Below are 121,896 nucleotides of genomic sequence, written 5' to 3'. Positions count from 1 at the left end.
CCCGTGCGCTACACACGCGGCCACATTTCCTCCCCAGCGCAGCCCGGTCTCTCTGTTCAGCTGTGTCATTATCCGATCAATGTCTGTCCCCCCTTTGGAAAGTAAGCGGCCAGAGGGCCGGACCGGTCTCTGCGCCCGCTGCGCGCCGGGCACGCGGCCGGGCTCGGAGGAGGGAATGAGCGAGCGTCCGCCCGGTGCCCGGGCCGGCGGGAGGGAGGGCCGGGGCCCCACGGCCGCCCGGGGACCCCGCGGCGCCCTCCGCTCCCCGCGCGGCGCCGGAAGCAGCCGGGCCGGTCCCCTCCCCGCGGCACCCGGCGCCTTATCTCGGCGCCTCGAGGGCCGCAGGAGGAGTCGCGGGCGCGCCGGGAGGGACGCGGCGGCGGCATGGGCCGGGGGCCCTGGGGCGCTGGCCGCCCGCCTCGCCGCCTGCTGCCGCTCCTGCTGCTGCTCGACCTGGCCCGCGGCGCGATCGGAGCTCCGCGCACCGACGGTGAGTGCGGGCAGGGACCGGCGGGGACATGCGGGGTCGGGCGCGGCGCGGGTGCCCTGCGGGGTCCCCGCCTGGATCCCCAGGCTGGGCCCTCGAAGACGCGGGGCGCACCCGGACGCTTCCCCGCCCCTGGGCAGGGCCGGCGGGGAGCCCGGGCGTGGAGCGCAGGTGCGGCCTGCTCCAGCCGTTTGGGATCAGGAAGGCGGAGCTCATGGGAGCGGGCGGTTCCCCGCCCCGGCCCGGCCCCGGGATCGCGGGGGAGGCCCGTTCCAAGGCGGCTTTGCCCGCTTCCCTGGGACCGGCCGCTGCCCGGGAGACGCGTGGCGAGGTGGGGGCTGGGCGCCGGCGCGGGCCTGGGGGAGAAGCGCCGGGCGGGCAAGGGCGGGGAGGGGCGTTCCGCGGCACTGTCACGCTTCCGGCTCTGCGGTTGGTTTTGCCACGACAAATTCTTAACCCGAAGCAATTTTCTTTCTACTTTTAATTTTTTCACCGTGATGAAGAACTGGTTGCTAAATATGGTGAGAAAGAAGTGTAAGGAAGTTTACAGGAGTAAAGAGTTCATTCATTCACTCATTGATTCAACAGATGGCTCTTCCCTGTGCAGGATGAGAGCAGGCAGTGCTGGCTCTGCTGGGCTTAGTACGCAGGAGACGGACAAGCCAATGACCCGTCTGCAGGCAATTGAGGTAGTTGCTGACTTCTTTCTCCTCTGCAAAACAGTGTTGAGCGTGGTAGGAGTTACACGGAGGATTCCCACACGTGCGGGAAGCGACATTCACCCAAATAATTGTAATAAAGGGCTGAATGCCATAAGTGCTCTGAGAAGGTGTGGGGAGATTATTTCCAGCTGGGGGAGTCAGGTGGTGTAAATGGATAAGGTGACCCTTGAGCTGGGCCATCAAGGACTGGTTATAATTGGATGTGGGAAGATGTGGAAAAGGCATCCCAGCTCATAGCAGAAGGCACAGTCAGCTTTCCCCAAATGTGTGTAGAATGAATGAATTCCAGACAGAGGGGGCAACATGAGGAAGCACATGGAGGCACCAAAGGCAGAGGTCAGAGTGCCTTGGTTGGCAGCCCAGGGAGTTTGCACGTAGCTGTTCCTGGGTAGTGGGAAGCCACTGGAAGTCATTGCAGGTTTTTGTACAGGCGGTGATATGAAAAGTGGGTCTAAGGAACTCCCTCGCTTCCTTAATAAAGCCAAACCCTGATCCTGAAGTGAAAGGGAATTTCCACATGAGGACATATGGGGAGACTTTGCTGTTCACATTCCTGCCCCCTGTAAATTCTCTTTGGGGCTTTTACCATCTCTTGATGGCTCAACCTTCTGGAGGGGCCATTTTTGTAACATCAGATGTTCTGGTTGGGCTTCCTTCCTTGACTCGGTCTCCCCCGGCAGGGTGCATAAAAGCTTGCAGCAGCTTGGAGCCTATTTCAGGATCTTTGCTGTCGACTCTGTAGCCTAGGAAACTGTCCATTGTGGTCCCATTGAATCGCTAGGCTAAGATGGCTGAACACAGCTGTTAGCTGTCTGAGGTTATCTGCAACTACTGAAAGGCTGTGGGGTGAATTTTGGAAACTAGCAGTCAGGGCTGCCTGGTTGAACCTCTTCTCCTTATGTAGACATTCTCCCTTCATTTTCAACCTTGGAAAATCTAGTTTTATGAAGGGCAGGTTCCCTGACGGTGGGGAATGTAGGGAAAGACAGGAGGCTTTGAGCCCACTGAAAAAGCTGTTGCAATAGCTGGCCTAGAAGTTCTGAGGCCTGGGCCCACAGTCATGATGGCAGAGGAGGACTGAATGTAGATGATAAGGTGGAAGTGAACTGGAGGAGGGACTTAATAACAGACGTGAAGGTGCAAGGGAATAGAAGAGGAAAGATGATACTAAGCTATGGGGACTGGGTGGCTTAGATATATGATTCCACAGGAGGCGAAAAAAAATTGGAGAAGAAAGGTGAGTAATTGTTTTGGACATCCTGAATTTGAGGTACTGTTATGGCTTTTGGAGAGATGAAATCAATAGGGAGTTGGGGCTGTGAACAAGAGGCAACGTAGACTTCATGGTTGTTGGAAACTTTGAGGTTGACAAGAAAAAGGGGGTAGGTGTGCCCAGCCTGGGGAAGTTGGGGGTGGGGCCCGGGCTTACTAGCAGCAGGAGTCCTATGTGATTGGTTGTGGGGGCATACTTGGCTTTTTCTCCTTGGTCCTAAGTTGGAAGTGGGGGCAAAAATTAGGGAAGCTGGTCGTTATTGACTGAGTCCTGACCATTTGGTGCTGATTGCTACAGAGTTCCTGAACTGGTTGCTGCAGGTTGTGGTTGGGAGTTCTGTTTTCATGTGTGCTCTGGCCATTGTCCGTTTGTATATTCAGTCTCTTTCCTGGCAACGTGGGCAGAGTTACATTAATTGGTGTTGAAGGTGTTTGGGGGAGGAGAGCCAAGTCAGATGGCCAGAGTCTGAGGAAAGTGCGAGGTGTGTAATTGGTAGAGCAGGAGGGTGTTGGGGCTGGGTGGGGTGCTGGGCTGGGGGAATGGAGAAGTAGGAAAGGGCAGGAGGGTGGAACCAGTCGGTCTTGTTTCTTAACCTTTCTCTGGCATTGCTTGAGTCTGGGAGTGGCTGTGGGACTTGTTGGCTCAGGCCTGGCTGGGGTTGGGGAAGGTCAGAGGGAGGATGAGCAGAGGCCTTGAAAACTATGTGGCCAGTGGTGGAGAGAGCTGGGAAAGTTGTTCTCACTGTATAAAGTGCACCTGGCTTCACTCATCGATCATTTCCTAGGCTTGGTCTTCACTGTCTTCATGAATCATAGTAGCATATTCACCATTCAGAGTGGGGAAGAGGATGAAAGAGGAGAAACGGAGAGAATTAATTAAATTTTTTTTTTTTTTTTTTTTGGAGATAGGGTCTCACTTTGTTGCCCAGGCTGGAGTACAGTGGTGTGATCATAGCTCACTGCAACCTCAAACTTCAAGCTCCTGGGCACAAAGAATCCTCTCACTTCAGCCTCTGAGTAGTTGGGACTACAGGTGTGAGCCACCACATCCAGCTATTTTGTTTTAATTTTTTGTAAAGATGGGGTCTTGCTATGTTGCCCAGGCTATTCTCAAACCCCTGGCCTCAAGCCATCTTCCCACATCAGCCTCCCAAAAGTGCTGGGATCACGGGCAGGAGCCACTATGCCCTGCTGAAAGTGGATTGTTTTGGAGTGATTTAAAGTTATGTAGAATAAGGGAGCAGGATTAGAGTTGAAGATTCCCCACTGTGGCCTGTCTTCCATCTCCAGGGACTCGGCCCTGGGATACCTTTAGTTTTCTGGTCAAATCCTAAAATGGGATCCTGGCAGCTCAAAGCAGCAAATGGTCTGTTGGCCTCAGCTCTGTGGAGGAGAGAGGGGAAATGAATTGCATGGATTGAAAAGAAAGTATACTGCTTGGGAATGAGTCAGGTGTGAGACAGCGTGTGAAAGGAATGGGTGGGGGTTCAGTGGGTGACCGCTGAACAGGAACCCTAGGGTGTGGCCTAAATTAATGGCTGCTTAATTCAAGACTCAGCACTGAGACTGGGGCACTCAGGGGCACTCAGCGTGGGTTGGTTTCTAGTCTGGAGGCCAGGCGTGGGGGCTCCACTGCCTGTTGATCCTGCTCACACAAGAAAGTGAACAGAAGAACCTATGAAGCATTTAATACAAGGAAAGCTTAAGCCTTCTTGATGTGCAATGTCAGTCCTGGGTCTGGGTGGAGGTGGGAAATAGATAATGGTTCCAGTTGCCCTATAAGGGATTACATTGCTGGAGAGAGTAGAGTGCTCTCTTGTTTTGGAGGATTTTAAAGCAGAAGCTAAGCTTTTGTTTGTGGGTTTGTTTTTTTTTTCTTTCAGGACCATTGGAGAAAAGAGACTATGAGGTTTCTCGGGGTCCTTCCATCTCTGGAAGTTGAGGCAGTCTCTTAAGAGCAGTGCGATTTTACGTAGTGTTAGAGACGACTTAGGAATGAATGCTTTTTCTTCCTGAGTTTTGGGCCCCCTTGGCTCGTTTCCTCAGGTCATTTAAGCTGTCTGCACAAGTTTGAGAGCCAAAATCTCATGAAGGTTATGTAGTGATTTGTTTGGTCTGTGAATAGGTGGGGATTAGGTGGAAACAGATTTAAATTCAGGCACTGCCTTCTTCGCTTGACTGTTAAAGTCCATCAGCTGTTGTCTCAGAAGTGCCTTTAAGTTTTTGTTCAGCTGTAGATGTAAAGAGTGAGCCCAGCTTGTGGGGCTGGCGGCCTTCAGCGCCTCCTGAGTTCCAGCTTTCCCTGGTTGCTGTAGAGACGAGGGGCAAGGTGAGCAGGGCTGAAAAGGTGAGGAAGTGAACTTTCCACTTCTGAGTCAGGTGTTACCCAGAAGGCTGGGAGGGTGTGGGGAAGGCAGGGAGTGATTATGTAAATTTGGATTTTATGGTTTCTAGGCCATCAGCCCCACGAATAGGTAGGCATCTGTCCACACAGAGATACAGCTTTGACTTTTCATATCAATGCATTTCTCCATCACTCTTCCCGATAGCGTATCTTGGGAGTTGGCCAGCTAACTGTCCGTGGGAGTGTTCTTGTTTGTTCACTAACAAAGAGTTGTTATTATAACAAACATCTAACATATTCTAATTGCTTTATGTGTATTAACTCATTTACTCTTTACTCCTCACAACCACCATATGAAGATTTGCTATTATCCTCATTTTACAGATTTACGGGAAACTGAGGCACAGAGATTATCAAAGATTACACAGCTAATAAGTGGCAGAGCTAGGATTATAACCCAAGCACTCTTAACCACCATGCCAAATACCAGGCATTGCTTCTTGCAGACTGTTTCTAACAAAAATAACAAGATCTATGGAAATAGACATAAATATTCATGTAAATTATCTCTCACATTTGCATAGAACTTTAGCGTTCATGCAGCATTTATATTTCTCATTTAATCTGGACCACATGATCTCCATCTCATGGATTAAAACTGAAGAACTGACAGTTTAACTTGCGTAAAATCACAAAACCAGGGAGCAAGAGAGAGAAGACTCTGACCCTGGTTGAGACACCAAAACCTGTCTCATCCTCTCTGGTTTTTGCTGGCTTAGTCACTGCAGAGCTGTGAAGGGACATGAACCCAAGTTAGCAGCCTTAGCTGGAGGATACAATGAGAGTAACAAAGGATACTTGTTAGGCTTTTCCTCCTTCTAGATTTTGGACTCTCCAATTCTCCTGTTTCTCTGCCAGTAATTCTAGGTGTCCCTGGGGTCCCTCGCCTCGGCAGTAGTCCCTCAGTTACTACCTTCTCTCTGCTTTCAGGTACCGAGTTTGCTGGTGACAGAGCTAAAGCCATCCTTGATGCAGATGCCAAGCTCCCCTGACACAGCTCTCCCAGGGGTCATGGCAAAGTCGTAGCGATCTTTCTATTGGCCTGGAGAATTCCTCTCCTTTGGGTTACTCTGTCACGTTGGTCCAATGCTGTGCTAGACTTAGTGGAAGATTTCTTTCAGTTATTGCCTTTTCTCCCTAGGATTCTGACCCAAGTCCTTGAGATTGAACTAGACTTGCTACTTATGGTGAGATCCACCTGGGAGCAGCTTAGAAATGCACATTCTCAGGCTCCACCCCCTCACCTACTGAATCAGAATCTCTGGGGATTCTGCATTTTAACGGGCTCTCTGGGAAGGGTAACCGACTGTCTTGGTTTGCACTGAGTTGAGGGATTTCCCAGAATATGGAACTTTTTGTAACAAAACCAGGACAAGTTGGTCACTCTATCTCCAGGTGATTCTTAACTGAGCTACAGGCTATTGGACAATGGACTCTGTTGTGTGGCCAGAAGCAGTCCCCGGGCTGGGGTTATGCTCCCTGCCTCTTTCTTTAGGATAAGTTTTTTCCCCTCCAGGAGGCTACTTGGTCTCTCAAGCTGTTAGAATTCAGAAGGCTGTCCTTCAAAGCCTGCAGAATAGGCTAATCATGGCTGAATAATGAGCTTCAAATGAGGTACCTCTCTCCCCTACTCCCTGCCTTTCTATGGAAACCACTTCCTCCTCTGCAGGTAGTCTAGCCTTTGGTAGCCTGGAACCCATCTTGTCTTTTTTTTTCCAGTACGGGGAACAAAGATTTATTGAGCCAAATTCTACTGCATGCCAGATACTGTCCTTGGAGTTATACTTATGCTAAATTATTCTTAATGGATCATTAAAGCAAGTACCTTGGCCGGGCGCGGTGGCTCACGCCTGTAATCCTAGCACTCTGGGAGGCCGAGGTGGGCGGATCGTTTGAGCTCAGGAGTTCGAGACCAGCCTGAGCAAGAGCGAGACCCCACCTCTACTAAAAATAGAAAGAAATTATATGGACAGCTAAAAATATATATAGAAAAAAAATTAGCCGGGCATGGTGGCGCATGCCTGTAGTCCCAGCTACTCGGGAGGCTGAGACAGGAGGATTGCTTGAGCTCAGGAGTTTGAGGTTGCTGTGAGCTAGGCGGACGCCACGGCACTCACTCTAGCCTGGGCAACAGAGTGAGACTCTGTCTCAAAAAAAAAAAAAAATAAAAAAATAAAAAATAAAGCAAGTACCTTAAGGATGAAGTGTCAGAACTTTAGGGAGAAAGTACTTTAAGGGGCCATGTAACCCCTGCTACTCAAAATGTCCACCTCAGAGCTTGTTAGAAATGCAAAATATAGGGCCCCACTCCAGACCAACTGAACCAGAGCCTACAGTTTAACAAAATTAAGATCCCTAGGTAGTTTGAATACATCTTAAAAGTTGAGAAGCCCAGGCTGGGCAGCCAGGTGGCTCATGCCTGTAATTCTAGCACTCTGGGAGGCCAAGGTGGGAGAATCGCTTGAACCCAGGAGTTTGAGGTTGCAGTGAGCCAAGATGATGCCACTGCACTCTAACTGGGGTGACAGAGCAAGACTGTCTCCACAAAAACAACAACAACAACAACAAAACACACACACACACACACACACACACACAAAACAAACAAACAAACAAAAACCAAAAAATAACTGAGACCCAGAAAGGTTAAGTGATTTGTTCAAGGTCACACATGAATTAGACTCAGCTAGATTTAGGATCCAGTTTTGACCAGCTTTCAAGTCCAATGCTTTCCCCCTATATCTGGCTGCCTTCCTACAAGGCCATATTTGGAATAGTTTATATTCTGTCACTAATTTGGATTGGACTTCCTTTACCTGATCGAGTGGCACCTCTTTGCTTCTTAATTTTTTTTTGTATGTTTATTATTAATAGATTTACTCAAAAATTACATGAAGTAGTCATTTTCCAGCTGATATAAGTTTCTGCAGATGGATCTATATAACTGCTGCATCTTTATAAAGACAAGTATTTCATATAAGAAAAAAGTAACCATTTTCCCATTTGTCAACCTATAATAATGAGATTCGGAAAATATGATTCAGTATAGAGTTTATTTGAGTGCAAAGCTTTGAGGATGGCACTTGGAAACACCAACTCCAGACTAATGGGGTCAGCATTTCAAAGAGCAGAAGTTAAGGTTTCACTTATATAGAAGTTTTAACAGGATTACATTTTCCATACAGGACCAGTATATATGCCACAGTGATTACAGATTGCTACATTCCAAGCAAGTTTACCTTGTTATTCTAGGAGGAAGGGTGGTGATCTGAGGGGGGTCTTATCTCTGGTGAGATTTGGTCTTAATTATATACAGGAGGAAAAAGGCGAAAGTTGCAGCTGCGTGCAGCATGACTCAGGCTGCATAGCCACATTCCCTTCAAGGCTCAGAATAGTGCTCACTTCGGCAGCACATATACTAAAATTGGAATGATACAGAGAAGATTAGCATGGCCTCTGCACAAGGATGACATGCAAATTCGTGGAGCATTCCATATTTAAAAAAAAAATTAAAAAAATTAAAAAAAAAGGCTCACAATAATTTCAAATTCCAACAGCTTTTAAGTTTGCATTATTTTAAGTTTGAATTATTTAATTTAACACATTTCATTGTTTTTCAATAGTATAGTGTTAATATCTGTTGTTTTACTACACACATATTTGTGTGTGATTTCAGTGCCCACTTATGTTTTTTAGCTTTTGGACAGTGTGTCTATGTTGTCTGTTCGTTGGCGAAGTATCTTATAACAGGACTATTTGGTTTTTAATGAAAGATTCTTGTAGGCTTGGGTTACTTTAGTTACTTGTTCTCTGAAGCTGTTATCTACCGTCTCTCAGTGGCATCGTGAGAAATTTGGGATCCAGAACAAAATGATTCCCCTATAAAGATTTGGGTTTCCCTCCAATTTCCCTTTTTTTCAATTATAGATTTAACTACATGAGTCCACAAATGAAAACAACCCAAATGTTTATCAACAGATGAATGGATAAACAAATCGTGTATTCACGTATTCTGTATCTTGATTGAGGCAGTTATTTCATGATTATATGCATTTGTTAAAACCCACTGAATTGTATACTTAAACATGGGGGCATTTTATTGTTTGCATATTATTAATATGTCTCAATAAAGTTGATTTTAAAAGCAAAAACATAATTTGTTTATCTTATTATTGTGATAAAACATAAAATTTTACCATTTTAGCTATTTTGAAGTGTCCAGTTGAGAGGCATCACGTACATTCACAATGTTGTGCAATCATTGCCGCCATCCATCTGCAGAACTTTTCATCATCCCAAACCGAAACTCTGCACCCAAGATGTGGGACTTTTAGTAGGATTGCGTTCATTTGCCAAATTAAATTGGGGAGAATGTTTGTCATTGTATGGGTTGATCACAACCCGGCTTTTGGACTTGACCCAGGAGCCATTCTTTAAGTAATAGTTCTAAGATTTTGGATGCATATCATTATGAATTTACCATATCTTTATGGTACTGTTTTAAAATGTTGTGTGTTAAAACGGTTAAATATATTTGGCACATATTGATGGAAATTTAGGTGTGGGGACTCATCCTCAATTCTGCTTGGCCTGCTGTCCTTCTAATCTGGAGCCTTTCTGGTTCATTTTCCCCAGGTTGTACAACTCTATCTTGTGCCAGCATCAGTGAGGGAATCTGGGCATTGAACTACTCCTTGTAGATATTTTCAACCTGTTCCTTGAACTTTCATTCCTCTCTCTTATGCCTGTCTTCCAAGGTACTCAGGGACTCTGATTCCTTGGCCTTTCTGGGCTTGGGTCTTAGTTCTTCCTCTCTGCTAAGGCAATTACCATGTGTCCATCTCTTTCCCATCTTCTGAAATATTCTTAGCATCTTTCATCAGCTATCATCTTCTCTCCCAGGTTCTATCCTTTTGTAGTCCTTTATGTATTTTGGGGGGTGTGCTGTAGTTTGGGAGGATATTAACTCTGCAGTGTTTAACTGGAAGTCTTTGTAATTAAAAACAATCTTTTGTATATTTTTTGTTATAAGCCCTTTCTTCTTCCTAACATTGTATGTTTGTGCAGGCTTTTACTTTTTTAAAAAATTTCTTATTTATTTATTTTTTTCAAACAGTTTTAGGAATTTCTTTAACTTTTTTCTTCACTTAACTTGAGTTTTGGCTACTTTACTAGGTGTTTACAATGCACTGACTTCGGAGAAATTTTTTTTTAATGGATTTGACTATATTTTCTAATTGTTTAACATCTTTTTTTTTTTTTTTTTTTTTAAATCTCTACTATGTCCTAAATCCCCATTTTCTCTTTTCCTTTTCAAGCTTCGAGCATTAAAGTTCTATGTTATTTTTCCTGGCTGCCTGGTTTCTCTCTCTCTCTTTCTTTTAAAGTATAAAAACACATAAAACTCAAATTTCCTGGAGTATATAAGTTTTCATACCTAGTGTTAAAACATTTCAATTTTGATATCCTCTTTATCTCGATAATTATTTAGAAGAATGTTCTGTGGTTTACAAGCAGGTTTTTTTCTTTTTTTAAAAAAAACCCATCTTGCTGCACGCTGAGCATGTAGGTTTCTTTTGGGGATGCTAGTCTTATGGGGTTTTTCTGTTTTGTTTTGTTTTTGAGACAGAGTCTCGCTTTGTTGCCCAGGCTAGAGTGAGTGCCATGGCGTTAGCCTAGCTCACAGCAACTTCAAACTCCTGGACTCAAGTGATCCTCCTGCCTCAGCCTCCCTAGTAGCTGGGACTACAGACATGCACCACCATGCCTGGCTAATATTTTCTATATATTTTTAGTTGTCCAGCTAATTTCTTTCTATTTTTAGTAGAGACAGGGGTCTCACTCTTGCTGAGGCTGGTCTTGAACTCCTGACCTCGAACGATCCTCCTGCCTCGGCCTCCCAGAATGCTAGGATTACAGGCGTGAGCCACCACGCTCAGCCTTAGTCTTATGTTTTGTTTTGTAGTTTTAGCACATCATTTCATGGTGGTCAGATAATGCATCCTAAAAAAAAAAAGATGATAGTGAGTCCTATAAAATTTTTACTTTTTTGAAATTTGTTGCATTTTTCTTTATGGGCTGAGATATAATAAATTTTATAAATATTCCATGTAGTGATGATTAGTGGTTTGTCTCATTTTTGTGTTATCTTTTATTTAAAATGACAACAACAACAAAACAACAAGCATGGTTAACAGTATTTAGAAATCTCCCAGTCTCAGTTGGTTTTGTGCCTGGAGCAGGCCTGAGGGCTCGGCTGTATTACCTAGGTAATAATGGGGCCAAGGCTGAATTGAAATTCAATGCTGGGAAGGTTCTCTTTACTAGGCCACTCCTGAAATTACAAAGACACTGAGAGTGAAACACAATATACCACATTGCCTTGGGTAGGAATTCTTGTTTGATCTTGAGCCATATACCACCATCTGGTACATTTGGATGTTTTAGGAGTTTTAGCCTCAAACACTTTTGCTGTTTATCTAAATAATTGGGATGTGGTCATCCTGCTGGGACTTGGCTGTTATCTTACTGTTATCTTAAACACATTCACTTTTTCCCTAAAGGAAAAATGGATAGGGCAATAGGCAGATGTGTTCCTCTCCCCTCCATTTGCTTTTTGAGATGTAGTAAGTAGGATTTCAGATTTCTCTATCTAGGCAGTCAATAAAAATATATTGAGTGTCTTGTACTGAGCCAGAATAATTTATGGGCAAATGACGTCATCTCTGTTCTTGTGTGGCTCATTCATAATACCAAGCTGGGAAGACAGAGCTGCAATCAAATATAATGACAAGTTGTCATGATTTATATGGGAATGTGCAAGTGTTAGGGGAACACAGAGGAAGATGCATTTACTTTTCCTTAAGAATGGAGGAATGGGAGGCCGGGTGCGGTGGCTCACGCCTGTAATCCTAGCACTCTGGGAGGCCGAGGTGGGTGGATCGCTCGAGGTCAGGAGTTCGAGACCGGCCTGAGCAAGAGTGAGACCCCGTCTCTACTAAAAATAGAAAGAAATTATATGGACAACTAAAATATATATATACAAAAAAATTAGCCGGGCATGGTGGCTCATGCCTGTAGTCCCAGCTACTCAGGAGGCTGAGGCAGTAGGATCGCTTAAGCCCAGGAGTTTGAGGTTGCTGTGAGCTAGGCTGATGCCACGGCACTCACTCTAGCCCGGGCAACAGAGTGAGACTCTGTCTCAAAAAAAAAAAAAAAAAAAAAAGAATGGAGGAATGGGGAAGAAGCCTGGGAGAATGTGACGTTTAAGCTGGGTCTTGAAATGTGAACGGGTGCTAGCTGGGTAGAGAAGGAGGCAAAGGCATATTAGGTAAAAGGGCATCAGGACTGTGGCGTGCATGTATGACAATGGATAGTCTATTAGGGAAAGATTAGTTGGCCTCTTTTGCCTAGAGGGTACTGTGTGTGGTTGGGGTAGACTGTTAAGAGAATTGATTGTCACACAGAGGAATTTGCACTTTATTCTGTGGGCAAAAAATTGCTATTGAAGGTTTTTAAGGATGAGATTGGATATGTCCTGTTTTATTTTGGTAATCAAATTTTGGTTCTCCTTCGTAAATGTCTACTAACTAAATGTATCTCGTGTTTCATTTTTCTTTTTCTGAAATACACGCCTTATGATTCAGGTTTAGATGTCTGTGCCACTTGCCACGAACGTGCTACATGCCAGCAAAGAGACGGCAAGAAGATCTGTATTTGCAACTATGGATTTGTGGGCAATGGGAGGACGCAGTGTGTTGGTAAGTTCTGAATCCTAAATTGAGAAGTTGAATCAAGAAACAAGATTATCTAATGTTAAAGAGTTGTCCTTGGGGGTGAAACATTGTTATTTTGTTCACATGTTTTTATTACGAGAAGTTTTGTCAATGATAAGTCTTCTAGTGTTTGGATATGTCCTTCCTCTAGTGTTTCCAAGGAAGTACCGTCGAGTTAGAGGTCATTGAACTTGAATCTCTGAAGACTCTGACATAACACAAATTTGAAATCTGTTTTAAGTCTTGGGTTTAACTTAACAACTTGAGTGAATATTGCGTTTCTTAATTTCTCTGGTTATGTTGTTATAAAACTATATTACTACCATGAGGAAAAACAAAACATGATTTCCTATTGGATTTTTTTGTTAATTGATGAAATATTGTTACTTTGGGTCTCATGTCTATCAGAATCCATTCTCCAAATCTCTTGTAGTTGTAATCCTTTGAGGACTTCGATGACTTAAAGGAATACAAAATGCTTTAGGCTAGCAGCATCTGAGATTGTTTTTTACTTCCTGGTGTCCACCATACCATGGCAGTCAGACAACATCCAGGTTCCAGCCCACTTCAGGGAGAGGGAGAGAGTAAATTCTAAATGTACAACAAATTTAGAATAGTAGATGTTACAATAATCTCCCAGTTTCCTCCCAGCAACCTTGTTGCATGCAGTAAAAATATTGATAGTTTTGCCTTGTTGTGGCAAAACAGTGCATACAAGACAGTGCATACAGCCTTGTTGTGATATCTTTGTGTGCTTTTTATTCCTCCCTAAAGAAAAATAACAATTCAGTCTTATGTTCAAAAAGTCATATTCCACTTCACAGATACAAGCTTTTACAGTCACATGCTATTCTGCAGGCTTGAATTGGGCCTTCTTTGACCTTTACTTTTTTAGGATTCTACCCATGAGAAGCGTAGCTGCTCTGAAGTCTGAGGTTCCTGATGGAGTTTGTCCCCCCGCCCCCCATTCCTTATACCCACTTGTGAGCAGTGGCATGGAAATGAAATTGGAGTTGAGGGGACAGACAAGCTTTTCTGCCCCCTCCCCAAATGAATCCTTCCTCCCATGGATGCTAGCTGCATTCTTTTTTTTTTTTTGAGACAGAGTCTCACTCTGTTGCCCAGGCTAGAGTGAGTGCCGTGGCGTTAGCCCCTAGCTCACAGCAACCTCAAACTCCTGGGCTCAAGCGATCCTCCTGTCTCAGCCTCCCGAGTAGCTGGGACTACAGGCATGCACCACCATGCCCAGCTAATTTTTTCTATATATATTTTTAGCTGTCCATATAATTTCTTTCTATTTTTAGTAGAGATGGGGTCTCGCTCTTGCTCAGGCTGATCTCGAACTCCTGAGCTCAAACGATCCGCCCACCTCGGCCTCCCAGAGTGCTAGGATTACAGGCATGAGCCATCGCGCCCGGCCTTGCCCTTTGACTTTTAAACAATAGAAACTTCTCTTAATTCGAGGAGGAGGCTTTCTTAATTTATACAGTGCTGCTCTCAAACACTAGACACTGCATATCCTGGTACTTGGCCGCCCGAGACTGTGCCACAGGTCGTACATGAGGTTGTATGTGTCAGAGATGTTGTAACATGGTATTAAGCCAAGGGACCTAAGAATTCTAGAATCCTCTGCAAACCCAAATGTCCTTTCCAGTGATGTCCACAGGGGAGGCATGTCTCAGAAACAATGGCAAAGTTCAGGAATATCCCATTTTATGGACAGCTGGACTTGTGTCTGAAACCACTGTGTTCTGTAACCTGGGCTGGACTCTTGGGCTAGCTATGGCCTGAGGGCCTGTTCTGTCTCTCTAAGCTCTCATTGCAGATCTTACCACAGATAAGTTTTAATATGAATTGTGTTCCAGGATCAATTCAATTTTAAAAAGGTAATACAGTCATGGGCCACATAGTGACATTTTCGTCAATGATGGACCACATATGTTTCCATGATCCCATGGAGCTGAAAAATTTCTATCACCTAGTGATGTCATAGCTGTCATAATGTCGTAGTGCAAAACATTAATCACATGTTTGTGGTGATGCTGGTGTAAACAAACTTACTGTGCTACCAGTTGTATAAAAGTGTAGCACATACAATTCTGTACAGTACAAATACTTGATAATGGTTTATGTATTTACTCTACTATACTTTTTATCATTATTTTAGAGTGTATTCCTTCTGCTTATAAAAGAAAGTCAACTGTAAAACAGCCTCAGGCAGGTCCTTCAGGAGTTATTCTGGAAGAAGGCATTGTTACTGTAGGAGACGACAGCTCCATGTGTGTTACTGCCCCTGAAGACCCTCTAGTGGGACAAGATGTGGAGGTGGAAGACAGTGATAGTGATGATCCTGACCCTGTGTAGGTCTAGGCTAATGGGTGTGTTTGTATCTTAGTTTTTAATAAAGAAAGTCTAAAAAGTGAAAATTAAAGAAAATTTAAAATAGAAAATAGCTTATAGAATAAGGATAGAAAGAAAGAAAATATTTTTGTACAGCTGTACAGCATGTACAGAAGCTAATATGTTTCAACCTAAGTGTTATTGTAAAAGAGTCAAAAGTTAAAACAAATTAAAAGTTTATAAAGTAAAAAAGTTATGGTAAGCTGATTTTTTTTTTTTGAGACAGAATCTGGCTCTGTTGCTTGGGCTAGAGTGCAGTGGTGCAATGTGGTGGGAGACATGTCTCAGAAACAATCACTGCAGCCTCAAACTCCTGGGCTCAAGTGATCCTTCTGCCTCAGCCACCCAAGTAGCTGGGACTATAGGCGTGAGCCACCACGCCCAGCTAATTTTTTCTATTTTTTGGTAGAGATGGGGTCTCGCTCTTGCTCAGGCTGGTCTTGAACTCCTGAGCTCAAGCAATCCTCCTGCCTCAGCCTCCCAGAGTGCTAGGATTTACAGGTATGAGCCACCTCACCTGGACTATTTTTTAAATAAATTTAGTGTAGCCTAAGAGTATAGTGTTTATAAAGTCTACGGTAATGTACAGGAATGTCCTAGGCCTTCACATTCACTCACCATTCACTTGCTGACTCCCCCAGAGCAACTTCTAGTCCTGTAAGCGCCATTCGTGGTAAGTGCCCTATACAGGTTATAAGTCTACCTTTTTAAAATCTTTTATACTTTATCTTTCCTATACCTTGTCTATGTTTAGATACACAAATACTTCCCATTGTGTTACAGTTGCCTACAGTATTCCGCACAGTGACATGCTGTACAGGTTTGTAGCCCAGGAGCAGGCTATGCCGTATAGACTAGGCTTGTAGCAGGCTGTACCATGTGGGTTTACGTGGGTACACTCTGTGATGTTTGCACAATGATGAAATTGCCTAATGACAGCTTTCCCAGTAAGTATCTCTGCTAAGTGACACATGACTGTATGAGAAAAATGAAAAAACAAAACCAGGATTTTTTTGAGGGGTACTTTTGGGTTAGTAGGAATTGAGTACAATTGTGAGAGTCTATTAAATTGATTTGAGAAACCAGTGGTGAAATAAAACACTAAAATAACAAGCTACCAGTTTATAAGTTGATAATTTTCTTCCCTCAAAAAATTAGCTGCGTAGATCAACTCTAAAAGGATGTGTAAGCAATTGGTCATAGGAGTTTCCTCTGAAGTTAGAGGCTTGGGCAGAGTCAGCAAACCATGGCCTGTGGGCCAAATTCAACCCACTGCCTGTTTTTGTACGTGGGTTTTGTTGGAATGTAGCATTGATCATTAGTTTACCTGTTATCTGTGGCTGCTCTCGTGGCTCCAAAAGGACAGGTGAGTACTTGCACCAGAGACTGTGAGAAAAAGTTTGCTGACCCCTGAGCCAGAGGACAGAGATGAGACGGAGATTTCCTTTTATTTTACATCTTTCAATTTCAAATTATTTAATTAAAAAAGTTCAGGGCCGGCTTCTGTGGACTCACCAAGCATCCAGGTTCCAGCCTCTCCTCCCTGGGTGACTAACATCATTCACACGGGTCACTGACGATTAGCATGAGCTGTTCCTGCCGCAGTATTAGCCCTGCTCCCGGATGGGGCTTCGGCACTAATTCCATTGTGTTTCCTGGTAGCTCAGAAGGAACAAATTTTCCAGTTAATCATTGGATGTAAAATTGTCCTGCTCTGGCTTTCATGAAAACCATAGGATTCTGCTGAGTTTATTTCCCCCAGGCCTCTGACAAGATCTCTTTAAGTGTGGAAATGTTCAAAAAGAATCCCCTCTCCCAATCTTTGAACCAGACTGAGATGTTATGTTGCCCTTGTGGTTTCGTAGACCCCGACACGCAACTCCAAGGGCCAGCGTCCGCCAGTATGGGAGGCGTAGTGAAGGGGAAAGAGGCCAGGGAAATAGGTCATTAAGCTGTTCCCGCAGAACATGGTTTTCCCGAGTCCACGGCAGGGGACGACAGTCTGGTTGTTGAACATGGTGTGGACTGAGAGCCTTTCAATGCCTTGTCTCAATGTATCAACAGATAAAAACGAGTGCCAGTTTGGAGCCACTGTGGTCTGTGGGAACCACACATCTTGCCATAACACACTTGGAGGCTTCTATTGCATTTGCCTAGAAGGATATCGAGCCACAAACAACAACAAGACGTTCATTCCCAATGACGGCACCTTCTGTACAGGTACTCGAGAAGGGGGCTGCGACATTGGCACTTTGGTAATGGAGCCAGGAGAGGGTAGGGCCGGGACAGGTGTGATTTAAGGGAGGGACTCTCCTTTAAGAACAAATGTGAGGGAAATACGGACATGGACTGTGTACGTGTTAATATTAGGGAGTGAATGTTAATTTTGTTAACATGGGATAATGGCACTGTCATATATAGGGTAATATTCCTATTTTGGGAGGTGCATGCTGAAGTACCTAGGGATGTTATTATGAAGTATCTAGTATTATGTTAGTCTGTAAGCGACTTAAAATGACAAAATGTGAACAATTATCGAATCTTGAGGGAGTGTGGGTCCATGAGAGTGCATTGTACTAATCTTTTTCTGGTTCTGTGTGATTGAACTTTTTTTTTTTTTTTTTTTGGAGACAGAGTCTTGCTCTTTTGCCCCGACTAGAGTGCAGTGGTGACATCATAGCTCACTGCAACCTCAAACTCCTGGGCTTGAGCAATCCTCCTGCCTCAGCCTCCCAAGTAGCTGGGACTACAGGCGCATGATCGAACATGTTATAATGAACAACGAGAAGGGACTCTCTGCAGATGCTGTGCCGCCTGCAGGTTTCTGTAACTGCAGGTGGGGTGTCCTTGGAGTGAATGGCACTCGCCAGCTCTGAGCACACCACCCCCTATAGGCCTGGGCATTTGATGGTTGAATACAAGGGGTGGACAAGACCCTCCTAATTTTCAGTGGCCCCTCTATCATCTGAACTCTTTTTACAGCAAGTCATAATCAAATAGCTTTGTGGCTTTCTAGGAAAATCTTTGAACAGTAATGAAGGGGAAAGGCAGGAAAAGACTCCTGGTTCTGAAATGGTTTTGCCTAGGCTTAATGACTCTGCTTAAAAGCTTTGTGATATTTAAAGGTTTTCAGGGAAAAGAACAGGAGACAAGAACATATTTTATCTTCTCACCTACCAGGAACCACAGGTTCTGATGCTCTGATTCATCCTCCCTCTTGCCTTGTGCTCAGGTAGAATCTCTCAAAGGGTGTATTTGGATTATTCTTGGCTTGAATGAACACATTCTCTCAAAATCCTGTTGTTTTAAGTAGCAAATTACTGGCTGCATGGTTGCAGAAGTGCCTTGTTGTGGTATTAAATTAGGCACACTGAAAAGATACTGATTTTATTTTTATTTATTTACTTATTTTAGAGACTGGGTCTTGCTCTGTCCCCCAGGCTGGAGTGCAGTGGTGTGATCATAGGTCACTGCAACCTTCAACTCCTGGATTCAAGCAAGCCTCCTGCCTCAGCCTCCCAAGGAGCTAGGATTGCAGTCAGACGCCACCATGCCCAGCTAATTTTTTTATTTTTATAGAAATGGGGTCTTGCTATGTTGCCCAGGCTGGTCTCCAACTCCCAGGTACAAGCAATCCTCCTACATCAGCCTCCCAAAGTGCTGGGATTACATGTGTGAACCTTCGTGCCCGGCCTAAGAGATAATAATTAAAAACAAAAAAAAACCTTATAAGATACTGACCTAGTGTTCAGCTTGTTCAATACATATTCTTAAGCACTTCTTACATGCCAAGGCTGTGCTAGTGGGAGGTGACAGGCAGACAGGTAATTTCAGTATGAAGTGTTAGTCATAGATAAGCAAAGGCATTTATTAGAATCCAGGGGGTCACTTTTCTTGGCAGTGAGGAAGGGATCAGGGGAACATTCTGGAGGATGTGATATCTGAAATTGTGCTTGCAAGGCTGTGGGAGTTTGCCAGGAAAACTTATGACTATACATTTATCAGCATATTTTTCAGTACAGTTCCGAGGAATGCATTCAACTTTTAAAAGTTAGGAAAAAGTAGGAGGAGGAGGGGGGAGGAGAAGTGGCAAAGGTGGAGGGAGGAAGGAGGAGGGCAGAGAAGATGAAATTTTATGCCAGGCCCAAATAGGTGTCAGCCACACAAGAACCAATCTGCCTGGAACAAAATCTTGATCTAGGCTCTGCTTCTATGTATTCTACTTCTCGCAATTATTTTAGTGACCTTCCTTTTTAAAAAAAAAAAAAAAAAAAGATTGAAGTGTAATTTACATATTACAAAATTCATCCTTTGAAGGATGCAAAGTTGTGCCACCATCACTACGATTTCATTTTGGAACATTTCCATCACCCCAAAGTAAAGGCTCTTATCCACTGGCAGTCATTCATGTGACTTTTCCTTTTTTTTTTTGAGACAGGGTCTTACTTTGTTATTCAGGCTAGAGTGTCATGGCACGATCATAGCTCACTGCAGCCTTCAACTCCTGGCTTAAGTGATCCTCCTGCCTCAGCCTTCTGAGCAGCTGGGACTACAAGGACATACCACCATGCTTTGCTAATTTTTAAAATTTTTATTTTTTGTAGAGAAAGGGTCTTACAATGTTGCCCAGGCTGGTCTTGAACTCCTGGCCTCAAGATATCCTCCACTTTGGCCTCTCAAAGTTCTGGGATTATAGGCATGAGCCACTGCACCCTTTTCACAAAAGGAAATCGACTTTTCCTTTTGAGGTCTCCAGTTTCACTTTGTAAAAGCTGATGGACCACTTTTCTTGATGATATTGTTTATTTCTGAATCACAGTTGCCAGAGAAACATCACTGGACTTTAGCTGGGGCAGAGCTTAGCAAATTTTGGATATCAGCATTTAGTGAGGGTTTGCCTGAAACCACAGGATGCAGTACGCAGGTGTTTTTTGTCCTTTGCAGAGTTGAGGACAGGTAGGCCTCTCTGGATGGCACCAACGATAGAGGAGGAATGAGTTGCAAGGGTTCCAGCGTGGGACGACACCAGCCAGTCCTGGAGAACCAGCCGATGTTCTGGCCTCCAGAGCTGCCCCTGAATGACTCCTGGGAATCATGGAAACTTTGCCATGAGTCACAGCCCAGGGGAAGAAGCTCTGTGACACTTCCCATGTGAGGGTGGTTTGACTTGGGTGGGCCGAGAGTGAGTGGAGAGAAATGAGACTGACGTGGGCATGAGGCGGGGGCTGTCATCTCCCCACCAACGTGGCTCCAGATGGGGTCCTCCAAAAAATGCGAAATGACTTTTCTGTGGCTTTGATTCTCCAAGTCTTGGGAACCCATCCCGACTCTGATGGCAGTGGCAACCTTCTTCTTTGTAAGTTCATTTCCTGCAGTCTCAGGGCCTGATGCCATTTCTTCTGGAGAAATGCAACAGTATCTCATCCTTGGCTGAGAAGTAAGATAAAGGCAAAACAAACACAAACACAAACACAAACACAAAAAACAACCATCACCAACAAAAAACCCCAAACAAACCTTGAAGAAGTGCATGCTTTTTGCCATTCATCAATTCCTGGAACTTCCTGTCCAAAGTTTGTCTCTTCTAGGTCTGCCTGTGGTCAGGTAAACACCTTCATTCCTGGATGTACATCCTTACTCCTACCAAGGCTAGCTTTAGTCTGTTGGTTTCTCTCCCAGGTCAGGAGCCTCATTCCCCGTGTGAGACATTGCCCACAAGCTTCTCAGCTGCCCTGCTGTCTTGGGCCCTGAAGCAGCCTGCCGTGGCCTCAGACACAAATGTCTAATCCCACCACGATTCTGCCTGCTCCCCGTGGGGCGTTGGTGCCACAGCCTGTGGCTGTCCTGAGGTTTCTCCCAGTACTTTCTCCACATGGAGCTGTGCTCACCAATTCCCAGTCCTTTGTTTTAACTGGATTTTATTCTTACAGAGTCATGTTTTGTGGCTCTGAAAGAAAGAACCAAAGAAAGACAAATCCAAGGAAAACACACCGGGAGGGGTTGCTCCCTACTGCCCAGAGCAGTGCTCAACGCCAGTTAGGAGCTCCTTGCCCACCTCCCTGTGGAGTCCCCTGACTCCTGCTTAGGTCCCCAACTGTGCTCGGTGAAGGTGTCGGGTCCCTGCACTGCCCCAGCTCTTGGGAAGGAGAGAGGGGCCAAAGATTCTCAAGCAAAGGATGGTTAAACCAGAGCTCCATCCCCCCAGATGCCAGAGACCTTGATCAAGGTGCTGCTGCTCCTCTCTGGGAGTGAGGGGGAGGTGCCTGAGCTCCCCCTGCAGGTTGACATCTCCCACACATTACTCTTGCCTGTGTTACTCAAGCCCCAGAATGTGGGGCTCCTTCAGAAATTGAATACAATTACTGTTTCCCCAATAATAATCAGTGTGAGTGATGTTCATTTGTCCAAGAACAACAAAAAAAAAGGTAGTGAATTTTTATAAAATCACATTAAACAAAATCAGAAGAAATTTGAGATTATTTTCTTTTTTCATTTGGGGGCTAACTTGTCCTTTCTTTTAAGAAATTATGGTGTTAGTAGTTTTTCAGTTTTTTGGAGGGTTTTTTGTTTGTTTGTTTAGAGATGGGGTCTTGCCATGTTGTCCAGGTTGGCCTTGAAATCCTGGGCTCAAGTGATCCTCCCACCTTAGCCTCCTGAGTAGCTGAGACTCTAGGCGTGTACCACTGCGCCCAGCTGATGGAATTGTTAAAGTTTTAAAGTCAGTTATGGGGGAAGAAAACTGCTGTTAGAGAGGTTTCTTCTCCAGCCTCTGAATTATTTTGCAGTTTTTACCTCATACCTGCTATCTCTGGCAATCTCCAGTCGAGTGGAGAAGTCTGCAAAGGGGCATGTCTTGTCCTTGAAACTGTTTTGAGCCCTTCTAATCTTGATAAATTTACCAAGACCCTTCTTAATTGAATTACCCACTTACTACCCGACTCACCATCCTGTGCTCATGAGCTGGAAAGCTGTCAGTTCCCAGCATTTTCAGTCTTATGTAAACTGTTTTGTATCTGGAGCTCTACTTTAGATATTTTAGTATGAGGTTGGGATCATTCTTATTTTATAGTAATTATATATTTTTTAAGGTACTTTTTCGAGTTCATTTTGCTGGGAGTCAGGGAGCTGGGAATGGTTACTGGTTTTTGTAAATTTCCAGAACACATTGACAAGTATTTATTGAGCACTTCCTATGTTTTCAGTGCCTATAAGGTGAGGCGGGATATAGGAGAATAATTCGTAAGGCATAAAATGAAATTCATGATAGATTGCAAACAAGTGTAACCATTTATAAGGATAGATTGGGAATGTGAAAAAATGGCTGTTATAATGTCCCACTCTTTTTTCTTTTTCTGTTTTTCTCTCCTTTTCTTGTATTTGGGATGGGTCTCAAGACATAGACGAGTGTGAGGTTTCTGACCTGTGCGGGCATGGAGGGCGGTGTGTGAACACTCATGGGAGCTTTGAATGTTACTGTCTGGATGGATTCTTGCCAAGGAATGGGCCTGAACCCTTCCACCCGACCAGAGATGCCACATTGTGCACAGGTGGGTTTCTGCCAAAGAACGCAGCATCTCAAGGTGAGATTCTGTTGATGGTGACTTTCTTCCACTCTGAGCCTGTGTTTATAGGTCTGTGTTGGGGACGTGGGTAGAGACGATCTGATCCTTTGCACGTTTGTAGAGCCGTGCAAATAAAGCAAATAACGTAATCAGGATGGAAGGGGCCATGTTAAAAAAAAAAAAGCTAAAATTGTTAAACTTTAAGGATTTTTAGCAGTTAATAAATATTCTGATATTAACTACTGTGTTAGATAGTAAACACTGCTGATCTGGTCAGGATTCAGGATCTCAAAAGTGACCCTGAGAATTATAAAGGTACATATATCTTAAGGTATTCAATTTTTTTTACTTCATTTGACTAGGCTTCTTTTTAGTTAGTAGGAATTAGTGAGGGTTGCTTGCTACATTCAATCAGCTTTGTGCATAGATAGCTGCTACTGCCCATGGAAGGCCAGAAGACTGAATAAGGACAATCATTGGAAAAGTGCCCACAAGTCATGTGGAAATGAACCAGTGTACTTAAAATATGGCTTGGGGGTGTGTGTGAGAAATGGGGAAGAGGTGGAGAGAGTTTATGAATTTTGAAAATTTGTATTCACATAGTAATGAATTTGACATTAATTTATTTTCAGAAATAGACTGTGGCAACCCTCCTGAGGTTCCAGATGGCTACATTGTAGGAAATTATACCTCTAGGCTGGGCAGCCAGGTTCGTTATGCTTGCAAAGAAGGATTTTTCAGTGTCCCAGAAGATACAGTGTCAAGCTGCACAGTCCTGGGCACATGGGAGTCCCCAAAATTATATTGCCGAGGTGAGTTTTCAAAAGGTTCAGGTTCCCAGCTTATACCATCTTGAGATTGTTTTCATATTTCTCTCTAAATATCACTTTGGGATAGTGAATGAGTTAAATCTAATAAATTCCTATTTGTTTCTAATGGGTTTTCAGTTGATTCTCTTGGTATTTTCAGTATCTTATCTGCAAATAATGATAATTCCATGTTTTATTTTTCTATATTTTCTAAAAATTATATTTTTCTCTTGGCTGGTATTTTCAGAACAACAATTTAAATAGTAGCATTAACTTTGAATATTATTTTTTTATTCCTAACTTTCATGGAAATGATTTTGGTGTTTCATCATTCATGATCTTGGCTTTTTGATGTTATGTATATCTAATTAAGTACACGAAATGTAGCACTATGTGCCAAGTACTGTTCTAAGCACTTTACACACAAAGACAGACCATATGTACAATGGTGGTACCATAAGATTATAATGGAGCTGAAAAATTCCTATTGCCTAGTGAAGTTGTAGCTGTCGTAACACTGTAGTGCAACCCATCACTCGCATGTTTGTGGCAATGCTGGTGTAAACAAACCTTTTCCACTGCTGGCCATATAAAAGTGTACAGGAATTTCCTAGGCCTTCACATTCACTCACCACTCTCTCACTGACTCACCCAGAGCAACTGCTAGTCCTGCAAGCTCCACTCATGGTAAGACCCCTAAACAGGCATACCATTTTTTATTTTATATTGTATTTTTACTGCACTATTTATTTATTTTTTTATTTGAGATAGAGTCTTGCTCTGTTGCCTGGGCTAGAGTGCAGTGGCATCAGCCTAGCTCACAGAAACCTCAAACTCCTGGGCTCAAGAGATCCTCCTGCCTCAGCCTCCCAAGTAGCTGGGACTACAGGTGTGCACCACCACGCCCAGCTATTTTTTTCTATTTTTAGTAGAGATGGGGTCTCACTCTTGCTCAGGCTGGTCTCAAACTCCTGAGCTCACCATCTTCCTGCCTCGGCTTCTCAGAGTGCTAGGATTACAGGTGTGAGCCACAGTGCCCAGCCCTTTTTCTATGTTTAGATACACAAATACTTACCATTGTGTTAAGTTGCCTACAGTATTCAGTACAGTAACATGCTGTAGAGGTTTGCAACCCAGGAGTAATAGGCTAAACTGTATAGCCTAGGTGTGCAGTAGGCTGTAGCATTTATATCTGTGTGAGTAGGATGTTCAGACAACAAAGAAATCACCTAATGACGAATTTCTCAGTACATGTTAAGTGACACTTGACTGTAATTTGTTTAAGGTCATACAACTAGTGGTAGAGCTGAAACTGGAACCCAGGAATTCTAATTTTAGAAGTTGCATTTTCAATCACTGTATTATACTGCTTCTGTTTTTATGATGATGTTGGCTTTTGGTTTGTTTTTCACTTTGGGCTTTATCTCCAAATATTACCCTTTTACTAGTTTTTGGAGATACATATGTAATCTTAAGGAAACAACCATCTAGTCCCATTTTACTAGTTTTTTAAAATTAGAAATGAATTATTTTTATGTCCTTTAGGCAATTATGAAGTGATTATATATTTTTTCTTCTTTGAAAGAGAAACGTGTGGATTATATTATTAGATTTCCTGATGATGATCAATACAATTACTGGAATGAATTACTCTGGGTCTTTGGTGTTTTATTATTTTAATCTGGATTATATTTGTTAAATTTTACTTAGAATTCTTACACTGATGTTCATGGGTGAGATTGGTCTGTTTTCTTTTCCGGGGCTGTCTTTGTTGGGTTTGTATCAACATTATTCTGAATTTTAAAAAAAGAATGTGCAAACATTTCCTTCTTTATTCTCTGGAATACTATAAATAGAACTTTTAAAGATTTGGGAGATTTCATCTGAAAAATCATCTGGATGTGGCACTATTGGAGAGGTAGCCCTTGGACTAGTTTCAAAAATTCTTCTTATACTTACCGGTATGCTTAAGTTTTCTTTCCCTTTTAGAATCAATTTTGGTACTTTGTGTATTCCTAGAAAATCATCTATTTCATCCAGATTTTTAAATATATTTGCAGAGAGAAGTGTCAAGGATTTATACTTCTAATTTTCTGTAGATATATTAAATTTTTGTTTGTAACTTTATAATAGTGAAATACTGGAAACAATCCCAAATGTCTATCAACTGGAGATTGTTTAAATAAATCATGGCACACCCATAAAATGAAATACTATGTAGCCAATAAAAATTATGTTAGAAAAGAATATTTACCAACATAGGTATATATTAACAGTATATTTCTGAATTACAAACTCTATGAATGACACAATCTCAAATTGAAAGTTCCTATGTACAGATGAGCTTGGCAGAAAGTTTAGAAGGCTGTACATCAAAATGTTTTTTTTTTTTTTTTTTTTTTGAGACAGAGTCTCACTCTGTTGCCCGGGCTAGAGTGAGTGCCATGGCTTCAGCCTAGCTCACAGCAACCTCAAACTCCTGGGCTCAAGCGATCCTCCTGCCTCAGCCTCCCGAGTAGCTGGGACTACAGGCATGCGCCACCATGCCCGGCTAATTTTTTGTATATATATATTTTAGTTGTCCATATAATTTCTTTCTATTTTTAGTAGAGACGGGATCTCACTCTTGCTCAGGCTGGTCTCAAACTCCTGACCTCGAGCGATCCACCCGCCTCGGCCTCCCAGAGTGCTAGGATTACAGGCGTGAGCCACCGCGCCCGGCCCATCAAAATGTTAATGATGAAAATTTCCACTGGGGGACATCCTGGATGATTTTTGTATGTTATATACTTTCTGTAGTGAAGGAACTTTTTTTTTTTTAATGGAATGCTTCATGAATTTGCATGTCATCCTTGCTTATCTCTGTATCATTCCAATTTTAGTACAGGTGCTGCCAAAGCAAGCATGAAGGAATTTTTTTTTACATATTAGACAAAGTAACAAGCTGTTTTCATTTTGGAAAAAAGGAAAAAACCAATTTTCATTGAATTTATTGCATAGCTAAGAAACCCCAGTGATGTGCTTAGCTAAATAAATCCTCTTGATGTTCTGATTTGCTGTTCAGGCTCTAAACACATTTTGATAGTTGATTATCATCTTTGGAGGGGTTAAGAAATTCTAAAGGTACATTTTAGTTCTAATATTGTCTTTCAATGGATCAATTAAAATGCAGAACTTGGATTAAAATATGCCATAATAGGCTGGGCACAGTGGCTCCCTCCTGAAATCCCAGCATTTTGGGAGGCCAGGATGGGAGGATCACTTGAGCCTAGGAGTTCAAGACTAGCCTGGGCAACATAGTGACACGCCGTCTCTACAAAAAATAAAAAAAGTTAGCTGGGCATGCTGGTGCACCTGTAGTCCCAGCTACAAGGGAAGCTGAGGCAGGAGGATTGCTTAAGCCCAGAAGTTTGAGGCTCTAGTGAGCTATGATTGCACCACTGCACTCTAACCTGGGCGACAGTATAAGACATTGTCTCCAAAAAAAAAAAAAAAAAAAAGTGTCATAATGCCTATCAAAGAACCCTGTAAGGATTTATATAGGAAACTCCATGTAAAACAATTTATATTACTTTGAAAATTAGCAGCCATCTGCATTATTGGACTGAGAATGTAGGAAATTAATTTAGGGGATAGTGCTTGCTACATTCTCCCGAAGAACTGTTATTTAAAAGATCTTCGCCTCGGTTTTCCTCCTCTAATAACTGCTCCCTCTGCCTGCTGACACCTTCCTCCTCCTCCTCCCCCTTGTCACCACATGGCTGCGGTTGGTTTCTCACTGCTGTGCCCGCTCCTCTCTGAGCACACACACCCCTTCCTATTTACCCTTCAGCCTTCTCTGGGACTCCAGAAGCTGGGCCACGTGCCAGCTGACATTGTATTTTTAGCTCAGAGTTATAAAGCCACAGGAATTGGGAATTCCACTGAAAACACCAGCAAACTGTGAACTCGGGTGCCGCTGACGAGCAGGGTGTTTGAGAAGGGGGCAGCTTTTGCCACCGATGATGGGCTTCCCCCGTCAGAGGAGGTCCAGTTGGGGGATCCTGTTGTCTGCCTTCTCCCAGGCGCTGTGTCCCTGCAGGCTCTGCTGCCCTGGCCGAGGTGCCTGTGCCCCAGCTCCCCAGTCAGAGTGGGCCTCAGAGGTGGGGGCTGGAGGTGAGGCCTGAAAGCTGCCAGTGACAGGGTCCCCCGTGACCCCTCTTCCTGTTTACGTTGGAGTGTATTGAAATGTCAATCATACCTCTCCATCAACTCTCTGGAAAAGATAGAATCTCTAGGTTGCATTTCCAATAAATTTGTTGTTATTAGATTTTTAATTTTCAGAGAAGGTGCAAGCTGACAGTGGCAGCTTGAAGAACTTAAAGTTTTGAATTACATTCAAGCCAGGAGCAAGGTGAGGGAAGCACTTTAACTGTGCTATCATTAACAACAAATCCAGAGTCCAGGCCTGACGCTTTCTATGGTAGAACCATGACCGAGGAAGTCTGGGGTCTGGGAGGAGAGAAGAGCTGGGTGAGAGCCCAAGTGTTATGTGAGAAGAATGGGTAAAAGACTAAGAGAGTTCCCGTGGGGAAATGGGCTGGTCACATGCAAGAGGTGGCTCTTGAGCTCTGTCCTTTGAGCACAAAGGCATTTGCCTCCCTGCATAGGAGTCCAGTGAGGAGTGGTTTCCAGTGCTGGCAGCCCAGTTGGATGGTTCTGGGAGCATCCATCTTCCAGACATGTTCCCCTACTTTATGGGGCCTTATTGTCTTTTCAGGCTGGGAATTCTCACCATCCATGTGTCTGGCTGGCACTGAACAATCCCTTTAAGATTCTGCTTTAATGCTCACCTCCGCCAGCCCATCCCCACATAGCAGCAAGAGTAAACCTCTTGAAGTGTAAATTAGATTATCCTCTTTCCTTTCTTAGAACTTTGCCAAAAACATTGCCCCTGCATGTGGACTAGGATCCCGTGCTTGGCCTCTGACGCCAACAGGGCTTTGGACCTTTCGGCTTCTCTGCAGGTGACATCTCTCATCGCTCTCCCCCAACCAGCACATCAAGCTCTTACCAACTGCAGGGCCTTTGTCCTTGCTTTTGCCTCTACTTGAAATACTTGTCTCCCTGCTTTAAAATTTTTTTTTTTGTATTGTGGTAAAATATACATAATATAACGTTTACCATTTAACCACATATAAGTGGACAGTATCGTGGCATTAAGTATTAATACATTCACGGTGTTGTGCAACCATCACCCCTACCCATTTCTAGAACTTTTTTATCATCCCAAATGGAAACTCTACCTAGTAATTAATTAAACATTAATACCTTGTACCCCCTTCCCCGCAGCCCCTGGTGGTCTTTATTCTACTTTCTATCCCTATGAATTTGCCTACTCTAGGCACCTCATATATATGGAATCATATAATATATATATATTTTTTTTTTTTTTTACTTTTTTTGAAACAGGGGCTCACTCTATTGCCTGGGCTAGAGTGCAGTGGCATCATCATAGCTCACAGCAACCTCAAACCCTGGGGCTCATGCGATCCTCCTGCCTCAGCCTTCCCAGTAGCTGGGCCTATAGGTGTGTGCCACCACCTCCTGCTAATTTTTAAAATTTTTTGTAGAGTTGGGGTCTTGATACGTTGCCCAGGCTGTTCTGGAACTCCTGGCCTCAAGCAATCCTCTTGCCTCCGCCTCCCAAAGTGCTAGGATTACAGGCGTGAGCTACTGCGCCCAGCCAGTATTTGTCTTTTTACATCTGGCTTCTTTCACTTAGCATAATGTTTTCAAGGTTTGCTCGTGTTGTAGCATGTATCAGAACTTGATTCCATTGTTTGGGTAATGAATGATATGAATAATATTCCGTTGTATAGATAGATCACATTTTGTTTATCCGTTCTTCTATTGTTGGAGTCTCTCTGCTTTTTGCACAGTGAGCTCCTTTTCATCTTTCAAGTTTCAGCTTAAATATCACCTCGGACGTTCTCTTTCTTAGTACCCAATATGGAAGTACATTATTTCTGATTATTTTTATGGTTTTTGTTAGTGTCCTCTACCGGACTATAAATCTGAGAGCTCAGTGTCCGTATAGCCTTCTTCAGCACGATCCCTCCAGCACCTGACACAGTGCCGGGCATACCTAAGGCCTGTGGAAGTGCCTAGAAGCCCCTTCAAAAGGTGCTGCAGACAATGGCAGGCAATGGAATTGGCTCCTGAACTGCTGTCCCGGGCTCGTCCTGTGGCTGAGCCTTGTTGAAACCTTGGCCTCCTCTTTTGTTTCATCCCTCAAGCTTCATGTCCCTTCCCGATTGTGTTCCTTCTTGCTTTGTCTTCTGGACCTTGAGCTTGTTTAACACTTGGCGTGACGTCTCCATGCTTTGATAAATAGGAGCCTTGAGACAGAGTCCTGTTGCTCCCGTATCTGTGCAGATGCCCTTGCCCCACGGACGGCCTGGCTCCGTGGGCTGACTGCACAGGCAGAGTTTCTCCTGTGAGTTGGTCAAGAAGGGTGGGACATGGTTTCTAAAGTCCATTCATAAGGAGCTGACCACCCCTGGAGAATCAGGCTCTGCTAAGGTGTAATAGGTCCATGTTATTTCCCATTTCACAGAGGAGTTTGACAACCAGGGTGAGGAAGTGCCTTACCTTATGTCACTAGCTTATGCACCAAGATGAAAACCTGAAGTGCTTTTCTAGAAGGCAGATTCCATGTAAAAGCAGCCCTAGTGCGCCCTGGAGTTGGGAGGCAAGGGTGAAAAAGCTGGAGGGAGAGGGACGCTGGGGCAAACATACCTTCATGCACGCTGTGGACCCAGCCAGAAGGGTATTGCTGCCAAGTCAACTCTTCATCTTTTGAGATTTTCTTAGTGGAGCCCAATCTATCTCTACAAAGATGGAAAAGGTTTGAAAAAACTCTCACATAAATCAGAGCACAAATTAATGCATTCAGGTGAGGGGCAACAGATAAGTATTTATTGCCTGACTGCCTTGATTTTTAGTACTGGTGTGGAAAGGATTCTGAGGGTGCTGTGATTGACTAATGATGCCACCATGGATGAGGGAGGATGGAGCAGGGGCATATTTACCTTGTGTCATCTGTGTTCCAGGTGATGGGACATTTGCTTATTTGAAATACATTTTCTGGCACCTCACTAAATACCGATCTTTTAACACATTTTAAAAAAAACCTGTATTTGCTACATGCAGCAAATCTCTCGGGTTACCCTTTTGCCAATTAATGCCATTAATATACGTCTCGATGGTCGAAGTCATTTTAGTGTGCAGAATGAGTGATGATGTCGGTTATGAGACGGCCACAGAGTGGGGAAGCAGAAACTTTAGAATCAAAAGACCTGTGTGAGTTTTGGCTGGGCCACTTACTAGTTGTATAACCACTTCTAAACCTCTCTGAACACCGGTTTCCTTCTGGAGAAGGAAATAAAATGGTGTTCATCCCTGAGAGTTACTGTGAAGATTTAATGAGATAATGAATGAAGGACTTGGCACTGTGCCTGGTGCAGAGGAGCGCTGGGATCAATGCTACTATCATAAACTACAGGGTCATTCTCTAGCGGGGAGTGGCAAATAGACCTTTAACAAAAATTCAAGACCTTTCTAAAACTTCCTACCATAAAATAGGAAAATCTAAAATTCTTCAGTTTTCACTTTACCTTGTTTATTTGTTTTTGATTCAAATATTCTAAGTAGAACATTAAAATGAAGTTTTAATATCTTTTGAAATAAGAAATATTCATATGCAGCTCAAAACATCAAAAACCATTATCACCTCTACAAATAGAAAGATCCTCATAAGAGATATGCTGATGAACCCTTTTTTTCTCCTAACACTCAGGCTTTTACCCACCCTATCACCTCCTCTGCAGTTTGTGAAGTGTTCAGATTCTAGCTGTTTCCATACCAGGCACTATTTATTGACAATAAGTGTTGTTATGTGAAATGGAAAATTCTTTTGCTTCCAAATGAGCTTTCTCTATGAATACAATCTGAAAAAACTATATTGTTAATCAAGTCTAAAGTTCATGGAAGACATTAGAATACAAAATACATCAAAAAATAATTTTTAAAATTTCTACTGCCTTAAGGGCAAGTAGACTTTTGGGTACTAATGAGCTCATTAGTTAGAGAGCAGTTAATAAGCCACTCTTGAGAATGTGCTTCATGGCATTCTATAACCCTCCCATTTTCCTTTGATGGTTATAATACCATTTTCGAAGTTTACCTTGCCACATACTGAGACATTAGATTCTAACCCCCAGCATCAATGATACATATAATTTAGAGCCCAAATGATCCTGGAATGAGGGCCTAACTATATATGTAGTCAAATTCAGAACATGCTGCAAAATGCATGGACCTTTGTCATAGGTTATACTTTTCAGCCCAATTTTTTAGGCCATATGACTTATATGTGACTATCACAAAGATCAATATTCATAATAATGTTTATCATTCACATGATTGTAGGGGATATTTTAAAAATATAGGTTATAGGCACAGCCCACAAAGAGCTTATTATTTAGCAGTGCAGAGAACACTTTCACAAATGAAACAAATGAAGAAAGTGTAAGTATTGTCTATTTCAGAACACGAGTATAGTGTAGACCCTGGTGTTAATCTGCCTAGGCCATTTGGGCTCTCAGCAACCCACCACATTTCACAAATGGCCAGGTGACTTCTTCACCACCTGATTTGATTCTACAGCACGACAGAGACTTATTTCTCTTACTGTTGGGTAACAATGAAAACTGACTTGAATGTGATTTTCTTCAGCTTTCACACTTGTTTCTGCTCTTTTGCAGAGATTTACATCTAGTGCTTGTTTATTTTTCTGGGAAGATTTTAGTTTAGGGTCAATATCAATAAGTGGAATAGCTCTATCATTCATTTCCCCGGCAGGTGGTAAAATGTCAGCTGCAATTTATAGGTATTGTTTGTTGGTCATTGTTTTTTTTTTTTCTTTTTCAGCTTGTTATTTATTGATCTCTATAACAGTCTTAGATGAAGGCTTATATTACTAAGTTATTTCTGTCACCACGCTGTGTTATTGTGCTGATGTTTATGATAAACAGCAGCCAATGTGTGTGACATTTGTGATACAGTCAGTTGTTGATGAGATGCCATAAATTGTCTATACCTTTCATCAAACAAATTTCCTTTTGGAATATTTTCTTGGGCAGCATATTAAAGCTAGCAGTGCGGAGAAACATTTTTATCTTTGAGATATGAGATAAAGTTACATTATAAACTTGGCCCTTGAAACCAGCACAACACATTTTCTCCCCAGGGAGGCCTATTTTGAAGTTGATTATTTGAATAAAATCACAGACAATGGGAGAGTAAGGAAAAATTCCCAGCCATGCTCATAATTAGTTGACTGTATTTCTGATGCGTCGTTACTTAATAATGTAATTAGCCAGGAAAACATGTGCTTTAACGAGCACCCCTATGCATACGCAACGCAAATTTGTGCTGCTTATTTTTTCCTTTCCTTTGGGTATAAACTGTTTTTAAAGTTTATTTCCTTGCGATAGTAAGAGTTCTGGGGGGTTTTCACATAAAATTATATTCTTATTAACCACTGTGGCCTCTGTTGGCTTGATTTTTTTAGTCTTTCTTAGTAGGAACTACCTATTTGCTCGGCTGCCATTTGATCTGAGTAGAAGTGGTGGCGGCTGGGAATATCTGTGACAGGGTCATGTTCCAGGCAAGTCCCAGGCCGGACCTTCATATCATGCAAAGGGTTAAACATTAGTTCTAGGAAGGTTTCATGGGGTCACACAGCTAGAGAGAGGACTCTGTTTCCAGCAGCTCCCTTGCTCTGGGAAAGTTCTTGGGAACAAGATTGGGCAAGAACCAAGATTGTCATAGAACCTTCCAGACTGATTTGAATCCTCCATCATGCAACCTTTTCCTCTCAGATTTTAGCTAACCTATAAAGTTATATGACCTAGTCAGGATCTAGATGGACCCTTCAGTGTGAGACTGCCCAAATTTAACAGACCCGGATTTTGGGGTCACACAAACCACAGTGTGAATACTGGCTCAATCTTTTATTAGTGGTGTGACTTTTGAGTGTGACTTAAGCTCTTCCTATCTGTAAACTACACAAGAAAAACCCATCTACCTTGCAGGGTTTTCTGTGAGGAATAAATAAGGTTGTGTATATCTAGTAGACTTCTTTGTGTTTAGTAGGATTTCAATGAAGGCTATTATTATTAAAATTACCGAGGCCTGAACAAGTTTCTTAGCATTCCCTGGTATAAGATTGATACTAGTTTTTTGTGGGATTTTTCTCAGTTCTCGTCTATTTGAAGTTTGGTAGGTATGAGTTACCTGTGTCGGATAACAAATATAGAAGTAATGAGTGTCTTGTTATTTGGACTTGACTTTACTGATGTCTGTTTCCTTCCTCAGGGGCTACTATCATACCATAGTAGTATTTATTGCATCTCAAACAATAATAAAGTAGTAGGAAGCTATCAATTAACAACTATGTAAAACATGCAATTTTAAGTGGGCATTGTAGGGGCACAAGAATTATAAGATAAATATTTTGTCCTTTAGGAACTGTCAATATATTTAGGAAGACGTACTATATTTACAAAAAGACACTAAATTCTCAAGACAGGAAATAAGGGTGAAGTAAATAATATAGATGATACTTGCATAGGTATAGATAATACTATATACTTATTATATTATATCTCTAAGTACAGGTAGTTCTTATTCTTTTTTTTTTTTTTTTGAGACAGAGTCTCACTCTGTTGCCTGGGCTAGAGTGCCATGGCGTCAGCCTAGCTCACAGCAACCTCAAACTCCTGGGCTCAAGCAATCCGCCTGCCTCATCCTCCCGAGTAGCTGGGACTACAGGCATGTGTCACCATGCCCCGCTAATTTTTTCTATATATATTTTTAGCTGTCCATATAATTTCTTTCTATTTTTAGTACAGACAGGGTCTCGCTCTTGCTCAGACTGGTCTCGAACTCCTCAGCTCAAACTATCCTCCCGCCTCAGCCTCCCAGAGTGCTAGTATTATAGGTGTGAGCCACTGTGCCCGGCGGTAGTTCTTGTTCTTAATTATACCCCCTTTCTCACTCACCCTCATATCCAATCCATCACCAAGAACATTCAATTCTACTTCCAGAATACATCTCAAATCCATCCTCTTCCCATCTCCACCATCACCTCCATCCACGTCCATCCAAGACCTTGTCACCTGTTGGACTGCTGCTGTGGACCTGGACTGATCTCTCTCCTTTTGTTCTTCTTATTCTCTCCTCCTGTTCTTCTTCCGTCCATTCTCCACCCAACAGTGAAAGTGGGTTTAGTCTTAAAAACCTAAATCAGATTATTTTGTTCCCTTACTTAAAACATACCAGGAGCCTTCAGTTGCTTTAAAAATAAAATCCAAGATTTACAAGGCCCTGAGTGATTCAGCTCTGCTTTTTTCTCCACCTTCATCGCATGCAAATCTCCCTCCCACTCACTGTGCTCCAGCCACACAGGTCACTTTCCCTTTCTGGAACACACCAAGAGCTTCCTCACCTCAAGGTCTTTGCACTGGCTATCGAAATGTTCTTCCTCTGGTCCTAAGCATGGCTGGCTCAGTATCATGCTTCAGGTCCTAACTCAGATGTTACCTCTCTGCAGAGGGATCAAACCATTCTGACCAGTCTCTTTAACAGAACTCCTGCCTCAGTCTCCTGGGTAACTGGGACTACGGGCACGCATCATCATGCCCAGCTGGTGTTAATTTAAATAAATCTTGTGGAGCCAACTAAAGTCCTCATGCATTCTATTATTCTTGGTCATGCCCAAGATGGAAGCCAATCTAGTTATCTTCCATACTCTGACCCTTTCGAACCTGTGCTGCTCTCCTAGTCTAACTACCTGTTGCTGGGTTCCCTCCCAAACCTGTCCACCGAGCTTTTTAGAATTCCAGCTCCAAGGTACACAAACCTACATAATAAATGTACACCTTTGACCTCTTTACTGATGTTCCGTCTACTTCCTGCTGTAACTGAACCCTGGCTTAAGCTAAATGTTTTAGATGTCAACAATGACCAGGCAGTCTTATGAAACATTAACCATCTGTTTGGTTGGTTGCTCATGTACACACAAATGTATTCATGTCTTGGGATGCCTTGGGCCATTAAATATGTCTAAAGGTTTGATGTTGGCAAAACATGACGGCCAAGGGGTCTTGTGTCTTGTAAACATGTATGGAAAGGGAATGAAGCCTGTGAGCAAACATGGGACATGAGAGGTAGGTAGGGTTGGAAATTTATGAAATGATCACCTTGTTCTGGTCTCTGCTCTTGACTTGAGTTGTATTGACCAGAAGATTTTTTTTTTTAAAGATCTCAGAGCCAAATGACTGGCCAGGTGGGTTGGGTGGTTGTATTAAGGGCCTTATAATAACTCCAGTGACAACAGATGAGAGCCCACTCTAGGAAGCCTCCCTTAGGGAAATAACTCTGTGGTCCTGCAATAGACCAAGCATTCATAATGGGATGGAGAAGAGTGCACGCCCATTAAATCCGCTATTCTGTATCAGAGGCTCATTTAAGAGAAGCCACCTATTCCTAGAGTCAAGAATGGTTGATGGGGAGATGGAAACAGATTATACCATTTTCTGTATTTTGAATGCTATATCTCAATAAATGGACTTCTGTTTTAAAAGCCAGGATGTCAGGAGTGCTTAATTTTCTTGGCTATCTACATATTGGGGAGAAAAATAAAAATCAGAATGAATGCCAAAAATTGTTTTTTTCTTTCTGTTTTTAGGTATAACTGAAACAATTGGATACATTTAGGATTATTAATATTATAGCTATTCTTTCTATTATACTTTTCTAATCTATTACACTTTCGTAAGTAACGTTGTATCTATGAGCTTCCCACAATTGTATAATATCAAAAATTTAGCCTGTTTTACTTCTTCCCCTCACCTCACTGCTCTGGTTTTATTGAAATAATTTGGAATTTTATTTTTAGGTTTTTAAAAAAAATGCTGTTCAGCTTTTGGTTCTAGAATTCTATACTAGTAGTTACATCAAGCCCTACCACATTTAAATGATTATGGAGACTTAGCCATACATCTTGCCAAGTTCACTGTTCATTAGTGTTTCTTCTAAAACCTGTCTTCCCTCCACTCCTTTTCTGATTCATTTTTTTGTTGTTGTTGGACTGGAGTTATTTTTGAATTTTTTTTTCAGAAAAGATATACATATGGATTTTTAAAAATTCTAAAGTATCTGAAAATGACTTATTTGGGCTCTTAAGTGAACTATAGTTTAGCTGGATCTAGAATGGTAAAGTTGTAATCTTTTCCCTTCATATAGTTCTCTATAAACTTTCCTTTGTCTTTTAGTTGTCAGAATTATGGAGAAGAAATTTTATGTCAATTTTGTAATTGCAGGTTTGTCTCCCTCTATGCAAATTTTCTTTGAAAGGTACATATAGATTGAGTGTTTAGAAGATAAATACTTTATCTGTTAATTTGTTTTAAAAAGTTCAGGGATTTTATATATATTTCATTTAATATTCAGTTGGTAATAATCGCTACAATTGCATTATCATCTACTCAGGAGTTAGAGATCTGAAGATACATACTAAAAGGTACCAGAAAATTTTAATATTTAAAAGAACCCTAAGAAATATTATTTCATAGACCAAGGAATTTTTTATATAATCTCATAATTTGGCTATTCTCTATGTGTGCACATTTGGAAATTTCATTAATTCAGATATGCCTATTTTCTGTACTTCTGAACAACCTTATTTTAGATGCCTACATTTGGATTAGTCGATGGGGTTAGTGTTTTTTTTCTTTTTTCCACATGAGTGGTCTCTATCCTTATTACATGTTTATTTTTAAAATACTAACTGTGGGGTTTGAAGCTGGAGCTCATACCTAGTGACATGTTGCTTCCCATTGCAGAGATCAACTGCGGCAGCCCTCCAGAAGTGCAACACGCCACCTTGGTGGGAAGTCACAGCTCCAGGCTGGGCAGTGTGGCTCACTATGCCTGTCAAGAGGGCTTTGAGAGCCCTGGAGGAAAGATCACTTCCGTTTGCACAGAGAAAGGCACCTGGAGAGAAAGCACTTTGACATGCACAGGTACGGATTCTGTTCTGCTGGGCTCCTGTTACCTGGAAACAAAACAGCCTGCAGGAGCCTGCGGCATAAAACCGTTTAATTGCTGCCTTACTCAGTGGACTGCGCCTGGCTCTGTCATTTACCTGAGTGGGCACCTGGCTTTATACTTGTCAGCTAAATCCTGAAGATTTAGAGGGTGGATTGGGAAAATAAGCTGGATAGAAATTTTTTGCATCCATCTTTTGAAATTCACCTTAAAATCACAGTGATTCCTATCTCCTCTGCTTGGCTGGCTGAGATATTTTTCTTCATGAACCATGTTCTCAGAGGAGCATACTCCTAACTTAACATGTTGACAGCTTTTCAGAGAAAATGCAGTGCAATGAAAAATAGTTTTTCAATATTTATGTCTATTAATTGTGGTTAAACACACAAAACAGAAAATCTACTATCTTAACTATTTTTAGGTTATACAATTCAATAGTATTATATATATTCATATTGTTGTACAACCAATCTCTAGAACTTTTTCATCTTGCAAAACTGAAACTTTATAGCCATTGAAGAACAACTCCCCTCCTCCCTCTCTCCACAGCCTTGGGAACCCCAGCATTCTACTTTCTGTCTCTTATGAATTTGACATAAGCACATAGAAGTACAATCATATGGTATTTGTCTTTTGAGACTGACTGATTTCTCTAAGCATAATATCTTCAAGGTACAGCCATGTTGTAGCATGTGTCAGAATTTCTTTCCTTTTTAAAGCTGAATTACATTTCATTGTATGGATATACCACATTTTGTTTAGCTATTCGTCTGTCAATGGACACTTGGGTTGCTTCTACCTTTTGGCTATTGTGAATAATGCTGCTATGAACATGGGTGTACAAATATCTCTTTGAGACCCTGTTTTCAATTCTTCTTTTAATTCTTTTTTTTAAATTAAAACAAATTTCATTTTTTATTTTTTTTATTTTAGAGACAGGCTCTCGCTCTGTTGCCCAGGCTGGAGTGCAGTGGCGTCATCATAGCTCACTGTAACCTCAAGCTCCTGGCTTCAAGCAATCCTCCTGCCTCAGCCTCCTGAGTAGCTGGGACTACAGGCCATGCCTTCACACCTGGCTCATTTTTTATTTTTTCTAGAGACAGGGTCTCACTATTGCCCAGGCTGGTCTGGAACTCCTGGCCTCGAGCGATCCTCCTGCCTTGGCCTCCCAAAGCACTGGGATTACAGGTGTGAGTCACCACACCTGGCCCTCTATTCTTTCATATATTTTTCCAGAAGTGGAATTGTTGGTGAAAAGGAGTTTTGAGACTTCACATTCTGGCGGTGCCATCGGGCAAGGCATCACGAACCTCAGTTTCCTCATCTGGACAAGCGGGAAAGTAAAGTCTGCCTTTCCTACTTCCAAGAGTGTTGAGAGGGAGTGAAATGGGATAACCTATGGGGAGGATTTTGAAAAGTTTAAAGCACCATGCACATGTTAGTCTTTTTCCTGAAATTGTTAGCCTCACGTGAAGAGCTTCTCATGAATCAGAAGGGTACCCATGCTTCACTTCACACCTCTGCCTCCAAGAGACAAGGTGGGAAAACGCAATGATTCTTCCCATTTGTGATGGTTGATCAGGGGTGTGTGACAAATGGTTGTCACGTGGTCTCTGGGAATATATTTCTGAATATTGACGTGCTTGACTCTGAAGACAGATCTCTGAAGAGTGAAATCTCCAGGTAGCTTTGGTCCGGGTCTCTAGATTGACCGGCAGCAGAATTGTGGTAGAATGTCTTGAATCGTGCCCATCAGCATTTTCCATAGGGAAGTGTAGCCAGAGCAGGCAAAACCTGTGGACCTCTGGTGATTATTTGTCTACAGGGCAATGGCTCATAACTATCCTGGGGACAGGCATTTGATGAGATCTATCCATTCATTCAATAGGTATCTATTAGGTGTGCGCTATGTGTGAGGTACTCTGTTGGCACTACCCTCTTGGAAGTTACAGAAACTTGGAAGTTACAATAGGGGAAACAGACCTTTTCCTCAAAGACATGCACATACATGTATACATATGTTTTACAAATAAATTCAAGGCATTCATGGACCTCTGAAGTCCTTGGGTAAAGCATCTTTGGAGTAGGTAGAAAACTCAGCCCTGCTGCTGAGGCCCTGTCTGTGCCATGCACTTCTTACATTCAGTTATCTCCACTACAAACTCAAGGGGATGTAGGCAAGAGACTGCAATGGAAAAACAAAGATGGGTAGACCTGGTGAGAACCTAATTCAACCTTCTCTTAGAGAGATCGCATTGATTTGCTCAGCTTGCACAGAGAAGCAAGAGCAAGCTATAACTACACCACAGACTCCAGGGTCACAATCTTAGTAATCAGGGAAATTGAGAAGAGCTAATGCCATACTGAAGTAGACTGATGGCCACTCCAACCTATCATTGCGTCCCTAATAGCACCTCCGAGAGTTATTTGGAGGAGGTGAGGCAGCTGCTTCCTGGAATGCTGAATTCAACATTTGGGGAAGTGTCCCCAGCACAGAGCTACTGATGGAGTCACTTGGTAAGAAGGCTGGGCATAGCTTCTGGACCCTCTGCCTTTTGCTTCATTGCTCAAACTACTCTGCCGCCACCATTCAGATTTCAATGGGGGTACAAGGATTAGTCACTGCAGGAAAAACCAGTAGCTCTGCATGGGGCATAGTAAGCTATTAATTAGCTGATGCTTGTAGAGCACTTTGAAGAACAAACATGTTATGTAACTGCTAATTATAATTACTGTCCTCAGCCTGCTACCTTTCACAAAGTCTGTGGCTCCAGCTGCAGCTGTTTCCATGGGTTTATGCAAGCTTTGATTTAAGGAAAGAAAAGGCATTCTCCCCGAGAGCTGTGATCTTTCTGTGAGGAGGCCTCTCTGCCCTCAATCAGGATTGGCAGCTAAATTCAATTTCCGCAGATAAAGGGGGTGATTTACATGCTGATTAATTCATAGCGCAGTGCAGATGATCTCTGGGTAGGTAGGTAGGAGAGGCTTCTGGAAATGGTGTGAGAGCTGCTCATTACCATGGCTCTTGCTCAGCTGCCCCCTTCTTTCCTCTTTTTCCTGTTTTTCACCCATTTCTTTAGGCCCCCTCATCCCAGCTCCCTCGGTGTACTTTGTATTTATTTTCCTCCATGTTCACTTTTGGCTTCCCCCCCCCCCATTGTTTTCTACTTCTTTGCTACTCCCTGAATGCTTTTACCTCTGTTCTCTGTTTTAACTCCATCCATTTACCCCTCTTTCTCTACTTGGATGTTTAGTTCCAAACTGGGTGGAATAATTTATCTTTATTTTACCTGGATTGTTTTTAATTACCTTAAGAATATTTTTGGAGCCTCTAATCCTTTGGATTAGTAGCAGAGATCTATGTATGTTTTTAATGGAGTGAACCCTACTGAGGTGGTGGGACTTTTTTTTTTTTGGTAAGGCCAGTTTGAACTGGAAACTCCAGACAGCTGGGGATTAGGCAACCACTTCAGCGTCTGGAAAAACCCCAGGTGGAAGCTTGATGTTAATGAGTCAGTTTACCTCCAGATCAAAGAGGCTGATTCATTCTTGATAAGACTTTCCCTGGCTTCCACTCTGCACAGGTCATTTGGCTTTTTATGTTTAGAATCTGAGTTAATAATTATAAGGTTAACGCCCGCTCACTCAGTGCTCTCAGAAGGGCAACATCTCTGTTGGAACACAGGCGGTTTATCTGCCAGGATCCTTTCTGGGCCCCTAACCCGCCCCAGGCACTGCCCAGATGCCTCCAGGACTCCCGTCAGCCTCTGTCCTTCTGTTTGGTTGTGGACCCTCCTGTCCAGCTCAGCGAGTGCTCACTTGCAGCTACACACATTTCAGAGGGAACAGAAAGGTCAGCTGCAATAAATGGCCACGTTTGTATGAATAGCCACATGGCTGGGATGTATCTGGATATGTGTATGATGTTCGGACCATAAAGCACTACAGCTACCGCTGACCGACCACCAACACACACGCCCAGGGCTCTGCTAGGGCCTTAATGCTTGCTTGTGTTTCATCCTCCGTAAAACCCTGTGTAGTCAGTATTATTTTCATTTCATAGATGAGTAATCTAAGACTCATAAAGGTTAAGCAACTTCCACAGGGTCATTCAGTAACCAGCAAACGGCAGGGTCAGGATTTGAACTCAGTTCTGTAAGCCTGGAAAGCCCACATTCTCTCTCGTATGCCAGTGTCTCCCAAGCTTGAGTTATTAATATTTGTACCCCACCCTGACAATGTTTGCTATAATAAAAGTATTATTTATTTAGTATATTTCTTAAAACAATTTATATTTTAAACTTAAATTTATAATTTAAATTTATTGATTAGGGACACTTTGTCATATATGTGATATTATGAGTTTGATGAACTAGGTGTGTTTTTTCTAATAGACACAATAGTGAACATATAAAAATTTATTCATGTGCCACCAAATATCATCCTAAAGGGTGTAATACATTTTAGGAAAGCACTACTCTAAGCCATGTTCTATCTATGTATTTTATGTGACTCTAAATTAGTCTTAAAGAAAGGAAATATATTAGAACCTTTACAGCCAAACATGCATTTATTCAGAACAGTCACCTTTAGAAGCCATGACTTGATTTCAGTATTGCTGCCATTATCAAAATGTGTTTGCTTTGGAAGCCCTGTTTGGGAATGGCCTTTGGAGGTAGTTTGTGAATTGTATTGGAAGATCAGTCATGTTACTTTTGAAGTCAGATGCTGTTTGACTAGAAGTGACACTGAGTGTGACCATCTGTTTGGATCACCTGGATTTATTCTCTATGACCTTTTACTGTTTCCAAAAATAAAGAAAATGGATATAAAATTGGAAATGAAGGGAGTACACTAGACCAGCCCCTGTCCTTGCACGGTGGGACTTCTGAGAGAGTAATCTGTCTAGGTTCCCTCCCTCCTTCCTCTTCTCAGCCTCCTGAAGGGAGATCAGGCATCCAACACCCCCATTTCACTGGAGCTCTCTCGGCAAGGTCACGATGACCACCTAACTGCCAACTTCATGTTCTAGTTTCAGTTCTCATTCCTCTTACCCTGTCCACAGCAGTTAGCATTGTTGATCACTTACCTCTCCATTCACCCATCCATTCAAACAAGCACCCAAATAATGAATGTTTTTTGAGCATCTATGTCTCAAGCACTGTACCAGGGCCTGGGAATAGAGAGATAAACATGGTCTTTGCCACCATAAAGTTACATTCAGGAGAAGTAGTTATTAAATAACTAATTATATCATTATTTAATCACAAACATGATAAGTACCACACACAGAGTGATACTAGATGCTAACAGAATACCAAAATATATAACATTATATATGTACACGTACATTTGTGCATGTGTACACACACACACACACACACACACACACGCACAGACAGAGTAAAGCAAAACAAAGGTACTTGCTTTATCACCCATTGAAGCTTTGTTGCCCCCAATCCAGTGAGAGTTCAACTGGGTGCTGTGGGAACTCCTTTTTTTAAGCCAGAGGCCCAAGTGTTCTACAGTGGGACAGGCCAAAGACCTGCTCTACCTACCTCTACCCAAAGCCAAGCCTCAGATCTGATCGGACTCTGCTGGTGCTCCATCAGGAGGGCAGAGCCATCTGAGAGGAGAGAGGGATGGAGTTGCCCCAATGTCTGGGTGACCTGCTCCAGGCCCTTCTTGGGTCAGGAGTGAGGAGGTCGTGGGGGATTGGTGGGAAAGAAGGGAGATAACTTTCAAGGAAGAGACACTCTTCAAATCCTTTCTTTCCTTCATTCCTGGACATCACTCTCTCTGCCAGCCTCCTACCTCTCTTCTGTGTTTCCCAGTGTTCTGCCCTTGGGCTACTCACCCCCTATGTCCCACTTGGATGTCTCACCTGCACCCACGGCTTCAACTTCCATTCCTATATCCATGGCTTCCAAGACTATTTTTTCCTGAATAGTCAGCAGGTAACTCAGATTTAGCATACGGTCAACACAGTTGGGCAGTCTCTTTCTCGCCACCCTGTTCTGCCTCCACCTGTGTTTCTTAGCAGAGCAGTGGAGACTCTCAGGCTCAAGGGCTGCCACTCAGTCTGGACTCCTCGCCGTTCCTTCTCCCTCACCTCCCATTGTTTCTCCTTCAGAATTGTCTCTCGTTTTGTTACACAGGAATCTGATTTCATGTCTTAGCCTCTTCAGTGCAAAGGTGCTTAGCTGTGGAGTCTGACACAACTAGTTCTGAATCCTGACTTGACTGCTTAAGGTTACTTAACATCTCTAAGCTCAGGTCTATAACACGGACCTATTGAATCTATTAAGTATCTAGCTCATGGGGTTATTTTGAAGATTAAATGAAATGATACATTTAAAGTACTGCACACGCTATCTGGTCCATAGTAATAACTTAATGAATGTTCGCTCTTCTTACTGTGTCCGTCATTATTGCTTACGACTGCTGGGGAGATGAGCTTGAGTCTAGAAAGAGCGATCCCTGTCTGACATACAGTAATCGCAGAGTAAATGGTGCTGTATTCTTTCCTCGTGACCTCTGATTCTTCAAAATACACCCAAACTGTTCCTGTCATTTTCGTGCGTTCAGCTCTCTGTGCTTGTAGGAGTCAGTCTGCACCTACTCTGGCCAGCAAGGCCTTTCCCAGTCTGACCCTGTCCTCCCTCCCTGTGCGGGCTCAGTTCCCATCTTTCCTCCTCCTTGGTCACGTGACCCCCCCCACCACTCTGGGCCACACCCTCTTACTGTCCCAGGCATTGAACCTGCTGTCCTGTCTGCTTACGTGTCTTCCCTGATCTCCAACCATTTATCCATTAAGGTCATGCCCTCCATGAAGCTGGCCTTCCGGGGCCCTCCAGTGAGAGTTGATGTTTTCTTTCTCTATGCCCTGTGATGTGTGGGTGTAGCTGTGTAATAATTTGTAACTTATTGAGTTGTAATTTTCCCACTTGCCTGTTTGCTCCCTCCATGAGACAACGTGCTCCTTGAGGGAAGGACCGATGTTCTGAACATGCTCACAGCCCAGTGCCTGGCATGGTAGGAGGTGTGGCATTTGATAGCCACACCAGCCGATCAGTTAGTGATGCAGAGTGAATGGAAGAGCCCTGGAGACAGTTCCAAAGAAGACTTTCAGAAATGTTTTCAGTTATTATCAGTACTATTGGAATTGGGGTGTACCACCCCAAGTCATCTCTTTTAAAAGGGCAGCATTAATGTAGATGTTCAATATCTGATATGTTTGTAAAGAAGTTTCTCCAGCTGATTTGTTGACACCTAGAGGGAAATGCAACCAAACTTTGTTAAATTTCTTCCTGGGATGAAATATCTGACATCTTTATAATTGGATCTGAATCCCATCTGTGTAGAGAGCATGGCACAGGCTGGAGGCAGATGGCATCTCCGAGATGCCATTTACAGTTGTCATAGTGAATGAACAAAAAGGAAGGACAAGAAAGAAAACTCCTTTCTAATCTCTGCTTGGGTGACAGAGGGGCACAGAGTAAGAAGAAAATTTGCTTTACTGGCAACTCAGAGAGAAGGTGAGGGGTGGGACGTTTCCTTTTCCTTTTGGACTAGGTGCTGGGTCAGCAGCAGAGGGATGTGTGCGTGAGCAGAGGTGTCGAGAGCTTTGGGGCTTTGAAGGGCAGTGCACAGGGAAGGGGCCAGGAATATTTGGGGCTTGTTCGGGCTGATAAAAGACCAGGGCCAGCATCATCTTTGTGCTATCCAAGAGGGTGAACTGATAAGGCCATGGCATCTCCTAGGTTACCCATGCCCACGACTGGAATTACCTGTGTTCTGGGGAGAAATATTGATATAGAGATCCTGAAATGCTTTAGACAGCCATAGGTGACCTGCTATCCTTGCAGGAGTTTGCCTATTTTCCTCTCTCTGCCTCCATTGGTCTTCCCAGGTCATGTGGGGTGTAGAATCTAGGTAGTGGTGCTGATGGGATGATTTAGTGAAGATGTGAAATCTTCTATGGGCAGAGAGACCAGTAGGCCAGGGTTAATTCAAAGCTGGTGTTGGTTCCGAGTACGGGAGAAATGAGTTGACCCCAACAGGTGCCTACGGTTCAGGCTTCCTTTCCCACTTGGAGGCTGAGAAGAGATTTACTAGAAGGGAGGGACAGGAGCTGAGTTGAGGACAGTCATTTTCTGAGAGGGAGAATTATCTTTGTCACTCTTCTGGATGGGAATCTTGCCTTGGGTTTCCCAGAAAACAGAGCCTGGGGCAGGGGGCTTATATTTATTATGCAACAGGGAATAAAACCCCAGGAAGCAGGAGCAGTGGGGGCCAAGGGCAGTAAAGCAGGGAAGGAAGGAGAACCAATATAAGGATGCCTTGTTGTACTGGTCTCCACTGAGGACAAGGACTGCTCCCTCTGTGCCACAGCGTCCTGAGAGGCTGCAGAAACAAAGTCTTCGTAGGACTGCCCTTCAGGGGAAAGAAGGGGGAAGGACTTATCCACTAGATCTTCTCCCCATGGGGCTCTAACTCCCCTGCACTTCCAGGTTGCATGTGCACGAGTGTGGGTGCTGCAGCAGGGAAGCCCCAGAGTGGGAGGCAAGACGTGGGCATGTTGTCAAAGCCCATAAGGGATTGGAACAGTGAGCAGATGAGCCGGAGAGAGTTCAAAGAATTCATAAGAGGTGTCTGCTTCAGTAGGGATGCTTGGAATATCCATGTTCGGTGACGTGGAGATTCCCTTCTCCAGGGATGACGGTATGGTGGCTTCCGTCTGCAGGGAGGTTTTTTCTTTTTGACGCCATTGGAAATGAAATTGTTTTCTTAATTTCATTTTTGGAGTGTTCATTGCTAGTGTGTAGAAATGCAATAGATTTTTGTACATTTACCTTATTTCCTGCAACTTGGCTACACTCCTTTCTTAGCTTTAATAGGTGTGTGTGTGTGTGTGTGTGTATTCCTTACGGTTTTCTGTATACAAGATAGTAGCGTTTGAAAATAGAGAGTCTTATTTTTCTGTAGGGAATATAATTTTAAAGAAATACAAAGCTAGATCCCCCACCCCTTCCTGTCTGAACAGCCACCTAGGTGGTTGACTGGGTCCACTGGAAGCTTGTTACCTCAGGGAACCAAGACCCTAGTATGGTAGCCCACATTGCTAAATTCATTACATGGAATTTAGGCAGAATATTTAAAAGAAGCAAAGCAACCCAGAGAAGTCAGTGGCTTCCTGATAGACCAGGATTCAATGGCTTCAGTTAAAGGAGTCCCGCAAGTACCTAGGGACCTTGTGGAGAATGTATTTAGCTTACCCCGAGCTGCTCCTGGGGAGTGGTCCTGTGTGGTGATACATGTCATCTTCCTCCTTGGGAATAAGAGCGCCCCACCACCTGGATGGGATGGGAAAGGTAGAAGCAGGTCTTACCTGTGCTTTGTAGGGAAGATTCAACTCAGGACTCCTGGGCCTTGTTCCAGATGCCAGTGACATCCATGGCCTGTGAGGCTAATTGCAGGTTGGCATTCTTACCTATACTCGAGCAGGAATCTTTCCTTTTCTTCCAAGTCAGGTAATGTGCCAGGCTCATTCCTGACGAAGGGAAGTTGGGTGAGTGGCCTGGGACAGCTTGAGCTGCCTGACTCGGTATCCAAATGGCGGTATGAATGGTGAGCAGCAGAGACGCCAGCTGTGCAGACAAACTAATCTCCATTAGGATTTTTCCAAAGCCCATTGATACATTCCGTGAGTCAATCCTCTTCTTCTATTTTAGAAATCATGACAGAAATTCACGATGTCTCAGTGTTTAATAACACCTGTGTGAGATGGCAAATAAACGCAGGAGGAATAAACTCCAAGATCACGTATGTGGTAAGTAAAGTGGTCTACTTGTCCCTGCTAGGGCGGCGGTGGTAACTCATGGGGATCTGAGCCAGAGGGACTTGTTTCCATGCAAGCGTCTCAATCTACTTGCTTTCTAATCCCACTGGCATTTAAAAAGAGTGGGTAGGATTTTTAAGATATCTGGATTATTTGGTTATTTTACACTTTGTGTTTAACATAGTTGTCACTTGACAGGGTGTGTATGTGGGGGATGCATTTATATTTGGCATCATCATTATTGCTTGTTTCCAAGCACTTGCGTTCACTCCCCCAGAGCAAGCCTGGACGCACCTGCTGACATAGTGACAGATGCAGCGGGCGGTCCTCACGTGGTGACTGCCTGCTTTTGTGTGCGGGACAGCACTTCCTAGAGGGATGCCTCATTTATGTCACTTCTTAAAGGGTTTATTGATCACTGGGATGATCAGACTTGATCACCAGATACCAGATAGCAGAGGTTGACCTTATTTATCCTCCCCGGTTGAGCAGTGCAGTGTGAAATAGAAGAATAGGATCCGGTACCACAAAGTCTCGGTTGTATTGACGAGAGTCATGGTGGGCTGTCTTGTCTTTTCCTCTCACAAAGGTATACATTAAAGGACAACAGTTGGACCTGATGGAATCAGTTCACGAGGAGACGGTCAACCTGACCACAGAGAGCAGGACCCCAGAAGTGTGCCTAGACCTGTACCCAGGCGCCAACTACACCGTGAGCATATCCACAGCCCCTCCCGGGCGCTCTGTGCCAGCCGTCATTGCTTTCCAGACAGCTGGTAGGTGGAAGTGAAGTCTCATTTCCTCCTGGAAAATGCTAAGCACAGGCTGTGGCGAAACATTTTTCAGAATCAATCATCTGGGCAGGAGAGTTCACACTTGCTTTCTGAGCTTTATACTCAGCGGGAATGTAGTTGCTCTGAGGTCAGAATCACAGCGGGTCTAGTAGGAGAGATTCCTGTCCTAGTGGCACCAGTTTGAATGGACTCTGATGTGCTGTTTCCCAGCTGAGTCCTCTGGTAGAGATAGAAGGTAATAAAAAGACATTTAAAAGAGGAAAATGGGCCAGGTATGGTGGCTCACGCCTGTAATCCTAACACTCTGGGAGACCAAGGCAGGAGGATCACTTGAGGCCAGGAGTTCGAGACCAGCCTGAGCAAGAGCGAGACCCCATCTCTACCAAAAATAGAAAAGTTAGCCAGGCATGGTGGTGTGAGCCTGTAATCCCAGCTACTCAGGAGGCTGAGGCAGGAGGATCATTTGAGCCCAGGAGTTGGAGGTTGCAATGATCACATATGATTAATATGGTGACCAATTAGAGAAACTTTACAAAATTAATGATAAACCACTATGGGCTTAGAGAGATATGTCTTCTTTAAAAGATCATCCCAGGACTTGAAACTCATCTGTCACTGTTCAGTGAGGATGACAGGTTGCTGCTCAGTGTCAGCTGTTTCTACTGATATCTGATTACCTCTTCCAGTTACTTTCCACTGGGAAAATCGTGGTCTTTGGAGGCAGGCAGGTCTGGTTTTGCATTTTAACTTTGTGTTGAAGAGTTGGGTAATGAGTTATTTAATGTCTCTGGACTGCTTTCCTCTGTCTGAAATTTTAAATGGAATTGGATTAAATTTGCAAGTTAATCTAGTGAGAATTAGGATTTATATTGAGTCATCCCAACTGGAAGTGAGGTATGTTTCTACATTTACTCAGTATCTACTCGTCTTTCTCTATTTAGCACTGTGGTACAGATTTGTCATTCTCTTCCTCTAGATCCTGCACATTCCATTGTCTGATTTCATTATCGGGGTTATGCTGGTTCCCTTAAAATGACTTGGGAAGGTTTCCATATTTTTTTTTTTTTTTTTTTTTTTGCTCTGGAACAGTTTATACCCTTTGGAATTATTCCCTTCCTTTAAAGTTTTCTCATAAGATCATTTAAGTTTCACTCCTTTAGGGAGATGATTCTTTAACAACTTTGTCAATTTCTTCCTTGACTTGGGGTCTAAATTTCTTACATTTACTTGAGTCAATTTTTATAATTTATATTTTTCTCAAATATGTCCATTTGTTTGAGATTTTAAATATGTCGGCAGAAGTGTCGCATGGTATATTTGCTTACAATTCCTCTGGGGCTATAGGCTATATAATCCCAGCTTATTCTGACTTCTAATTTTGGTTTTCTCTCTCTTTTCAAAAGTTGATTAGCATGTCTGTTTTATTACTGTTTCCTTTTCCCAAAGAATGAACTCTTGGGTTTTTAAATTTTCTTCTTTCTAACTCATTAATTTCTCCTCATATTTTTATTATGTATCTCTTAAATTGGTTATATTGTTCTGTTTCTAAATTCTTGAGTTGAATGCATTAAAAAGTCAACTTATTTCCATTCTTTCCTGTTTGATAATAAAAGTTTTTAATGCTTCTCTTTCCCTTTCATATTTGAGCTTTGGCAGAATTCCTTAGGCATTGATGTGCATTTTCTTTACTTTCAAGTCATGATATAATTACTGTTCTGATTTTTTTCTTTGATTACAAAATTATTTATGATATTTTAATGTATGTTCTCTTTACCCTTACTTTCAAAGCCTTATATAATTGCTATTTGGATTTCCCCTTTGATTGAAGAATTAATTATAAGTGTTTTATACAAGTAGTTTTTTTCCTTTGTAACATTTAGAACAATTATACTTCCTTGTTCATTTCCAGTTTTATTATATTTTGTTATGCTTGGGGGGATTTGTTGACATTTTCTTGGGCCTTACTACTTGGCCAAGTTTGGTAATTTCAATAGATGCTGGATAATAAGGTAGAGTGTTTGCTAGTAGGTGATGTAAGATCTAGTCTTAAATCAACTTTATTAATGAGGCTATTCAGGATTCCTTGTTTGGGTTTTTTTTTTCTTCCTTACTTGGATTGCCATTTTTCTCAATTTCTCTTAGGGATTCTAATTGGTTTGTTTTACATGTTTTGATGTTGTGATATTAATGTTCATGACTGCTATCTTCATTATAGATTCTTTCACTAGTACCAAATGGCTCACCTTAGCCTGTTTAATTTTTTTTTTTTTTGCCTTGAACTATACTTTGCTAATAATATTGGTTTTCTTGATTTCTTTATGTTTGCATTTGCATGATATGCCTTTGCCTACTTTTTTTCTTCTTAAAAGCTTTCTCGATAACATTGCTATAGGTGTACTCTAGGAGACAGGAGACAGCTATGTTGAGAACCTTTCTGGGACAAGTTTTATTTTTGAATAGATAGATTTTCCAGCTTACATTATTTTTTTGTGATATGATTTTCCTTTCTTCTGTCATCTTAGTGTTTCTCTTTTTTTATGCTACTTTGCTATATCTTTTGTTTTCTATCTTTTTGCTATACAGATTCTCTTTTTTAGTGAGTCAGACAGTATAGATTTTGTTTTTATTCTATAATATAAGTGATCACATTAAAAAACAAACTATTTGGGTGTATATTTCTTTTATTTCCAGTGTTAAGAATGAAATGTTAACTTCTCCCCGAATAAGATAAGGAAGTTAGCATTCTTTGCTTCCTTTTATTCCTTCCCCTCTCTCTTCCCTTATATTATTGTTCTAATATGGCATTTCATTGTCAGCTTCTCATTTTTTTTTAAGTTTTTTTTTTTTGAGAGAAGATCTCACTCTGTTACCCTGGCTGGAGTGCAGTGGTGTGATCATAGCTCACTGCAGAACTCCTGGTCTCAAGTGATCCTCTTGCCTTACCCTCCTGAGTAGCTGAGACTATAGGCATGTGCTATCACACCTGGGTAATTTTTCTTATTTTTTTGTAGAGATGGGGTCTCACTGTGTTACTCAGACTGATCTCGAACTCCTGGCCTCCCAAAGCGCTGGGATGTTAGGCATGAGCCACTGCACCTGGCCTATTGCTTTTTTTAAAGTTTGTTTTTGGCTCTTCAAATACCTGTATTCCACATTGTTTTCCATTTTTCCCTTTTTATGTCCACGTCTTTTTCCTCTGCCTTCTGTATGTAACAAGTTTGTTATCTATATGCATTTTACACATATAGGCATTTATGCATTTACATGTCCAGTTTTTACCATTTCTGATGCACTTTAAATTCCGTTGTTGCACTTTCATTTCCTTTTCTTTGGGTCTCATCTAGTTCCCTTTTTATTTCTGCCTCTCTCAACCAGTTTCCTCTCTGCTGTTACATTCTCTTGTTATCTCTTGTTTGAATCCATTTTTTAAAGTTTTTATTGAAAATACAAAACAGATGCTGCCTAATTTTACGAATACTTTGCTCAAGATTTTGTTTTTCAAAATATGCTCATTCTTTGCATTTTAAGCACAATTTCCCTTTCTACCCCTCTCCTTTACAAAATCATTTTATAGGCCTTTTTTTTTTTTTTTTTTTTTTTTTTTTGCTTCCAGATAGATAAAGTTCTGTCTAGGTCTGATATTTCCCTCATAATAAAATTGGATGATATTCCCTTTGATCTTACTTTTGGTTGGATAATGTTAGGATGCTTATCTCGGATCTCATCGTGAAGGCTTTGCTGCGGGTTGGGTGATCCAGTGTCCTTCGGGCAGCAGCTGGGAGAAAGCCCCCACCCTGAGCTGTATTTCTGATCACTGTGCTATCTTGATTGGTGAAGCTGTTGGCCTTGGACCTGGCTTCTTTGTGGTGCTACATCCTACTGAGGCAGGAAAGAGGCAGGTCCCTTCCTCTGTTAAACCAGGGTCTCTGTCAGGTGGGACCTGCAAGTCCCTAGGCCTCTACTTTCATGTCCTCCCTTGTTACTGATGCATGCTGGGGAAGGACTATTATTATTATTATTATCAGCAGCAGTAGCAGCAATAGTATTATTAGTATACATACTTTTTACTCTGGTTGCCTATCAGAATTGCCTGTTGAACTTTTTAAAAAAATACAGATGTCCAACCATGACTTCCAATCTGCTGTGTGCAGGTGATTCTGATATGCAACTGGATTTGAGACCCACTGGGTTAAATGGCCCTGGATGGGAGCGTTCATCACTGACCTGTCCCGTGGCCTGTCTTTCTTCTTCCAAGGGCACCAGTTCTCTTCTGGTTCCTTCCTTTGAAACTTGGAGACCATGGTCCTTCCCTTGGAAGGCGGGTTGCTCAGTAGCTCTCAGTGTCTTTCTTTCTCCTGGTCCCTTCCACACTGTGCTGAGCAGAAATGTCTTTATGTTTCTGCCTCGCATATAGCAACCGACCCTTCTTTCCAACCCAGATGCAAATTTTGACCCATTTTCACTTATTCTCAGTCACTCTGTCAGGACTGGGTGTGGGAAGTGGGAGCCAGATGCCTGTGAGCACATTGCCATCTTCCCCTGAATTCAGACTGTAACGGCTACCTTATGTGACAACAATGAGATGGAAACAACGCAGACTGCACGCTGCCTATGTTCTGTGAGCGAACAGACATGTGCTTTATGGGATATTTCTTAATATATTCATTTGGTGTTCCTGAAAATCATATGCATACACGTGGCAATTTTCATTTCTCATGTCCTTATGAAATCGTTAAAATTTGTGAAGATAAAGGAGAGCACATATGATAGGTCTCCAAATCCTCTCTCATAACCATATTTCTACATTTTCCAATTATAGCCAGAAATATTTGATTCTCCCAGCTAATTGCCTTGCGCTGCAAATGTCAGTGATAGTGAAAATGCTGGGGACAGTTCTGATTTTGACTGGAATAATTTATTGTGATCATTATTACTTCTTAGGTAGCAGAGACTCCCATGGGAGAAATACACATTAAAGATAGTTATAAAATAGCTTCTTTCTGGTAGACATTTAACTTTTTCTCATTGGTAGAGAACATGCAGGCCTGTTTGTTAGGAAATTTGCTTTTCCTTGAAAATTACCTGTATTACTCCTGGACTCTTTGTGATTTCTTTGATTCATTAGTAACCAAACTCTCCTTTATAACTACATGAAGAAAATAGAATATTGTAGGACTGAATTAGACTGCAGGAGGTGTGAAATGAATTTTTCTATACAATGGTTGAAACAAGTCTGCTTTCTGATTATTATTATTTTTTTTTTTTGCTCTTGAAATACTGTCTGCTGTGAAAACAAATTTCTGTTTGCCTGGTCATGTACTTTCTGGTCATTTTTTAGGTTGGAAAGCATTCGCCCTAAGAGTTTTAACTCATAGCCTTTGATTTTTATTCACCTTTTTCCTTATTCTCAGACTCTCTGGCTACTGGTACACTTACCTTCATGACATTTTGTTATGGACTATGCAGGTGATAGGATTAACTTTCTAAAAATATCACAGCTTTATTCATTTACAGTCATTTAAACGTATTTCCTTTGATGCTCTCAACGACAGCCTGTGACATAAGAAAAGCAAGCTGGATTCCTTGATTCCACAAATAAGGAAACTGAGGTTTAGGGGGTTCAGTGACTGAGCTGATGTCATTACAAGTAAGAAGCTGCAGAACCAGGACTTGAAGCTAAGTCTGCGGTTGCCAGATTTAATGCTCTTCCTGTTAAATACCCAATTGACTCTCTTAAGGAGTCAGAATTTTACTTGTATTTAGCCATGATGTGTTTTGCTAAGATGATGCAACCTATCTATATGTTCTCTCTTTTCTTTTAGAAGACGATCTCTTAGAAGATGATGGAATTTTCAACATTTCAATATTTAATGAAACTTGTTTGAAATTGAACAGGCATTCTAGGAAAGTTGGATCAGAACGAATATATCAAGTAAGAAGATCTCGTCTTCTATCTGTCAAAGATTGTGTCACTTAAAAATCTGGGTGATCTCCAAGTGAGGATCCAAAGTATTTAAAAATGAATGAACTCTAGACAGTTTGTGATTGTTCTTTCTAGAGCAGATGTGAGATGTGAGATGGATATGAGGGAACTAAATTGAAGAAAGACACTATATTTGGTGACGTGCTATCATTTTCCCTGCCTGGTATTTCACACTTATATTTTATTTTAGTGCATTTAAATAATTGCAGTTTATTTTGCCACGAAATTCACATTTGAGCACGGATTTTTAAGAAATTCATTGCATGGCTGTTGGCCCTCATTTACTTTAAATTTTTTTTAAACATCACAAGTAAAATTATAAGTAAATTCAGGCAGGAACTAAGATTTATTTTCATGTCATTTTTAGTGCCTAGCAAATCATCTGGCAGAGAGTAAACTCAGTAAGTACTAAATTAAAATTAATTAATGTATTCAATAACCATTTAACTGAAAGAGTATTATGGATTGGGACCCAGAAATTCTAATTCAAACTTATAGAAATACATTAATACAAGTAAATGAGCAACTACAATGTGGTGTAATGAGTGCTTTGATAAAAAGTAAATAAATAATAAAATAGAAGATTGTGTGTGTGTGTCCAGGTATAATTTTTTTACAAGAAGCAAAGACTATGCTGAGTCATAGAAAAGAAGCAGGAATTAGCCAGATGAAAGAACTGGGGAGAGGTTGAAGACGGGCATTGCGAGCAAGTAGAGTAGCAAGAAGAGTAGGAAAAGATGAGGCAACGATCTAAGCAGCGGCCAGGTCGTGGGGCCCCCTATGCCATGCTTTTGAATTTAGATTTTATTTTGATGTCTATGTGGAGCCACTAAAGGATTTTAAGTGGGCAAGTGAAATTTCCATATTAGAAAGAACACTAAAGCTAGAAACATATTCAAGTACTCAGATAATTTTAATATATAATAAAGATGATTTTTCAAATCAGTAGAGAAAGGAAGGTTTTATTCAATAGATGGTTCTAGGACCACTAGTTGACAACTTGGTTAAGAAAACAAATAATTCTTACTTCATACCCTATACAGAAATAATTAAAGAGTAAAATTGAAAAATATTGCTTTTTAAAATATGTTAGACAAAGATTAATTTATGTAACATGTGAAGCACTCTTAAATCCACTGGGAAAAAAGTGAACATTCAAAAGCAGTTTACAAAAGAGGTAAATACATATTTCCCAAACACGTGGGAACGCATGTTTTGCCTCACTTGTAAGCGGTTCAGAGAAATAGGGACTGCTGCAAGATCCTGGGGGAGCAACTCTGATGATGACACAGTCTAGAATGTGGCCATAGATATGGGTGGCTGGAGTGGACTGGAGGAAGTTCACAGCATTGACCTCAAGGAACTCTGAGACTGAGTTTCGATGGCTTATCTATAAGGATCTTTAAGTTATCCAAGGGAATTTGAAGAGTCTGGGAGAGAGGAATCCCTGTGAACTAGGTGTCACGGTCTTGGACAGCTGAGGAAACTAATGGGGAAGAATGAGTGATTGACAGTGATGAGGAGGGAGAGATGGTGGGATAGCCAATGACACCAGCGTCAGTGGAGACACTAAACGCATGGGCATCTCCACCAGCTAAAGCACACTGGCTGATCAAGGGCTGATTGTATTACTTACGGGACCTTCACGAGAGTTTTTCCCCTATAACTTCCTATAGCTGCTGCTTGAGTTGGCAATGGGTAGAGTATGACTGGGTGATAGGTTTGATGACTCTGTGGATCAGAAGCTCTGTTTTCCAGAGCTCTAATAGGAAGGATCCAGTGAAGTACCATTGCATAGTTGTTTCAAATGCATCGTCTGGGGGAGTCCTCATAAAGTTTAAGTACTCTGTTCTAGGAGGCTTGTCCATAGATTCTACAATGAAAAGAATTTTGCCCAATAGCCCCAGTTCAATTTCTACTTGGGTGGGCACTGGGGATTACTTTAGAATAGCCTAACATTTTATTCAACTGAGATATAGTTACACATTTTAAACTTAGTCCTATATATGGTTATCAGGGAAGTCAAATGGGATAGGTAAGGTAGCTTTGTAGTCTTTCCTCAGTTTAGCTTGCTAGTGTATTAAAAATAACTCTGAGTGGGTAGGGATAAATAGAAGGAACTTTCTTGCTTCGACTCCGTTTTGCTTACAATCTAGACGTCTGCAAGCCGACAGAAAATTTAACGCAATGCTTTCTTTTAATCTCATGACAGTTTAAAGTTCTGGGTCAAAGGTGGTATCTGGATAACTTTTATCATGCAACATCATTTAACCTCACAACGAGGGAGCGAGCTCCAGTGGTGTGTCTGGTTCTGTACCCGACGACTGATTATACAGTGACTATCACCCTGCTGGGATCTGCTGAGGAACACACAGCACAAGTAGCGATAACAACTGCACCAGCAGGTGGGTGTAGACGCCTTTCTGTTTTGTGCCTCAGCACAACAAGTTAAATATGTGCACTGAACTGTACAAGGTTGGGGAGCATAAATAATGCTAGTTTGGGCGTCAGGAGACTCAGGCTGTCGTTCTAATCTAACAAACTGTGTTAGATTTGTCTGAGGTTCAAGATTCCTGAATCTTCTCACTTACCCCTTCCCCACAGGGTTCTGGCCCACAGAGGATATAGACCAAGCGTGGACGGCTTTATTCAGAGCTCTCTGGTAATCCTAGATTGAGAATTCAGTGTTTTATTTCTCACCCCAAATTTAAGACAACAGGCTAGAACCAACTTCCAGGAAACCAGAAGTGTGAGCCACAGTGTGTTGGGCACCGGCAGGGCAAAGAGGCCTCGTGACTGGGCAGTGTATAAGCGCATTAACTTGACATATAGAAGGGCAGTCTAATTAAGGTTGGGCTCCTTGGAAACTCTTCTCTTGTGGCCCTTGGAGGAAGCATATATTGTAGAAGCCAGCTGTATTAACTCCACAGCGCCCCCTAGTGGGAAGGGACACAGACGTCACTGTAGTTTCTTTTGTTCTTTAATCCTTTGGGTTTAAAAGACAAATTTATGGGCAGCCAGAAGAGGCTGCCCCTTTGAAGGAAAACAGCAGAATAGGGTAGGTCCTACTCCTACCTCCCTGAGGCCTCTCTCTCATCTTCACTGCTGCTCTTTTTGGGTCCACTTCTGGGTGGACATTTTAGAAGATTCTGAAATGCATTGGGCGCTAATGAGGACCTTGCAGCCCTTAAGGCTGAAAATTTACTTTTTATTCTGTTTTTCATCTCAAATTGTGCCTGGCTGTCTTGTCCTATCTGTATGAGCAGAGGTTGTACAATGAGCACCTCATGACATCGTAAACCTAACCCCCAAATACATTTCTAGCTGCATAATAATGCTTACAATTTGAAAATGAATTCCCTCAAATTATTAAATTCTTGGAAAATTAAAGTGTAGAAATAAAATCTACCTCGTTTTGCAAACTAAACTGTAAATGCATTGGCGTTCCAAATTATTTCCTCCCCAATGTGTTCTCTACTGAGTCTCAGCCAGAGTGGTCCTACTGGAATGGAGAGTGTGTTTATCTGTTGCATCCTAGAAATCCTGTTTGTAATAGATGTTACTCCTTCGGTGTACAGGGGGAATGGCAAGTGCCAAGGTCCTGAGGCAGGTATGTCCTTGGTATGTTCTAGGAATGTGAAGGAAGTTAGTATGGCTGGAGCAGAGTGAGCTGGGGACAGTGGTGAGAGATGAGGTCTAAACTCTAGCTTGAGTATGTTGGAGGTCCTGTGGTGTCAAGTTCAGAAGGGAATCTGTCGTAACCTTCTCCTTTGCAATGTGGACCCTAAATGACTAGTATTAGGTATAATTTGGCATATCATAGTTCAGCCTCTCTAAGTTACCAGTCTGGTACCTACTAACTGTCAATTTAAATTTCGATTGGGAACTCTCTTCTCATGAGGTTACTGGATTCATTCTGACACTGTGCTTCCCATGTGTTTTTGCAATGGTGCCTCCAAGTCTTTCTTGGTACCTGTTTCAAGTATTTAGAACCTTTTTATTTTCATTTCTCACTTGAGCTCTATTTCTACCCACCCTTTGCCATCGCTGAAATTGTATATCTGCTTAGTGAAAGAATCTCTTTCTTTCTGGGTAGGGTATCCCACATTTATAGTAGGAAACTGTTCAAGTGAAACACATCGTCTTACATGTCTCCTTCACTATCTCAATTTCTTGTTCTTTTCTCTGAATTTCTCTCTTTTTTTTTTTTTTGAGACAGAGTCTCACTCTGTTGCCCAGACTAGAGTGCCGTGGCTTTGGTCTAGCTCACAGCAACCTCCAACTCCTGGGCTCAAGTGATCCTCCTGCCTCAGCCTCCTGAGTAGCTGGGACTACAGGCATGCGCCACCATGCCCGGCTAATTTTTTCTACACATTTTCAGTTGTCCAGCTAGTTTCTTTCTGTTTTCAGTAGAGATGGAGTCTTGCTCTTGCTCAGGCTGGTCTCAAACTCCTGAGCTCAAACGATCCACCCACCTCGGCCTCCCAGAGTGCTAGGATTACAGGTGTGAGCTACCGCACCCGGCCTCTCTGAATTTCTCTATCCCCAGAAGGATCCAAGAATTGTTTTAATTCTGAACTCTATAGGTTTCTATTATTGAATGTCTGCCTCTGATTCCTGATTCATGGTTAGGAGGTTTCACTTTTGTCTCCCATGGAGAATTACCCTCCACTGGTCCTTGAGCTGCTGTTCAGTTACTGGAACCTGTGCATACACTGGTCTGAGGTCCAGGGAATCCCCTGGGTTAGTGGCTTTTCATCCAAGCCCCACCTTTCCTTAGAATTGAATTTCTAAGACTTAAACCATCTGTACTTCTTTGATGGGAACTGAAACATTCCTTCCTGCCACTGTTTCTTTTTCTGCATCAGTGAGATAAGTCTCCAGTGTTCCAGTTCCTTCTGGGTATTCCTACTGTTCCAGCAGGTCCAGCTGAGCTTTAAGTCTTTATAACCTTCTGTCTAAGTTGTTTCTGTTCCTTCGTTATCCCCAGCAAGGGCTTAATACCTTTTGCTAGGTCTTAGTACTTTCCTTCCCTATATTTGCTTTTTGTTTTCAGAATTAGGTTTTTGTTCTCCTAACATATTACCTTGGAATCTGCCTGTGAGGTTGCCATAGAGAGAGAATGATGCCAGAGAGTTCTGGATCTGCCACGAACATCCAGTGTTCAAATAAATTCTGCCCACCTTCACTTTTATTAGGAGGTATTTATTTCTATTCAGTCCAGCCTATAGCCCAACCCTGGGCTTGATCAATTGTCATCCTCCCTGGACCACCCACCCCTTCCAACTCCCTACATTCCCCAGGCAGGTGCCCCGATAGCCTGTGTCCCTCAACATGGCTCGTTATAGCACAATTCGGCATAGGGTGGACAAGGAAAGATGCATGAGAAATGCCTACTCTCTGCTGATCTTGCTTGATTCAGGGGTAAATTTAGGTTATTTAAATATTTGGAGGTATGACCGGAGTCCATTTCTTTCAAGCAATGTTTCCTAAATATGGTTTCTTTCAGCTGAGATTTGATGAATGTCCGGCGTCATCGAGCTTGAGAATGTTCTTTCTCATAAGTATCTAGGGAGCAGTTGTTCTGTGTTGCCGGTTGAGTAACAAGGACTTGTGCCCGCATGAAAGGCTGCCTGCCTCTGCTGGAAGGTTGAGCCCAGGGAACTGAGCCAAGGGAATTGTTTCAATCTGTTCTGCCAGTGAATGGGTGATTGAACCCTCAAAACTCCTCTCTATATAATATACGCACAGACAGTCAGCCTGAAAAATTTCTTGGTAATTGTAACCAGATATCAAATTTGTCTAAAGAAAAGTTTCAATAAAATAACAGTAAAGGTCTCAGCTTAGAACAATGTTACATCTTCTTGTTCCGTCTAAGATAAACTGCTCACAAGGTGTGCATCAAGGATAACTAAAAGGATATCACTATTTATAAAGCAGTTATGAAAATAGTAACTTTGCTTTCAGAATGGTTGATGTATAGCTATTCTTTTTGACAATATTTAGCTTGCAAAGCCAACTATCTATTTAGGCTACTTCTAATTAGAGATTTTAAAACCATATCATTTATATATGCAAGAATGCTTATTCAGTTCTCTTTAGCAGAGGGTTGCATGCATTTAGATATTTCTAAAATAGCGTTGGTAAATTTTTAAAAAATTAAAAGAAAAGAGAATAGGACATTTTTACTAGGAAATAAAACCCTGGTAGAAAACCTTAACTATTAAGGTGTCTTTATGACACAGGTTTTCTAACAGTGGGCATAACTTGAGATCTATGTTGACCTTATAAAACTTCCCCCATAACTGATTCTTGTTCACAGAATGAAAGTCCAAACAAAAGATGATAAAGACCATCAATAATTTAACATTGTTTCTGATGTTTTTCCACAAAATGATAAATATTACAGTAGTATTCTGTGGTGGAAGAATTGTGTCTGGAGTCCACCTGCTTTTCTTACAAACCATTAGCCTGAGAAACCCATACTTGCAGTTGGGCAAGTCCGAAATTGGCATATATTTTACGTGGAATATCTAATCATCCAAATATGCCAAGTATGGGGAGAGTAAATGGTGGTTTCTTTTTAAAGATAAGATAATGACCTTGTAGATCCAGCTAGGTGGGACCGTATCCATTATCTTTACTTATAAAGATGAATAAGTTATTTAGAATTGGAACCCTCCACTAAATGGGCCCTAAATGGCTCTGAAGACAACAGGTTCATCTCATTCTTTTCAGGACCTCAGTATTCTAATCATGTGTACAGACAAAGAGGCTCCAAGACTGTTCTCTCCTAGGCTGAAATCAGAGAAAAGATCGTGGACTTCTTAGTCTAAAATATTCATCAATACCATACAAAGGAAAGCTAACTACAAGATATTCTTTTTTATTTACTTGCAACTTTTAAATTTGATGTAATTTAAAATTTCTCCTTTTCTTGCTCATGCGTGCACTCCCTCTCTCTCTCCCTGAAACATATCCCATTTGGTCATGGTGTTATTATTTTCTTATGTGGTGTTGGATGCTGTTCACTAATATTTTCTGTAATATTTTTGTACTAATATTCATAAGTGATGTTGATCTACAATTTTCTCTCTCTCTTTTTTTGGCACTATCTTTATCAGGTTTAGGCACCAGTATTTTCGTTGCTTTATAAAAACAATTTGAAAGGTTTCTTCATTATTTATGCCCTGGGGCAATTCATGTATCATTGAACTATCTGCTTTGGGATGGTTTGGTAGAATTCACCTAATTCTATGAAACAATCTGGGGATGGGGCTTTTCTGTGCATTGTTCCTTGATAACTTCTCAATTTTTTCAATGAAAATTGTTCTGTTTAAGCCTTTTATGTCTAATGGGGTTGATTTTGGTAAACTGTGTTTTCCTAGGAATTATTATTATTATTATTTTTTTTGAGACAGAATCTCACTCTCTTGCCCAGGCTGGAGTGCAGTGGTGTCATCAGAGCTCACTGCAACCTCAAACTCCTGGGCTCAAGTGATCCTCCTGCCTCAGCCTCCTGAGTAGCTGGCACTACAGGCATGTACCACCACACCTGGCTATTTTTTTCTATTTTTAGTAGAGATGGGTCTCGCTCTTGCTTGGGCTTGTCTTGAACTCATGAGCTCAAGCAATCCTTCTGCCTTGGCCTCCCAGAGTGCTGGGATTACAGGTGTGAACCACCATGCCCAGCTAATTTTTAAATTTTTTGTAGATACGGGGATCTCACTATTGCCCAGCCTGGTCTCGAACTCCTGACTTCAAGTGATCCTCCTACCTCTGCTCCTCAAGGTGCCCATCTAAGTTTTAAAATTGATATGCTGGTCTATAAAGTAGTTTTGTTTAATTTTTTGAACTTTCTTCTGTCTCAGTGATAATTCTCTCTTTATTTTCATTTTCTTCCCTTTTTCTACATTAAATTAGCTAGTGGTTTGTTTATTTTATTAGTATTTCTAAGATTTTGGTTTATTAATTGTATCTACTTTTTTCTCCCTCTCTCACTATCAGGGATTAACAGACTATGGCCTGCAGGCCAAATCTGGTCTGCCACCTGTTTTCATAAATAAACTTTTATTGGAACAAAGGCAGAGTTCAATAGCTGTGACAGCACTGTCTGGCCTGGAAAAAACTTAAAAAATTTACTTATCTGGCCCTTTATAAAAAAAAAAAATTCCTGATTCTTGCTCTCCATCATTAATTTCTGCTTTCATAGTTATAGCCTTTCTCATGCTTTCTTTTTCTTTACAAAGGTGGTTGCATTATATTTTCATTGTGAACTGTGGCTTTTAGCATTAAAAATGTTCTTCTTTGCCATATTTAATGCTTTTAGAGTTGAATTCTTCTTTGATCGTAACCCCTGCTTTGTTATGATTTCCATTTGTCTGGTATACTATTGTCTATCACTTTAGCCTTTCTGAATCATTTTGTTTCAGGTGTCCCTTTTGTATACAGCATATAATTGGATCTTCCATTGCAAGAAAGATTGAAATCTTTTTATCTTTTAATAGGCAATTTATGTCCATTTACAGTTATTGATAGGACTGATATGTTTAAACAACTCTGTCCCATTATTTTATGTTATCACAACTTATGTATATTTTCTGTTTCTTTACGCTATTTTTTGCTGTCCTACTTTTATTAATTTTAAAGGAAGATTTATAAATATTTTTTCTACTGGTTGCCTTTTTAAAATGCCCTGTCCCTTGCTTTCTTGTTTAATTTTTTATCATCTGGTTTGTCAGTTTTTAATAGCATATTTCAACACTTACTGCCTTTACGACATTTCATTAGTTTATTTTGTTTTTGTTTTCCTCTGTCACTTCCCCTCCTGATTTTTTAGTTGTGTTATTTGGACTTTATAGCATTTTTATATCACTACTTCACCTTGCCCCACATTTATTTTAGTCTTAGAGCTACAATTCAACATATTAATTGCTTACCATCAGTCCTTTTACTGAAGTTTCCCCATCTTCAGTAAACCTGTCTTCTAGTAGATTCCTCGAGAGTACAGTATTCCCTGAGTTCTTGCATGTTTAGTATTATTTCTCTGTAGGCTTGATTCTTGAAAGATAGCTTGGCTGGATATAAAAATCTTAGTTCACACTTTCTTGATTTTAGTTTCTTAAAAAGATTCAGTTCTTTGGTTGCCCTACTTTTTATGTAGCTTTTGAAAACTTTGTTGCAGCCTAATTCTTTTGCCCTTGGGGCTTACTTGTTTGTTTTTTTTTTGAGTGGAGACCCTGAAGATTTTTTTCTTCATTTTTAAAGTCTAATAGATTTACTTGTATAAGTTTTGGGGTTGATTGTTCTGGGTCAGCTTTCTCAGGTACCTGGTGTACCCTTTTAGTATTTCTATTCATGTCTTTTTATTTTTGTAAAGTTCTCTTGGATTATAGTTTTAAATATTAATTCTGTTTCAATGTTTTGTTTTTCTTCTTCAGAGACTTAAATTATACATATGTTGGATCTTTGCCTATGTTCCATTTCATCCACTTTATTTTTTGTTCCTTTTTAATTCTTTTTAATCTCTTTTTTTGGTTGTTGTGTTTCTGTACTTTTTAATGTCCTTTATTAAATTTCATTCTAATCTATTCTTCTTTAGGCACCATGACAGTTAGTCTTTATTTCTGCATGATTTTGTATTTTCATTTCTTTCCTGAATTCAATCACTTCTGTTTAGTTTCCTCCCCATTTACTGTTTATTTCTGTTGTTAATTTTTTGATTAAGGTGTTTCCTTCATACCTCCAAATGCTTGTTTGAGGACATTTATTTTGGTTTATTGCATTACAGGTTTTTTCCCCTAGTTTCTGAGTTTTCAAAAAAATGGAGAGTTTTTCACAGGCTGAAATGTTTTGATTCTACTTTTTTTGTTGTTTTTAAATGAAGACTGCCTTTGTCTATTAATTCCATGGACAGAATTGCTGGTTTAAGATGGTTAACATGATTTCTAGGTTAAGAGTGCCCTCTTCTGTCATGGAGTGAGGTACAGTTTCTTTAAAGGATTTCTTTTGCTTTGCTTTGTTTTGTTTTTTGATAAGGATGGGCATGAGTTGTGTGTTTTTCTGCTTTCTGGTTCTCTTTTGCCTTGTAGGATCTTACGTTTCCCTCTTGCTGCTTTTGCCCATACCACTTAGTCTCCAAAGGGCACCTACCGCTTCCTCTTCATCCTCTTCTTTCCCAGAAGCAATCAGTACCTTTCTCTTACCACCACCTGCCACCTCATGGGCGTTTTATCCTTTCCTTGCAGTCAGTGCTCTGACCTTACCGGTTCTCATTTTCAGTATTTCCACATTTAAGGTGGAATTTCCCTATCTGGGTGTGAATCTAGCTCACTCTAGGGCCCTTTGCTTCCCTCTTCTCTCTTGCACACAGCCTTCGAGAGCCCTGACTCTCCACAAGGACTTGTGGGAGATGGAGAGATCGCTTTGCTGGCATTTGGTATTTAATTTTCTATTTACTGGTAATTTAAATTTGTAATGTTCTGTGTTTTACACAGCATATTTATTTATTTATTTATTTGAGACAGAGTCTCACTCTGTTGCCTGGGCTAGAGTGCTGTGGCATCAGCCTAGCTCACAGCAACCTCAAACTACTGGGCTCAAGCCATCTTTCTGCCTCAGCCTCTCAAGTAGCTGGGACTACAGGCATGTGCCACCATGTCCAGCTAATTTTTTCTATATATTTTTAGTTGTCCAGCTAATTTCTTTCTATTTTTAGTAGAGATGGGGTCTCGCTCTTGCTCAGGTTGATCTTGAACTCCTGAGCTCAAACAATCCACCCGCCTCAGCCTCCCAGAGTGCTAGGATTACAGACGTGAGCCACCGCGCCCGGCCGACAGCATATGTTTTATGTTGCTTTATTTGCTCTTCTTCCTGATCTGAAGAATATTTTGAAGGATGTGGAAGGATTTAGATTTAAGGGCCAACTATTATCCTTGATTAATTAGAACTCTGATCTATATTATGTTGTTGTTGTTGTTGTTGTTTGAGACAGGGTCTCACTGTGTTGCCTAGGCTGGTCTTGAAACTCCTGTGCTCAAGTGATCCTCCTGCCTCAGCCTCCTGAGTAGCTCGGACTACAGGCATACGTCACCTATAATATACTCTTAAGTGCTAACTTTTCCACCTCCATGTCTTTGTGCCATTTCTTCTATCTGGAACCCCCTTCCTTTTCTTCAGTTCATATATTTCCTCCTTCCATGATATCCACTCCTCCTCCCAAGATGATAGTAAGTTTTCTTCTTTCTGAATTCCCATATTCTATTTCAGGAGAAAGTATAAGTAGTCATTTGGTATGGTTCCTCTGGAGTCACACTATCTAGATTCAAATCTCAGATCTGCCACTTACTATCTCTGTGCCTTTGGATGAGTTACTTCACCTCTATGTGCCTCAGTTGCCTTAACTGTGAAAATGGGAACAACAATACCTACTAGTACATCATGTGTTTGTTGTGAAGATTGAATGGGTTAATTCATATGGAGAACCAGCATAATACCTGACATTCAATAAGTATCTATCAAATGTTAACTATTACTTAAAGTTACTGAATGGCATTTATTATATACTTCCTTGTATTTTTGTTGTGCTTACATAGGGTGTAAATCCTCTCCTAGATTGAATGCATGTTATGGGCAGAAACCATGTCTTATTCAGAGCACTTATATTCCATTGGATTAATACAGTATCAATTGCTTAGCTTCCTTCTTATTGCTGATTGTTTAAATGTAAACAATCAGGAATGCTGTGTGGCCACTGTCCAAACACTGGGAATACAAAGATGAGGAACCTGTCTCTCCCCTGGAGGGGATTTCAGTTCAATGGGGGTGGTAGACAAGGATCAATAATACAATCATAAAGTGTAATTGAGTTATTTGCAGGATACTACAGAGAAGAGAGGAAATACTGATTTTGCCCAGAGTTGCTCCCCCACATTAATGAAACAGAAACAAAGTTTCAAGGAATTTGATGAACTGGGAACCAGTTTTTCTCTTTTCTGAGGCATTCTTGCAGGTCTGGTTTTTCAACTTTGGGATTCTAGATTAGATTGGCCCAGTGGGTGGGGAAAAAGAAAGAGAGAAAGCAGAGTGGCCACTAAAAATGAATAAGAGTAGGAAAATATATGGAATCATTATATATGTACCGTTCTTCATTTTTTTTATTTTTATTTTTTTGAGACAGTGTCTCACTCTGTGGCCCAGGCTGGAGTGCAGTGGCACAATCATAGCTGACTGTAACCTTGAACTCCTGGGCTCAAGTGATCCTCCTACCTCAGCCTCCTAAGTAGCTGGAACTACAGGTGTGTGCCTCTAAGTCCAGCTAATTTTTTCTACTTTTTGTAGAGATGGGTCTCGATGTACTGCCCAGGCTGGTCTTGAACTCCTGACCTCAAGTTGTCCTCCCACCTCAGCCTCCCAAAGTCCTGGGATTATAGGCATGAGCCATTGTGCCTTGCCCCATTCTTCATCTTGCTTTGTAATTTTTGGCTTTACCATATTCTGTGGGCACACTTCCATACCAGTTCATAAGATGCCATCTCATTCTCTTTGAGAGAAGCATAGTATTCCATTGTATGAATGTACACTAATTTATTAACTTGCCCACTATGGAAGGATATTTAGCTATTTTTTTTTTCCCCTTCAAGTTTTTATGATTGCAGATAATGCTACTCTTCATATACTTGTATATATTATGTATTATTGATTCTCAGAGGCATATTTTTTCACACTTTGATATCTGTGAAATCTTACAATTGTTATACAGTCAAGTGGCTGCCATGAACGTAATTGTCATTGCCCTTGTGTGGATCAAATTGGTCATAGTTGCTTATAGCGTTGTCACTTCTTTTTAGTTATGGACATTAATGGTACTATGTAGGTCTTTAATTTAATTGCCTATTAAAACTTCCTCAAAAAGTTTACACTATGATTTGACATTGAGACAAAAAGTTACTATGTGTGTAGAAAACTGTGGGAATAGTACAGCAAGATATAAGGTCAAGTCTCAGCAGCAGAATACGTATCAGTGGCTTGCAAGTAAATTCTGGAGAAAATAGAGCACTTTTTTCCCCCTGGGACTACAGGTACATGCCACCACGCCTGGCTAATTAAAAAATAATTCAAGATAATCTATCTTAATCACCTTTGGAAAGTCCTTCTGCCACTTAAGTAGTGTATTCACAGGTTTCAGGAACTAGGATGTGGACATTTTGGGGGGTCATTATTCGCCTACTACACATATTCTTGCAGATACTTAGAAAACTACCATGTATGTTCTCATATTTGGGTGCACTTTGCCAAACTCCTATTGTTTTGTATTTGTTTTTCCATTGTTGTCAAATAATTTCATATTTGGTTTCCAGTTGATTCTCTTAGATTTGCTGGAAGTTACATCATTTTTTCCTTTCTTTCTGGTATTTATAGCTCATTTTTTTTCCTTGCCTTTCTTCTACATTGTCTAGAATCTCTGGGCTGATGCTCAGTAATAGCTTTGAGACCAGAAATCATTGTATTGTTCTTAACTTTACTAGAAATTGCTTCATTGTGTTACTACTGAGTATGGTGGTTTCTAATAAACACCATTATGGTGTTTCTAATAAAACCACCAGTATGGTGGTTTCTAATAAACACCATTAAATTAAAGAGTTTCTATCAAATGAAGCTCTAGCTTACTAAGATTTAAGTCAGGAATCTATATTAGGTGTATTAACAATTATGATTATAAAAGAAACCACGGTTTCTCTCTTTTACCTTATTAACGGTGTTCCCAGTATTGATTCTCTCTGTAGTTCAGGAATAAATCTTCTTAGTCATAGTGTATTGTTCTTTGAATATACTGCTGACTTCTTTTTGCTAATGTTTTATTTTGGATTTTTGTATTTATATTATCAAATGAGTTGAGCATAGCGTGTTCAGTGATTGGTTTTGCTATCTTTGTACACCCTGGGCATTGTGGACTATCTGGTCATATGGAATGAATCAGGGAACTTTCCACCTTTTTGTATAATCTGGAAGTGTTTGTTTATTGATTGATCGATTGATTGATTGAGACGGGGTCTCACTCTGTTGCCCGGGCTAGAGTGCAGTGGTGTCATCATAGCTCATTGCAACCTTCAAACTCCTGGGCTCAAGCGATCCTGCTCCCTCAGACTTCCGAGGAGCTGGGACTACAGGCATGGGCCACCACGCCTGGCTAATTTTTCTGTTTTTAGTAGAGACGGGGGTCTCGCTCTTGCTCAGGCTGGTCTTGAACTCCTGACCTCAAGCGATCCTCCCACCTCGGTCTCTCAAAATTCTAGGATTATACTCATGAGCCACCTCGCCCAGCCTGGAACTGTTTAAATAGTACTGGAGTTATTTGTATTTTGGAAGTTTCAGAAATGTGAGGTTCCTGGGAGCACTACTACTATTTTCTAAAACTATCTTCTGTACCCAGCAGAGGGATTGCACTACCCTGAATCATCTGTACTTCTCCTGTTCCTTACCCTCTGTTCTCCCTTACCTCCTGTTCCTTACCTGCTCTGTGTTGCAACATTTGAAGTATAGCTTGTGACCTGTGGAACAGGTTTTCTCTGTGCAAAGCTGCCCAATGCATGGAGAGGGGTCATGTCCGTCAGCTTGGCTTCATTCATAGGAACCTGTCAGACCAGGGCATTATACAATGCAGCTTTGCCTGCCATGGGACTTTCTTTATTTAAGGTAATTTGGGAGTTGTCTTTATTATTCACAAATCATCACAGTGTTCCTGTGAAACTTCTTAGCAAGCTTGCCGTATCATTTCCAGTTTAGAGACAGATCATTGTTGAAGAAAGTAACCTCTGATGTCAGAGTTTTGAATAAGGAGTCTTTATTGACTATTTGGGAGTGTGTCCTTCTACATTAATCTGTATCAGATCTGAAGTATATTTTGGATTGATTATCATGAAACTGAGCAGAGGCCAAGAAATGCTTCCTTGATCATAAGAGATGAGGAAGCCCAAACCAAGAGAACCCATCCTCCCATCCTTTTCATCATGAAAAGCCTGATTACTCCGGAGAGCTTTTTTCAATTCTTCAAGGAGCAATTCTCTGCTGAGATGTTTCTCTCAGCTCAGAATTTCAAACTGATGCTTATTTGCATAAATGAGGGTATTCAAGACTCAGGACAATGAATTTCATTTTAGGTTAGTAAACTAAGGAAGTTTGCAGTGAACAGACAAGTTTTAAGAGGAATTTCTGATTAGGTATCTTTGAATCTTAACTCAGGACTGAGTTTACCTAAACATAAAAGTGGTATTTCTTTGAGATTGCTACCACTAATTTCTCAATTAAAATACTGCTGAAGTTACCCTGTGTATATGTTTATCCTTGGAAAATGGCTCAATTAAAAGGTAGTATTTTTTGTATAGGGTGTAAATTGATTTTGCATTTCTTCCCCTTTGCAGTAAAACAGACCATCAATAATATTTCAGGATTTAATGAAACCTGCTTGAGATGGAGAAGCATGAAGACAGCTGATACAGAGGAGATGTATTTAGTAAGTTACTAAAATTTACTGTATTTATGGATGTTTGTCTTATGTGGGAGGTTTAAAAAATATACACAGACCTAAATATCTACGTCTATAGCTGCCATTATCAATAGAGCATTTACTGTGAGAATTGCAACAAGAAGGAAGAAAATGGAGACTTCAACTGCATATTTGAAGACGGAAACCTTGGGGAGAGATGATGAAGCTATGACAGTTTCTTTGTGCACATATCTTGGTGCAGCTGATGCTTCTGCAGTATCAATGGGAGGAACCCAATGGCTTATGCATGTGTGTCTCTGTCCTTTCTAGTGTCTCTGAGCAGGGTCTGGATGTGTTGCCTAGAGAGTAAAGGGGAACTTTATATAAATAAATATATGTGTGTGTGTGTATATATATATATATATATATTTTATTTTTTATTTTTGAGACAAGGTCTTGCTCTGTCACCCAGGCTAGAGTGCAGTGGTGCAATCATAGCTCACTGCAACCTCTAACTTCTGGGCTCAAGTGACCCTCTCGACTCAGCCTCCCAAAGTGCTGGGATTACAGCAGGGGAACTTTTGAAGCTTGATGTGGTTGTGAGTAAGAAACGGAAAGACCATGGGATGAGCTGCTACTAGAAGAAATTAGTAGAAAGAAAAGGGTGTCTCTTGCTGAAATGTTACAGGAAAGTGTAGGGGAAGAGTGGAGGAGAAAAATCCTGTCCAGGTTTTATACCAGACCAGCTAGGGAAGTAACCTAGTTCAGGTCCTGCTTAGTTTAGATTCTTGATTCTCTTTCTAGGAAAATGTCCTTTGGCCTTGCTCCTGCAGTTTTGTCAGCAGGCCGTTTTGCATTTGGCAGGTGCGTGGTGTACATGAGGACAAGAAAGAGAAAGTTACTGGTATCGGGGCCTCTGCCTTTTGTGCATTTTTATTTAAAAATATACTTATCACAGTAATAATATTCTACGTACAATATTTATGGTATTATAACTCTAATATTTGCTTATGGCTTTCAATTTTGGAAGAAACATTAGTGTGAAGAGGGAGAAAAGAAGAAAGCTCATGACAAAGGGCAGATGTCAAGGCGTTGGGAGCTGTTCAAGCCAGCAATTCACCCAGTGAGCTTTTTTATGTTTCAGTTCCATGTTTGGGGCCAGAGATGGTATCAGAAGGAATTTGCCCAGGAAATGATCTTTAATATCACTACCAGCAGCCAGAATCCCGAGGTGTGCTTGGACCTGCATCCGGGCACCAACTACAGTGTCAGCCTCCAGGCTTTGTCTTCTGCGCTTCCTGTGGCCATCTCCCTGACAACCCAGATAACAGGTACATCTCGAGTGTCAGCATTTGGATTAACAAAGTCACCACAGAGCCCTGGAGCACTGTTGCTTTCTATCATTAGATAATGAACTTCAAGAGAGCAAGGAGAAAGGGTATGGAAGTGAAGAAGCGCTAAGGGGTGTAACTGTGACCATAATGTTTTATTTCTTAAAAAGGAACCTGAAACAAACATTGATTAAATCTGGGTAGTGTGTACACAAGTGTTGCTTACAGTCCTTCTGGATGTTTAAAACATTTAGAATATTTCATACTTTAAAAAAAAAGATTTCCTGTTACTCTTTCTTTCTCAGCAACATATTAATATTTAATAGACATTCTGTTGCAAGCGCTTAGGAGTAGGTTATATCAGGGGAAAAGGAATGGCAGTCCCACTATAGACCCCTAGAAAATTCACTTTCTACTCGTTTCCTTTTCCTTCTTCAAATCTGTGGTACCCTCCAACACACACTCTGAGCAAATACTGAGTATTGGCTTCTTGATTCTTACTGCACTGAGACATTAGAAGTAATCCGATAAGGACTTCCTGCCCCCAAATCTCCCATTCCTCCATATATTTCATTGTCCTGCCTGTCCCTACTCCTGTGTACGGCTGCCATCCTCACAACGTATTCATTGATCCCATCCCTTCTTGCCTAATCTTCACGTCCTCCAGCGTAGAATTATTCCCAGCACTGCTGAGCATGTTAGTGAAAAGAAAGAAAAAAACCACACAGACCTTCTTTGAGTCTATACTCCCCTTCAGCTACTTTGTCTTCTCTCAGCACCCCGTTCATTAAACTTCCTTGAAAGAAATGTCTGCTCTGTCGGCTCCACACCCTGACCTCCTGTTCACTCGTTCCACTTGGGAAGGATTTGTCTTCATTGCTTTAGTGAAAGGGTCTCCATTCAAGCTCCATCTTGCCAAATCCAGTGGCCAGTTTCGTTCTTACCTGATTTTCCCTGTAGCATTGACCCTCCCTCCTTCTTGAAATATCCCTTCCTTTGGTTTTGGTTCCTTCTACCTTCCCGGCTGTTCTTTCTCCATCTTTGCTAGCTCCATCTACCTTTATTGACCCTTCTTCAGACTCCTTTTCATTCTTTTTCTTCATTATCTGCACTTTCTGCTTAGGTGATCTCTACTAGTCTCAAAGCTATAAATATTACCGATATGCGGAGGATTTCCAAATACATATTTCTAGTCCCAAGCTCTCCTGAGCTCTAGACTCTCATACCCACCGTCTTCTGAACATATCCTGTGGAACACCTGGTAGGCAAATCAAACAGAACTTTTCTACCCAGCTTCTCTAGCTCAGTTATTGGTATTTCTGGTCACCCAGTGGCTCAGGGCAAAAAGGAGTCCTAATTGATCCTAATCCATCCCCAAATTTCGAATCCACCAACAATCCTTGTCATTTTGCTGTCTGAAATATATTCAGAATTCAGCCACTTCTCCCACCTTTGCCTCTGCCACCACCAACCTAATCCAAGCCAGCAGCCTCTTGCCTGGACTCCTGCGTAGCTTTCTAACTGGTTTCCCTGCTTTTGCTCTTGCCTGTCACCACCGCGTTCCCCGCTTCCCCCAGCCCCACCTCAGTCTTAGTTTTCACCACAACTTTAAAAGGATCACTCAAGCTGGGCTCGGTGGCACGCACCTGTAGTCCCAGCCGCTTGGGAGGCTAAGGTGGGAGCCCAGGAGTTCAAGTCCAGCCTAAGCACATAGCAAGACCCTGTCTCTTAAAAAAAGAAAAAAAATCACTCAGCAGCTAAAGTGATCTTCTAAAAATGCATATGAAATCCTTGCACTCTGGAAGGCTCAGGTGGGAAGATCGCTTGAGGCCAGGAATTTGAGATCAGCCTGAGCAAGAGCAAGAACTCGTCTCTACAAAAAAATAGAAAAATTAGCCAGACGTCGTGGCATACACCTGTAGACCCAGCTACTGAGGAGACTGATGCAGGAGGATCACTTGAGCCCAGGAGTTTGAGGCTGCAGTGAGCTACGATGACACCGCTGCACTCTAGCCTGGGGAGACAGAGCGAGACTGTCTTTTAAAAAAAAAAAAAAAAAAAAAGCACATGAGAACATGTCAGCACCAGCTCAAAACTCTGCAATGAGTTACCATTAAAGTTAGAATGGAATCCAAGTTCCTCAGCATGGAACATGTAATCGGGCCCCAGCCTACCTCGTTGAATTCATCTCCCCCTGCTCTATTCCTTTCTCATTAAGTATCAGCGGTATCCCTGGCCTTGTTATTCCTTAAATGGGTCAAACTTGCTCCTGCATTTAGGCCTTTCCACCTGCTGTTCGGTCTCCCTGAGATACTCTCTCCACGTGGCTCCTCTATAATCATCCATGTGTCTACTCAATGCCATCACCCTAGAGAGGCCCTGACCATCCTCTCAAAAATATCCTCCCCAATCTCTTCTCTGTTACTCTCTATCCACTTACCCTGCTTGAATTTCTTCATAGAACTTGTTTTCTGAAAATTCCATTTGTTTATTTTCTTACTCAGTAAAATAGGAGCTCCTTGGAGGTAAAGGTTTTTCGCCTGTGTGTTCTACATTGAATCCCCAGCACGTGAGAACAGTACTGACACAGCACAACAGACGAATGGCCAGTGGGTGCTATAGGTGTTGAGGTGATGCCTGGTTAGTCAATAAAGATTTTATGCTAAAAAAGGAATTTACCCCATTTTGGGCTAGAGAGATAAGTATTATTCAATTTGGGCATTCGTTCCCACGGTGATTTATTTTATTTATTTATTTTTTTGAGACAGGGTCTCACTCTGTTGCCCAGGCTAGAGTGCCGTGGCGTCAGCCTAGCTCACTGCAACCTCAAACTCCTGGGCTCAAGCACTCCTTCTGCCTCAGCCTCCCGAGTAGCTGGGACTATAGGCATGCGCCACCATGCCCGGCTAATTTTTTCTATATATATTTTTAGTTGTCCAGCTAATTTCTTTCTATTTTTTAGTAGAGACAGGGTCTCGCTCTTGCTCAGGCTGGTCTTGAACTCCTGACCTCGAGCGATCCTCCCGCCTCGGCCTCCCAGAGTGCTAGGATTACAGGCATGAGCCACCGCGCCCGGCCCCCATGGTGATTTATTAACATGAACAGCTATTCCATCTCCTACTCTTTGGTCCTTGTCATATTTGGATGGCTTGCGTTTGTAATTTGAATTAACATTTCATAGTTGTTGAGTAGGGGTCAGGGGGTTTTCTCTGGATTCCTCCTAGTTTCGTAGGCTAAGTAGAGCCCTAGTGGCTCTAACTCCGTATCTGTGCTCATGGCCACCAGGGGACACTGTTGAGCTGTTCAAGTTCATTGTGACTATGAGTATTTTCTAATTCTACCCTACTTTAAAGAAGCAATTTCTTTAAAAAGCATGAAAATTCAAGTTGTTAAGATCTTATGACAGATTTTTTTAAAAAAATCCAACCATTTTCTTTTACAAAAGGGGGAAAAAAGAGAACCTTATATGTGGATGTGAAGAGTTACTCCTGGTTGTCTAAGATGTGTGTGGCTTTGTTTCAGTAAAATTGTGAACTTTTGAATTTTTGCCAGAAACAGTAGATTAATAATTTGGGCCTGGAAAATGTAGCAACCTATTTCCCAGAAGGGAAGTGAGTGGAATTTCCCTTCTGAGGGCCTTACATTAAACCAGATCTTACTGACGAACGGGATGGAAACAAGTGCTTGAAATCTATTGCTGACCTCAGGGCCCAGAAACAGTGCTCCTGACTCCTGGCTGACGCTTCCTCGGTGGCTCCTTGAACTGAATTCCCATTCATACCCCGTTTAGCACAGGGCGAAGAACAAACTGTCACCCTTGATGCAGACCCCAAAGAGTCAGAAGAGTGTTCATACAGTGGTTATGCTATTTTCTTGCCATGTCTAAAAGCTTGTAGGCTGAATTTTCTTCTCATAGGGAGAGCGAAGACACCAGAGAGGGAAGAGTGGCAGAGCCAGGGTGGGGGGCCAGAGGGAGGGCCGCAGGGGGTGGGGGAGGCAGGAGAGAGAGAGAGAGAGAGAGCGAGAGCGAGAGCGAGCGCGCAAATGTATGCATAAATGTGACGATAAATCAGACCGCTTGTACTACACAACATGGCTGTCATTTGAGGTTGAATGTTTTTTTATGGAACCAAGAATGCTGAAGGAGAAAAGGGAAGAAAAGATGGACAGGCAATCATTTCTTCCCACGTCTACCTTCCGTACCAAGCCTGGCAACTTATCTCGTGTTGTGTTCATAAGAAGAAGACAAAGTTAGGAAACTTTGCAGGTGGTTAGGAAAATGACTGAAAGCACAGGTGTGTCCCAGGTGTTTCTCAGACTGTCATTGTATTAGACAGGTCCAGCCAGGACTGCCGTGGTTCTGCTGCCCTGGCCTCTGCCGCTGCTCTCTTACCACTGGGTGTCCTTGGGGAGGACCACCCAGGACCGGAAAGGACTAAGTCCCTTGAGTTGTTCTGCCACAGACTTCTCTTCCATGGTTGGCTACTCACGGAGTATCTGAGAACTCTGCACCCCTGTGTCCTTAGTGAGAACCCCGTCCCCTCTGGCTGGTTCCAAACGGCTGAAGCTGCACCAGAGGTCGGAGGAGGCACTGGCCTTCACGCCAGCTGGTTTCCTTTCAAAGTCGTCCATGGACACAGGCTGTTTGATGTCTGGAGACCTAATGTAAGTCACTCCAGGAGAGGGTATTTCTGCCTTCCATGCTTCCACGGTCCACCGATTTCTCTCATTCCCAGAAATCTCCCAGCCACTTTCCAGCTTCAAATCAAATCCCAACCCCCAAGTGAATGTTTGTGTGGGGATGGGTGTCTCCCAGCTCCTCTGCCAGTATATGAGTTCCAGCTCAGTCCCCAATGGGACGAGACGATACATCGTAGAAGAAAATTGGCCGGATGGGTTATTTTTTTGTATTAACTTTAGCTTTTATAAAATGTGACCGGGAAGGTTTCCTTAGATCAGAAGCCTAGAAACCAGGGCTTTTGTGCGTGGTGGGAGTGGGGTGGGAACATGCTGCACTGCAACAATTTAATTCATCAGATGTTTATTGATTATGTACGAAGACCTGTGCTACCTGCCGAGGGGGATACAAAGATGGAAAGAAACTGATTTCTCTTCTCTGGGAGGTCAAATCCTGTAACTTTATTGATAGGAAGATCTATCCAGCTGGTGATTTATAGTGGAAGCTACTTTTTTTTTTTTTTTTGCCATCAATTTTAATTTATCATGTCTGGGGTGGCATATACATCTGGAGAGGTGCCTGAAGGTTATTTTTTCTCTACTTTTTTGTTACAGAAATTTCAGAAAAGTTGTGTTGTACCAGATTCTCAGGCAGTGGAGTTTTGTTTTAGTTCAATTCCTTGTGTTTACTTGAGTTTATAGTATGGAGTTGGGGCCTTTGCTTAGTTCTGGTGCAGATAAAATTTTCTTCTGGTTTTCACTTTTTGTTCATTTTGGTTGGTTTTGCGTAGAGGAATTTTAACACGTTTGCACTTATACTACCTTCTTTCTTTTGTTGACTTAATGGTTTGCCTACTTTAATGATATTAATCTTTTGTTATACCTACTACAAATTCCTACCCCAAGGCCATTTACTGTTTAATTTTCTTTTCAATATTTTTTTGACATTTAAAATTTTCATATAATCAATTGTATTGATGCTTTATAGTTTCTGCCTCTGGTTATGCCAAGAAAAGCCTTTCTCACCCTGAAATCTGATCAATTCTTATTCTCTAGTAGTTTCTTATGCTTCCTAATAGTTTTGCATTTTGCATTTAAAACATAGGCCTATTTGGAATTTGTATTTTTTTTTTTTTTGAAACAGAGTCTTGCTCTGTTGTCTAGGCTAGAGTGCAGTGGCGTCAGCCTAGCTCACAGCAACCTCAAACTGGAATTTGTTTTGATGCATGATATGAGGCTAAATTTACATGGTAATCTCACCCCTCCAACTGATAAGCCAGTTCCCTGTGCATGTCACAGAGAATATTCTCATATTTACTTGGTTCTCTTTCTACACTGTCTAGCTTTTCTCATTCTTTGCCTGTCCTGTGCTTATGCCTTGCTATTTCAATTATTGTAATTTTATAATACATTTAATATTTTGCAGGCAATGTTCTCCTTCATTGCTTTCCTCCTTACTCTTCAAAGTGTTCTCGCATGGTGGCCCCTGTATTTTCTCTTGTCATTTGCTTCTAGCAGAGGATGGATGCTGCCGACTCCCAGGAACGGGGATGAAAGTCTCCTTCCTGGCTCCTCTCCCATCTCCTATGCCCAGGGTGAAAGGACTGCACTTTCCATCCCAGGCAGGACCTTGCCTTGGGTCTGATTTAGTTGAAATCAGTAACGAGGGTGATGAAAGGAGAGCTGATCTGCCCAGGACAGCAGTTTGGGAGACCAGGAACAGCACCTTGGAAAATACGGCTAGAAGTCAAGGTTATTTAACCTCGAAATGTGGCTGAGAACCAGCCTGATGAAGTTCAGGCTTCTCAACTAGAGAGAAAAAGTAGACTGTTTGGAATATAAGGTGGGGAAGGCCTTAGGCAAGCAGAGCAGAAAACAGTCCAGAAGTCACAGGTTGATTGAAGCAGCCAGGTGAGAGTGGCACCTCTAACTAAAGCTGCGAGGACATTGCTAGTCTGGGAAAGAGCATCGTGCAGCTGGAACAAGCAGGGGACGGCCTTCCTGCCTGCTCCGCTGCCCGCCTTCTCCAAGCTGAGCGAGCACTTTGTCCTGCTGTTCCTGGGTGGTTTTGAAAGGTTAGCCAAGAGATTAGAGAAACTAGAGTTATTAATCTTGGAGAAGAACAAACAGAGAAATAACTTAAAAGGGCCTGAGGCGGGTTCTCATGCAGAAAAGAGTGACCAGTTAATCTCCTTGTGGGCTGGAAACAGGAAAATGGGTGATAAAAAACTTACTTTACCGTGACAACGAAACCTCACAACTGGAAGGGCATTTTGATGAGAGCATAAAGGCCTGCGGGCGGTGATTCTCAGCCTGGAAGGGCTTGTTCCCCTGGGGGACACGGGAGGGGCTTTGCCTGTCTCCCCCAAATCTGCTGCAGGAACCCAGCAGTTGTCTTCGTCAGGTGTGCCACGTGGAATCTCTTTCTGGACTCCTGCAAGTAGCAGAGGGGTCGTGTGAGGCCTTGACTGGAAGCAGAGGCGGTTCCAGGTGACCCGCGAGGGTTCCCGGCAATCCCAGGGGTTTATGAAAAACGTGGTCTATGCTGCCATGTCTGGGTGACTTTGGAAGAAATTCTAGATTGAACACTAGCTCATAAAAGCTATGGGGCTCTCTCACTCTTCCACCCTGTCTTAATGCCTGGGATCCCCAGGGTCCGCCCTTGGCCCTCATCTCTCCTCAGACAGCTTCACGCTGTCCCCCCGGGTGGGCACGCTCACTCCTACTCCAGAGCCGACTCCATTTCGCCACCACGGAATTTGCTCCTGGACTCTGGGGCTGTATTTCTGGCAGCCTGCTGGGCGGTTTCACGTGCACTTCAGCCTAAACTGATCTAGAATGAGCTGCTTCTGCACTTTTCCTCCAGACCTGGTGAGTGACATCGCCACTGACTCAGTTGCCGAAACCAAAGGCCAGACTCCTCCCCTTGCCTCTCCCCCACCGCATTCTGTCCCGCCTCTCCCCGTGTATCCCTTCCCTCTGTCCCCTCTTCTCGGTCCTCAGTGCCCCCGCTTGCTTCGGACAACAATCGGGCCCTTCTTACCGAGATTCTTGGACCACCTGTGCTTCTGCCCCTTTCCGATTCATCCTTCAGTCAGCGCTCTAAACTGTATTCATGAAGGACACATCTGCCGCACATCTTTGAATGGCTTCTCATGATTTCCAGGACCTCAGCTCTGACCTACCCTACCGTTCTAATATTGTCGCCAGCCTCTACCGTGCCGGACCTCGAGCTTTCAGCCAGTATCTCCTCCCGACCCCCCATGGCTCTGGCTGCATCTGTCTCTGTGTCTGATGGACTCACCTCCCTGCCCTCCGTCAGGTGTTCCTCCTCACAGCCCACTGTCCCCCGTGTATCTCTGTCCTAGCTCTGAGCTCCATCTGTTTACAAAACCCCGTTTACCATCAGACCCTGAGCTCCCGGAGGCAAAAACCACGTCTTCCATGGCACAGGGCCTGGTGCAGAGGTGGCTGATAGGTGTGTGTTGAATGTGGATGTATGAAAGTCATGTTTAAAAGAGTTTTTGAAACTGCAAAGGTTCAGGCAGGGTCTAAATTTTTATTTATTATAATTTGACATTGAGAGTTTCCACCCCAAAGCTATTTTCTAATTTGGTAAGTAGAGTCATGAGAGTCTGTTTTGGCCTCTGACTCTTTAATTGCACTGTGGCAGGGATTGGGGCTGGGGTGGGGTGGTGGCAGGGAGGCACTCATATTTTCTCTCTCTCTCTCTCTCTCTCTCTCCCCCTCTCTCTTGCCCTTCCTCCCTCTCCTTGCTGAGCTGATGCAATGATAGACTTTGAAGGAGTGGGATGGTTTAGTCCAGGGTCTAATTAAGGCAGTTCTTCCTGCTGTCTTCACTGTCTCCACCACCCAACGGTTTGGGATGTGCCTGGGATTCACGGGAATTCTTCTCACACAAATGCGTAAGAACTGCGTTCCTACTATGTCCCTTTGGCCTATCACCAGACTTCCCTCAAGCACTCAGCTGGGTGTTCTGCTGTTCTGCAGAATATCAGGGTGCCGGATGCATTCTATCATTAGGGCTTGGTTGCAAGTGACAGAAACCCAACTTAAACCAGCTTAAGCATGTGGAATTTGTTGGGTCACAGCACCAAGAAGGCCAGGAATGGATCTTCCTTGGAGCACAGCAAGGTCCAGCCACACGTGGCCCCCCAAGAGCCCCATTGCTCTTTTAGTGACGCGGCCCTCTCTCTACCGAGCCCTTTCAGACAGACCTGGGAGGATGGGCATTGTACTCCTGCCTACCTGGTACTTACAGCTACAATCCAAGAGGAAAAATAAGACCCTCCAATCTCACAAAGTTAAACAGATTGCTCTTCTCAACCACCCCTGTGATTGGGGGATGGCAACCCATGATCACCAGGGCCTGGGCCAGAGAGGGTTTGGAGTGTGGGATGCCAGCCCCATCAGAACTGCATAGGGAGGAGAGGGGCTGCTCCCCACAGAAAAACGGATGCTGACATAAAACCAATGTATAAAGTATGCGATATATGAAAACACGACATACACGGATGTGGGGAATCTCATGCACAAGGGGTTCCATCTTCTGGGAGTTTTGCAGTGGTAAGTTTGCACCTTTCCTTGGTTTCCTCCAGGTTTATTTTATTTCAGCCACCTGTTCATTCGGCAGAACCCTTCTGCAGCCCTGATTTGGGGACGCTGCGTCTTCTACGTCTGGCTGGTGTGCTGCCCCTTGTGCTGTGACGTACCCTTTGCTATATTACAGACCCTGACTCAGTCACGGTGCCCTGAATGCTGTTTCCTGTGTGCTCAAGCTGGGGATGGCTAACCTGTCCGATGGCCTCTCTCTTGGGGTCATTCCCTGGTTCTCTTTTCTACTCAACCCTTCCCTTTGAACACCTGCTAATTGAGGGATCCTTGGTGTTTGCCACCCCCAGGTGCCTAAACCTCTGTTCCTCATGATCTCAGGCTGGGAATGGTGTCGGGGCCCCTCATTCCTTCAGGGATTTGTAGTTCTAGGCCACAGTTTGATCTCAGGCCAGGTGAACACAAGCATTGTCATGGCATGGTATGGTGGCAGAGTTTACTTTGTAGTCAGATTATCCTGGGCTTGGCTTGTCTGTCTTCCAGTGGTGAGACTCAACCTGCCTGAGCCTTGATTTCCTCCTAGATAAAATAGAGATGACTGTCATGCAGAGGTGCTGTGGGGATCTGATAAAACAGCAGAGGCAGAGTTCCAGCATAGAATTGGCACCCAGGAGGTATAGCTTGAATATTATAAAAACAGCTGTCATGCGCTGACTGCTGCTGTATTCCAGGCACTGTCCTCGTGTCGTTACTTGTGTTGACTCATTAACTATTATTGGTAATTGTTATTAATTGGCTCATTGATTCCCTGAACAGGCCTATGAAGTAGAGATTATTCTTACTCCCCTTTTACAGATCAGGCAGCTGGAGGCATAAGTGGTAGAACCAGGATACGAACCCAGGGCCCGTGGTCTTACCCACTGTGTTATAAGTATTATTTCTGCAGCTTAACAATGGTCTAGCTTCTCTGACGTGAGCCTCACTGGGTAGACATCTAACTCCACATCTGTAGACATCTAACAATTGTGGTAAATGGATTCTTTTCCTAGAGTTGATGTGTTTGTTAAGACTTTGTGGAGTCAGTGTTTTAAAAGTGGGGATGGGTGTATACCGACATGATGAGTGCGATGCGCACTGTCTGGGGAATGGACACGCTTGAAGTTCTGACTGGGGGGATGGGGGTGGGGGGAAGGGATGGGCGTATACCGACATGATGAGTGCGATGTGCACTGTCTGGGGAATGGACACGCTTGAAGTTCTGACTGGGGGGATGGGGGTGGGGGGAAGGGATGGGTGTATACCGACATGATGAGTGCAATGCGCACTGTCTGCAGAATGGACATGCTTGAAGCTCAGACTCGGGGGGATGGGGGGGCATGGGCAATATATATAACCTGAACTTTTGTACCCCCATAATAAGCTGAAATTAAAAAAAAAAAAGAAATAAAATAAAAATAAATAAATAAAATAAAAGTGGATTTTATCAGTTCACTCAAAGGTGATGTAAACCTGCTGGATCAATTTGGTGGAGCCGAACACTCAAGAGACCCCAAGGTGAATGAGAGAGGTGTGTAGCAGAGCATGGGTTCAAATTCTGGCTCTGCTACTTGCTAACTGCGTGCTCTTGGGCAAGTCACTTGATTGCTCCACATGTCAGTTTCCTCATCTATTATCAAATGGGATTTTCTAAGATAGTAACCACACTTATTCCAGCTCTGAGTTTAGGAAAATTGAAAAATATACACAAGAATGAGATAGAGATCAACCGATCAGTTGTATTGCTGGTACAACTGGCTTGGGTCTGAGGCCAAAATGAAGCTTCCTGGAACTTCTTCCCACACCTTAACTTCGTACCCCACCTATGGGGAAGCTGAGTCTATGGGGCAAATGTAGACCTGGCTTCAGGCTGAGCTTGACTCAGGTTTGCCCAGTGAGAGGATGGGAGCAGGAGGTGGGAAAGCACCTGTCCTGCATTTAGGTGTCACCTGTGTGCCACTCCCCTCCGAAACAGAAAGGAAAAAAATAAATGTGGGGCCACATGGAAACAACCACCAAACTCTAGCTGTTCCTCAAATCACAGGGATAGGGAGACAGATGGACAGCTCTTTTCCTAATACTTTGGAGAGGGAAGAAGTTCCCACTGCATGGGCCAAGGTGGGAACCCTAAGGGAGGGAGAAAATGATTGCTTCTTTAAATATCATGCACTTGGGAGCATTGTTGAGAAGATTAAATGAGACAAGGCATACATAGAACACATCAAGTGTGCCTGGTTAGTGCTCAGTGTGTCCAACCCACAAGGCAGAATGGCAGCTGGCACATTTATGCCATTAATGTGAGATGCAAGGACAGTGGGGTCAGCCTCTCAGTGTATTTTCCTCCCAGAGGAAAACCTATTTGGGAAATCTGGTTGCTGGGGAGGGCAAAACAAGGACCGAGAGCTCTGTGATTATAGAGGATATAGAAGTCTGATATGCTGGTCTTCCGCACCAATAGGAGTCTACCCACCAAGCAAACCGTAATGCCCACCACATCCATCCCTGTCAGTGCCAGCGTATGCTCATCAGTTTTTTTTTTATTGTGGCAAAATGTATATGATATAAAATATACCACTTTTAACCATCTTTAAGCATACGATTCATCTGCATTAAGCACATTCATGATATTGTGCAACCATCCCATCTATATCCAAATCTATTTCATCATCCCCAATAGAACCTCTGTGACAATTAAGCAATAAGTCCCCATTTCCACCGCCTTAACCCCTAGCAACCTCTGAGCTATCCTGCCTATTTTAGATATTTCGTATAAATAGAATTGTACAATATTTGTCCTTTCATGTCTGGCTTATTTCACTTTGCATAATGTGTTCAAGGTTCAGCCATGTTGCAGCATGTGTCAGAGTAAGCTCATCACTTCCTACGTTAAAACTTCCTTTTAATGGCCCTCTTGAGGATATTTTCTTCCAGCTTTTTATGTGTTCTGATCATACCCTTTTTCTTCTTTTCACCACGTTTTCAGAGCCTCCTCTTCCTGAAGTAGAATTTTTTGCGGTGCATGGAGGGCCTCTGCCACGTCTCAGGCTGAGGAAAGCCATGGAGAAAAATGGACCCATCAGGTCAGTAGCCGTCCTTTCTCCGCGGTTGCCCAGTGGTCCCCCTGGAGGGCTTTGGAGACTTCGGTCTGGGCGTCTGTGTGGGTGGGTGGCTGCACTCAAGTAGTTGGGGCAGTGCCGTCAGGGCCTCTTCTTTTGCTTCCTTAGGTACAGACTAGGCCTTTAATGCCAACCAACATCTTTTAAGTGAATAGAGAGACATCCAAGGGACCAGAGACAAGCATTTGGGCAGCTTAGCTCAAGAAATTAAATCTGTTCATTTGGTCATTGGACAAACGTTGGTCGAGTGCCATCGGGCACCGTCCTTTGCACTCACATCTCGTGGGACCTCCTGTAGCGATGGCGGGTCAGAGCACCATTTCATCCAGCAAAGATAGGATATGTTTCCCTTTATGTATGGCTGATCTTGGGGTGCGTGGAGTGGTTTCTGAAAGGGTCATTTGAATAATTCTTTTTATCTATTCATATGTTGCATTATGGGCAAGACACTGTGTAGTTAATGACCACTTCTGGGATTCCAGATGGTATTAGGATGGAATTAATTTGCCCCAGTTGGAGAACTACACTGTGTTCAGTTAAGCGTTTTATTTACAAAGGTCACGATAGAATTAGGAAAGCAGAGTCAGTCCCTTTTCTAGGGAGGAAGGTTGAGGTTGCTTGGAGACATGAACAACTTGCTCACAGTGCCAGGTCAAGGAGATGACAGGGTACGTGGCTTAACCTACATGGCCTATGTCTCTCTCTCTTGACCCTTCAGTACAATCAAGGTAAAAAAAAAAAAAAACGAGAGAGAGACATTATTAAATTCTGAAAAAGTCTGGAGATATTATCTGTGTGTCCATTTGTAATGAAACTTAGGATTTTCCTGTTTTTATATTAGTTTAAATTCAGTGAATGCCCAAAGACCTTTCCAGGGATGGGCACTGCATAAATTGTTCTGTTTCTTGATTCTTGACAAGTTACTGGAAGGCACTGCACTTCTGTTGCTGTAAGGAGAACAGAAGCTGTGACGTCACTCCCTTAGACAATTTGCAAGAATAAATGTGGTATTTAAGCCAAATAATTACGTAAGGCAGAAAGAAAAGCCAAATGACAGTCTGCCCCTGTGACTATGTGCTGGCCAGTGCCTCCAAAACAGGAAGTGGAGATCTGTGAGTCATTCATTCTGGGAGTGTGGTGGTGAGGGGAAAAGTCCTTCCAGAACAGCCGTGCTCCAACCAGCCACAGCTGCTTCCCTCACGTCAGCAGGGCTAATTATTGGCAGGCAGGCCGGGGGCGGGGGCGGTTTCCTCAGCCTGACTACCTGGCTTGAGCTGGGGGTGGCAGCTTTGCCAGTGTGTGAGACAGGCCTGTGTCTGCCCTGTGCGTTGTTCAGGGGCAGTGCCTTGGGGCACACAGTGGAGCAAGGGCCCTGGGACCAAGTCTCCCTTTCTGAGCTTCTGATCTCAGGCAGATGATGTGATCTCCCTTAATGCTAGTGTCTCCCACTCTTAGCGGATTATAGGTATCTCTTGTGGTGCTTTATGAGCACTACAAATTCCCAGATCCTACTCCTGGAGATTTTGATTCACTAGACATAGGCTAGGGTCTTGGAATTTGTGTAATTACCAAGCAACTCAGGTGGTTATGATGAGGCTAATTGGGGAGCTGCTTCACACCCTGTGAATGATGCCTCTATGGGCATCGTACAGAACCGTATGGGTGTAGGTGAGCCTTGACCTTGCACTTGAGCCCTACCACCTACACAGAGAGATGAGAGGGAGCTGAAGATGTGCTTATGGACAGCATGAGGCTGCTGCAACATTTCCTTTCTCACCTGCAGCCACGTTTCACAGGGGTGTCTTCCAGTCCTCAGGAAAGCTTGTTCCCTGTCGGCAGTGAACGCTTAGTAAATGTTTACTGGTGGAGACAACTTATTGCCCTGCGGATTTTACTTTGTCTCTTTTGTAGAAAGCCCTTGGCTGAAAGTGAGCTCAGATTTTGAGAAAATCTGGGCCCTGAGGACACCCAGGATGTTTGGGCACCTGCTGTGGCAGGCTTTGCCAATCCAACACCTACATGGGGGAGGGCCGCCTCCTCTTAGCCTAGTCATTCCTGGACTTTTAGGAAGCAGGAGATGAGGCATTAGGAGTGTGAAGCAGGAGATGAGCATTATGAATGTAAAGCAGGAAGTGCAAATTTACTGGTAAAATAGAATTATGTGATCTAATGAGTTTTGGAAATTACCCTGATCATATTTGTGGGCTGATGTGTGCTTTTCCTTGTTACTGAAATTTCAACTCAAGAAACATTAATGGGGTGTCAATCGTAGCCACAGAACTGTGCCAGGATTTGCGAGGATACAAGAGCGAGTCCTTCAAATCCCTGCTATCAAGTCTGGTAGAGACAGCGGACGTTCACACACTGTGCCAGGGGCAGGAGATCGGAATGGAAAGGAAGGCATGAGGCATTCTCAGTGCATTTTTATGCTTACACTTCTTTCACTGACAGGTTTTCTCTTGTGTGGGATAAATAGTAATAAAACACACGACAAAAATGACACCTGATTGTTAGTGTGTTTTTATGTCCACATTTAGGGAACAGTGTCGCAGTGTACATGTGATATTGTACTTTTCTGGCCTTTTCAGAATACTGTCAGACTAGATTCACTGGGGGTGACTCCGCAGTCCTGGCTTCTCATTTATTTCACATGAACTTTGGTGTCAGCCTGTGAAGTGGAGGGAATGTAAATCACATGAGTTCTGTCTGAGGTTGCCACATGATCATCTGCAGCCTTTTTTCAGAGTTGGCACATTAACTCTTGTGGACACTTGGTCTCCATGTGACTGCTAAACCCTTTCCAACGCTGGGCTTTAGCTGCCCACGTGAAAATCACTGCCTGGGTCAACGCTATGACACATGCACAGGGCAGTGACACACGCAACAACTTCTTTCAACTAAAGAGGATGTATTTGGCCTCCCTCTGCAGCTAGAGCTTGGAGAGGTCCCTTTCCCAATGTCGTCTGGCATTAACACTGTAGGTTCAAACTGGAGTTCCATGACAGTTGGAGCTGTCAGACTGCAAATCCCACATGGGCCAGGAGTTCTTCTTGTCCAGTATTGTGTTCTCAGTGCCTAGAAAAAGCATTTATCTCCTAGCAGGTGCTCAATAAATATAAATAAATGAATGAGTGAACCCCGCAAGCAAGGGTCTGATACTTTTCTTTTTTCTTCCAGTTCATATCAGGTGTTAGTGCTTCCCCTGGCCCTCCAAAGCACGTTTTCTTGTGATTCTGAAGGGGCTACCTCGTTCTTTAGCAACACCTCTGATGCTGATGGATATGTGGCTGCAGAACTACTGGCCAAACATGTTCCAGATGATGCCATGGAGATATCTATTGGAGACAGACTATACTATGGGAAATACTATAACGCACCCTTGAAAATAGGGAACGATTACTGCATTGTATTACGAGTCATAAGTGAATGGAATAAGGTATACTTCTTTAATAGCTCTCGTCAATGCTGTATTTTCTTCTTCACATGGAATTTAAATGTTTGAACATTTGTTTTTCCAGTACGTGAGATAGACACTGCATGTAAATAACTGTAAAATGTGTCTGAATACTTTGCATTTATAAAGGAGGGGCAGGTGAAACCCTTACAGATGATAGATATTCTGGATGTTACTGTAATCTATCCTGCGATATGTGATTTGCAAATATTTTCTTCCATTCTGTGGGTTGTATTTTTACTGTTGATAGTGTCCTTTGATGCCCCAAAGTTTTTAATTTTGATGAAGTCCAATTTGTCTATTTTTTCATTTTTTGCCTGTTCCTTGGCATCACAGCCAAGAAATCATTGACAAATCCAGTTTCATGAAGCTTTTCCTCTATATTATCTTCCAAAAGTTTTATATATATATATATACACACACACACACACACACATATAAATATAAATATATATATATATATTTAAGAGACAAGGTCTTGCTTTGTCACCTGGGCTGGAGTGCAGTAGTGCGATCATAGCTCGCTGTAGCTTCAATCTCCTGGGTTCAAGTGATCCTCCTGTCTCAGCCCCATGAGTTGCTGGGACTACAGGTGCTACCCACCATGCCCAGCTAATTTTTTCTTTTTTAAAGACTAGGGTCTCACTGTGTTGCTGAGGTTGGTCTCGCACTCTTGGCCTCAAGCAATCCTCCCACCTCAGCCTCCCAAGTCGATGGGTTTACAGGAGTTTTATAGTTTTAGGTCCTGTATTTATTTAGGTTTTTGATCTATTTTGACTTCATTTTTGTACATGCTGTTAAGTAAGGGTCCAACTTCATTCTTCTGCATGTAGATATCCAGTTTTCCCAGCACCATTTGTTGAACAGACTGTCTTTTCCCCATTGAATGGTCTTGGCACCCTTGTTAAAAATCATTTGACATACAGGGTTTATTTCTGGGCTCTCTGTTCTATTCCATTGGTCTATATGTCTGTCTTTATGTCAATCCATACTGTTTCGGTTACTGTAGCTTTGTAGCAAATTTTCAAATCAGGAAATATGAGTCTTCCAACTACCCTATTTTGTTTTTCCTTTTGTTTATCTGTCCTGATAAAAAGCATTGCCATTCCTCCAGTTGCTAAGACAGAAACCTGGGGATAATTCTCGTCACCTCCTCCTTTCTTACCTTCTTATCCAGCCATCGGCAAATCATGGCAATTCTGTCACCTCGATGCTGTTGAAAATCATCCTTTCCTCTCCTTCTTAATCTGCACTGCTCAGATTTTGTCATCTCTTGTCTGAACATCAATTTTCTAACTCATCTTCCCGTCTCTTATTCTACCCATCTCCTTGCTCCCTACTGCTGCCAGATGAGTTTTACAAAATGCCAATGTGATCAAGGCACTCCAGCTTAATGAACTCCCTTCCTCACCTGGCCCCTGCCAGTTCCTCTCCTTTGATACACTCCGTTCCCTAGTGACTACTTTGCTGTTCGAGGTCCCTTTGATTCTCCAGTGTCTTGTAATATGTCCTTCACTGGTTATTCTCGCACATTATCTTCCATTTCTAATCTCTGCACTTAGCTTCAAGGCAAAATTTAGTCACATTCAAACTTTTATGGCTATTTAAAGCTTTTCCCAGAATTTTTCAGCTTAATTTTTTTTCAATGTTTAATAAAATAAAAACCAGAATTCCCAAGGTTGTCACTTGAAAGAGAATCACCTAATGATATTAGAGGAATCCTTCTCTAACCCTCACTGTTCAGCTTCCTCTAGGGAATATTTTGCTGAGTCTTGTACACAGCAATCCCAGAATTTTTTACAGGTAAATATGTACATAATAATGACAGGGGAGAAAAGAAGGTGCTTCATTCCGATGAGTCTGTAGGTTTCTTCTACCCTGGATGGGCTTCCATACATGTTCCTGTTGCTTTCTTCCTGGCTCTTGGATACATTTTGGGTAACTGAGGTTGCCAATTGTCATCCAGATAGATAAGTATTATTATATACCAGGACTTCTCATAGCTTTGCCTGTACCCATGAATTACTACTTCCTGCTGAACCTGGATATGACCTCAGAATCCTTTTCAACACAGTTCTCCAGGCAGTCAGCGCCAGTTGCTCAGAGCTGGCCAGAGGAATGAACGTTTTTGCCACTCCTGTTGTTTGCCCATGGTGTGTACTTTCTAAGACCTATTAGAAACATATAGAAGTGACCTTTAGGGTCACTTCTGTTCCTGTAACCCATGCCAGTCCCTTAAACACTTGGTGATAGATTTCTGAATCATAAGATATTAGACCTAGATGGGACTTTAAAGATCTTCTAGTTCAAATGAAGAGATACAAAAGCTGAAACTCAGAGTGCTTCAGCCTCTGAACTATGTTATTTAAGCTAACACCGAGTGCCACCCAGTTAAATGTGTTACTATGTTTTCCTTTTCCCTTACAGGTGAAAAGATGCTCCTGCGCAGTTTGGGCTCAGGTGAAAGGTAAAATCATTTTCTGCCTCTGAATGCTGTCCTTCTTTTTCTTCTCTCCAATCTGCTGCGTCAAGTTTATGTTAATGGAGATTACTTTTTAAAATTGTCACAGGTGACAGAAACGCAGCTCCTACTAGCTTAAGCAAAAAACCGTAATTGAAAAGAATGGGGAGAGGGGGTAGGTAGGTGGGAGCTTATCGAATTAAACAAAGAACTGCACAGCCAGGACTCTGAGAACTGGGCCTTGGGACTCAACCCCGTGAGTGGGACTCCCCTTTCTGTCCATCTCTTGTTTCTAAGTGTGAGTTGTCCTCATTTTTTTCTTCTATAGGCCGTGTGATGGGGAGGGATGGCAACCTGCCCCAGCTTAGCAATTCCAGTGGGAACAGCAAGTTTTTCAGCTCAGGGAAAGACTCTTTCTAATGGATAGTTAAGTGACTGTCCATTTAGTCACTTAACTTCATCACTGTTCATAGGAGGTGGGGTACTATGATTGGCTTACCTTGGGTTTTGTGCTTGCTCGTGGCTGGTTGGGGGCAGTGCAGTGTGATCAATAGCTCCACTAGGGTTGCACTGAGAGGGGGACAAGATCTCCATCAAGTAAAGGAGCACGGGAAAACATGTCGACAGACCAAAACAAGAGCTACAACAATTTGCTACCTCCTACCATGTGGTCGTGAAGCATGAGCACACACATACATTAATCATATTAAGAAAGATAGCCTCCATTAACAGAATGGAACTATCCTAGGTACAATCCAAAGCGAACCCTCGTGGAAGACAGCTCAAAGGTGGGTGTCTTACTGCATCTGGCTCCAAGACCAGGAATGTTTGATCAAGTTCAGATGTGCTTCTCATGCTCTGTGTAAGCAATCTATGACTAAATGGCAAATTTAACCATCCTCAAACCACAGCGTATACATATTGAAAGGGAAAACTGGATGACCGCAAAAAATACTCTCGTTTAGAAAGGAGTAAAAGATAAAGCAATGGGCAGTGGTTGGGGTTGAGGGTCTATAACAGTGATCCCCTCTTGCTGGACAGGAAACACAGACATCCCCTGCCCTGACAGCAGAATGGGTCACTTGATTTGTCAGTTTGAGCCTGCCTGATGGAGAGCGCTCCTTGTCCATTTCCTCCAAAGCCTTTCCTAAGAGATGCAGTGGGAAGGCTCTCTGCCACGTGCTATAGAGCTTAAACCTCCTTGGCTTTGGCAGAGTTTATCCAGGCGGGGGAAGAGCCTTAGGGTTGAAGCAATCACAGGTCTTTGTTTCCCAGGTTTGGGATTTCCCTGGCAGCACAATACATATCTTTAAAACCAATAGGCAGCCAGCCAGTGGATTTGAGTCCCAGGAATTCCATTAGTTTGTAGCTAATACCAGAAATCTTGTCAAGTTTATGACCTTCGAATCTGGACCTCTTCCTTGTGGTTTATGAGTCGCAGCAACAGGCTGAGAAATTCTGCCCTCAGCCCATAGCATCAGTTTAACCCCTTACATCCTGTTCCCTATCTCAGAGTGGCAGAAAACAATAGGCTGGTGTGGTGAGGAAGAGCTGGTATAACCTTGCTTTTAGGAGTCCAGTGGATGGATGGCTGGGGGGATTTGTTATCCTGTCAGTAGAGGGCACTTTGCAGGAAATATTTCGGAGGGGCCTGGGCTTCCTCCATTTGTCTGTTTCTCCCCTAATCTTATTCCCCATCTTCTTTATCTCTCCTTAAACCAATTTACACAAGGGTAGAGGACTTGGCTTTTCAGCCGGGCAAGGCAGCTTACCTGACCGCTAGCCATCTTGAACTGCTGCCTGCCCGCAGCAAGGGCCCTCACACAGATGTGCTGTTCTGTTTGTGTGTGCAGATGGGCCACGGTCCCTTTCTTGTAGGGATTTAATGAAGGCCATGAGAAGCAACCACACATTCCAACATTCAGAAATTTTTTTGCCAGTCCATTCCCTAAAGCTCTAGGGGTGGGAATGGCATTCTCAGAAGGAAAAAGAGGTGCTTGTATCAAAAGAATCAAGATGTGTAAGCTTTCAGACACAGAAACAATAGCTTCCAGAATCCACTCCACTCAGCAACTGTTTGATATGATTGGAAAACGTTCAAACTGGCTAGAAGAAATAGCCAAAGAGCCGGCCGCGGTCATTCTGCTATGATTAAGTTAACAGGAAGGATTTTGCTTTGGAAATATCTGAATGGCTTTTGGCAGTGCTCTCTTGTCTCCCCTCAGCTTAAGAACCAATGTTGAGAGTTTGATTGAGCCTTTGAATTGAAACCACTGGAAAGCTCTGGAAGATCATAGAAAACCCACTGTTCTGTTGAAATTCCGAAGGCCATTCTAGCATATGTTTACCTATTTGTAAAATTTACCTGTGTTGTGTATTCATCTCAGGCGGTCAACTTTTTCAAAATATTTTGGAGACTGCCATTTCAGAAAGTAATTTGGAGAGATCTGGGATCCAAATTAGTCCTGAAATTGTTCCAATTCACCCATACCAAGCCTCAGCCCCATTCTGGCCTTTGCCCAGAGACAAATTATGCTATTTATGTTTTGCATGTTGCCTCTAAAAAAGCTCTGTGATGATTACCAGGAAACCAGCAGTTGGTTCGATGGAAGATGCAGGGGCCTGGGCTTACTTGCCCGAGTCCTGCTCTAATCAGCCGAATGTCTTTGAAATGATATTTAATTTGGCCGGTTCTCATTCACCTCTTTCCGGGATCTCTGAGATCCCTTCCGGCCACAGGGTACTATGATTCTGTGATTTCTTGAGTCACAAAGCAAGGTCATTTGATATATGTGAGGTGATAATGAGCTGTAATCAGGGAACATTCTCTAGTTGTAGCGTGAAACCTCTGAGTCATTTGTGATGACTCCTCTTTCTCTTTTAGCTCACATCTTGCACCTTGGGCATGCTTCTCTGATTTTTATTTCTGTCTTCACTCCCTGAATGTAGGCCTTCACACCTGAATCATGGACGACTGGAAAAATTCTCCCTTCTCATCTCCCATCAAAAGAGTTCAGGATTTCCCTCTTCAGCCTACACACCACCAACTGACTCATTTCTAAACTGCAGCACTGATTTTATTACTTTCTCCAATTTTTCCATGGGTCCTCCATTATTTTTTAGTCTGGCTTCCAAGGCCTCCTTTTGACACCAACATACTCTTCTAATTGCTTCTCTCATTCTTTTCATTCCAACTGACGTGCCAGCTGTTCTCTGGAAGTGGCCATATTTTCCTCCTAATGTCTTTGCATGTGTGATTACTTGATTACTTCCACTTGGATTGCCTTTCGCCTGCCTGTGAATCTCTGCTCATTACAAACCCTACCTGTTCTTCAAGATTAAAATCAAATGCCCTCTCCTCCCTGAAGCTTTTCTGATTTCCTCAACAGGACAGGGTCTTCCTCTCTTTGGCCATTCTGCCATACTTTAGAGCAACTGGTATGCACTTGTTTTGTCTTTTCCTGTTAGATTTCAAACCCTTGAGAGAGAAAGCATTTAAAGAGGAGGAATAGAGCCTGGCATGTGTTAGGTGCTCAATCAGAATGTTCTGAATTGGGCTGAATGATTATGGGGAACCACCAGTTAGTTTTATGGGAAATGAAGCCTAGTAGGTGCAATGCTTATCAAATTAAATATGTCAGAGATTTACATCAAGATGCAAACCTAGTCTGTATGTATACATATGTATATTATGTATATATGAACACACGCACAATCATTTTAAACTTTACAGTTTTGGTGGACAGAATACTAAGAAGGCTCCCCAAATTCCTGGTCTCTGGTTGTGCCTACCTTCTCTTAGTTATTCATGCAAAGACTATTCTAGTTGTTGCTGCGAAGGGATTTTGAAGATGTAATTAAGGTCTAAAATAGGGGGATTATCCAAATGGGGCTTACTTAATCACAGGAGCCCTTTAAATATGTCTAGAGTCAGAGATAGGGACAGTTGGAGATTCAGAGGTTGAGATGGATTTGACACACGGAAGAGAATTCAAGGGAGAAGACCCTAGAATAGCAAAGAGAAATTTAACACACTAAATATAAGCCACGGGGTTAATTATTTGTACCATTCGGAAAGCAGAATTGTTGCTTTCAGGAAATGACCATGCCTGTGTGAATGCTTGAAAAAATGTCCACATTCACAGGAAGTCTTCAAGCTATTACAAAGTCGGAGAGTAGGAATAGGGCCTTTCTAACTTCCTCTTCAGTACTTGTGATATTCCCATCGTGAAAGGGTTAAAGACAAGCCCAGAGAGGCCCCATCACTCCTCCAGAGCACTAGCTTTATGGAGCCACCATAAAGAGAATGGTGGAGTTTAGTCCTAATAGACTTCTTTTCTCCAGGAATGAGTAACTGATCTGGGACGTAACACATGATTCACTCACTTAGGTTTCTGAAGAATATTATACAAGTGATTCAGAAGAAAGACAAACATGATTCCGTGGCATGAGACCACAGGAGGGCGGGTAACCAGAGGATGGCGCGACTATAAAAAATACAATTCAACTGGCCAGTTGTAAATTCTCTTAGTAAGGAATTAATGACAGAAGTCCCTCAAGAAGCCTGTGTGGCCATACCTATGAGCATTTTTTATTAGATTGACTCAGATTTTCAGAGTACACATGCAAAATAGACAAAAAGAAGTATAACCAGGAACTGTTCTACCAGCAAGAATCATGCCTGGAGTCAAAACCCAAATCACGCTATGCAGAATAAATAAAGATAATTTTTCTAATACTATGTGAAAAATAAAGAATAATTCCACCCATTCCTTAGGGTAGATCCTGCTGGTTGATTGTCAAGAGAAAGTCAAGTTCCTCACCTCCTGCTTTGCTTCTGTCCTATTGGTTTGTGAGGGAGTATTTGAAAGCAAGGGAAGAGCTAACTACCCTACATAGCTTCAAGTCTTCCAACCTGAAGCACATTCCAGCAGGTTCATACAATTTTCAAATGAGATGGACAAACCATTACAAGTGATGTTTGAGAGATCTTGAAGAAGAGGAGAGATGTAAGAAGACTAGAGATGAGCAAAGAACAGGGAACTTTGTATTAATACACAGGAAGAACCATCAAAAGTATACATGATGATAATTTTAAGTTAAGGCCAGACAAGGTCTTCATGTGATAACTTGTGTCTCCCTCGTAGAAGCAGCAAAATCTCCCAGTGAGCTCTAAGAGCAGATTAAGCTGGGTTTCTTTCCTTTTCTTCTTTTTTTAAAAATTTTTAAAAATTTCAGCATATTATGGGGGTACAAATGTTTAGATTGCAGGTATTGCCTTTGCCCCACCCGAGGGAGAGCTTCAAATGTGTCCATACCCCAGATGGTGCACATTGCACCCATTAGGTGTGTATATACCCATCCCCTCCTTCTCCCTCCCATCTGCCCAACACCCGATGAATGTTATTACTATATAAGCACTTATGTGTTGATCAGTTAATACCAATTTGATGGTTAGTACGTGTGGTGCTTGTTTTTCCATTCTTGTGATACTTCACTTAGTAGAATGGTCTCCAGCTCTATCTGGAATAATACTCTTTCCTTTTCTTCTTGTACAGAGTCAGTAATTGGTCAGAAAAATATGGTAGACATAATGTATTTTGACTTCAGCAAACATTTAACAATGCGCTTGTGGACAGTGTGGGGATGTGAGGGCCGTGTGTAGGCTTAGAAACAAGCTATTTGACTATGCATAGTTGACATCAACTCATTAATAGTTGCTAACAACTTAATGAGTTGATATGAAATCTAGGAATATGCATGACATGGATCTCTGTCCACAGTCATCTTCAGTTCAACATTTTCATCAATCAGTGATTAAAAATATATGCAGAGGCTGGGCGCAGTGGCTCACGCCTGTAATCCTAGCACTCTGGGAGGCTGAGGCAGGAGGATTGCTCCAGGTCAGGAGTTCAAGACCAGCCTGAGCAAGAGTGAGACCCCATCTCTACTAAAAATAGAAAGAAATTATCTGGACAACTAAAAATATATGGAAAATATTAGCTGGACATGGTGGCCCATGCCTGTAGTCCCAGCTACTCGGGAGGCTGAGGCAGGAGGATCACTTGAGCCCGGGAGTTTGAGGTTGATGTGAGCTAGGCTGATGCCACGGCACTCACTCTAGCCTGGGCAACAAAGCGAGACTCTGTCTCAAAATATACATATGTATGTGCAGAATATAGAGGGAAAAATGTAGAGAAAAAGAATGATGACAAAAGTTGGGAGGAATATTGGGTAGAGTGGATAGAAGTCTGGGAAAGTACCAGCTGCCCCCACCATCTCCACTGCTGTATTTTCTCTTTAAAAAACCACAAACTAAACTAGATAATTTAGTGTACAAAAATGGCATGTCAGTGTTTTAATTTCCATTTTCATTACTTGTAAGAGAGAATTTGATCAAAGGTTTATCCATCATTTGCAATCATGTTTTATATGTGATTTACCTTGTCGTAGAATTTGTTCATTTTACTATTGGGCTATTTGTCTTCTCTTTATTAATTTATAACATTCTTCATTTGTTAACCCCTTACGTATTATTCCAACTATTTCATCCAGTTTGCCATTTGTCTTTTAATGTTGCTTATTTGATGTAGTTTTTGATATAATAAATGTTTGCTTTTTAATGTGGTTAAGTCCCTCATTCTCTTATTTTAAGGTTTCTATGTTAATGAATATGCTTAGAAAATTCTTACCTGCTTTAATATTAGATAAATATTCATTCACATTTTCTAATTCTTTCGGGTTTCAATGTAAGTCTTTAATCCATCTGGATTTTATTTCAGTATATGGTATCAGCTCTGTCGATTGAAATTATTTTATTCTAAATGGTTATCCAGTTTTCTCAACACTAGTTATGAATAGTTTATCATTTTCTCAATGACTTGAAACAGAATCAAAACAACACTAGCAACAATAATTAACAAGATTTAACATTTGCTTATAGCTTACTCTGAGCCAAGCACTGTTCTAACATGTATTAACTCATTTATTTCTCACAATAACCCTGTAAGGTGGGCATTATTATTATCACTGCTAGGTTATGATAGCATCCGTCAGTGTGGAAACTGAGGCACAAGATGGCTGAATAATTTGCTTAAAGTCACATAGTTAGGGAGTGGTGGTGTTCAGATAAAGATTTGGACAGCTGACTCCAGTATTCAAGCTTTGAAATTATTTGATACACTTGGCTCTGTTTCTAGGCTTTCTATTTTGTTCCAATGTATTCATTTCTATATTGACACTATACTGTTTCAATATTTAACAAGTCACTCCTAATATCCTTCTTTACTATTAATAATTTCTAATTTAATTATTGTTTCACCTTCCATTTTGTAATATAGCTTCTTAAAGTGTCAAGGCCATTTTTTTATGAATACTAAAAGCAAGCAAACAATATAAGCCATGTTTTTCTAGAAAGTCTCTTGACAGCCTTTTTTGAGGTAGTGGATGTTACAGGGCTCTTTAGCAAGAAGTGTGTTCCACGTCTGCTCTTGGTGGTGCAGGGCGCTCTGTGGAGTTTCCAACAGAGCCCTAGAGCTCTGAGCTCTGCTTAACACTCCATGCCCTGGTTCCTCATCTGTAAAAAGGGAATAATAATAGTATCCAAGGTAAAGTGTGGTTAGGAGACTAAATGAGTTAATATTTGTGAGGTGCTTAGAACAGTGTCTGGCACACAGTGAGTGCTAAATAAGTGTTTGCAAATTAAAATGAAACCTTTGCTACAGTCTAGAACACGATGCTCTGATTCAGTCACTTGGCCCAAACGTGCAACTCAATCGTGGGAGTTTTTAGTTTATAAATAGGGATCTTCTGGACTTGGCATGTGATGATTCCCGATAGAAAGTATGTCTTTCAAAGTGCTTTTACATCAATTTTCTTATTTTATCTTCCTGGCAACTTGCTGAGTCGAGCAAGGTGGTATGATCCTTGTTGAAGTATAGGGACAATGACTTTATTTAACAGATATTTCCTTGCTATATTTGACCACTGGAGCTAACTAACATTTTTGGAACCAAAATCCATTTTCTTTTTCTTTTTTTCTGCCTTGATCTTGGGTGGAACCAAAATTCAAATAATGTCAGAATGACTTCTTCCTCCATGCAAAGGAAAACGCCCATAGAAATCTATAAAGCGTAATTGACTTGAGAGAGGACCACACAAAAGCAGCGAGTTGTGTGGTATTCCTTTGCACAACAGCATCAGTTTTTTTCTCCCTTGTAACTTTAGTAGGGTCTGGGTTTACATTTCCTATTCAGAAATACCCTGGAATTGTGGTTTCCTGAGGCCCCATATCCGCAGGACCAACTCAGGGGGTACAAAGGCACTCTGAGCATTCTTGGGATTCTTCGCCAAGTGGGGCCCAGCTCTGGGTTAAGATGGAATGAGCACAGTTGGGTGTGTGCCTCCTGGGGTGGGGGTGGGGGCACAGCACGGTACACTCTGGGCTCAGCCTGTGATTTTGTCCCACAGATTCGTCACTCACAGTGCAGCAGATGGTGGGTGTTGGACTGGGCTCCATGGCTGTCGTGATCGTTCTCACATTCCTCTCCTTCTCAGCAGTGTGGTATGTGAGACTGTCATTTTTGAGAAATGACTGGAATGGAGGGGAGGATGGGTTGGAGTCATGAAGAACAGCTGGGGATGAGGGGAGGCAAAGGGGCTGTGGGCAGCGGTTGTCCTGGGCTCCACGGAGCACACTCAGCAGGTGAACGCGTGACTAACCCTGTCCTCCTGGCCCAGGAAGAGAGTGGGGATAGTGATGGCTGCCCTAGCCACACACAGAGGGGTGGCTTATCTTCCATGCTTGCCCCCTCCTGTGAGTGTGTGTGTGAGCTGTACGTGGGGCTGCACAGTGGGAAAACCAGTGTGTTCATTATTTGTCTCTTCTTTTTCCCTCCTCCATGTCTAGAGTGCAGATGGGTGCTGTGTGGGAAAGTGGCACCACCACTGGGACAGGTGTTTTGACAGCTTCTCAGGCGCCGCACAGAGACCCCATATGACTTCCATCCAAGGGGGCGTGTGGGCCTGCAACTTTCTTCACTCCCAGCTTGGCCCCATTCCTGGATTCAAGATGGTGGCTACCCCTATGGAGTCCCTCGAAAGGGAGAAAACTCAGGAATTGCTGACATCTTCCCTGCTACAGGGCCAGTTCCGTGTCTATGAACTTGAGGCCCTTGACGTACAGTGTAATATTGACCACAGGCTACAGATCTCATGGGTCTGGGCTGGGACTTGCTCTAAGTGATGTCTGAGAATGAGCTCTTCTAGACAGGGAATGCAGGAGTCTCTGCATTCTCCTTTTTACAGTACTTCTGTTAATTAATTTAGAATCCATTCTTTTACAGTATGCAATGAAATGGGCTTAATTTTGGGCTAGAGTTTGACTTCATGAAGGAGGCCATTGAAAAGATTAGAGAACAGTGACATGGGCAAACGTTTCAAGCTCTTTAGCCGCAGCTCTTTCCCTACAATTGGCTGGCATTCTAATTAGAAAACATACTAGCCCGGCCACGCCTGTAAGTTCCTTGTCATGGCTGTTAGGCAGCATTGCTTTGGTACAATTCCCATTGTCCTATATATTCGAAAGTAAAAATATTCTGGTAAAAATATTCTGTAATTAAGATTGTTCTTCCCTTGGTTAATTGTTTTTTATTACTGAGCATCTCCTAAAAGTGCTCTGTGCCTTCCTTTAGAAATTGGGATTCAGTGGTAGTGTAGTGTTAAATAACAATGGGTTAAAACAGCTTTGTGCCCATGGCCAGCCCAGGGTCCGTGTGTATTGCAGGGGAGGGGCAGCGATGGGGGTGACACCCCTTTTATCTACAACTGCAGTAACTCTGACTGTTACTATGTCATGAATCACCAAACATCAGAGATAAGCAGCGCCGGGCCCGCTGTTCACATGCTGAGTCTACAGATGGAGTATATTAGATTTTACTTTTAAGGCCGGAATCAATATTCTTTAACTTTCCTCTCTGACAGTTTAACTCCAAGGCTCGGTAAGAAACGAATGGAGAAGAAAGACAGAGGCTTGTGACATCTCACCTTCTTCCTCGCTTGCTAGACCTAGAGAAGAAAAGCCACGTAAGAGGGGACAGAGGACAGTTAGTGTTGCACAGCCTCAGGTTACAGCATATACGAATGCAGTCTTGAGAAAAAGGGACACTCTCTGCAAGGTGGTGGGTGGGTGTGTTCTGCACCTGCCTACTGGGTGTGGGTGGGGGATGAATCTGAGTAGCCTGGGCTTGTGGGCAGATGAGGAGACAATAGAAACAGGTGGAAATTGCCTATGAAGCTGCTCTACCTTGGGCAGGGACAGCCCAAAGAGTATCCACTTAATTGGGAAGAGTTGGAGGGAGGGAGGAAATATCCTGACACTTGAGTGTTCAATGCCAGCTGTCAGCCCCCGCCCCTCCCTGTATTAGGCAGTACCGGGAATGGCTGACCTCTGACCTCTCAGGTACTACCCTCAGACTACAACTTAGAATCAACCTTTAAGAAAATCCTTCTCTTCTTAGGAGAGGTATAGAGCAGAGCTCTCAATAGACTAATACAAACTGCTCTCAATTTTTTTTTTTTTTTTTTTTTTTGGAGACAGAGTCTCGCTCTTTTGCCCTGGCTAGAGTGCTATGGCATCAGCCTAGCTCACAGCAACCTCAAACTCCTGGGCTTAAGCATTCCTTCTGCCTCAGCCTCCCAAGTAGCTGGGACTATAGGCATGAGCCACCATGCCCAGCTAATTTTTTTTCTATATATTTTTAGGTGTCCAGATAATTTCTTTCTGTTTTTTTAGTAGAGACGGGGGTTTTGCTCTTGCTCAGGCTGGTCTCCAACTCCTGACCTCAAGCAATCCTTCTGCCTCGGCCTCCCAGAGTGCTAGGATTATAGGCATAAGCCACCGCGCCCAGCCTGCTCTCAATTTTTAATTTTGGTGTGCAACGATTCACACTCATATTATTTTCACAACTCCAGAACTAGATTTGGAATCATTACAAATTATTGTGGTTAGTATAGGGCAGGGCCTCGGATAAGTAAGGATTTTCCCTCAAAGCCCATCTCTGTCAAAACAGAATCTGAGCCTCTCTGTCTTATTATATTTTATTTTATTTTTACCAGTTCTAAATGCCGTGTGTTTCTATAGCCCCCCTAATTTCCAGCTCTTGAATTAACTGCTAAAGATGCATTTGTCCACATGGAATGTAGCATAACTGTCATAGAAAGGAAGAAATCCCATTTGCTTAGTATCCAAAAGTTTCTGGCTAAAATAACTGACTAAATATTAAGTAAAATATCAACTTCTGGGTACAGTACAGAAAAGTAAAAGCAGCTTATGTAAAATTACTAAAATAGCAAAAATGTCAAGTTTGTTATTTCTTCTAACTGTTTGAAATGGCTCTGTGTTAATACTTGAATTGCGGGGCCATCTTCCGAATATAAGGCTAGTTCTCTTTCCTGGCATTTGATAGCCGTCGAGGTAGCTACTGGGCCGATCTTTGAATAGCCTTTTTGGTTCCTGGGAAAGTCAGACCTTTAAATTGTATATATGTACATACATACACTGTTGCTTTTATTATAGCACAGGTGTCTTCTTATGTGTATCCTTTCACTGTAATGTACCTCCAACCATCCCTTCTAGGAGGAGCCAGAAATAATCAAACCAATGGATGGAGGTTAATTAGGGGGAATAGGTGATAGTCTATTCTCTGACTCAAGACATGAAATTGCAGCCGGGCACTTAATGTGAGACCAGAGCAGAAGTGATTATCTTGAAATTCCACATTAGCTTGGAATACAGTTAATATTTAAATTGACTTTGAAGGAAGTAAAATGGAATTCTCAGTGCTCCCTATTTATTGCTAATCTCAGATTCTGAATTTCTAAACCTTTTTCCGGTTTTCCATTCTATTCTTCTAAGAGAAAACCACTGGTCAGCAGTCAATCAAATAGCGTTGTAAGGACCTACCAGATCCATTGTTGGTTAAACTGAAGTGCTGCTTCAGGAGGGAAGGAGGGTGGGGCCTTTTCTGTGCTCCAGTTTGTGGGCAGGTGATACAGTGAAGCAAGTCACTTAAAAAAGCAGTGTATACTCTTGTTTCAGAGAGAGCGAATCATTTTGGTGAGCGGTGTGTGTGTGTGTGTGTGTGTGTCCATATCTGTACTTTTGGGGCACAACTCAGGGCTATCAAAGCAGGGTAAAACTACACATGTGGTTTTGTAACATGATTCTTTTACTCATCAACATTTCCTGGATACATTTTTTTCATGTCAATAATGACGGCCTTATAAGTTTGTACCATAATTTGTTGAACCAATACTCTGTTGTGCATTGTGGATTTAGAGTGTTTCTAGATGTTTACTATTATTATATAAGTCTGTATAAATGTATGCAATTATTACTGAGGCTAAATTCCTAGAAGTGAAATTGCTGGAATGGAAACTATATATATTTTACATTGTTCGACATATTGCTGGAGGAGTTTCACAGAAAAGGTTGTACCAGCTTACGCTCTCACCAGCAGGAAGCCTCACCACCATTGGGCACTGTTGATGTTATTAATCTTGATTAATGTGGTAGGTGAAGAATTATGTTTCAATGTTTTGTTAGCATCTCTCTATGTTGATTGGCTGTTTGTAATTCTGTCTTTGTGAACTGCATTTTCTCTCAGTACTTGGCCATTTGTCTTTTGTTGATTTGAAAAAGCTCTTTATATCATAGTAATTTTAGCTCTTAGCTATCATATTTTGTAAACAATTTTTCTAGTTTATCATTTCTAGAGACAATAACCTTGTTTTTTTAACCTTGTTTGTGTTATATTTGCCACACAAAAATTTTATATTTATACAGTCAAATTTATCAGTCTTTTTCCTTATGTGGGACCTTCCAATGTCAAGGTACTAAATATAATCTAGCATTTTAAAAAAGCATTTAAATCTTTAGTTGATCTGAAATTTATTTTAGCACAGAGAGAGATTGCAGGGTAGGGAGAAGGAGTGTCTTTTTTTTATTCTTGCTAAATGGTTAGCTAGTTGTCTTATTCATTGACTTTCTCCCCTAGTGATTTGAAATCATATACTGAATCATGTACTAAAGACTATTTCTGAACTTTCTCTTTTCTACTGATTTATTTTTGTGTCAATACCATCTACCTACTATAACTTAAAAATAGGATTTTTTTAAAATACCAAGTGAGAGTAAGTTACTATTTTTCTAGTAATTCTTAGAGTGTTCTCAGATTTTATTACATATTTATTCATGTGTACATAGTTATTATACATAGACTAAAGAAAGATTTGGTCAAGGTTTCCCTCTCAACCTCCCCCAAAATCTTAGCATTTTGGGGAGGGATGTGTTAAATAAAGAGTCCTCCTGTCACAGAACAAGGTATGTGTCTCCTGTCTAGAATATTCTGGCTTCCAACTTACAAAGTAGTTCATAGGAATCTTTTGTTTTGTATGTCTAGCTATTCTATGTCTGGTCATACTGACTTCTTGAGTCGCTTCCTCAGTTCCTGCCCCTGAAAGTGCAGGCCACAGCCTCTTACTGCTGGCATTATTGCAGTTCTTTTGCTCTGGCAGTCTGCCTTCTTTGGGAAAAGTCACATCAAAATGGCTCCGCAAGCATAATTATTTTCTAGGGTGTCTACTTGACCAATAGAAACTCACAGATCCTTGGCATGCCAGTGGAGATTGCCCTGCCATCACGGGTAGCTCCAGCCGCTGACTTTAATTTTCTTACCTGTTAGACCTTTTGTCCTCCGGCTAGTGGAAATGTAGCTTGCTTTTATTTGTTTTGCCCTGCCACTAGGCTGACAGCCTTAGTCTCTTGACCCTTGGGTTTCTCGTCCTTGGAATCAGATACCAGGCCACTGTGTCCTCTGATGCTTTAGGGGATACAAGTCAAATTCTGAGTGGAGGGCTCCTTGAAGCTCTTCTGTCCAGGATGTGCTGAGGGACCCCCTTCCCCTCTGCCATTGTGGTGTGGGGTGCAAATGCTCACACCCCAACAGCTCTCTACAAAGAACTTCTTTCTTTGTACCTTTCAAATTTGAACCACTTTATAACCTTGAATAGGTATTGGGCTAAGGATCACAGGACAATTTGGAAATCCTCATTTTAGGATATGGGAGTACTTGGAAACCAGTTACTTCTCTGTTTTTTTTTTGTTTGTTTGTTTTTGAGACAGACTCTCACTCTGTTGCCCGGGCTAGAGTGCCATGGCATCAGCCTAGCTCACAAATTCCTGGGCTCAAGCAATCCTATTGCCTCAGCCTCCCGAGTGGCTGGGACTACAGGCATGCATCACCATGCCTGGCTAATTTTTTCTCTATATTTTTAGTTGTTCAGTTAATGTCTTTCTATTTTTTTAGTAGGACGGGGTCTTGCTCTTGCTCAGGCTGGTCTCAAACTCCTGAGCTCAAGCAATCCTCCCGTCTCAGCCTCCCAGAGTGCTAGGATTACAGGCGTGAGCCATCATGCCTGGCCTGGAGTTTGTTTAAAACAAAACAAAAAGAGTCCAATGTGGAGGTCAAAGGATATGAAAATACACTTCAGAGACTAAGAAATACATCTTCACCTTTGCCATATTCTATTGGTTAGAAGCAAATCCCACTCAAGGGGAAGGGATTATATACAGGCTCTGAACACCAGGGGGCATTGATTGTGAGGGTCATTTTAGAACTCTGGGTCTTTAGAAATCAACTATAAACTTTAAATTCGACCACAATATTTCCTGGGTCCTACTGGCAGAGCTAATTGACTTCATAGCAAAAGCCTGGGGCATAATTCTATTCTCTCTAGGGAGACGTACAAAAGCTGCCCAGGATGGAAGTGGCCATTGGCCACTGCATGCTGGGTGTGCGAGGTTTTTCTCACCTTTGACCAGATGCATTCACTTGGGTGGCACAGAGATTTGGGAGAGAGAAAGGCATAATTTCTTTGGGTCCATGGGCATGTGCCCCATCCCCTGGACTCTGGCTTAGCAGGATTCAGGATTTGTGAGCTTGACCTGCAAAAACCTAGCTCTGACAAACGGGGAGAGCCTGTGTGTGGACCTGAAATGTTAGCTCCATGCTGTAGTCTCAGGGAGTGGCCATCTTGAGTCTTGGTGGGCTTGGCAGGAAAGGCCACGTTGACCAGATTCGAAGCTTCCTGAGGGTGGTGAGAACTCTGGGGACCGGTGCTGGAGAGCACAAATGTCCTCTTCAACCCTCAGACCCTGGGACCCTCCCTAGCCAAGGACTTGGCAGCAGCTGTATGCAGCAGAGATGAGCTGGGGCTGGGGGTGTTGTGACTCCCTCTGTCCAAGGGCACTGTGGCTTTCAGTGAAAAGCGGACCCAAGGACTTGAAAGGGAGTTCAGTTCCTCGGGCCAGAGGGAACCTGGGTTGTCTTGGGATGATCACGGTGCTAGGGGTGTCGCAGAGTTGCACACCAGAATTGGCGAGCAGCAGACGAGCTCCAGTGCCCTGCTGGTCTTGGCTCTGCTGGTGCAGGTGAGGGCAGCAGCGAGGCTCTCTGCAGGGAGGCTGCCTTCTGCCTAAAGATGGGCAGTGCCCACAAAAGGGGAACTGTCATTATGGTACCTAGGAAAAGGCAAGCAGAGAGCAGCGGCTCGGCAGTGCACCCCGGCATCAGACAAGGGCCTGGCTAGAGAATGTCTATGTCCACACTGCAGGTAGCCTGTGAGGGAGACGATATATGGGTTTGTCGGCCTCGAAGGCTCCAGCCCAAGGTCCCCCCACCCTCTGCTTGCCTCCAAGGGTACAAAGCCTGTTGAGTCTGACTTGGTTTCCTGTGATCTGTGTTCATGGGCATTCTTAATGGTTTTTTTGTGGAAAATGAATAGCCATCTGGCCTGAATGGCAGTCTGAGTTTAGTGCCTCCGAAAACAGTTCCCTGCAATAGATGGAGACTGAACGAAAACCACCAAGGCACAAGGACCGGTCTCCATCCTGACCTCCAGAGACCACAGCTCACGGCCTCCACCTGTAACATGCTCTGCTGTCAGCCGCTTTCCTCCACTTCCCCTCGTGTCTGCAGCCACTCCCCTCCTTCCTCTCCTTCAGCCTGCAGGCTGCTGCTGCTGCCCTGCCTCGGACCCTCACAGTCTTCTGCAGAGATGCCGCGCAGGCAGGGTTGGAGCTAGATGCAGAGCCAGAACCGACCCAGGGGGTCTGGCTCGCAGAGCATGTGAATCTTAGTGAGAGCCGGGCATAGAAAGATGGAGGCTTGTCACTGGATGGCATAAAACAAACAAAGAGCCACTTCTGGAGGGAATGAGACAGTCTGACTTTATTGGAGAGATACATGTTGCTGAACAGCCTTGGGCAGTTGACTGTGTGCCTTGGGGGTCTGACCATGGGCACTCCACCCTTGGCCCGTAACTATGGTCTGTATTGATTGTACTGCACACTTAGCTTTCTAAGGCTGACCAGGTCATTGTCCTCAGCTCCTGCTTGCAACTGGGTTGCCCACTGGCCCTTTATTGACCACCCAGCTTGGTCAGCTTGTCCTCAATCCCTGGGGCATAACCAGTTTCCCAAAAAGATATGGTTGATACTATTAATATCCCTGGTTTGCTGCTGTGCACTAGAGTGACTTCAGGGAAATGCTAATAAAAATGTTTCAAACTGATTTATCATTCTTACTATTAATACATGACTTCTGCTTTGTATAATTGCTTGCTTGGTTAACCACCATGCTATTAATACTTTCTGGTAAACTGGTAAAGGAAAAGAAATTGTCTAAACGAAGCAACAAGAAAGAACAACTTTCAAACAGGTACTTTCCAAGTGAAATTAGAACCTGAGACTGAGTCAAAAGGAGAAGATGCCTGGCTACACTGAACTTTGAAGTGTTTTCCAGCTGAAAAGCTCCCAAATTCTCTGATCTTAGTGAATTTCCAATCTAATTCTGATGAGATTCCTCAGGAACGCCAATGCAAGGGTAGTGATAGAGCCATTTATGTTCTGTTTTTAAAGATGTATAATGAGTGCGTATAATGAGTGCGTATAATGAAAGGAAACTTGGTTTTTAATCATCTGTAACAGAAACGGATGGAGTGTGATGTACAGTGATAGAAATCGTAGCTGAAGTTAGCCTGAATTATATTGTACTTTGGAAATGTTCCAAACTCAATGTTTTTGCCATGTGCTCTGAGACCAAAATATGGAGATTATTTTTCTATTATTCCTGGAAATAAGGTTGCTGAATCACTACAGTTTTCTTTTTTTTTTTTTTAAATTTTATTTTTTAACTACTAGGTTCCTGAATGTTGTTGTCTAACCGGCGTGCAGTTGTTCTGGGTCCACCCTTGAGCCCACTCTTAGCGACTGTCACTTAGAGAAGTACAAATCCTCCCTGCTAAGAATAAAGCTTTGGTGGCAATTTCAAATTAATGGGAAATCCATCATTATGGATTATTAGGGAAGCATGGGAATCAATGTCTAGCCATTTGGGAAAAACTGTTTGCAATACATATGCTTAACAAAGGGTTAATAGGTTTACTACGTAATCTCACACATCAATTAGAAAAACTGTAAGATCCTCTTGCAGGGGGAAAAATGATCAGATACTTCATAGCAAATCTGCTGATATTTTTATCTGGAAGTCACACTTGTATTTTTTTTAATTTCCATTGAAATCGTTTTGTATTTTTTGTCCTGCTTTATTGAGCTATGATTGACAAATAAAACTTGTATATGTTGAAGGTGTATAATGTGATGATTGGATATATGTACACATTGTGAAGTAATTACCAATCAGGCTAATTAACACATCCACCACTTCACATAGTTACCCGTGTGTGTGTGTGTGTGTGTGTGTGTGTGTTTGTGTGTGGTGAACGTGATAACCACAGCACTACGGAAACAGGTGTGTGTGGTGAGAACAGTTGATCTACTGTCATAGCAAATTTCAAGTATACAATACATTATTATTAAGTATAGTCAGTCACCTTGCTGTACATTAGAGCTCTAGAACTTATTCACCTTATAACTAAAAGTTTATGCCCTTTGACCAATATTTCCACTTTTCCCCAGCCCCTGATAACCACCCTTCTGTGGTTTCTAGTGAGTTCAACATTTTTAGATTTCATAAACAAGTGAGATCATGCAGTATTTGTTTTTCTGTGTCTGGCTTATTTCACTTAGAATAATGTCAATCCATGGTGTCACAAACGGCAGGATTTCCTTCTGTTTTTTAAGGCTGAAAATATTCACATATATGTATGATATATAGATATCACAGTTTCTTTATCCATTCATCCATTGATGGACACTTAGGTTATTTCTATTATCTTGGCTATTGTGAGTAATGCTGAAATAATAAATATGGGAGTGCAGTATTTTTTCAACATACTGATTTCATTTCCCTTGGATATAGACCCAGAAGTGGGATTGCTGGATCATATGGTAGTTCTATTTTTAATTTTTCAAGGGACCTCTATACTGTTTTACATAATGGCTGTACCAATTTACATTCCCACCAACAGTGTGCAAGGCTTTCTTTTTCTCCATATCCTCACCAACACTTGTTCTTTTGACTTTTTATCATACCTCTCCAAGTAATTGTGAAATGATATCTCATTGTGGTTTTGATTTGCATTTCCCTGATGATAAGTGATGTTGTACACCTTTTCATATACCTGTTGGCTATTTGTATGTCTTTGGAAAAAATATCTATTAAGATCCTTTGCCCATTTAAAAAAATCAGGTTATTTGCTTTTTTTTTTTGCTATAGATTTGCATGAGTTCCCTATATATTATTTTGGATATTGATCCTTTATCAATATATGGTGCATAAATATTTTCTGCCATTCTGTAGGTTGCTTTTTCATTTTGTTGATTATTTCCTTTGCTGTGAAGAAACTTTTTACTTTGATGTAATCTGATTTGTTTATTTTTGCTTTTGTGGAGTGTGCTTTTGGTGTCATACCTGTGTTTTTATTTTCTCACACCAGAGAATATGAAGCAACAAATGAAGAACATGAGAACACTGAGGTAGAAAATTCCAGTGCAGACATCAGACAGCTGACCAAAATTTTCACTATCAAAAGGACAAGTGTGATTTTCATCCTAGCTCATACAGCATGTATCATCAACCTTTCTATTACCAGGTGCTAATTTTTTTCTTTTTTTTTTTTAACCTAATTTTCCTGTTCTCTAATTGATGGCCTCCAATTGATCACATCTCTTTGAATCATATTTCTTAAACCCAAAGGAGGACTAGATGTGTGTTCTCTATACTGCATGTACCCAAAAAACTTCCCAATATAGTTTCAAAGGAATGAGACTGAAAGTATAAAACGCAGTCTTTTCTGTTGTTAATTTAGCATTCATTATTAGCAAATTGGACCTTTACCCAATTGAAATGAACTGATGTCATTTGCTATTTTTTTTTTTTTGAGACAGGGTCTCGCTCTGTTCCCCGGGCTAGAGTGCGGTGGCATCAGCCTAGCTCACAGCAACCTCAAACTCCTGGGCTTAAGCAATCCTTTTGCCTCAGCCTCCCGAGTAGCTGGGACTACAGGCATGTGCCACCAGGCCTGGCTAATTTTTTTCTATATATATTTTTTGCAGTCCAGATAATTTCTTTCTATTTTTTTAGTAGAGATGGGGGTCTCGCTCTTGCTCAGACTGGTCTCGAACTCCTGACCTTGAGTGATCCTCCCGCCTCTGCTGCCTCCCAGAGTGCTAGGATTACAGGCGTGAGCCACCGCACCTGGCCTGATGTCATTTGCTTTAATTTTGACCCTGAATTTTCTCTGTGATTGAGAAATCAGTCCAACATTCATTTCACGACACCCAGCAACACCTTCCACAGCTCTTTCAGTGATGGAGTTTTCACACTGCACAGGGTGACAAGAGTAACAATTGGGAAGATACGTGCAAGAGGCCAGCAAAGACCACACAGGTGGAGTTGGAGCTGACCTCGAAGGATTAGTAGGGTTTTGTCAAGCATAGAAGCCGAGGAGAGAAATTCCAGGAATGCATGAGTGTGTGTGTATGTGTGTGTGTGCAAGAATGTAAACAAAAGCATGAAACTGCAAGAAGGGCTACCTTAAAGATTGAGATGGGGGTCTAGAGAAGAAGGACGTAATGTAAGAAAGACATTATCAAAGTAAAAATGAGGAATTTGATGGTGCATTGGATGAGCTGAGTTGTTGAGGGGTGCAAGGAGGTGGGTAAAGGATGGGGAAGATTTGCTAATTAAGCCTTTCAAAATAACTTTTTTTTGGAAGTAACCTTCTTTTTATTTCAGCATATTACGGGGGTACAAATGTTTAGGTTACATATATTGCCTTTGCCCCACCCGAGTCAGAGCTTCAAGCGTGTCCATCCCCCAGATAGCGCGCACTGCACCCATTAGGTATGAATATGCCCATCCCCCCGCCCCCTCCCACCTGCCCAACACCCGATGAATGTTATGACTATATGTGCACTTAAGTGTTGGTCAGTTAAGTCAGTGAATACCAATTTGATGGTGAATACATATGGTGCTTGTTTTTCCATTCTTGTGATACTTCACTTAGTAGAATGGGCTCCAGCTCTATCCAGGATAATACAAGAGATAAAAAGACAACATCTAGACAAATTGTGACTCTAATGAGACTTCCCTGAAACATACTAGATACTCATCTAAATTATGTTTGTCCTTCTAAGTAGTTACTTTGAAAGACTAAATATTTATTCCAGTGATACTATTAGTGTTTAAAAAAAAATCTTCAGAGGTCACATTTGGGCATTGCCTTTAGACTGGTGTTTACAAGCTACAAAAGAACATCCATTAGTCTTGTTACCTCACAGTTTTCTCTATCTCTGTCTCCCTATATAAGTAAAAACATTATATATGCATATAAAATATATATCATTAAAACTTATCCAGCTGTACATTTCTTTTAATTTTTAAAATAAACTGGAGTAAGTGGCAAATGGCTCTTATCCATTTCTAAAAATCAAATGCAATCTAAAAAGGCTTTCACTTGTGGATTCAGAATACCAAAAAAATGTGCTGCAGGCTCTGATGCAATCTTCAAAGAGAAATTCCAGCAATATTTGGAGCAGCCACAGCATTGCTGTCCATGCGGAGTCCCCGCCGGTGACTGTTGACAGCAGGGGCCGTATTCCATGCATATCTGCATGCTGGGGTTTCTTTGTTTCTGTGGTTGGAAAAGCTGTTGTTGGAAAAGCTGTTGTAGGACAGTTTATGGTGCACAATGGTGTCTGGCTGGTGGCCTCCAGTGCAGCCCCTCATAATAAGACCCTCTCCCTCAATCACCCATGAAGACAGGACAAAATTGGCGAGGGGAGGGGGAATTTTGTAATACCCTCAAAAAGTAAGACAGACGACCTAATAGTAGAGTCAGAGGAGGACTGGACTTCAGGTATGCACATAGCAGACCTTGGCTTTGTTTCACAAAACAGAGCCCTTGTGCAAAGGGTGGAAAGGCCTCTCCTATGACTTGAACTAGAAAATAGGCATCCGTGCGACTGTATGCACAGAGTCCACCCTACGGGGCAGGAAAAACATGCTACTGCCGTGACTGTATTTACAGGCATTATTCTGCGTCCAGATGGAACCCAAAGCTTAGGAAGAGCTGAGCAGCACACTGAGGAGGTACAGGCTACATGCACACAGGCCCGCAAGAAACTGCCCAAGGTGTGTGTGTGCTGTCTGGGCGAGAGTTGAGTGTGTTGTGTGTATGTTTTTGTGTGTTGTGTGAGAGCTGAGAGCACTGTGTCCATGTCGTTTGTATATGTTGCGTGTCTGTGTGTGAAAGATTTTGACCAGAAATATTATTTTCTAGATTATGTTGGAAGAATTTATATTTTACGCTATACTAAATATTTCTGTTCATTCACAAGGTATGTCTTTTGACTTGGTGACATATTTTTATTTCTTGGGAAATATCTGTTCTTTTTTTCAAATAATTAAAATTTATTTGTATGTATTTTATGTTTTTTATACTTTCACAAACAGATTAATTTTGGATTATATTTTTAATACATTATAAGACTTTCAATTTTTGAATATTAATATTATATCCTGAAAACTTTCTGAACTCTTTTACTCTTTTACTTTTCAGTTTTCAGCTGAATTTGTTAGAGTTTCTATTATCTGCAAATTTTGTCTTCCTCATGCCAATATTTAAATGCCTTATTTTGTTCTCTTGTCTAATTGCAATGTCTGCCACGTAATAGCAATGGCATACCACAGAGATTATAAGTGCCTAAGCACTGAGCATGATATCAGCTTTTGGTTTAAGATTTGTTTTGCTGTTAAGGAAATAGTCACCTAATCCCATTTTACAAAGAGTATTTATTAGGAATGGACACTAACTTTAATGAAATGTTTTGTTGATATCTACCACAGGATCATCTGCTTCTATCCTCCTTTCATCAACATGAATAGATTTCTTAATATTTAGGCACCTATACATTCTTGGAATAAACAGTTGTAGTCATGGTGTATTGAGATTCTATTTGCTAATACTTTAAGAACTTTTTAGAAATCAATTTTGAGATATCTTTAGTTTTCTCTTAGGTAGCAATAAATTAGTTTTTGTTAATTGGCAAGAATTTCCTCTTTCTCTGCCCTCAAACAGTTTAAATAGCATGGGAATTATCTGTCCTTTCCCATCTGGTTTTCCAATTGTGCCAGCATGGGATTGTTCAATGTTCCCTGTGTTTGCGAAGTAGACTTTGCTTCCAGACACCACTCCAATCTGATAGAAAGTGATGATGAACAGGAAATGGCATGCTTGGCAGGGCAGTATCTCTTGCAACACCACATTCCTCAGACATCAATGGTGGGTCAGTGGGCCCAAAGGCAGCCCCAGCAGTTTGCCCGTTCCCTAGCATGCATAGGGTATTGGTGGGCCCCTTTGGAATTCTTACACTTAGGACCTGCCACACTGCACCATGTTCATGAACTAGAGATTTGTATAGGTCATGTAATTTGTTCCAAATGACATTATATCTGACTGAATTCTTCAGAGTGTATAGTATTATGTTGAGGCCTTTCCTTGCTACAGTATAAAGTTCTTTTCTTTATTTTCAGGTTTTTTTTTTTTTTTTTTTGACAGAGTCTCACTCTGTTGCCCAGGCTAGAGTGCCGTGGCGTCAGCCTAGCTCACAGCCACCTCAAACTCCTGGGCTCAAGCAATCCTAGTGCCTCAGCCTCCCGAGTAGCTGGGACTACAGGCATGCACCACCATGCCCGGCTAATTTTTTCTATATATTTCTTTAGTTGCCCAGCTAATTTCTTTCTATTTTTAGTAGGACAGGTTCTTGCTCTTGCTCAGGCTGGTCTCGAACTCCTGAGCTCAAACGATCCTCCCGCCTCGGCCTCCCAGAGTGTTAGGATTACAGGCGTGAGCCACCGCGCCCGGCCTATTTTCAGTTCTTTCTTTTCGTTCCTGTTTGTGTTGACATAGGGTTTTTGGGTTAACATGCACTTCTGCCATCATTTTCCTTGTAAGTCCTCACAGATTGTTTCACTTTGGAAAAGTCCATGAGCCACTAGTTTAAAAGGTCATTTGGGAAAATAAATTATTGTGGAATACCTAGAAAATTTTGAAAAAGAAAAGGCTTTCCCTACCAGATATTAAAGTGTACCATACAGCTGCAGTGAATAAATTGGGACGGGTGCTGGAATAAACAAACCAATTAAGTGAAAGTACAGGAACTTGTCCAAGGCAAACATTGTGGTCAATGTTTCTGTGCAGTTCTAAATTTTGTTTCTATGCAGGCCTAACTTTTGTAATTTTGCAGGCCCAGGAGTGTGGGGCAGGGGAGGCTAGATGAGCGACTCAGATTAAACAAAAGACCCTGGAATGGTGCTGAAGTTATTGCAGGTCAGTAACACCTGGCCCTAGTTCCTGCCAGAAACCAATGCAAATTCTTTCTGGAGGAAAGCATTGTCAATTTAGATACTCAGTACCCCTGTTTTTATGAACTATATCATCTCAAAGACCACCAGACATTCAAGGAGACATGTCACTATGCCTGAGAGTTATCATGTAGAGACTCCAGGGACTTTGGATACTGGAATTATTAGACACAGAATTTAAAATAACTATGCACAGAATATTTATAGAAATAAGATTGAATTTAAAAAATGAGTAAGTAATCAGAGAGTATCTACCATGACTGGGAAGATTTAAAATTAACCAAATTGGGCTGGTCTGATGGTAGTGGGTTATCAGAACTTATTAATGTTAGTGTCACTAAAGTTGGTACACAACCCCCCACTGCTAAATTTGACTGGCTAAAACAAACAAACAAACAAATTGAAACATGTCTCAGATATACTTCTAAGTAAAAATAAAAAACAAACTAATATTAGCATATATAGTGTACTAACTTTTATGTAGTGAAAAAGAAAAATAAGAATACATATATGTGTTTACCTGTATGAAGAAACATTGGAACTGTACATAAGAAACCAAAGTGATCACCTAAAGGGGGTGAACGAGAATGGAGTAAGAATGAAACCTCTCTATTTATGCCTTTTAATATCATTTTGATTTTTGACTCATGTGGCTTTAGTATCTGTTCCAAAATTAAAATGAAAACATCAAATGAGTTAAACAGACTATTAAGTATATATGAAGGGAGAATTAGCGAACCAGGAAGATAGATCTAAAGAGATTGCCCAGAATGAAGAACAGACAGAAAAGGGTGTGCAAAATATAAAAGAGAGGTTGAGACATGGAAGATAGAAGGTGAAGTCTAAAATACACCTAATTAGGACTTCAGAAGAGAGAATAGGGAGAATGGAGGAAAGGCAATATTTGAAAATTTTGAGATTTAAGTGTTTCTAAATTCCTATGTATACCTCTACTGAGTGTCCTAGTGACTGATTAAAATTTAGCAATGATGGGGGTTCCTGTATTTGGGTGTATGAAAAAGTGTTTGAAAGGTCTGCACTGTGAATTAATGGAGGAGTATGGGGCAGAAAGGAAGACTGTGAAAATGGTACTGAAATAGTGAATGTCCCCGAGGGCAACACCCGATGGCATTGAAGATGGGGAGGTGTGGCTTCCGAGGAGTCTGGATTATGGAAATGGTGGTGGCAGCAGAGAGCAAGGAGGAAGCAAGCAGGAGCTGTGTGCTTATGGGAAATGGTATGTCCCCAAGGGAATCTAGAAAATTTAAAAATAAACCTATAGTTTGTACTGTGTTTACTCAGGATATTTTTAGTTTTGGTTTTGTTTTTTCCAAACAGGGTCTTGCTCTGTTGCTGGGGCTACAGTGCAGTGGCATCATCATAGCTCACTGCAACCTGTAACTCCTGGGCTCAAATAATCCTCCTGCCTCAGCCTCCCGAGTAGCTGGGACTACAGGAGTGTGCACCACCACACCGGTTAATTTTTCTATTTTTTGTAGGAGTCTTGCTTTCCTCAGGCTGGTCTTGATCTCCTGACCTCGAGTAATCCTCCCGCCTCTGCCTTCCAGAGTGCTAGGATTACAGGCGTAAGCCGCCACGCCAGCCTCATCATCCCTATTTTAAAGTTGATAGAACTGAGATTTAGAGAGGTTAAGTCATTATCCAGGATCACTTACCAGTACCTAACTGAGCCGGGATTCTACCCCAGAGCTTTGGGCTGTACCTCCCGAGCTTGGAAAGTTTCTGTGTATACAAAGTTATATAAAGGCAGAAATTTATCTCATTATTAGAGGATTCTCTGGGCAGTAACTCAACTTTCTATTTTCTAGATAAGAGATTAAAAAAAAAAAAACCTTGACCCCTGGTATTAAACATCAAACACTAGCAAATGTTTCATTTTCCTTCTCAAATGCAAGGGTGACAACCTAGTGTTCTATTTTTCAAGTTTCAATATGATTCATTTTATTTCCTCATAAACATATTTTCATTCTTGCAAACTTTGATTTTAGGGTGAGTGTGAATATGTGTTTGTTCTAGGTGCCTGTATATCCAGACAATGTGTAGGATGGTTAATTTTTAAATGCCTCCTGGCAGCTGGTTTAAGTAGTATTACAGCAGCTAGGAGAGTTGACAGTTGAGAAACAAATGAGTGTGCCTCCTACGAAACTACTAAATGAATGACTCCTTTCTTGCTCTTGGTAATTACATTCTCATATTCAACTCCATATTGGAAATAGCTTCCCTTTCATTTCTTGGGATATTTAAGCCATTTTTTCTCTGCACAGCCACCAAAGCACCCCGTTATGCACTTTTGTGCCTTTCTGCTTCTCACCCATGTTAGAAACCTCTTGGGTACCCTTAAGCAGACTGGAAAATACCATGTTTCAAAGTATCAATGTCATTTTCCTTAAAAGACATTCTAGGTAAACTGATTTGCAGGGAATATGCTTGTCACCTGAAGGCATTTTGGTTGTGTGTCCCTTCACGCTAGACCTGGTCAAGGCTCACCTGTCCCAGTTTCAGAAAACAGCATTACTTTGTCAAGTGATTGGGAAGCCCCAGATCAGTGGTTTGCAACCTTTGCTGCACATTGAAATCACCTGGGGAGCTTTAGCAACTACTGATGCTCAGGTCTCACCTGCAGAGATTCTGATTTAATTGGGCTGGAGTGCCATGTGGCATTAAGATTTTTTTAAAAACTCACCAGGTAATTCTAATGTGCAGTCAAGTCAGGAAACCACTGTCTCACAGCCCCAGGGTGCAGTCTTAGCCACTCTCCTGTTTGGAGCAGAACAAAAGGGAACAGGCACATGCAAGGCAAAGCCATGGCTACTACCCAGGTTCTCAGGAAGCGGCATCCCTGGCAGGCCGGTGACAGTATTTCCCATCAGCCTCCTCCCCCAGTGTCTGTCCTCAGGACACTTGCCAAAGAAAGAATTAACTTCACCATTGTTTTTACCCATGGGGAGGATGTAATTGATTTTATTATTTTTTTAATCTAGTGCTTCATGTTGACCTGAGACTATGGCAAGCCTTAGTGGCAATGCACATTATATAAAGCCTGTAACTAAGTAACACCATTTTATGATAATTGCATAATAATTTTAGTTACAATGGGAAGATTATGAATGTTTATAAGTCTTTGATAGCATGTTGTCATTTTAGTCTCTTTCCACTGACTCCTTTAGCTTGAGCCACAGATGTGTAAATCTTCCCTGGGCTTTAAAACATTTTCCTTTTTCCTGCTTCCCATTCAAGCTACTACATCACCTCTGTCCATCCTCTCACTGCTAAATTCTTCTAGAGAGCAACCTATACTTTCTGCTCATTCCCAAACATCCCCAAATTTAGCTTCCCTCTCCATAGCCCCATGAATCTGCCTACGACCCAAATCCACTAGCTTCTCACTCTTCATTTTACTCGTTATTTAACACCCTTTAAAATTCTATGAAGCAATAGAAATAAAAACAATTTTATCTTGACACAGGATACATAGTTCAGAGAAACACAATTGAGTCCAGAAATAACCTTGAGTCTATGTGGGTAATTAAAATACAGGACAAAGATGAACTTTAAGTGGGAAAAGAATCACCTATCAATATTTAATCACTGGTGCTGGTTAATGCGTCATGAAGAAAATGAACTTGGGCCTCGTCCTCCCATACCACCTACAAGAAAGTAAATCTCAGGTAGATTAAAGATTTAAAGGTGATAAAAAAGAAGAAAATTTAGGAGAATAGAGGCATAAACTTGGGTATGGGGAGAATTCATCAGCAAGTCAGGAAACCTAGAATTTATAAAGAAAGATATAGATACAGTTGATTACATTAAAAATCTTTTTGTATGATGAACAAACACTAAAAGCAAAATTCAAAGGCAAATGATAAACTGGAAAAAATATTAGTATTATAACATGTATAATAGACAGAAATGAAATGTCCTTAACTTACAGGGAGCTCCTACACATTGGTAGAAAGAAAACCCAAGAAACTCAATTTAAAAATGGGCCAGGGATTTAAACAGGCAATTTATAGAAAAGGAAATTCAACTGGCCAATAAATATGAAAGAGAGGGGAATACAAATTAAAGTAATTATGAAATACCATTTTTTGCTTGGCAAAAAGTAAAACAACTGATCATATGGTAGGAACATGAATTTCTATAGTCTTTAGGAATGCAATCAGCTGTATCTATTCAAACCAAAACCATACTTATCTTTGGTCTTGAAAGCTCACTTTTGGTAATCAACCACCCAGAAAATGTAAGCACAGGTGTACAAGGATCTTTACTGCACCTTTGCTTATTTTAAATGTCGGAGAGGAGGGGCACAGAGTCTGTCACTTGCATTTTGGGGGCTGGGTGAGCCCAGACATAAATCTTAGGGACAACATACTCCTTCCTGAATTGACCTGCATCTTATTATTTATCATTCAGCTCCTTTTTGTCCTTGCTGCTTTTTCTTTTATTGCGTGTTTGCAATAGCGATAGGAATATTTTGAGGTCTTATTTTGATTATAGTTTTTTCATTTCCTCCTTTTTTTCCAGAAGTTTTTACTTTATACACGTTGATGTCATGTCATGTGATGCAAAAAGATCATAGCTATTACATATCAGTTGTCAATGATGAGCCCTTTTTCAATTTAATTCTTTTCCTTGAATTCAATTTTATCTAAAATAGTAACTACAACCCCCACGTTCTATTTAGTTTGCATTTGCCTCATATTTGTTTGTCTGTCTTTTTACTGCTTTGTGCCATTTTTATGTTTTTCAAGGCTTTGGATGCAATAGAGCACATCTTAAATTCTACTTATGGTTTCCTCTAAGGTTTTTCAAAAGCATTCTTTAAGCCATAATCCTCAATTTGTCAATAATGGGATTTAAGTAGAGGAATATGCTTTCCTTATTCAACAGGAGGAATTTAGAAAACATTTGCTTCCCCTGCTTTTGAAAGAGCATGTGAAACACTGTAACTCTAGGTGTATCCTGTATGTAGCAGTGGTCCTCATTTTTGTACTATATAGGTGTTTCTTATTAACCTATGGGTGGAAGGAGGAAAATTAGGCTGTTTAGCCTCATGCGGTCTCATGCTAGGGAGAACTGTCTCTACTGCTGTTGGTCTCACGTGTCTCACTGTAGCAATGGGTCTGGCAGTGTGACCTTCTCTGCCAAAGAAGGCCACACAAGACAGGGGTTAAGAGCATGAGCTCTGGGATCTCTCCTCTAAGGTTTGCACCCTGACCTCATCACTTACTCTAATAGTTGGGTGGCCTTGGATGATTTCCTGAACATATTAAGCTTCCTCATCTGAAAAAGCAATGGGGATGGCAATAGTATAATTCCAAAGGATGATTCTGAGGATTAGATTACATAATCCATACTCCTGGCACATACTAAATGCTCATTAAATATTAGCTGCTCTTATTTTTATCATCATCATCATTATCCACCATGAAAAGGGACTGAAGAACTTTCAGGATCATTTCTGCCAGAGCCCAACAAAGCAGCATAACAATGGTTGCTCTCTCCTGCCCTAGAACTTTCTGCTCACAACTTTCCCACAGGCTAAACACATGCTGGCCCATAATGGGACAGTCACAGATCTGTTAGTGAAGAGTACGTGTGCCATCACAGAGCAGAAATGGAGATTTCCTTCTCCAGTTTACTCCCTCGCCTCGTGTAATGTAAATATCAAGTCCTTCCCAGCTCCAGAAAGGTATTTCATGCAGAGCCTTCTTGCCGCTCATCTCTCCATAGCTCTTCTTCCCACTTCCCTCTGCAGCCCTCTCTGAAGTCTCCACATTTCCTAGTTCTCCCTTCAATTTTCTGGAAAACTTAACCTCATTCTAGGGGAGATAAAAGTTGTGTGCCCTGGGAACTTCAAAATGCAATTTTAATGTCACCCTGCCACTAGGGCAGGTATCCTCTGCTCAGACCACCAGCTTCAAAGGGAGAATGGGGTGCAGGCCCATCAGTAGGGGTAGATGGTGCATTCTTTTCTGGGTTAATTTTCCTTCCAACAAGAAGCACAGCTGATTCAGTCTCACAAGTTCCTTAAGCAGCAAGCTGACTTATCATTTAGCTGAAGGGTCAGCAATTTTTTTTTTTTTTTTTGGAAAGGGCCAAGTAGTAAATATTTTAGACTTTGAGGGTCTCTGTTGCAAATCCTCAACCCTGCCATGTTGCACAAGAGCAATCACAGGTAATACCCAAATGAATGGGCATGGCTGTGTTCTGACAACTTTAATGATGGACACCGAAATGTGCATTTCATATAATTTTCACATGTCATGAAATATTATTCTGTTGATGTTCCTCTCAACCATTTAAAAGTGTAAAAACCATTCTTAGCTTATGAGCCACACCAAAACAGCTGGCAAGCTGGAACTGGCCGTGGGCCGTAGTTCACTGACACTGATACAGCTGCATCATTAAACGTTCTTTGGTCCTACCTTGCTGGTCCCTTCCAGTATTTTACTTGTGGGGACCACAGCTCTTGTGATACAGTGAACCATAACCAGTCCTTCCCCCTACCTGCCATGCTGTCTGCCCAGTTCTTAGTTGTCTTTTGTCTGGAGAGTACAAAATTATCCTCCATTATTTTATTCTTTATGGTTTGACTTTTTATATATATCATAATAAGAGTGATATGCATGGTAAGAATATGTTTTTCTCTCAATAACAGCCAACTATTCTAGCACAATAGCATCAAATGTCCAATATATTGAATGATATTATTCTTCCTGGGAAATCTGTGATGGCTTTGAAAGAAATCATATATTGAGTTGTTTTCTATACTAGGATCTGTTTCTTGGCTAATTCTTCTTTTCCATTAATCTCTGTCAAATCTCATGTGTACCACTTTGATTTGAGTCTTATAGTTATTCATAACATGTTTTAATAAAGAACAGAGCTAGTTTTCCCTTTAATGTTTTTCTTTTTTGAAATTGTTTAGCTATGTGTGGCAGAACTCAGGTTGACTTCTATACCCATCCAAATCCTCCCTTCTCCCCTTCATTAGAGATCGAAGAAGATGAACCTTCAAGTCTCCGCCGTTGCCCTGGGTGGACAGAGGATAAAATTCTAGTTAATTAGACTGAAGTGAGGCCTACAGGGGCCAGGGGGATGGGCTGGGAAAGCTTTTACTTTGCTGGTACAGGGTACAGTTGCATCTGTCTTGAAAACAGATGTGTGGTGGCCATCTTGAACTTAAGAACCATTTTGTCATGTTAAAAAAAACTTAAGTCAATTAAGTGAGGGGGCTTTTATATAGCTCTGTGGAATAATACAACTATCCCTTAAAATGTCCTTTCTCTAGAGCTGTGGGGAACATTAAGCAAATTCCCAAGAGTGAGTTTCATTTATTTATCCATTTAACAAGGCTTGGTTGAACCTTTCCTATACGCTATGTGTTGGGGATAAAAAAATGACCTCATTGTCAAAGGCTGATGAGTGCCCGGATTAGGAGTGAGAAATCAATCTGGATGATGGGTTTTATTTTCCACTTGACAGAATAATGTTTAAGTCTAGGTATTAGATGCCTGCTCTGTGAACTCTTTACAAGAACAATTTCCCAGCACAAGCTGTTTAAATTTCCTAGGCTCAAATGTCCACCAATCCCTACCCTCCAAGGACGACTCTTTTCTGTCTCAAATTGCCTTGTGTAGGGAACATTCTCTTCCAGGAAGCCTGGCTACCCTACTGGAGCATGCGGCTGGAGGGGCCATGCTTGAAGCTAGTCATGGTGCCAGAGGGGCCTGAGATAGGCCCAGGGTTCAAGGATGGCACGAATAGCAGGCCCTATTGAGTGTGTGCTTTGAGATCAGGAGGAAGGATGAGGCCTCTTTAGGCTGAGGGATTGACATAGATTTCATGACAGAAGTGGCCTTTGACCTCCCATTCTTGGAAGGATGGCTGAAGGTCCACAGAGCTTAAGCTATTCACCCAAAGCAGAAGTAAAACAGGCTTTCACCAGGGAAGTGGAATTGGCCAGTAGATGTTCTCTGTATCACAGATATAAAAATAGGAGTCCACCTGGAGTGGCAGCTGGTGGGGACTTGTGGTTGGTCAAAGTGATCAGCAAAGTTGCTTGCAAGCCAAGACTGTGAGTCACCTTCAGCCTGGCGTCCTGGGGCAGGCTGAATCGAACACTTCCCTTTTTGTCAGCATGACCGTGACTTCCCTGTAGGTGTTTTCTGAGGAAACCAAGACCTGTGGCCATTGAGGTATAGAAGGACAGCCTTACCTCTTAGGCTTAGAATGTTGAGGCTTGACCTTGCTCTGGGGCTAGAAAGCTCTGGCCCAAGGCAGGATAATTTACTGAGTTATTTGTCTTTGTTTTCTTTGTACATTGCTCAGCCTTCCAGGCAGGTAGCCACGACTTTATTCTCCCTTGGTGCAGGGCCCAAAGAAGAAGCCCCCCTGTAGATCATCTCCCTTTCCAGAGGGATTTGAACACACTGTGCCAGAGAAGGAAGTTGTAAAGTGGCTTTGAGGGGTAGAGTCCTTAGTAATGAGAGAGCTAAGATTCTCCAAGGGAAAGAATAGATGTCTACAGTTTTTAAAGTAATGGGGCTCTGTGCTTCACCCTCCATTGAACCTCAGGAAGATGGTAGAATGTTTGGCGGCAACAACTGAATGTTGAGCTTAGGAAGGTCTTCCTGGACTTTGGGTA

General features: G+C 42.1%; 1 protein-coding gene and 1 non-coding gene across 3 annotated transcripts; both read left to right on the top strand.

The window, feature by feature from the left end:
* The first annotated feature begins 321 nt into the window (after positions 1 to 321).
* SUSD1 (sushi domain containing 1) lies at positions 322 to 98,957 on the top strand. Of its 2 annotated transcripts, XM_069474554.1 has the most exons (17): positions 322 to 490; positions 12,532 to 12,645; positions 17,125 to 17,280; positions 22,455 to 22,607; positions 23,255 to 23,434; positions 37,384 to 37,563; positions 47,323 to 47,420; positions 48,019 to 48,205; positions 54,046 to 54,155; positions 56,419 to 56,611; positions 69,626 to 69,717; positions 70,835 to 71,021; positions 83,290 to 83,386; positions 86,600 to 86,858; positions 89,304 to 89,343; positions 97,807 to 97,900; positions 98,246 to 98,957. In XM_069474554.1, coding segments are annotated over exons 1-17 (2,247 nt in total). In that variant the 5' UTR covers positions 322 to 384; the 3' UTR covers positions 98,247 to 98,957. The 2 variants fall into 2 exon arrangements, with proteins under 2 accessions (XP_069330655.1, XP_069330656.1); XM_069474555.1 differs by lacking the exon at positions 89,304 to 89,343.
* On the top strand, positions 8,280 to 8,386 carry LOC138388770 (U6 spliceosomal RNA). The gene has a single exon (XR_011234260.1). It is a non-coding gene; the product is annotated as a U6 spliceosomal RNA (small nuclear RNA).
* Positions 98,958 to 121,896: the final 22,939 nt, after the last annotated feature.

The sequence above is a fragment of the Eulemur rufifrons genome, chromosome 7, assembly GCF_041146395.1.
Source record: "Eulemur rufifrons isolate Redbay chromosome 7, OSU_ERuf_1, whole genome shotgun sequence".
NCBI classification, from domain to species: Eukaryota; Metazoa; Chordata; class Mammalia; order Primates; family Lemuridae; genus Eulemur; species Eulemur rufifrons.
The sequence above is the reverse complement of the archived record's forward strand: the minus strand, read 5'-3'. Positions and strand labels throughout refer to the sequence as shown.

What these genes read in the sequence shown, in the direction of transcription:
- SUSD1 (XM_069474554.1), top strand. Translation starts at nt 385, where the DNA reads ATGGGCCGGGGGCCCTGGGGCGCTGGCCGCCCGCCTCGCCGCCTGCTG. An exon ending in TGACGGCACCTTCTGTACAG is followed by an intron (nt 17,281 to 22,454) that starts GTACTCGAGAAG and finishes ATGGGTCTCAAG; the next exon opens with ACATAGACGAGTGTGAGGTT. An exon ending in AAGCACTTTGACATGCACAG is followed by an intron (nt 37,564 to 47,322) that starts GTACGGATTCTG and finishes CTTCTATTTTAG; the next exon opens with AAATCATGACAGAAATTCAC.